General features: G+C 40.8%; 11 protein-coding genes across 18 annotated transcripts; 7 read left to right on the top strand and 4 right to left on the bottom strand.

Moving 5' to 3' along the window:
• Positions 1-2352: 2352 nt before the first annotated feature.
• On the top strand, positions 2353-5813 carry LOC139644611 (interleukin-21 receptor-like). 2 transcript variants are annotated; one of them, XM_071520043.1, is made up of 7 exons: positions 2353-2462; positions 2542-2714; positions 2981-3147; positions 3252-3420; positions 3909-4011; positions 4135-4219; positions 4958-5813. In XM_071520043.1, the coding sequence occupies exons 2-7, from the start codon at positions 2573-2575 to the stop codon at positions 5441-5443; spliced, it is 1152 nt and encodes a 383-aa protein (XP_071376144.1). In that variant the 5' UTR covers positions 2353-2462; positions 2542-2572; the 3' UTR covers positions 5444-5813. The 2 variants fall into 2 exon arrangements, with proteins under 2 accessions (XP_071376144.1, XP_071376145.1); XM_071520044.1 differs by having other exon boundaries at positions 2378-2462; positions 2547-2714.
• A 7036-nt stretch (positions 5814-12849) lies between these two features.
• On the top strand, positions 12850-16070 carry LOC139644610 (uncharacterized). Its single transcript, XM_071520042.1, has 4 exons — positions 12850-13452; positions 14060-14362; positions 14659-14755; positions 15260-16070. Exons 1-4 carry the CDS (start codon positions 13068-13070, stop codon positions 15690-15692), a joined length of 1218 nt encoding a protein of 405 aa, XP_071376143.1. The 5' UTR covers positions 12850-13067; the 3' UTR covers positions 15693-16070.
• A 2773-nt stretch (positions 16071-18843) lies between these two features.
• On the top strand, positions 18844-28204 carry LOC139644596 (protein rapunzel-like). Its single transcript, XM_071520026.1, has 3 exons — positions 18844-18923; positions 21929-22009; positions 24942-28204. The coding sequence occupies exon 3, from the start codon at positions 24998-25000 to the stop codon at positions 25679-25681; it is 684 nt and encodes a 227-aa protein (XP_071376127.1). The 5' UTR covers positions 18844-18923; positions 21929-22009; positions 24942-24997; the 3' UTR covers positions 25682-28204.
• LOC139644613 (protein rapunzel-like) lies at positions 22080-23981 on the top strand. The gene is made up of 2 exons (XM_071520045.1): positions 22080-22804; positions 23047-23981. Exon 2 carries the CDS (start codon positions 23071-23073, stop codon positions 23725-23727), a length of 657 nt encoding a protein of 218 aa, XP_071376146.1. The 5' UTR covers positions 22080-22804; positions 23047-23070; the 3' UTR covers positions 23728-23981.
• A 528-nt stretch (positions 28205-28732) lies between the features above and the next one.
• Positions 28733-31895, top strand: LOC139644608 (protein rapunzel-like). The gene is made up of 2 exons (XM_071520040.1): positions 28733-28752; positions 30515-31895. The coding sequence occupies exon 2, from the start codon at positions 30570-30572 to the stop codon at positions 31242-31244; it is 675 nt and encodes a 224-aa protein (XP_071376141.1). The 5' UTR covers positions 28733-28752; positions 30515-30569; the 3' UTR covers positions 31245-31895.
• Positions 31896-35156: 3261 nt separating this feature from the next.
• LOC139644592 (protein rapunzel-like) lies at positions 35157-36570 on the top strand. The gene is made up of 2 exons (XM_071520016.1): positions 35157-35650; positions 35880-36570. Exons 1-2 carry the CDS (start codon positions 35157-35159, stop codon positions 36568-36570), a joined length of 1185 nt encoding a protein of 394 aa, XP_071376117.1.
• A 14425-nt stretch (positions 36571-50995) lies between these two features.
• On the top strand, positions 50996-60836 carry LOC139644595 (protein rapunzel-like). 7 transcript variants are annotated; one of them, XM_071520025.1, is made up of 3 exons: positions 51046-51114; positions 57702-57766; positions 58055-60836. In XM_071520025.1, the coding sequence occupies exon 3, from the start codon at positions 58105-58107 to the stop codon at positions 59278-59280; it is 1176 nt and encodes a 391-aa protein (XP_071376126.1). In that variant the 5' UTR covers positions 51046-51114; positions 57702-57766; positions 58055-58104; the 3' UTR covers positions 59281-60836. The 7 variants fall into 7 exon arrangements, with proteins under 7 accessions (XP_071376120.1, XP_071376123.1, XP_071376126.1 ...); XM_071520020.1 differs by lacking the exons at positions 57702-57766; positions 58055-60836 and adding exons at positions 51517-51584; positions 52663-54429 and having other exon boundaries at positions 51071-51119; XM_071520024.1 differs by having other exon boundaries at positions 51072-51119.
• Positions 60837-72401: 11565 nt separating this feature from the next.
• Positions 72402-73511, bottom strand: LOC139644617 (uncharacterized). The gene has a single exon (XM_071520050.1). It carries the CDS (start codon positions 73509-73511, stop codon positions 72402-72404), a length of 1110 nt encoding a protein of 369 aa, XP_071376151.1.
• Positions 73512-78355: 4844 nt separating this feature from the next.
• LOC139644616 (protein rapunzel-like) lies at positions 78356-82620 on the bottom strand. Its single transcript, XM_071520049.1, has 3 exons — positions 81950-82620; positions 78675-78869; positions 78356-78383 (listed from the first exon to the last, which is right to left on the bottom strand). Exons 1-3 carry the CDS (start codon positions 82618-82620, stop codon positions 78356-78358), a joined length of 894 nt encoding a protein of 297 aa, XP_071376150.1.
• A 19745-nt stretch (positions 82621-102365) lies between these two features.
• LOC139644615 (uncharacterized) lies at positions 102366-103541 on the bottom strand. Its single transcript, XM_071520048.1, has one exon. It carries the CDS (start codon positions 103539-103541, stop codon positions 102366-102368), a length of 1176 nt encoding a protein of 391 aa, XP_071376149.1.
• A 7127-nt stretch (positions 103542-110668) lies between these two features.
• On the bottom strand, positions 110669-111358 carry LOC139644614 (protein rapunzel-like). Its single transcript, XM_071520046.1, has one exon. It carries the CDS (start codon positions 111356-111358, stop codon positions 110669-110671), a length of 690 nt encoding a protein of 229 aa, XP_071376147.1.
• Between the last annotated feature and the right edge of the window lie 27620 nt (positions 111359-138978).

The raw sequence follows: 138978 nt of genomic DNA, 5'->3' as shown, positions 1-138978 counted from the left end.
GCGTCCCTCTGTCTCGTCTGAGACAGAGGGTTGTTGTTGAGCCTGGAGGGATACAGTAGCTCAGGGCTTGAAGGACCCAGGGGAGGAGGGCGCACCTGTGTTCTCTAAAACGTACCTACCTATGATCAACTCTACTGACTACATCAATATAATGAAAAACAACGTTATTGATTACTCAGAATATAAGAACAATATCAATTGAATGTGTAACAGAATAAAAATAGCAGATTACATTAAAAATGGAACATACAATTAGGAAAGTGTCATTCATTGCGCGCGCGCGCGCGTGTCCTACTTGCTCAAAGTGGGGGCTTTTATCGGAAGTCATACCAAAGCAAGGCTCGCCACATAAAACAATCAAGGGTGATTACATCACGTTAGCCTACTTTAATAAGCTTTTTGTATAGCCTAGTTCAATTTTTTTTTTAAATTTAGTTCAGTAGTTTTACTTAAGTAGCCTATAGGCTACATTTTTACTAAGCAACAGAAACTGGACAATTTGGCGTTACTTTATTTGTGCATTTTATTTTGTAATTTTCCAAATTTTGCATTGAAAATAATCTAGTTTGAACTCTGTCCTCTCGTTCTTTTAGTGTTGCATGGGAAAGATCACAGCTGACGTTCTCTTTTCTAAAAAGTCACTTTTACTCTGAGTAGATTTTAAATGAGCTACTTTTTACTAAAGTAGATTTTTACACCGGCGTTTTTGCTTCTACTTACGGAAAATATAAGCAAATAACAACAATACTTCTACTTGAGTAGCCTATGACATTCTAGTCCTACTCTTCCCACCACTGTAATCATTGATATAACAGTCACTACGGTGGTCATCTTCTACGACATAGGATGAATAGGCAAAAACAGAAATACTGGAAAGCGTAGCACAACAAAACCGTTACCCCGAACACATTTTTAAAACACTACCTGCAAAGCATCACGTTGCCTCGAAAAACAAACAAAAACAATAATGCAGGTATAATCGCCGATGAAAATATCTGAGCGGATCAGAACAGCGCATAGGACAGACGGACTTTTTTCTTTAGACAGAGAGCGTGTGTAGGACATCTGACGTCACACGAGGCTCTGACTTCCTCTGATGTAACCAGTGATAAGTTCGATCTTAGAGTTCCATCTCTGGTTCATTCTCGCTTTGAGACGTCAGCAGCAGCAGGGCAGCCCCTAAGGTAATACAGCGCTTTTCCACTTATCACCTGAACTTTACATTTAACAGGTTTATAGCACTAATTCTCAACTGATTCTGATTTATTTTCTTTGTCTTTTTCTCAAATTACTCTTACCTACATTGGAGTTACAGTTATTTTTATGCCTGTGTAATCAGATTGTCATGTTGCAGAATGATAAATTCCAATTCATAGTATTCCCATTCACATGTACAGTATTTCCTACCAATATGGTGCTTTACAATATACACAGCTCATTAGCTTTGGCTGTCATTTGATTATAATCACCTGTTAATTTATTACAATCACCTGCTATTTACCTACCAAGATGATGTAATAGAATACTCTAAATATAGAGGCTGGCATAGATTCATACAGCACTATCCATTGAACCAGTTTCTTCTGATTATATTGTCTTGTGCCACAGAAGCAGATGATAGGCTGATGCAACTCTCACATTAAAAAAAACACACAAGACAAGGAAACAACAAACAGAATATAGAAGAAGTAATGTCATGTTCATATCCACAGAGATCCATGGAAATATGAAGACTCTGCCGCTTCTGTTTGTGTGCTGGTGCTCCAGCCTCATTGCAGGGGCTAACTGCGCTGAAGGTACCGCTCACTTGAGGCATCCCCAACAGACAAAATGATGTTTAGCAAAATTATGTTTTCTCCTGAGCTATTTGTGCGAAATGTTTTTGTGAGATTATGCTGTCATGACATGTGTCTTGTATTCGTGTGATCAATTTCTTCTCTTCATACATATGATCAATTTCGACAAGATTCCTTCACTTGTGTCCCATACGTGCCTTTCATCAACTGCAGTAGAAATTCAAAGAAGGCTCAAGGCAAATGTTTAAATATAGAAATATCAAGCTGAAGTTATATCCTTTAATTATCATGCTATAATATGATTACCATCTATGATTATTTTGACCATTTGAGTAATATATTGAAATATTCTGCACAGTCTCTACAATGCTGTCCTACATGTGTGTGTATTACTTTTTCAATATGTGTTGTGTCAATATACAGTATATTGTTATTAAGATATGTTATTATGGAAAGTTTTGCCCCAAACTAGACACAGAGATGTGTTGAAAATGACACAACCTTCTCATGAATGTGTATCTTTTCTTCCCGCTTTCCAGCTGTAATTTATCACTATTCCTGCAAGACTGACTATTGGCTTACAATTACTTGTGTTTTGAACATCACTGGAGATCCTGCAGGACATACAAAGACCAATTACTCGCTGCATTTCGAATGTTTTCTTGGGTAATTGCACTTTATCTCATTACATTGATGCAAAATGGCAAATTCCAGTATAGAGAAATTCATGTTCTCTCTTCCACAGAATAGTCAATTTCACCTGTCCACTTGTGAAGATGGATCATAGTTACAGCTGTACAGTTGCTGCAAGCAAGACCTCCTACAGGACCTTCACGGATGTACATAGTTTTATCATACGCCTTTGTTATGAGACTGGCTGCTTCACTGTAACAGATGAGTTTGAGCCAGCAAATAACAGTAAGTATGAATTCATTGTAATTATGTGTGTGTACTGGGATGTGTGTTAATGTTTGCGCATGTGTTGTCTTTGCATGCAAGCATGTGGGTGTGTCTGTGTGTGTGTGCTGTTCAAAAATAATATATTTAATGTAATATTTCACCCACTTTTATAAGATTATTAATAGCACAATATTACAATAAATTATTTTATTTTCTAAAGGGCAGTCTTTAGAAAAGACCTCTGCATATATTGTTTTTTTGTTTGTTTGTTTTTCTATGACTAGTTCAGCTAACACCCCCGCACGATGCTGTGGTCCAATGGACAGCAGAGAAATACATCATTACTTGGAAAAGTGGGTATGAAAACCATCCCTACTTAAATCAACATCCACAAACAAAACAAAGCTACATTGACTACGAACTCTCACTTCAAAATTCTTCCGGCATCGAGGTAAGCTATGCTGTCAAAAACTGACATACTTTGATATCTTGCTTTGCTCTAATAAGATCTAACAATAATCTAAAAATCATCTTTTTTTCCCAACTTTTTCTCAGGTTCACACGCTCAGCTCACTTACCAATTCTACTTCAATTGAAAGATCTCAACTTGAACCACATACTAAATATTGCATCAAAGTGAAATCTCGACCTTCTCTTACTTATTATCAAGCAATTTGGAGTGAATGGAGTGAACCGACATGTTGGACGACTGAACCCGCTAAAGGTAAAAAGCCATTTATTCTTCAGTGTAACAGCTTCATGGCACACTGGCTCAGTACTCCATTTGTCACTCACTACACTTCAATGTACATGCTTGCTACCACACTGTAAAGTATAGCATGCACATAGATGTTGCACGTGAATGTGTAGAGTCTACAGCCTGCTGCATGTCTTGCACTGTGTGTGAGGTCTTGTGGTTCCTGTATTATGTGTTAGTCATGTTATGTGTATGTACTATTAATCTATTTAGGTTGCTGAGTTGTTTCAGCACCAAAGTTACCAAGAATTTTCAAGTACTTAGTGAGTAAAGTGAGTAAAGTGAGTCTGAGTCTGATAGACCAGCAGCTCCCCTCAAACCAAGCATTTCTCTCTTCCAACACCGCCTACATAGAATATTAGAATTAGTTTTCGGACATCACCCACCTAAATGTCTTACTGTCATATCTGTAGTATGCCTCACTAATTCTGTGCTGTTACCTGACCCTGAACAAGAACAAGAACAAGAAACTATACTACTCATCTTGATCAAGTCTGTGGGCCCAGTATGTGTGGTTGTAGCAGTCCTGCTGTTTATATTCTACAACCCTGCCACAAGGTAACTGGTCTGTAGCTCAAAATGTTGGTGATCTAGGAATTTAAGCTTATTCTGCTGTTGTACTCATTGTTCAGCTCTGGATAACTGTGTCAGCTACATGCCTAATCATGATTTGTACTGCAGAATGAAGATAAAAACTCTGTTCCACACACCATCCCCGGCCCCTTTCTTCCAACCTCTATTTCAAGAACACAAAGGCAATCTCCAGGTGAGCTGTTAAGCCAACTCCACTTTTCTACGGTCTCCATTAACAACAGAATGTAACTTAGCAGTCACCTTTACAGGAAGATTGTACTATATTAAAGCTACAATACCCCACAGGGTGTTCTTATTATAGGTAAGACAGTGATGCAGTCATCAGCAGTAATCACAGTTTAGCTTTCAATTCAATTCAATTCAATTCAATTCAGTTCAGTTCAGTTCAGTTCAGTTCAATTTAACTTTATCATACCAGAGTGGAAGTTCTCCTTTCTGCCAAAGGCCTAATTATCATAAAACCAATAAAGATAAGTGCATACAACAAAGCACAAGGGACATAAGTTATGAAAGTCATCTATCCATAGAACAGCATTTGTAGCTTTCATACATCAGTTATCAACACTGGCTGAAAAGTTTTATTCAATTAAGTATACATGTATAAGGAGAAAACAAGGAAGATTGCCAACTAGCATCCTGGTTACCAAACGAGTTGGCATAGCAGCCAGTATGGGAATTTTTAATATTTATAGTGGTGAATCATGTATTTAGTTTTCACTTATAGTTTACGTGTATGTTGTATAATATCAGTAAGTTCTTCCTGCCACCCAGCCAAAGACCCAATGGAAATAAGTCATATGACTTTAACGCCCTGTGGTTATAGTCCTGTATTCTTGTTGATGAATTCTAGAGTATCACATAAAGTAAATCAATCAATCAACAACATGTCTCAATGCTATTGCATTTACAGGAATGGCTTTCACCTCGAGGCAATGTTATATTACAATACAAGACAGAAGAAATCGTGACAACCGATACTTTGATTATTGTGCCGAAACCCATCACAAAGGACCAGGAGCTGCAGGACTGCTCAGTAACACAGCTGATGTTCACTCAGTGTCAGACTTCTTATGTCGGCTTACCTGGGATGGATGGGGCCCCCCTTCATTTAACTGGAAACTGTCAAGCGGACACGTCTTACACTCAGCTCCCCTGCTCCGCCCTGAAGTTCAGTTTCGGAGAGCCGGCTGTTGTCACCTGTTCGCCTGAAGACTTCCTGGACACCAGCCGGACTGACTCGGGCTGCGGGAGCGAGGATCTGACCCAAAGCCCAGAGTGCAGTTTGCCGAGCAGTCCTGTCCCTACTAGCCTACCGCAATGCCTCTGTGATGATTACTGCATTCTTAACAAAACAGCAGCAGGCCTCATTCCCGTTTTACTAAGGGAAGTAGCCTAGATGTTCCACCCGCCTCCCTGCAGAAGGATGGGAGCTAAGAATCAGAAATGATCCTGTCAGCTGGTTTGTGGAAAGAGAGCTGACTTAGACTCGTAACCCTGATGAGAACAGGCAAGGTATTCTCGCTGTATATTACACCAAGGAAAGGCTCACAATCAAGCACACCCTTACTAATGTACGCACACAAGTACAGACACACACACACACACTCACTTTGTTATTGTGGATGTGTTCCAGTTGGTGCTTTTCTTATAGCTAGAAATAAGCCGAGGCAGCAGGCAGGTTATTTGTTGTCCTTTCGCCTTGAATTTCCTCCAAGCCCAATCAATATATTCCACTGTCCCTCTTTTTGTGGTGTAAACATGGCATGACATGGATGACATACTGTATATGGTAGGCTATTGCTTTAGCTAAGCTCCACTTGTGTTAGTACCATACTGACTGCAGGAGGCTACGTCATGGCGATGTAGCTGACGTTCACTTCAACTTTCTATGAAATGTATTTTTGTGTAGCCAGACTTTTCTCTTTACTTTGTTTTCACGCCATGTTTTTAATACCTGCACATTTCAATAAAGATTCATTAGTCATCTCTAAATGCCAGTGGGAGGGGAGTTTTTGTTCCAAAATAGAGTTTGGGTCGGAAAGTGAGTTTTGAAAGACAAAAATCTGAACATCACTGATGTTCACTGTAATCACTGATTCCCACTGAACAATCTTACGTTGATTAGACGTTTAAAACACGTCTAAATGGCCCATAGCCGTCTAGGCGACGTTGAAATCATGTCTTTTGCTCAGTGGGTTCAGTTGGTATTGATCAACAACCCTATCGACCACACACAGATACAGGCTACAGTGTAATAGTCATTTTATGCCATGGGGCAGTAAAAATCTGATTTATTGCACCTTTAATTTATAATTGTTCACAAACAGTGTGTGTTGGATGAGGCTGTAAAAGCATCACAAAATCATTACTGGCCTTGACACAATGTAAAATAAAAAGAATAAACTTTTTTTTTTGAGCCACATGCAGTTTGTGAAGGCAACTCGAACCGGTATTTAGAATAATTCAGCTAACATCCTGCATTTGGCGGTAGTGCGCATTTTAGCTTGCCAATCGCAATAATGCACAAAAGAGGAAGAGGGACAAGACGGAGCAGAAGCATAGGCTATCCACTGACTTGAATTTGTTTTCTTTCCTCATGGGTATTTTATTTTCTTTGAGCAAAGTGTCAGAGAGCGTTTTAGGAATTTTAAGCCATTGGCACCAGATTATCACTGTGGATGTTTTCTGCCTTTGTCGTTGGTCGGTCGTTTGCAGCCAAGTGAGCAAAACAGAGAGAAATATTGTCATCTTACAGTGTTGAGTGGCTAATAACGATGAATCACAACCTGACTGTCCGTGGAATGCACTCACAGCAGCTGTGAACACTGTAGGCCTACTGAACCTGATGTGCGGTGCCAGCAGCTGCAGAGTGTCTGAAGATCAGAGGATGGTGGCAGACGGGGATAAAGAGATCAGGAGACTCGAGTGCAATTTAGAGAAAAGAGAAAGCGAATTGAAAATATTACGTCTGCACAGAGAAAATAGACTTTGTCGCGGTCTCGCCGGCGCGTCTATATCGCCAGGTTCAAGGGAAGGGAAATAAACTTAGGTGAAGCTGTCAACCGCGGATATGAAACAAGAGAACCCACGTGTGAAGTGAAGCTCTCGTGTAAGTATTAAAACTTAAATTAATTGGTATTAAGTGTGTCAGTGAGCACAGATAGACGAAGAATAATAAGTGCCACCACAGCTTCACCTCCCTACCCACACATACACACACGCACACGCACGCACGCACGCACAGGTGGTTGGAGGGACCCGCCCACTGACTTTCCTCAGTTTATCTCTTCATCAGGTGTTGGTGGAAGAAGAACTCCTCCACAAATTTCCTCCAAGTGCCTCAACACATCATCCCCGGCCTGTCCCAGCCAGCACGCCTCTGCCTGTCTCTCATCTGAGGCTGCAGCAGCTTCAGAGGGAACTGATGTTAGAGGAGCCTTCTGATAGATAGGCTATTGAGACAGTCACGAAATGGGAAGTATAGGCTATGTGAGGGAAGTTTACTGGATCACAGTGAGGGTCGGTGGCGTGCAGAGTGTCAGCACAGAGAATAAACGGCAAGAAAAACTAAAGCAGGGTTTCTACACAAGGCTGGGGAAAAATAAAGGGCTTGAAAAGTTTCAGGTGTCGTAACGCACCCCCTGGCGGCCATATGGAGGCATGGTCCTCAACTCTTTGGCAACATCAAAGCAGCTGATTGTGTTTTGAAGTCAGGGTCGGGGCCATTCTGAACTGAATTGAGAATGCATGGTAAATTACAATTCAGTCGCTGAAGTTGGAATCGGAATGTCACCCAGCTCTAAGGAAACAGAATTGAATTCCATTAAATTCCATTAAATTCCACTTCTAAGAGAGTTTGTCTTGACCCGCTAAACATTATGAATCAAACATTATGAATCAAATAAAAAACAGCTAAATCAAATACATTCAATCATAATGTAATGTAATGATTACGTTATGTATCAAATATCAGCTAAAAGGAACCATTAACATTTTATGATATTCAGTATTGATATGTGTAATCTCAGGTATGTGCTAAGAAAAAACAAATAAACATGGCATTTCACAGAATTTCATTGAATTAAATTCAACTTCCTGAAATTCCAATTCAATTCCAATTCTGTAGGGGTTTTATTCAGATTCCAATTTCAATTCCACATTTGAATTGGAATTCATGAGTTCATTCATGAATAGGCCCTTTCCACATCGTTGTGATAATAGCTTCCGCATTGAGAAACCGGTGCATTACAACTTCCTGTTGCCAGCTATCACTAAATCACTCCACAACCTGCCTGAAATGATCAGATCAAGTACAAAGACTTGCTGACCTGTTTTCAGTGACTCCTGGATCTAAACTAGAGAACGGCTACAAGTTCCCTCTTTGATTATGAAGGTGAGTTTTAGCCTCAGTTTCTCCTTATCTTCTGTCATCTCTTGGCAGTCATCACCTCATTTGCATAACATTATTACATTATGTCTCTAGGGCTAGTAACCATTACCATTTTGTTGTTGTTTGTTGTCACACAGGAAGTTGTGACACACCGGTTTCTTAATATGGAAGCTATTACCATGACAATGTGAAAGGGGCCTCAACCCTGTTTCATAATTTATGATTATTTTGCACAACAACAAATATCACAATACATAAAATACCAGTGGAAGTATTGTATTTTGAAAAGGTAGCATGTGTAAGAACCATACTATTGATCTTTGTTTTTTAATGAATCAATCCAATATGTGTTGAAATAATACAGTAGGTAATACAGTGTGTTTGACACTGAGTCAAAGATGTGTTCCTATAACATGGTAGCGTGGTGTCCAGCCCCCATGAATCGCAGTTCTCGGCACTCTTCGAATTTGCATAGTGATTCATAATGAATCGCCTTATGACTCTGAATATGAAACCTTATGAATCGCCATGCAAATTTGAGTGCTGAAAACTGCAATTCATTGGGGCTGGACAATAACATGGTGTGTCATTTTTCAACACATTTATATTCAATTCACATTCAATTAAATTACATCAATTCACATTACATCCAATTCACTTTTTAAATTATTGTGCTGTTTTTGTGATTGTGGAATCGAGTATTGTAGACCAGTGGTTCTCAACGTGGGGTCTAGGGACCACCAGGGGTCCTTGAAGACGTTCCAGAGGGTCCCCAGCAAACCGGTGAATTGTTAAACTGTAGAAGAATGACTATTTTGGTCATAGTTTCACTGTTATCTCTCTAATGCAGTCATTCTGGAAAAATCATATCTAACAATAAAAAATATTCTCAGATTTGGCTCCAAAATGGATCAAATGGGGGTCAGTGGCCCTAATGTGTAGGAAATTAGGGGCCCTTGATATGAAGAAGGTTGAATCTCTGTTGTAGACTGTTTTACAATTTTCATAGGAGGGTCTAAAAGTGCAGAGGCCCAGAGATCCAGGCGGTATAGAGAGAGAATCTGTGCGGATCCTGAAATTCTGCGTGTCCACAGGGAGAAAGATCGCCTCATGTTCGCTCCAGTTTGACCTTTAACTCTCAGAAACTTGTCCACTGTCATCGCAGTAATTAGGATTTTGGATTATTGCATTTAATTTGCTCTAAAAAAAAAAAAAAGGGGTTGACTTTGTGGTACAGTGTGCTGATATAATACCTATAATACTACAATACATAGTGAGGGTGAATGCAGCAAACATTCCTTTCACCCTGTTTACTGTATAGTAGGAGCAAAAGTGCCCCCCAAAATTTAAGTAAGGTGTTAAAGAGGATAGTATGAACGCCTACTGCATAAAAGTACTCCAAAAAGTAAAAAAAACCCCAAATGAGCCAACTAACACTAATGACCTCCATACTCTGTGGTATCTGTTCGCTTTTGTCTTCTGACATTCAGGAATTTGCAGATGAGGATCTGTATATCTGACTTGCCAAAGGAGACCAAGAGACTGAGGAGAGAGGCGTGGAGAGCAGGAAAGAGGCGGTGCCGAGCCCGAAAAAAAGGCCCTCACCCAGCGTGAGAGAACCGACGCCACCCTGCCATCCAATCCTAGAATAAAGACAGTCATGAAGTTAGTCAAATCACCGGAGAGGACGGACACACCGGCACAGCGGGGGTGGAGGACGGCTGCATGGCTGATGGCTTGACTGTCGGAGTGCAATTTACTGGACTTTGGAAGAGTTGGGAGTTGAAAGTTTGCACAATGTCACCTCAGCGATAAACATTCTGCTTTTGTTGTATTTGTGTTTCATGCAGTGGCATTCAGACCAAATTTACAATCACAGAGTTATTGATCAGGCTTATGTGATACTGTGTTTTGTAAGCTTTGATCATTTATTATTCTTAATGGACTCCTGTCTTATAGGGCAGCGGTGGCCTTGAGTTTAGAGAAGTGAGTTTGCAATTGGAGGATCAGCGGTTGGATTACCTGAGGATACAAACTGGCAAGATCCAGGAAAGGCTCTGAACTTACAGCTGGACGATCACCTGTGTCCTTTAAAGGTGCAATAAGTGAGATTTTTACTATCAAGTGTCACAAAATGAACACAATATATCTGTGAGAGTTGATAGGGTTGTTGATTTGGAACAAAAACTCCCCGCCATTGGTATTTCAAGACTTTCCCGACAGTTTTTCATTGTATGAAGCCTCTTCACTAGACATTTCTGTTGGATCTCTGACTTTATTTATGTCAATTACAGTTGCAGTTCCTTTGTCGCCAATAGAAGTCAATAAAAGTCAGAGATTACTTGATGCCCCTTGTGAATTCCATCAAAATTTACTTAATGTTTTAGCAAAAGTAGACAGTTTTTTCCTCTTTATTTGGGTTCTAGGTTAATGAAAGAAGATTACCTATAAAAAAAAAAATCACATGCTTATTATCAAATGCTTAATATATTTGTGGGAACATGACCATATTTAAAATTTTCTTTCCACTATAAAGGTAATGCCAAACTGATGATGGCCTACTGCGTTTTCCTTGATCTTCAGAGCTCATATCTCAACACACTTATACACAGAAAAAATATTAATAAATTATGGAAATGCCCACTTCTGCAAGCTAAACATCTGTTTTATTGTGATCTGTTTAAAAGAAAAGTTAATTCAGATGGTATATCATAAAATAGTTGCTGTTCAGCAAGCTTTTTGGAAAAGGGACAGCCAGTAATGTAGCCTACTTAGCCTATCCAAATCGGCACATTTTGTACATATCTCTGTCTGCAAAGTGAATATATTTGATACAGAGACAGTGAGAGCTGCTATTTTTTTAAAGACACACTCATCTACACCATGAAACTTTCTGTACACATGTATGCAGTGGTGTAGTGGTGCCTGGAGAAGTGGGTATACTCTTAATTTATGCCCCATTTTTTTTTTTTTTAAAGCAGCCCGTCCAGCCAAGGATAAACGCCCTGCAAAGGATAAACGACCTGTGTACAGGGCGTTTATCCTTTGCGGCCGTCCAGCAAAGGATAAACGCCCTGTGTTATAAACAGTGACATGTAAGACTACTCTTGCATATTTAGTTCACCCAGAAATGGGCCAGTAGCCTAGTATTTGCACATTGTCACTTAACTTCTGCTGCTTGACTTCAGGGAGTAAGGATCATTATGAAATTAACATTAGCCACAGAAGAGGTGCAGATTTTGCAATCAATACTGGCACACAGACTATAGGGTGAGACAACTACATAATTATGCATTTTGAGTGAACTATCCCTTATTCCTTAGTCCAGTCACACATGAAAATTGGACTATTCTCTCACCTTGCAAGTAGTCTATGGGCCAGTAGTTTCTTTTGTAAACTGTCTCTCGGGACAGCTGATTTGCAACAGATAGTGTAGGCCAGAGTGTGCCACCATTATAAATTTAACATTATTTGTCAAGGGGCAGTTTGCAAATGTTAATTTCGTTGACGAATAATGTTCGTCATAGTTTTCGTCAACGACATTTTTTCATTGACGAAAACGAGATAATAACTACATAAAAAATAATTTATGATGACAAAAACTATCACAAAATGTATTGACAATTTCGTCAACGAATAAAAACGAGACGAAAATGTTAGGGAGAGACGAGTTGGGAAGAGATCCACACAGAAGTAGTCTCTTTGTGCGGTCTCTCTCTCTCTCTCTCTCTCTCTCTCTCTCTCTGTCGCGCTCTCCCTCGCTCTCTCTCTCTCTCTCTCTCTCGCGCGCGCGCTCTTTGCAGCACATTACTGAATGATGCGCATCAGAGGGGATTTAGAAGTGGGTATACGCCGTATACCTGCGTATACCCTGCACTACACCACTGCATATATGGCCTTCTGTTGACTTGTTAATGTGAATATGATACGCTTTTGCCCATCATATTGCTTTAAATCTTAAAGCAATCTTGTTCCTTCTGTTTTCCATATAGGCTTAGGCTACTACTCTTTTCTATTATCTCTAACAATAGCCTACATTTCATAATGTTTCCACTATTTCATACTATATACATGTTTTCATATTTAAGTAGGCTTAGCAATCGAATCTGTAACACCTCAGTAACATCTTTAAGTAAATCCATGTTCTTTCCCATACATGTTTGTATTCCAGTTATATTGATTTTATTGCTCAATTTATACTCTATATTTGTGCTTATAATCTATTTCTCTTTTTCCCCAGCAGTATCCTATTTTGCTGTTACAACGACCCAGTTTCCCCACGGGGACCAATTAAAGCTTAATTGTAGTTGAGCTGCCAATGTAACCACCAGGTGGCGCTGTGGCCTCCGGTCCACCTGAAGGGGTACAATACCAGAGAAGAAGACGACACAGGAAGCAAGCAGCATCCCTGGGCTCGCTGTGTTGATGTTTTCGTGTTTTACATTGTAGAAAAGCCTCAGATTCCTGTATTGTTTCTAAGGCGAACTACTTTGCATGTTTTTTTTAAATTTACGAGTGTGTGCATTTGGATAACGTCGACTCAGTGTGGCGCAGCGTCTGCAGCGACGTATCCTCACATCCTTGTAGGCTGCCCGTTTAGCTTGCTAACGTCAAACAGCTGATTTTAAAGATGAATTTAGTTCAGAACCGAACTATGCATCCACACCTGCGCGATGAGGAAGCTCTCGTGGTCGAAAACGCGATCAGACTAGCGATAGATTCAATCATAAACGTGCTGTACAGTGTCAACAGTGCCAGGACGCACGAATACCAAAGGATGGTGGCCGACAGGGACAAAGAGATCCAACGGCTGGAGTGCAGAGCGAAGGAGATTGAACGTGAGCTGCAGGTTCTGCGGCGACAGGGACGCACATGTGGACTGTTTGGAAATGAACTCAGCCTCGACAGCTCACACACCTCTAATGAGCCTCAGCAGGGGGAGCAGAGCAGTTTTGAGCCCAGCTGCATTGACAGTGAGATGACAGCAGAGCAAGAGTGTGAAATGAGCATCTCATGTGAGTAAGCTTTAATAACAACTAGGGATGGGACGATATGCTAGAATGTAACCAGCATTGTAAAAATGTTGTTACAAGGTGCACATGCTATAATTTCGATGGAGAGCTTGTGAAATTGTGATGGGCAAGCCACCTCATTTGTGATTACTAGAATAAAATGGAGCTAATATCGATTCATTTTTCTGGTGCACGATACATATTGTCACTTTTTTGCATTGCGATGTATTGAATTTTGATATATCGCCCCATCCCTAATAATAACTTTCTTTATAGAGCACTTTTCAAAAAAGGCAACCAAAGATACAATATATACAGCTAAGAAAAAAAAACATCTTTAACACAACAGCAATCTACTTAATCTACTTATGACAGCAGTCATAAGATGATTAAAAACAATCAAATTAATTCAAAGCAACCCTGAAAAAGTGGGTTTTTAAGAGTGATTTAAAGAAGACAGTACTGGCAAACCTGCTACTTTAATCCAGGATGAGAGTATGTTGAGGATGAGTGCAAGATATTCACTGATTAAAAAGTGTCTGTTTCAGAAACTTGGCTGATGCAGTTTAATTGTGTTTTTCTGTTTTGTGTTTGTCGTGTCACTCCACAGTAGGCCTTTTCGCAAGACCTCCTTCACACTTCTCTTCCCAAAGCCACGAGTCGGCTCCCCCGTCACCTCCCAGCAGGACGGGCCTGGACCGGACCTGCACCTCGCACTCCTCGGAGGTGTCGGGCGTGTCAGAGGGGACAAGAAATCTGCCCGCATCACCCGGCAACCTGATCGTAAAAGAGGAGCCTTGTGATATCGATACAGTCTTAATCAAGTGGGAAATGAGTGAGCAGAGGTTCGAGGACTGTCAGGAGAGCGCAGGCGCTCCGTGTCAGGACGAATCCCCGAGTCCCAGCGTGAAAAGTAAAATACTCTTAAGTTATTTCCAGTCATTTCTGCTATTTGTTAACATTCTAAGGACTTGAGAATATATATTTTTTTACATCTGTTGTCTGGGTGATGTGCCTTTGACGCTTGCACACCCTATTGAGTGCTTGTAATGTCACTAATCTAGGTTTAAACTTACTCTACTGTTGCATTTAATGCATGTAACTCAAGAGAAGAGCATCAGCCAACTGCCATTAATGTAAAAAGCTGTTCACATGGTGATACTGCTGTTGCATGATTGTGAAGGTGTTCATCCCTTTTGACTCCTTTAGGAAGACTTGAAAACAGAGAGAGAATAAAGAAGTTCCGGGAGAAACTTTATGCAGATCCAGACAGACACCATGCAATCAAGGAGGGAGAACGCCTGAGGTGGGTTACACTGCAGATACAGACCAGCCAACAGGATACTTATGGGCTGGGCTGTTGTGGGCTTATTATAGAATAAGGTTCTAACTTAATATGATTAAATACAACCGGCAAACACCCCCCCAACCCCCATCCCCACCCCACCCCACCCCACCTGCTCTATAAATAGTGCATGATAAGAAGAGGATGTAGTGAAACACAAGGACCTCAAAGGAAGTGTAATTTTCAAATTGTGCATGTCCATTCTTTAAAGATAAGTTTATTTGTTCAAGGTGGAGTGTATTGGTCAATTCACTGAGCCCTAATTTGACAGTAGACATTTATTTCTTCTTCCAAAACATCAAAAGAAGTTTTTTTAGCTGTAATTAAACCATAGGAAAGAAATCGTTGCTGTGTTCTCTTTAATATGGATGTGTGTACTGGCACTCCCAGTACAATTAGGATAGGATCTGGTTCAATATGGACAAGTAGTTCTGCGAATACATTCTCACTCCTTGACCTCCTCAGGAATGGCAAGAGGAGCGTGCCGATGTCGGAGCTGCCGGAGGAGGCCCAGAGGCAGAAGAGGGCAGCGTGGAGAGCGGCGTCTAGGCGGTATTACGCCCGAAAAGTGGCCCGCCAGCAGGCAGGCCCCGCACACCACGGCCCCTTCCCCCACGCCACAGACTCTCCGTGTCTGCTGCCGCCAGTCTCTTTTGTGGATAAGAGGAAGAGGACACTGATATCTGAATTGCCTGAAGCGACCCAGACCGTGCAGAGGGAGGCGTGGAGGGTGGCGTCCAGGAGGTACTACGCCCGGAAAACGTCTCGCCTCCAGGCCGACCCCGCGCAACTCACCCACCTGCTCCAGAACGCGAAGCCGCCCGGGGAAACCGCGGGGCCGAGCGGAGGCGGATCACATGCTAACAGTGGGGGACTTGGAGGAATAATGTGTAGTTGATAGACAGTAATGCAGTTTGAGGTTGAGTTCATGCTGGGTTTTCTATTTTGCATAAGCAGAGTGTGTCAAACGATGTAGGATAATGAACGGACCATGGGTTTGTATTTTGTAATATTTTCTGTTGAGATGTACTGACGGTGATATGAGATTTGTCTCAGATCTTCCGGTCTGGTGAGAATGCTGTGAAATTGGTCATTTGAAATGGAAAGCTTGCATTGGTGTTTTTTCATGGTTTAATTATTATTTAATTATTAATCTATGAGTCACTGAGGACACACATCCAGTGTTCACATTATTCACATTACAAAACCATGTTGTTACTAACTTTTCAGTGTTAGTTTTATTCTTTTTTTTTCATTTGGGCTTTATTTTGTATATCACACTGCATGCCTGTACAAAATGCTTGTTACAAATAAAGCTTGATTGAATGAATAAATTTAATCTGAGCCAATGTGAAGTCATTGTACACACCGTCACTCATGTCAGAACAGCCCTATCAATTTGGCGCCCCCTGGAGTCCAATTTACAGTCATTTCATTAAAATCACACAGCACCAGTCATGATATATGAGCTTGAACCAACATCTTGGAACATCTCTTCATGATGCTATCAATTGGTGATCAATTACCAATTAATTAAATTAAAATTTTACTGACAAAAATCCAAACACTTCTTTAAAGTTAATAGTATTTTTTGTGAATCAGCAAGTAGATATAATTACCAGTGAATGAAAACTAGGCTACTTTCCCCCTAACATTTAGGATAATTACAGTTCAACCAAACAAGTATCTTTCAAAGGGAAATGCCAAGAAAATAAAATACCACACTGGTCAAAGCTGCACAAATTCCTGTAGGAATCAAACAATCTTGTCATTAAATTCAAACATTTCGTCTGTGATTCTACTAACATTCATTTTATCAGGCGGTATCAGCCAAGTATTTGAGTCCCTGCAGTTAAACCTGAAGCAATATGACCTTATGGACTCTGAGTTGTTTTATGGAACTCATGCACAAATTATGAAAAACATAAAACGTTCTTTTTTTAAATACAATTTTATTTAAACATTTACAATTCACATATCAAATACTGTGAACTCGTGGATTCACATGCTCATTGTATTTATCAATGTATTTATGTAGTGTACTGTTGCTGCGTCACGTGACATGCACTCAGGTGATGTAATCGGGGTAGTAGGGTTTCTCCAAATAAACACTGACGGAAGAAGAGACATAATTAACCACGAATAAAACGTTTTCTAGATCCTTTACTGCAGTGCATCTTATTTGACTAGATATTATAATGAGGTAGCCTGTCTCTCCTGGAGATTTTTTTTTAGCTCCATGCCTCCTGCCTTCTGTATTCTGTCCTAACGTCGTTGTTGTGGGTTGTCACAGCCTCAAACTGTCAACAAACCCCTCCTGCCCCCAAGGGCGTCTCCAACAAAGGTTGTGTGTTCACCCAGCCTCAATATTGCGCATTTTGACCGCCGGGCGCACAGCTGATCTTACACAAGGCAAGGCTAACGGTGTGGTTATTACAGTATCATCGCTGACTAGTGTGCTGTGACTATTTCCCTCGTTGTGAATTCAGTCTGAAATGTGATCTGCCTGACAGCTGCTGCGGCAAACGCGCAGTAGAGACAGGCGCGCGTCAGGCTGCAGCTCCGGCTGTGCATTGGTAGCCTAGATTGTGGCACTTACTGCTGTAGGCTCCACATATTCCTGTGTATTTTACAAGCAGTACGGTTTGCGTCGCTGTGGGCAGCCGTTGCTGAGCAGGTATGGGAAGGATTTTGTCGTTTTCAGCGGATACTCGCGTTTTATTCCAATGTTTTTCTCCACTTTCCACTAAAACACGCAAGGTGGACTGGGTTTCTGTATTGCTGTTGCCTGAGGCTTTAGCGTTACAGAATGGGGATGTGGGGTCTTCCCTCCTGGAGGCTCAGGTCTGGACACGCAGCAAAGCAAACGTCTATTCTGTTTTTTTTTTCATTTGCTGTTGAACTAGACCTATACATCACCTCAGGCTTTTCACATAGGATTGTCCTTCAACGCCATGCGGGCAGCTGCCAAGAGAATTTGCACAGGGGTTTATTTTGGGGTAAATAACGTCAAGCACGCGCGCTCTTGTTTCCCCAGTTGTGAATCTAAAGGATTACATTTTCCTGAATGTTTTTTGCATTTTATTTTTTCTGCAGGACTAAATTCATAATGATGTAGCCTATAAAGAAATACAGGCGCGTTTCAGGACTAGTTTGGCGCACTGCTGTAGCTTACTGGACGGATGCAGCTGCAGTTGTTGCTTGATGTTGTTGGATATATGATCTGTAGTTTTGTGTGTAAGCTGTGCCAGAGTTCTGTCAACATTATCACATCTATATTAAAATAAATAATATATTTAAATCAGTGATATGAATAACTTTACCCTGTGCACTGCACTTTGTGCCATTTGGTGTACTTTCCTTGCTGCACTTTGCTTACATGGGGACCCACAATTTGAAATTCCCTTTGTGCAACTCTTAAATTGAGCATGTAGTTGGCAAATTTTAAAATAATTATTATCATAATTACCTTTTTAAACTGAGGAAACTTCTCCTTTTGCTCCCTGAGCTTTTGGAGAGCTCTCTGTCCCCTTGGATACACCTGTGCACTTTTGGAGAGGTCCATTTGGAAACATAGATCTCCTTTTGCCTGCTTGGATTCTACTCACATGAAAACATTTTCTTTCCGGTTTCTTTGGTCCAGTCCACAATAAAAGGGTCTCTTTGAGTCACAAATACCCTCCAATGGGTTATTTGTGGCCACTCAAAGATGCTCCAGGGCTTGGCAGATGCACAATATGCAGTGAAAAGCCTCAGAAAGCTCAGCTGCGCACTGACTGACAATTGCTCCTCAGTATCAACTGTATGACTACTGGATGGACCAAAATAAGTTGAAACCCTAGGGGGAGGGCACAGTGTATTTGAGGAGGGGGTTTTACTGTGTAAAGCCATTGACATGCCATTTGAAAAGGGCAAGTTGGAGCTTGTGTGTATATGGGTCTATTATGGCCCTTTCTGGGTGTCAGGGGCTCTCTGGGCTCTTTAGAAATGGTTTAGTCCAATTTGAGCACCCCTACATAATCAACTTACATGGAAGTGTCCTTTTTTGCAGGGATTGCTGGGAAGAAGAAGGAGGCTATCGAGATTGGGACTTTGGAGAGGGAGGTATAGGGAGAGGCACTCTCACAAGGTAAGAAATCCTGTGTTCTACTGTGGCCAAAGGTGCCCAAAGTTGGATAGAAGAGAGATGGAGACTGTATTCTCCAAATTTAGCCAGAAAAAGGGAGGTTTTCAGGTGTAGTTTGGTGTCTGTACAGTGTGATAGAGCAGGGAGGGACAGGGCATTATGGTGTGCACTAACAAGGAAATATGGAGGAACGGCTAGGGGGAGCCATAGCTGGGGAGGAAGGCAGCCTGCTGGCTCTGGGCTGCTGGGAGAGGGGATGTTAGCTTGATTTAGTACTCACAAACACAGTAGACCTCCGGAAGAGACAGCATTGTTGTATTTTAGTCTTGATTGGTTAGCTATTGTTTGAACTTTATTAGCCTCAGGGTTGTGCTTCATGGGAAATGTGTCCCAACTGCCAAACAGGCTCTGTTCTGTAAAGAAAAAGAGGAAACTGTCATGGTGCAAGAACAGGTGGCAGAAAACCATTTAAATAAGTCATGAACATGTAAATCATGTACTTCAGAAAATATTTTAATGTAATACAACGTGTGGAATTTGATTAGCTTAGCATTGCTATGAACATAGAGAGAAAACATTCAAGATGGCTGCTCCACTGCTGGGAAACTGGTGACAGCAACCACTCACTTCCTGATTAGACAACCGGAGCTGCTTTGTTTACAATCCTTACCTAGTCAAATATGTTTTCACAAATTTAACTAGAGTTTTAGCTTGGCTTAAAGCTAATTTGCATAGACATACATACTAATAGTAGCATAAGCTGAGTCAGGATTTAGGCCTGGGCTTACTGACTCAGATGTGGAAGTGCTGTCGTCTGTTTTCTTTAAAGGCCATGCTGTCAAACGGCAGTGATTGGTTGACACAAGAAGAAGGCTTCAGCACAGGAGGCACAGTAGGCCTCATCTGTTCACACTCGACACTGAGCATTTTCAGTTATATAAAACACATGCAAGTATACCTCATTCATTATTTCTGCGCAAAACACTTAAAATGTGTCAAAAAGGATGGAGCACACTAGTTAAGAAATGTTCTTGCAGGTGAAGACTCAGTTTAAGAATAATTTCATCTGCACAAAGGGTTAATTTTCAGTTGCAACTTACAGTACTGCTCTCGAAGGCTGCTGAATTGAGCAAAAATATCTAATTTATGATAAATTTAGCACAGATTATTCCTAGGTACTTACATTTTGTTTGATTTTGTAATGCTATTGTTTAAGACAGGTACTTTTTATCTAAAAGAGTGATTAACCCTTTCATTACCTGCATCTCATCAGACAGACTGCCGTATTGTGTTGAGACATGGGGTATTTTGTCTTGTAGAACTTCATCTGTGAAAATAGGAACACAAAGAATAGAAATATATATCATATAGCCTTACATTATTGGTAATTTAGTAGTTACTAATTGGCAAGTATAAAACAAACAAGTCATTTTATAGGCTGTCACAATAAAAAAATAAATCAGAAGATGGGGGCATTTTGGGGCAGAGAGGGTTTCAGGACATAGTGTGATTTAAAAATGACAAAATCTCCTCAACATTTTCCAAAATGTCCTTCAAGAAACAACTCATGGGTACTTCCTCTGCTCTTGCACAATGTTGCAAGTGCATCTTTTTTTTTTTTCAACTAGTTGGAGAAGTTAAAGATTTGCTCATATTCCTGTTGATTACGTGCATTTAAACCCACCGGCTAATGGTAACCTGAAGCTAAAGGGTTAAATCCTGGTCCTGAGTCACTGCTCCTCAGTCCATAACAGTGGTGCTGAAATCACATGGGGGAGGGTGGGGGGTGTCCTTAGGTTATAGGTAATTACTGCCCCCTCTGGTGGACACAAGTATTAAAACAATATTGGTCCACACACACACACACACACACACACACACACACACACACACACACACACACACACACACACACACACACACACACACACACACACACACACAGACCACTCTGTTCATTATAGCGTGTCACAGTGTTGTGCTTCCACACTTGGGAGGCCTTGTTACAACTTGCACAGCCTTGTGGGTCATCATGGGCTGTCTGAGCCCCCGGTGTCGGCCCACGTGTGTTTAACCATGTTGTAATCTCTGACTGGTATGTGTTTGTAGCGCATGCTGATCCATAACTGACAGTCAGTGAGGTGTGGGAGACGAGGGGATAATGAACACACTCTTTCTTCCTTCTGCGTTGCCAGTGCTTTTAGTCTGTCAGCCAAATTTAGCTCTGTGGCTGATACCACTGTCATACATTAAGCTTCTGCTGTTGAGGAAAAACATCTCAACATTATCAGCTGTTTTAACAAACATGAGTGTTACGAGCAAACAGAGCTTTGACTGGTTACTGTTACAGCCCCAGCAGACGGTCAGCTCATACAGTTTTAAACTTAGCATTTAAATCCTTCCTCTTGACTAGCTTGAAACCACTTCACTTCCTGGATAGTAGTTTCTGTTATTTAGTAAACAACGTTCCAGCCCAGATAGCCGTGACATCCATGTTTCTTTCCCCACTGAGCTGCGGTGAAAAGAGTCTGCTGCTGTCTTTGCTTCTCTGTGTCCCGCCCAGTTTGCTGCTGCTAGCGTCTCCCATGCACTTAACTGCTGCCTCAACATGCCTTTCACATTTAGCCCGCTAGTGCTACCGTCACTGCTGCTCAGGAGCTATCAGTTCCCTTCATAGAAACACATAGGAAGCAGCCTGGTGCTGAAAGGCTCAAGTGCTGAATGGAAGTCGGTCGTGCTGAAGGAGAGATAGCTGTTAACTCCTTCATTGCTGAAAACTGCAACCAGCCAGTCAAAAAAATGTAATTTCCTGGTTGAGAGAGGCATACTGATCCACATTCAACATTGTACGTTTTCTCAGCATGTACTTTGAAGTCTTTGCTGCATTTGGTGTCAGTGAGGCAAATAAAATACGTTTCTGGCTTAATGTGAAATTTGAATTCATTCAACTACAGTGAGTACATTTGGATGGCTTCCTGACATCTAATCCCCATCTCTTTTTGTTTCAGTAATCATCTTGATCAGGACCAACTTCACTTTGAAAACACAGGACGAGGTTCCTGTGTGTGCTTGAAGAGAAGACATTTAACGTAAGATGCTACAACTCTCCCTCATCATTTACCAGCAATGTTGCTACAGACTGCCATCATAATCATTGGTTTATCATGTTGGCTTATTCCCTGAAACGGACGTAAAATGCTTATCATTTACTCTATGAAACTGCCATAAAATGCTTTTCATGTTAGATTATTCCTTGAAAGTGCTATAAAATGCTGATTTTCTGTGGTTATCAAAACACCAACAAAACTATTCCCGCCATAAAGAACTGAAATAATCAATTGGTGATGTCGGGCCATTGTAGAGCTATTGTGTGAACTCATTGTAAGTTGCTCCGCAGAAGAGTGTCAGCTAAATGCTAGCAAAATGTAAATGTTTTCATAGGGTTGGTTTTGCTTTTAGTCTTTATTATGGCTTATAGAACAGCTGAGGAGTGGTGTCAGCTGCATGACAACTATGAAACAAGTTATTCAAGCCTGGCCATTAAACCATAACAATGGACATTTGTTCAGTATTAGTTCCTTTGAAATCACTCTGGTGCCTTCTGAGGAAACCCACTCGGAGTATGCTATTATCAGTCCAATGATTATTTGAGTCTGCGTAAATCTTACAAGTACACGTTTACAAGTACTTGTAAGATTTGCACTCAGTGCACGGATAAGAGAATCACACTCTTCGGCGACCCAATAAAAGAATTGTTCATATTTTTGAGTCACTCCCACGTCCTGCCATTATAAGAGCCGGGGTTTGCCATGGTACAAAGCAGGGTGAAGTCTGCTGGCTGAGACCACAAGGAAATACACGGTCCACTGACTACTTTATACAAGGTAAGACAATTAATTCTACACAATGTAGTTTGATTGAACAGAAAATAGTTTTCAATATCTTGCTTTTACAGTACAATAGTGTAACTGTTGTTAGAGCTAGAGCTAAGTTTCTGAATAATAGCCATCCTCAATCTTTTGCAGTCTAGTGCCTGTTTGTACATGATGCTTATAAAGCCTTGATAACTGTATAATGAAAAAAGTAAGGCTGAAGTACATTTCTCTTTCTTTTTTATGTACCACAGTGAGATTGACTTGCAACATCAACTATGGCTGACAAGGTGCAGCTCAAAAATGCAGCAGTCAGCCTCCTTACGGGAATGGAGAAAGTTTCCTCTTTTGCTGCCACCATCAATCCATTCATCAGCATCATCACTTCTATGGTGAGGTTGGCAAAGAAGGGGCTAAAGGACGACCTGGCAACCGCAGAAAAACAAAAGGTTGACGAAGACTTCAGTGCCATTCGTACCAAACTGGACACCATCTCTCAGACCAACCAGAAGATACTGAGCCAGATGCTGCTGAATGAAGTGAACGAGACCTACGGAAAGTACGAAGAAAACATCAAACATCAGTACTCTGCTCTCACTGAAATGATGGAGCAGATCAAGAAGAACCCCGACAACTCCCAACAGCACATGGAGGAGTTCAAGAAAACCTTTAATGAGGATAAGGTGAACGATAGTTTAAAGATCTTTGACAGGGGCATAACCAATAAGAAGCTTTTCGGAAGACCGTTGCTTGAGGTGTACTTCAAGCACTGCGACGGAAACAGAACCATCATGGAAGCCAGATGCTCCCATCTCATTCATCTCTTCCACATGGGTCTCATGGCACTGATCACATACACGGCTGTCACAGAGGGTAATGAAGATGAAGTCAAGAATGATTGGGAGGAAAAGTTGAAAGAGTTGGAGATAAGATGACGAATGTGTGGGAAAGTGTATCCAAAACTGAATCTGAAGTTCAGTTTTCTAAATACTGGGCAAACTATAGAGGGTGTAACTTCCTTAGTTAAGATTGTGTAAATAGGATGGTGAAGGGTGGTTTTGAAGATAAACTTACCATAGTTCAGGGTCCAAGGAATCATGGATATCTAGAAATATGTTTTTATTAAGTGATAGACATTACGATGGATTTAGTGGTGTATCATTTATATGTTTTATGGGCAAACAGGGTCTATATTAGAAGTGTAACACTTCATTTAGAAACTAGTATTTTTGATGTATTTTGCAATGTCAAAAACCTTTTTTAACATTGAATAAATGTTGAATAAATTGTTTTTAAACTTGGTCAAGTCATTTTTTCTACTGACAAGTATGTACACTAACGTTACCTCAGAAACCTCCTTTTTTATAAGGACAGCCCCCCCCCCCAAAAAAAAAAGAGGGTTATATTTAAACTAACAGGACAAAACATCCTCATAACAAATCACAAAGAATTGAAAATCCGGTTGTTGAGGGGGGGTAGGTGTCCTAGTGGCTCAGTGGTCTAAGGTACATACCATATAACTGCGATGTTCTGGGTTTGAATCCGGCCCAGAAGCTTTGTTGCATGTCATCCCCTTCTCTCTCCCAATATTTCCTGTCTATCTCCACTGTGAACTCTCCAATAAAGGCTTAACCCCCCCCCCCCCCCCACAAAAAAAGAAAATCTTTTTGCTGAAGGTTTCTCCTTTATTCATCCAGTCATATTACTCATATACTATGTTAAACTCAGACAATACATTTCCAGAAGTGTACAGAATGCCTGCAAACCATTAGTGTCTTTTTTCCTGGTTTCTTGAACTCAAAATTCCTCCACTATGGATGTCGTGCAGAAGATCTGTAGAAACTGGGTTTTGGGCAAAAAAAAAATAATGTGCACAAATTTATTAAAACCGATTGCAAACTTTTTTTGGGGTTCATACTGATGTAGTAGCTACTAGAGACTAGAGTCCTTACTCCACCCAATTCATACCTTTTTATGCTACTTTTGAAATGGAATAATGCGTCAGTAATACTGTGTCCTACAAAAAAAACTGTTGTCAAAATGCTCTCATTTTGACATGAATATCATCAGCTGTTAAATAAAATGTGATTACCATCAACTAATGAGTTTGTATACATCTGCCTCTCTTTCTCTCCCCCCTCTCTCACAGACGTCCATATTGAGATCTTCACACAGTGAACTCAACATCTTCACCCTCTGAAAGCCATGATGTCAGAGGAGATCATTGAGGACAGGGCCAAGCTGAAGCAGGGCCTGGTAAAGGTACTCGAGTGTGTGGCCACAATCTCCTCAGCAGCAGCTGTGGTCAACCCCATTTTTGGCGTGGCCGGTTCCCTGATCCGGGTGGTGCTGCACCATGTGGATGATGAGGACATCCGCACTCTGAAGCGCGAGTTCGGCTCAGTCAACAAGTCCCTGGATGAGATTTCCCATCAGAATCGCAGCGCTCTGCTACAGATCAAGAAAGAAACGATAGACGGCCAGTACTGCCGCGTGGAGGAGAACCTGCGTAACCAGTTCCGAAAGTTCATGGAGATGGTGGAGACACGGCCTGAGCACCGCGAGCGCAAGAAGGACGACTTTGAGGAGAGCTACGCCAACGACCTGGGCGACCAGAACCTGCACACGCTTTATGATGGTGTGGTGGGCAAACCGAAGCTCTTCAGCAAGCCTATCCTGGAAGTCTATCTGAAGCATTCCCAAGGCGACCGCCGCACCATGGAGCGACTCTGCACACGCCTCACCTACCTGTTCTGCATCGGGCTCATCGCCCTCATGGGCTACGCCGCCATCATCGGGGACGACGAGGAGGGTCTGAGCGAGGAGTGGGCAGAGAAGATGGAGCAAGTGCAGGAGAAGATGCAGGAGGCTCTTCGGAGGTGCAAGTGAAGGAAAAGGAAGAGTATTCACGTCTGCTGCTTTTCCTTCATATTCAGGACTCTGTCCACTTTCGTTAGACAGATTCCTTCCTCATTATCTTGTATTTTTTCTCCCTATGAGCACTGTGTATGCATACTCACTCACTGTCTGCTTGACCCATTAACAGAAAAACCCATCTGTCAGTGAGGAAGATGCCACATAATACTCAACAGTAGACCAATATTTTGTGATAGAGCTGCATACACAGTGGTCTGTAAAATCAGAGGGGCGTATATTCAGGCCAGGCTGAGATATCAAGACACCAAAATCATTGGTCAATATTTGCCTAAGATTTTGTACTGGCTTTACATCACCATTGGCTCAGATCCACAGATATTGCAAATGCTTGTAGATATATGATAAATCCACGATAAAAGTATTGTGGTTTGAATTGAGATAGATCGATGGAAAGAACTTCTCTGTCCATTTAGAAAGTGATCAGCCATTCGATCATTACAGTTCATCACACATTTTCTCTGAAAGCTAAATTTGAGCAATGTGAGGAAATCGCATCACAAAAAATAGATCAGTTCTATCAATATCTGTTCTGGATCCAAAAATCTTGTATCAGTCAGGCCCTAAAGTTGCCATTTAAATCCCTGACCATTATGCACTTTTTGCCAATTTGCCATTTATCAAGGTTTTAGGAAAATACATTCATTACAATGAAATCAAGATGTGGGAATTGACAACTAGCCTGTGGAGTTAAACCTGAACACTAGAGGCATAACTTCATGTAATTAAAGGGGAATAGAAAACAAGCTTAGCTTATTCAAACTCTGTCATTTGAATGTAAGACCACTACAGGGCATCATGTCAATTCTTACAAATTAGATAGGTCTATACCTTTTCAATTGTGTTGTAGTATGGCATGCTATTGATGTAGTAACTGCTACTACATATGGCAAATCTTTGTTTTGCTCGCCAAACAGTGGGAATTAAGTTGCCATTACATAGTTGATAACATTAATCAAAAAAAAAAACAGAAAACAATGTGACCAAAGCAGGAACAAGGAACAACCATCCCGAAGTTTCCAGAAGTATGAATGTAACTACAGTGATATTATCATAACTACAGTGATATTATCATAGCTACTGCTGTGTGCAAATCAACATGTACCTGTGTGCTCCTTATACACTGCATGTATGTTCATGAGCTCATGATGTGTCTATGTAACCGTTGTTGTTGAACACTAAATTTAATCTCATTTTACACTAATATTTCAGACAACTGCTATACTGATTCCTGTTTGATTTTGTTTGCTTTGTAGTGAACAATTTCGTTGGACATTTAGATGACAACACTAATCGTTCATATAAAGTCTGAATTGATGCAACACTACATCTGGCACAGTTAACACTTTACCACGCTACAGGAAGTATACACACAGCAGGATAGCTATTCACTGAACATCATTTTCCATCCATGAGGTCAAAGTAAACGGTGGCTTTATATGTGCTTCCATTCTCATCACCAATAACTGTTTCAGATATTTATTCAACACTAGGCCTAATTTGTTGTGAGGAAACTGGCATTTCTTTTTATAGGAAGTTATACTGTCACTGGAGAAATCTTGCCACTCTTAATTTGTGCAATTCTGTCACTCACTATGTATTTTATGTTCTATTCAATGTATACTATAGCCTAATAACAATGCAAGAGGTGCACCTAGTATTCTACTAATATACATAAAATATACCAATGGGTTTGTCTGGTAGGCTATATTGTAATTTGTGAAGTTTTGGAATTTGGTAAAATGTTAACATTTACTATAACATAGTTTGGTTTTCCCATTCACTTCCTCATTTGACCAACAGTGCCTAAACATGTGCTGTGAGTTTTGTTTTAATTTTCTCAAAGGGGTTTTGTCTTGATCATCTAACTATAAGATATCAGGCATTGTCTTTTGTTAAGGTCTATACTTTTTCTGTTCAGATTCAGACTTAAAATAGTGTTTGCAATTACGTCACATGTTTTGTGTTAATGTGCTTGGAGTACCAGATGGGTTGGGATCGCTCCATCAGGACAATTCAGATGGTCGTGTGAATGAAATAATGAAAGTAGACTAAGTTGACTTTCAAATGTTTTCCTGTGATTGTCTAAACTTTATGGTGTGCCTTGTATTTTCCTTTGTAGCTACCCAACCCATTTGCTACTCCAAGCAGGTTAAAATAAATACATTTTTTTGCAAATAATATTTGACCCACGTGCTACTTACAGATCCATTACTGCTCTCATGCTTTCAATACATAACTATACTATAATGGTTTTCGGTTCTGTGGCGTTGCTCCCTATCTCTAATATTGTTACAATGGAGACGTATACTATACATGGATTATAGTCATAATGCTGTTGATGGAAGAAAATTATATGAACCTGTTAAGGCTTTTTGAAATGTTATATTTGTGAATACATTGCCTTTTTTGTTATGAATCTTTGATGCCTGGTTGTATGCTATGCAGCACTATAAATAAACACTTGAGTGAATTATACTAATTTGTAGTCAATCATTTTAAATGAATAATACAGGTCTACTATTCTGCAGTATGGAAATCAGAGTAATCAAGTCAGAGAAGACACTGAACATATAACATGGTCAATTTGAAAAGCGTTTTACTGTTTTCAGTTTACTGTTGAGCCTCCTACAGGAGTCCTGAACTAAATTAAATTAAATTCCAACCCCATGTTAACGGTGACAGGGGCCACGTTGCCGTTGTTGGAGTGTAGCACAGGAAGAGAGAAACCTAGCCTTTTAGGCATTAGCTGCAGGTGAGCTGCAACTGAGGTTGAGCTATTGGGTTCATGAATGAGTCAAATATGTACACGTATATGAGAGTTTCTCAGAATTAATGTTGAAGTGCACGCCTTGCTCAAGCAGAAGTGTTAACAGAAGAGAAAAGGTGATGGTGAGGTAATTTTCCCACCAACACACAGAGAACAGGCATGGTTTGTGGTCAGGTAGGCGTTGTGGTGTTAAGGTATAAAAACCCTGAAACTTTTAGATTTCAGATCAATTGCTGGCAGACGCTCTACCACTCAGGTTAGCCATTCTCTTTCTCATTCTCTTCACTATGATCTTTGATTCTATCTTCTCATTCTATAACCTTCTTAAATATTCAATATTGCTTGTTAGAATCTGATACATTTAAATTAATAGTTTGCATGATTTTTCATATCTTTTCATTATTGATTCAAGATTATTGATGACCTTTGATTGATGACTTTTCACAATTCTCAATTCTAGATTTAGTGACATTTTCTATTCTTTTTTTTGATATAAGACAGAGTTAATTCATCATGAATTGAGTATTTTCTTGTTTTATTATCTTTTTTAACACCATTGTTTATTCTACTTTGATGAACATTTAATTTCATATTTCATATTTTCCATACTTGGTTGTGTGATGTATTGATTATGTGCGTAGGCACGCTTTGGCCAACACGGCATGTGGCAAGACAGTTTTTCCATTATGCCACCCAAAAATATATATAGTAGTAATAATATATATATAGAAAGCACGAGGGACAGAGGGCACATGTCCCCTGCAATATGAAAACAAGTTTAAAATGTATTCTTCAAAAAATAAAATGTGAGATTGTGAATTATTTTGCCTCCATGACCAGTATTCACTTTTTCCAAATTTGCCAATTAGACTAAATTTACTTTCAAATGTTTTCCTGTGATTGTCTCAACTTTATGGTGCACCTTGTATTTGCTGTACTCCAAGCAGGTTCAAATAAATTCATTTTTTTGCAAATGATATTTGACTCAGGTCTGGTACTTACAGATCCATTACTGCTCTCATGCTTCCAATACATAACTCTATACTATGGTTTTAGGTTCTGTGGTGTTGCTCCCTATCTCTAATATTGTTACAATGGAGACATATAATATAGCCTACATAGATTATAGTCATATTGCTGTTGATGGAAGAATATTATATGAACCTGTTAATAATTTTAAATGAATAATACAGGTCTACTGTTCTGCAGTATGCAAATCAGTGTTAACTCAGAGAAGACACTGAACATATAGCATGGTCAATTTGAAAAGCGTTTTGCTGTGTTCAATTTACTGTTGAGCCTCCTACAGGAGTCCTGAACTAAATTCAGTGAAATTCACACACACACACACACACACACACACACACAAAGTTAATAGTCAGTAAAAGTGTGATTGTGTCTATAAGCAGGATGAGGAATCAACAACAGTAAATCAAAGGTTTAAACCTAAACCTATGACATTAAATGTGAATAGCTCTATGTGTTGTCTTAACCAGGCTAGAAGAGGTCCAAGTGGCTAAGAAGTGAGGGTGCGATTCACTAATACGTCCGCAAGGGGGAGTGATTAGCCAGGTTTTCCATTATGCCACCCTATAACAATTTTCTGAGTTTATTATCAGAATTCTGACTTTGATCTCAGAATGCTGACTTTAATCTCAGAACTTGAACATATTTTTCACGTAGCTCTAATCCTCTTCCGTACACTTCCGTAGTACAGTGCCTGCGGGTTCAGCTCTAACAGTTTGTTGTCTTCAGAATGGCGGGACTGCATTAGTTTCAAGCATAAAATTGTTATATTTCTGAATTCTGACTTTATCGTCAGAATTCTGACTTGATTCTCAGAATTGGATACTGAGTCAGTAACAGGCTAAAAATAAGTTGTTGTCAAAATGCTCTCATTTTGATTCATGTGACTACAGTATCATGAATATCATCAGCTGTTCAGTAAAATGTGATTACCATCAAATAATGAGTTTGTATACATCTGCCTCTCTTTCTCTCACCCCGCTCTCTCACAGACGTCCATAGCCTATTGAGATCTTCACACAGTGAACTCAACATCTGAAAGACATTATGTCAGAGAAGGAGGACAAGGACAAGCTGAAGCAGGGCCTGGTAAATGTACTACAGTGTGTGGCCACAATCTCCTCAGCAGCAGCCGTGATCAACCCCATTTTTGGCTTGGCCGGTTCCCTGATCCGGCTGGTGTTGATCCATCAGGATGACGAGGACATCCGCACACTGAAGCGCGAGTTCGGCATGATCAACAAGTCCCTGGACGAGATTTCCCAGCAGAATCGCAGCGCTCTTCAACAGATCAAGAAAGAAACGCTAGACAACCAGTATCGCGGCGTGGAGGAGAACCTGCGTAGCCAGTTCCGAAAGTTCATGGAGATGGTGGAGGCACGGCCTGAGCAGCGTGAACGCAAGAAGGACGACTTTGTGGAGATCTATGGCAACGACCTGGGCGACCAGAACCTGCACACGCTTTATGATGGTGTGGTGGGCAAACCGAAGCTCTTCAGCAGGCCTATCCTGGAAGTCTATCTGAAGCATTCCCAAGGCGACCGCCGCACCATGGAGCGACTCTGCACACGCCTCACCTACCTGTTCTGCATCGGGCTCATCGCCCTCATGGGCTACGCCGCCATCATCGGGGACGACGAGGAGGGTCTGAGCGAGGAGTGGGCGGAGAAGATGCAGCAAGTGCAAGAGACGATGCAGGAGGCTCTTCGGAGGTGCAAGTGAAGGAAACGTCTGCTGACTTTCTTTCATCTTCAGGACTCTGGCCACATTCCCTCTGTTAGTCAGATTCCTTCCTCATTCTCTCATATTTTTCTCCTTATGAGTACTAGCCTATAGGTAGGCTGTTATGTCTTGCTAAAATTTGCTATTGTATCTTGTGCTTTGTTTTGATTCCTTGTGTTTGTCTTACATCATTCTGTTCTAGGATTGACTGTTATCTCCTGGACCTAGTTAGGCTCATTCTCTGTAAAGTCCTTTGACACATGATAAAAGGCTATAGAAATAAATCAACTTGAACTTGAATTAATATAGCTGGAAAGAACTTTTCTGTCCAATTAAAAAGTGATCAGCCATTGGATCATTACAATTCATCACAGATTTTCTCTGACAGCTAAATTTGAGTGAGTAATGTGAAGAAATAGTATGCCATCACAAAAAATATATTAGTTATATCAATATCTGTTCTGGATCCAAAAATCTTGTATCAGTCAGGCCCTAATATGAATGTACCTTTCTCTCCAAGAGTATGAGATTGCAATTTATAGCCCTGACCATTATGCACGTTTTCAAATTTGCCAATTTGCAATTTTATAGACTAAATTGACTTTCAAATGTTTTCCTGTGATTGTCTAAATTTGATGGTGCACCTTGTATTTTCCTACTCCAAGCAGATTCAAATAAATTCATTTTTTTTGCAAAATATATTTGACTCAGGTCTGCTACTTACAGATGCATTACTGCTCTCATGCTTTCAACACTCTATACTATAATGGTTTTAGTTTCTGTGGTATTGCTCCCTATCTCTAATATTGTTACAACTATCTATAAGCTTGTTGTTGTTGTTGATACCTCACTATAAGCAGTGAGGTATCAACAACACTCACAGGTTTAAACCTAAACCTATGACATTAAATGTGAATAACTATATATGTGGAAAAATCTCTTAACCAGGCTAGAAGAGGTCCAATTGTGGCTAAGAAGTGAGTGTGCGATTCACTAATACGTCCGCAAGGGGGAGTGATTACTTCACTTGTTTCAACATCACATCTCATTTCTTTGAACTCCCTAAAGCCCACAACACACAAGCATCACCTCTGCTTTTCCAAACTGAGTGGCCAAAGCTTAATTCTAGCTTTATGGCGCCGGGTTTGCAGCATGGAAATCAAGAGTATGACTTGCAACAGCACAGTCCCGATGAATCATTGAAAAAAATAAAATAAAAAAATAATGAATTACCAGGTGAGGTGAAATGGAGACAAAGAGCAGCACAGGCTAAGTTAAGCGCCTTTGGCATGCCCCTCATGCATCATTATCCAGTAAAACAGGTTTTGACTTAGCCTACCGTCCTGAGTTGGTGGACCAACACTGGAATCTGTGCACTGTTGGCTTTTGAAATGCAGATTACTGAGACACGAGGTTTGAAGTGCCTTACCTGCCCTGCGGATTGATGAGTGATGATCATCCACCGACGCACGTAGCCCGTCATGTGATGGAGCTCATTTTTCTGCCTGCGATGAGCTCATTTTCTAGAGTCGACCCAATTATTTTCACCTGAAGAAAATGGGATTGTTTCAGAAAGCCAAATTCAAACAAAAGTCTTAAGTCTTAGACACAGAATAGAAAGTATTTTAAATGACGAGACGTCCTTCATAGCTTACGGCAATGATTTGTGTAATGATTTTTTGGTGAGGGAGGTGATCAGCTTGCGCGCTCACAGGGCGCGTCGTGTGCGCACAGAGGAGGGGGTTGTGGGGTTTAAATTGATCTTCGTGAGGTCCTCTGACTAAAAAAAAAAACCCAGACTTTGGTTTTTATTTACATGTTTTTGAATGGATGGTTCAGCCCAACTTTAATTTGTCACATATGATTGCAAAGCATAGGAATGCGTGCTCTTTAAATACGCACTGTTTGGCAGACAAATCTGCTACCCAAAACAATTTGCTTTAATGTAGCAATGTAAATCTTAATCTAAAGCTAAACGTTAATGCCAGTATATTTCATACATGCGTACAGGCTATATAGCACATCCTTCTTCTCACAAATTCTGTTTTGAGATACGGTTGAGGTATGACGATATCTAGCCATTATGTCAGGTTGTCATATTTCAGTACTGAAAAGACAAAACACAACCACAGTTTTCCAGTAGTCTTACCTTAAATTTGAATCCTTTAACAGTCAGAAACGTTCAAGTTCCACATGAGAGGGCATGTTGATCACATATTTGCGCCAAGTGCGCAAAAGGCCGCTGTCAAAATATTATAGGCTAATGAAGAAAAATGTAAAAGGATGTTTTATAGCGAGAAAAATAATTCCGGTCCGTTTCATTAAAGAGACTGAATCACCCTTTTATGCATGGTGACACGAAGACAGGGAGAGGAACATGGAACCGACGAGATATTTCATCGCTTACAGTGCGCTCTCTCTCTCTCTCTCTCTCTCTCTCTCTCTCTCTCTCCCTCTCTCTCTCTCTCTCTCTCTTTCTCTCTCTCTCTTTTGCACATACTCAGGCTCATTGCAGATATTGAGTGCGCATCTCTTCTTCCTCTGTGGATCTTGTTTTTGGACCCCTCCTCAGCTCCACAGCGGATGAGAGAACCGTGGGAATTTTCTCAAACTTGGAGGAAGGAAAAAAAAAAAAAACTTGTTTGCAGCTGTTGGAGCTCATCAGGCGTGAAGGACAAGCCATTTCGTTCAGGTACAGAAAAAACGCTGTTATTACAGGAATGTGAAGAATGGGCTTCTCATCCATCAACAGGGGTAAATATACTGTAAGGTGTGTCCGATGCTCTCAGGGGACTTGTGCGTAAAATAGCCTACCACTGCGGATTTCTCTTGGGTGCGCATGACAGTTAAACATGGTGCATTTTAGACACATAACAATGTTTGTTTCATTAGTTTATACCTAGGATGTTTTTTGCGCATACACTGGTGCAACATTTGAATTATCAGGTTATTAAATTTGCCTGTTTGGTCATCTTAATTTTAATTACAGAAAATGGCAACAAATTGATGTCGATGTTCTGTGCATTTTATTGAATTTGTTGACAAGTTGAATGACGCAGCATCTGGGGTCTATGTAGACAAACGTCTGAACAGAGAGGACACGGTAATTTATGTCAGGTTGCAAGCAAGGATGAAAGGGGATTTTTAAACATTGTTTGGCCTTGGTCTGATCTGCTCTGAAATGAGTCATAAACAGACCCAAGGGCATGTGTGTCATTTTCTCATTCACGAATCCCAGGCCTCCACATTATTATATGACATCATTACCTGCTTCCATTTTGGGCAGATCCCCATTAGTTACTACCAAGGTAACAGCTATTTTCCATGCATCTACTCACAAACTAAAAATAAAGATTAAGACTTGAACATAGGACATTAAAATTGGGCTTATGTCACACAAAGTTCTATAGTTTCTTAATTATGCATGAACGTCTGACACCACATTTGATTTTGATCTCTTACAATCATAGAAACAAAAAGAAAATACTTTAACATTATTACATAGAACCAATTTAAACCCAGTATGTACCATATTCTTCAAAACACTGTGCAAATGATCTACATGGTAGGCTATTTTTATAATAGGAGACTGGAAAGCTTTCTGATGTTAAACATAGTAGGGTTTCGTGCTCAATGGAAAAAAAGGGTCTCCTATAGTCATGAGGAAAAAAAGATCCAAGGTACTCCAAAAGATAGTGATTATGAAAAGTTGAAGAACAGTACCTGCATTTTGGCCCTCTGGCCTTCATCAGGGAAAGGAAGCATTACATTTTCTGGGAGGTGAAGACTAGTGCTTCCTTACCCTGATGAAGGCCATGGGGCTGAAATCTGTTGGGTTCTTCAACTTTTCATAATGAATAACCAAATAGAATAAAGACTTTTAACCTATTTGCTTTCACTGTCTCTCAGAACATGACCAGTCCACTGGAGAGGGTTGTGGCCCAGAAAAAGGAAGCCATTGAGGCAGTGATGGACATGTTTGAGAGGGGGGCTGAGGTGTTGGCCAGTGCTGTCGGGGAGCTCTTCCCCCTCTGCGAGGTGGCTGCCCCTGTTCTTCGATTGGCCTTAGACAATGTTCAGAGCAAAGAAGTCTTCTACGTCAAGGAGCAGTTCCTGACTGTGAGGAACAAGCTTGATGTGCTCTCTACCCAACTGGAGGACATTGACTGTGAGATCAAGAAGGGGAGATTGGATTCCCAGTACTTTTCCGTGGAGGAGAACATAAGGAACCAGTTTCGGAAGTACATGGACATCCTGGAAACAAAACAGCAGTTCCGAGAGGTGAAGACCAGGCTTTTTCTAGAGCACTTTGCCAAAACTGGAGGAGAGAAGAACCTGTATGTGCTGTATGATGCTCTGATGGGGACCAGCAGCTTTGGGGAGTCTGTTTTAGAGTTGGTGGAAAGGTAAAGGGTTGTTACACAATTTATATTTATGTATTTATTGTAGTTCTCCTCATCCACACCAACTGGATGGGTGGTCTTGGTGATGTCACTTTGACACTGCTGTAATGTAGGCAATCTAGGAATTTGAGTTTATTCTACTATTGTACTTATTGAACACTGCTCTAGATAGCTTCACCAGCTAAATGCCTTAAATGTAAATGTGGTGTAAAATGGTTCCTCCATTTTGCAGGTATGTGGCAAGGGATCGGCGCCTTCTGGAAGACTTCTGTGTTCGGATGAAGGAACTCTTCTGCCTGGGCCTGATTGCTCTGCTGGGCCACTGTGCCCTAACCCAGGGCCCAGACGAAGAACAGGACAAAATCCGAGACTGGAGCAGCAAAATTGAAGAAGTAGAATCCAAGATGAAGACAACCATCGAGTCCTGTGTAGCAGCCTTCCCGGAGCAAGCAAAACTAGATGCCCAACGCCTCCTCCAAGAGAAGGAAGACCAGAATCTTCAAGATACCACCCAGGAACTTCGAGAATGCCTGACAAAGAAGTATGATTGGGTCAGCTGGTCGGTGCGACTGATTAACCATTCAGGAAGCACCTACCGCAACTGGCGAGCTGGGGAACACTTCCATCATGTGGCGGGACGGAACTGGTTTGAGGTGCTCCAGGTCAACAACATCAACCTGGTGGTGTCGTACAGCACCAGACCCCAGCCGGTGCCCCGCGACTGCATTCAGCAGGTGATGGAGAGCCAGGGGAAGAAGGGAAATGCCCAGGCAGTGGTGGAGGTCTTGGAGAAGCAGCTCTGTGGGTTTGTTGTCCATGCCGTTAGTCGCCACAAGGAGAGCGCAGCTGCATGGAGCTTTCCAGAAGATTGCCACTACTGGGAGAGGCACAAGAACGTGGTGGTGTGCGTGCACTCAGAGTAAAGCTGACAAATGTATATAATAATATAGGATTATCTGAGAACAAGTAATACTGTAGGGTGTTATATTCAAAACAACATAGATTTGTGTTGAATTCTCTATCTGTGGGACTGAGCAGAGGATATCAATATACAAGTTTATCATAAAAAGCAAAGATATTGAATCTTAGACACAATTTATTTAAGGTCTGTTTTTTTGTCCAAGCCATTTGTTAATACCTAATGCACTTTTATTAGCTTTCAAGATTTTGTCAACCCTTTATAGACATTTAAATTATAGACATTTGAATATAGTGTAAATTTTAGTTTATATTATGTGGTAGCTGTTGAAATATTTAAATGCTTGCACATTATGAACTGCATAAATATGTATCCATTTGTAATTTATGAGAGTGATGAATCACCTTATGTATAATTATACTTTAACAAATTTCACTGTATAATCTATATAATAATAGTCAGAGTAAATGTTTTGTACTTCAGCTGCATACAGTAATAATCCAAGCTCTCATGAGAAATGGCTACTGTACCCACAGCTCCAAAGAGATGGTTTTGCTGAGGCTGCATCTGCTGAGCTGTGTGCTCCCATTTTGACTCGGCAAGGCAGGCTGGCCTACATAACACTGACAGGGAGCATGGAGGTTACTTTTTCAGCCGTGAAAACAAGAGGCGAGGACTTGGCACCAGGAATGGTACAATGTGCCTTGTGTTCTAAACACACTGAAATCCCTCACTGTTGAACCAAAACCAAGAATGCTGCAACAACCGAACCCCCACACTAACGCTGTGCCTACAATTATGTAAATGTCTGTGTCAGGTGTTCCAGCATTGACATGAAGTGATTTAAAGTGGTGATCCGCAAGATTCTTGTTTTTGTTTTTTTTTGGCAACATCTTTGGTGACAAGTGGTCATTACTGTGGTGGTTTTTGCACTGCTCTTCCTACAGCTCACTTGTCAAACAGTGTGTCCACTACTGTGATGTCTTTTTCCTTGGATTTTCTGTTAATGAAGTTTGAGTTGCATAGGTGGCGCTCTTTTCCTTGTCTGATCAGCTTTGGTTGTTATCACTGTTCATGCTAACTACCTGAAAATGTCATGGATTACTACTTTAACCGCATCAGCTTCTGATCCCTACCAAATCAGTCTTAAAATCAATGCATGGTGAATGTTCAGCATGATTTTTTATACTTTATGACAATTAATGACCACACACGAGAGTTATTAGATGTGTAAACAAGTGTAATCTAATATCTGCCTCTATTTTCTTGTATAAATATGATTTATGAAGCACTGTTGGTATCAATACCCATTAAAATAAGTCAGAGCACCCTCAGCAACAGGGGCCCCAACTAATTTAATTGATATTTGCACATAAGTCAGCATTTCCTGACCGCGGATTCAGTTTGATAGTCTATGAATAACCTTTGGCTGAGCTAATATCCTGCAGACGAGCAGTAAAGTGCTTGGCTCAGCGGGATGGAATCAGTCATTATGCCTGGTGTAGGTGCAGTGCGGGTGGAGACGGCCATCATTTCATAGCTCTATGGATCTGCAGGGTCTTTAGCTGCTGGGCTTCTCTATCGTAAATCAAGCCTGTCAGAATCCATCAAGCACTATCTCTAATACACAGTGCAGGAGGAAATGGACTTTGTTGAATCATCCTGAGACTTCTCTATGTGCAGTGGAAAAAACTACTGTACGTGTGGGACATGTTGGGAGGATGAGGTTGTTATGCAGTTTCAGATTGTTGGGACTGAAATTCAGTAGCCTTGCTTTTAAAAGGGTCTCACAGATACATTTTGTGCTTATGACCAATTTCAAGCCAAAATTTTAATTCGATTTTTGATTGATCTTGATGTGAAGCTCAGTGGGTTCCACTGATTTTGTCCAGTTTTCTGTGACATAAAAGCTAAACCTAATTTCTAAAATAATCCAAATTATTAATAGATATTATTTTTATTTGTTTTTGTAGTGTTCTTTGCAATTATCAGGACTCTAAGAGGTGATTGCATCCCATAGCAGGTGATTATAGCAGATGATTGTAGTAATAAAACTTACATTAGGTAATATAACACACAGCATTGCACCTGCTACGCAGGCATAATGCCTTTTTATAATTAGAAATCCCAGACAGGTGACTAACACGCTTTACCACCTTTGATATCTCAGTACTCTAATCCTACGTTGAAAACACACAAAATGTAGGCAGACAGAAAGATGGGTGTGCCAGACAATAGCTAAGAATGAAACCCCAGTCTTCAAACACACCACAGAACCAGTCCCACAGAACAGACCACTGAGATGTCGCAACACAACAAACAACAAGCTTAAACCTTTCTCTGGTGTGACAGGACTCTGGCACCCGCTGGTAGCCAGCACTTCTTTTATTCATCCTCTATGCTTCTTTCATATTTGAGGTAATCTTTAATCAAATTCTGTCACACTTAAACACACATAGTCTTTATCACTGTAAATTTATTTTTTTAATGCAATATGGTGGATTTATTTGAATGTTAATTTTTTATGTTATTACCGGAGTGTTAAATATTTTTGTAGGTTTATCTTTTGTGTAGATATGGATAGCAGTGGCAGCCTGTAATGTAAGCCAGTGGATTCATTAGTGGTTGTGTGGGCTTTGCCTAGGTAACAACTATTGATCCAAGAGCCTCTTCCCCTGCATAAAAGGCTTTGGCTGTGGTAGTACGTCAATCCTAACTGTCATTATGGGAAGACTAAAGCATCTGTTTACTGACAAGATCAATTGCATCTATCTCATGGTGTAGGAGCCAGAGTTACCTTGCTTTGCGGTTAAGCAAAGGTTAAGATAAGGTTTTCACCATACAAGATTGAAATCTGATGGGGAAATGGTACCAGAGCTGCTTTGCAGACAGAGGGCGCTATCAACATACAGATCAACAGACAAGCATGTTGTTTTCACAAAACCAACACCAGAATTTCAGTAGTTTACTACTGTCAGTATGCCACTATGGGCTTTCTTATATTCTCATATTCATAGGGGCAGATTTTGGAGCACATCTTCATATATTACAATAAAACAATGTTTCACCATTGCTCAGTTACATGTTTTGTAAGACAAGAGCTTTTTAAAGATGAGAAATTTTCAAATGGAGCAGGAAGCACTGATTTCCAACTGATTCCTTTTTTGCTAAATAATTTAGGGTTAACAGAGTCATACTCACTATAGGGAGCATCCATATGCAGCTGAAGTGCAAGTGATGGTAGTTGTGAATTTCACAAGAGAGTATTAATCACCCCGGTCCTGATCTTTAGCATTATCCCAAGATACAAGCATGAAAAACAGGGTATAGCTGTTTTCGTTTTTCAGCTGGATTCATAGGACTTGGCTCAATACAACCGGTTTCAAATGAGGAAAAACATAAAGAACTCCTATATTGCATCAAGAACAAAAGATTTGTCCTGTCTTATGATGGTTACTCCAGTAACGATAAACTGATTATCTTTACCCAAAACAAACCCTGCAGTACACAAAACACAAAAAGCCTTTTCTAGCATCCCCAACCATTCTCCTCTCCATCAAGCTGAATTTCCTGATCTCCACGAGGAGATAGCAGCCAATATCAATATTTCATAAACAAAATGAAAGACTGGATGGAGGCTAGCATCAGAGTGGCCCTGGAGGGGAGAGTCGATCAATGGTAGGATAGCTATGTCCGCTGGTGTCTGCCAATCCCAGCCCTGGATAATGCTATTACCCATCAGTCCGAGTGGACCATCGACCAGCCTGCTGCTCTTTAAGTGGACTAATTCAATAAAAAGCATTAAAACATTTGTTCTGTGACACACTGGCTGCAGGTCCAGACCCAGATCTCAGGACAGACTTTTTCAAGATCCATCCAAGTTGCCGATTCTACCTGTAAAAGTTTTAGTTCTGTAGGCCATCAGTGCACCTTTGTAGGACTTAAGTATTTCTATCTATAGATGCAGTTGCATCACAAATCTACTAGTGACAGTGTCTGACACCATTATGGAGGTCCAGTGGAGAATTGGCTGTGTGCAAACAGTGTCTAAATATAGAAGAAAGAAAAAGAGAAATACCTAAAAAATATTGACTTGGTGTTTGCAAGTGCAATATGAGTTGTAGCTTGAGAAGTGTCAGCTCAGTCAACCTGTTTTTGTTTTTGGCATTGTTTGTGAGCTAACTAGCCAGCAGGCTAATTTAGCAAAACAACTGATGTTAATATTAACATTATGTAATTACTAGCCACTACTAATGCTAGCTTTCTACAAGATACATTAGTGTGTATTTCAGATGCGTCAGTTCAGCTGAGATGGCGAAGTTGTACGTGTAGACATGCAACTAGTAGTTCACAGCCATTGTTGGCAGGTGTGTCATGTCACCTGAAAGCCCTCTAAATGTAACATCACTGTTGTCACGTGAAAACCTTGCATCTCCAATATGTCAACTTTTCAAGAACTAAGAAAAGCAGCCTTGTTTTTAGCTTGACAACCTTGCATTTTTCTGTTTAGCCAACAAGTTTTGAAAGGTTTTCATATACCCCGGGATCATAACATTTTCTCAACCCATAGAGGACCATGTAATCCTTCAATTTAAGTTAAAACATGAAAATCAACTATATTGGAGTTACACAGTTTTTACCTGGAAATGACAATATGCCATTTGGTAGACACTTTTATCCAAAGCACCTTGCACTACCATGAGTTACAGATACAGTTTTAGCATGGGTGGCCTCAGTGGAAATCAAACCCCTAATTCTGACAGTGTTAGTGGCATGCTTTACCCATAAAGCTGTAGAGGATCACTGTGTATATGTGCCTGGATGTGCCTGGAATGTCTGGAGAATCCATCTGCGTAGCAAAGTTTCAAAGTGAAATTCCACCGGGTGGTGAACACGCGTCTGGGCCATCTGCAGTGCCTCAAAATTTCCCTCATGTTTTCCAACGCTTCCTTTCTCGTCTGATGCCTACGCTGTCTGCCTTCCCCCTTCAAGGCCCCATTTAGTGTGTGTCATGCTGCTCCACTTACCCCCCCCCACCCCCACCCCCATGCTGTTTTAGCCCAAAGTTCCCCTAGTTAGATTCCTCACCCCCGATATGCAGCAGGTCATACGCTCTGTCGACACTGAAACACCTCAGCATATTTGTCTGTGTCATTGCTCTCTCTGACCTTTACTTACTTCCCTCTCTCTGACTCTCCAGCTAACCCATCTGTCTTTCCTCATACACAATCTTCTGTACCTGTCTATCTGTCTTCTCCCATTCTGTTATTCTTTGTTTGTGTTATGGGATAAAAGCCAGAAGCCCTCTATGCTCCTAAAAAAAAACGAATACCACCCGCTGTTCACATATTGTGGCAATTTGTGACCATGTCATGCTAGTAACTGATTACAAATAATGATCCCAGAAAACTGGGAACTGTGATGTGTTATGTTCACCTTAAAAAACATATCACATTGAAAATTCTTGTTGCATCAGTCAAAGATATATTTGAAGGAAAAATGCCACTGAGTGTGTGAGATTACAACTCATAAAGTCATTTTTGTCATCTTAAATAATTGTTGATACTATTTGTAGATTATGATAATAACATAACATATAATACAAGTCAGTAATCAGTAATGTCTGATGAATTACATTTTGAAAGTAATCTTCCCAATCCTGTCTATAGCTCATCATTTTCTGAGGTGAATATAGTTGTTTGGAAAATCAATGGCCTCATCAACAACAGCCACTAGAGTTGGGTGAGAAACACTAAGGGGGAGGGGTCTGGGATAATGTCCCCATGGGAGACTGTGGGAGTAGGGTGAGTAAAAGCGTGAGAAAGAGGAAGTGAAAGAGAGGAAAACCAGGAAACACCCCATCATAGCACCATTGCCTTCAGCAGACACAGGGTAATCCTTTGCAATCTACACCAAATCATCATGAGAATGTCAACAAACACAGAGGATCAGATGCAGGGGTGGACTTAGTGATTTGGGGGCAATAAGGCAAAGGTATAGGGGCATGGGGCCCCCTGAATACCAACCCTCACCCTTTTCAATCCAACATTCAAAAAAACACATTCCTTCCAGTTGAGACCAAGCAAAGTATGCATGCAAGGGCTGCTGTTCCATAGCAAGAGTAATGTGTTGACAAAAACACTGGAGCTGGGTGGTATTCCAGAAAGCGGGTTTAGTGAAAACTCTGAGTTTGTTAACCCTGAGATGAAGGAAACTCCGGGTTTTCAGTTCCAGAAAGAGAGGTAACTTAAACTCTGGGTCAGTTACCATGGTAACTGTGGGAGTAGGGTGGTAACTGACTCTGCGAACCTAACCTGCTCGCTGGCAGGTTTTCTTCAACAAACCCTGAGTTTCTCTCTGTCTCCTCCCTCTTACAGAGCCAGACACGGTGTTTCATTTCCTCATTCATTCAATCCGTATCAAAGCGTATTAATTAGCGGAGGTTTACTGTTTACTGTATGTCAGAATCAAAATCCTGGTTGGATATTAGTTTGTTACTCAAGGACTATCTAAAGTTACCGCTTTTATGCGCATCAGCCATTTCTTTGAATAGCGGTTTTTGCCTTCACATTCAAATATTAGCCTACACAGTGTGAATTCACCCTCAGCTCAGAATAAAACCTCTGCATGTCCGTTTTGCGAGTGGAAGTTCTTTTTTTTTTATAACACTGTGACTCTGTGCACACAAGACAGCTGTCAGTTTGTTAGAGCAGTTCCTACACTGAAATGTTTATTGCACATAATGTGTAATCTCAGTTTAAATTTACAAAATCGGTATGAAGCTTTAGACACGTAGGATCAATGAATAATTATCTCTATCACTCATGATGTGATTGGTCGCACTGATGGAACATCATTCCTATAATATTGGTGATTATATGTTAATATTTCTGAGGGAGCAAGATCGTGGTGCAGCTGCAGAATGTAGTTTGAAAGTGAGTTTTTTTTTAAATATGGTGCATAGTCTTAACGTGTTTTAACAGCATTTCAGTGACAGTGTTTAAATTTACTACATTTGTTGAAGTAGCTGAAATAAAGTCACTGAATGCTGTTGAGCCAAGATACAAATAGATATCTAAAAATTTAAAATCTACTGTATTTTAACCTCGATGCCTTTTCAAGTGCAAATCACCAAACACACTATTACTGGATCAGATTGTGAGCTTACAATCATGTTTCTATGTCTTTGATCTATATATTTTTTTTTAAATATTTAACTATGTTTTTCATCTTCAGTTGCTGACCCCTGTGTTTTGTCCCCATCAGATTAAAGCTGAACTAATATATTTAGAATGTAATGTAGGCTATAGCCTAATACACAGTCAGATTCCACCACTGTTAAGGAAATGTAAGTCTGGTAAAAAATGAATTAATGGACAACACTGAATAAAACTTTATTGTGTTAACTTATTGACACTTTTCCCCACTCTGACTCAGGCTCTTTTTTTTTTTTAAAGATAATTGTGCACCGTCTGCATACACACGCATTAATTTCTCTATGTCCACTGGATTAAAATGGAGGCTCTTTTATTTACCTGTTGCCATGGTGAATCGTAGTGTCGGAGCTCCATTTATGATGGCTTTTTATTGCCGTCACGCACGCGCTTAACTCAGGGTGAACATACTCAGAGTTGATTGAACTAACTCAGATCAGCTGTTCTGGAACTGAAAACTCAGAGAGTTTCCTATCTCGGGGTTAATCAACTCAGAGTTCAGGGTTAGACCCAGAGTTTGTTGAACCTGCTTTCTGGAATGGACCCCAGATGACTGGGATAAAAATGATACACACATGGTGTCACTCAACATGTTTTGATACTGGTCGGCATCATCCTCACTTTCATCATTACCGATATTTTTAATATGATTTGCCCTTGGCTCTCAGCATCAGTTGGCACAGAGATTATGTTTACTTAGTAGAGCTTGTTGAATAGTGGTGATATAGCAGCAGTTGATTCTTCGATGAAAAAAGTTCTATTTTTCTCTCTCTTTTTTGTTTTTCTCCACCATCTCCACCACCACCATATTTTGGGTAGCTTTACAACTGGTGCAGTGGAAAGGAAAATTAACATAAAGTCAAGTGCAATAGCTAAGGGGGGGGGGCATGACTCAACATCGAAATAGTGTAAATTAACAAAAAATTAAAAAAAACAGGTGTTTTTCCAAAGGTGAATTTCTTTTAAATGGCTGAAAAATAAGCATATACTAGTTATATTATTGTATTTCTGTCCTGGCTGCTGAGGCCTAAGGAAGTCGTCTATCTTTGCCTAAAGGTAAGACCGCCCCTGACTGGATGTATCTAACCCTTATTTAGGGTCAGCACTGATGCAGAAACCTGGGTTGGATGTTGGAGGAAAGGTAGCTGAGTGAGATCAGGTATGTAATATTGAGAGGGCAACTCACATTACAGATGTTTTAGTTGGATTAGGCCCAATGAGTTCAGTCTGTAACTAACACAGTGTGGTTTTCAAAAGAGATGGTATAATTTTAGGAGAGGGATGATGATGTTGAACCTCATGTTGAATCTCAGGGAGGTTCTGAGAGTTTCCCCCCCAGCAAGACTATAAATAGTCCCCGAGGCTTTTTTGTCTGTCCACAAAACCATTAGCGAATTAAAGTTGTAATCGCTATATTGATCTGCTCTCTAAAACATCTCAACGCTCTCTCTCTCTTGCATCAGTCCTTCTCTCTCCCATAGTTCTAGTGGCCCCTACATGCAAAGATACATGCAAACCATTTTTTTTCATAAATGCAGCAGTTACACTTAGGCAAAACACATTGATCACAATACATTTTCACATTCTACTTACCCTGTCTGTTGGTAAAACTCAAATCCAAAGTAAAGCAATCCTTTTCGCTGCAATTGAAAGTAAAAAATGTGTCCAAACAGTATGACTGCTTATTGCTGCATGCTATTTCTGAAATTCACACTCTGATATGCCTTCTCTCTATGAATGGCTGTAGTTGTTTGGCTGGCATAGCGTGGGGTTCTTATGATTGGGGCCCAAAATGGGGGACCAGTCAGATAACCAATGGGACAGTAAGGCACATAGAGAAATCATGTAATTCTCAGTTTGGACATTTACCACGACAAATATAGATAAGTACAAAGTGTAAACCAAGCTACTGTATTGTATTGTGGCAATAAAGAAAAAATATCAGAAAAGAGTAGCAAAAATGAAGTATATTAATAAAATTAGAGAATAAATTCACACAACTAGTGTATTGTCTGTGCCGTCTGACATGAAGTTAGAACGTACAGGCCATTTTTGGAGGCTTTCCGTAAGCGGCAGTAAATCAGGCGTAAAACAATATGATTAAACAAAATGCCTGCCAGCAAGAGTAATTGGATTTCCAATTTACATGGAGCTTGAAGGTGGTTTGACTCGGTTTTGTAAGGGCAAAGATGGACTCGGGGGTGAATTTGCCTGCAATCAATAAGCTGCCCTCTTCCAGCCTCTGAACATTTATCTGTTTCCTCAGATCGAGCCCGGGTTTGTATTGATCTGTACGAGTGACAGATGGGCTTGTATCTGCCTCTGTGGTTGCAGAGGCAGACTGACGTCCCTCACTGCCGGAGTCACTGTTGTGCATACAGATCAGTGGTACATGACTCAGACAGGTCAAAGTTCAGTTGTGTTATGGATCATGAACCAACTGTACACAGCAACACAATAAAAATAGGGATAGTCCAGGACACTGTAAATTTAACACTGATAACCTTCAAATGGGTAATTAGTGATACTCAATGAATTATTGCTAGCACAAAATTAAAACAAATTACAGTACTTTTAAAAGGATAGTAGGTATCTTAAGATTGACAAAACGATACAGACTGGATTGTCCATATTTTAGAAATAATGAATGATTCGGGTAATGAGTTTTAGTTTCCAAATGCAGTTTTAGTGCAAATGCAGCATTTTGGAATATAACTTCATGTCGTCTTCAGTTCTATTTAATGATTAGCTAATAGAAGTGCCTTATTAATTATACTCATGTCCGCCCGGTCACACTAAAAACCTTTCAGGCTCTCTTCTTTGCAATTTCTCTCACACCATTGAAATATACAGTATTTCAAAGTTGGACTTCACACCCAATGCTCAAGCTCCAGCTCAATGAATGGCAGTGAATGAACAACAGAAAGGAGTAGATAGTACATTGGTCCCTTTTATTTTCCATGGTTACTGCCCTTTCATTCAACTAAGGAAGTACTTTCCCTCTGTTCCTTCCCCCCTTGACTTCTTCAGACCAAGTGATGCCCAATCTGTCGCCACACGCCCTGTTGTCAGTGACCTGGAAACATCTGGAGAGGGGAGGGGGAAGGCCAGCGTTCCAGACGAGTTATTCAGAATGAAAACACCACCTGAAACCAAAACCAAAGAGACATTCCTATCAAAATATATGCTTACCTGTCATATGGGTTGAGTTATTTCATCACAAAAATTTCCTCAAAGCCAAATTCAGGCACAAAGGATTAATTACGTCGCTTGTATTGCAGTCTCCCCTTGTAGAATAAAACTGTGTGTATACGTGTGTGTGTGCATGTACTTTCTCCATCTCTGTGTGTTTGTATATGTGTTTATATGTGTGTGTGTGCTTTACTCTAACACAGTCAGTTCTTCATGAGATGTTGCATTGAATTATTTTGAATCGTATTGATGCTGTGCCGATATCCATGTAAGCATTTTACATGGCTGTGATGTTCACCTTCTTGGAAAAGAAACATTGTGCTCCAGCAGCAGGAGCAGAAATGCAATCATAAAATATTTAGAAGCACAAAAGCTGAAAGAGGCCACAATCTCTCTGTCCATTAAAAACACTTTTGTAACCAAACAGTACTTTTCATAAAGTGTGTGGATATCCATTTAAGAGGGATATTTAGCTCGCCAGCCAATTGAATATGATATTATGAAAAAGGATACTCACACACTGCACTGATGTAGTCTTAGTAGTTTACTGAGCAGTGTTTACACCTCAGGGTATTTGTTTTCTATTTCATCGTCTCACCTTTTGTATCAAGCACTTCTGAATACTGTCCTTCTTGCAGTTTAAAACAATGCAGAATTGATGGAAATGAGAATAGGTGATAATCTGGATATAGCCCAACTTTCTCCCTGGTGTTTGGGCCTCTGGCAATATCCCACAATTAAGCATTCATTACACCAAGAATAGACTTTAATTTTGGTAGCTGAACCGTATTCCAAGGACTTGTCAGTCTGGCCCACATTTATTTTCCCATGGGAGTTGCCCAAATCCAGGATGACGGTTGCTAAATCCTGTCTTTCCCACTAACAATTTTCTAATCCTTCACTACACTCAGTTAATGCTACAGTATGGACATGTAGAACAAGAAAGCCAAGTTGTGTGTAAACACACAGTTATTGCTTACCATTTAACTTTTCCTTTTTATGTGACTGACCACAGCATCTATTTTAAATTACTGACTGCATAGTAGTCTGCATAATACTGTGCTTACCACCTAACAGAATGTTTTGCAAATGTGTTTGGTGAAATTTACTTGTAAGGCTATACAATTTGCACAAAGTATTACAAGACATTATTTAACTTTGCTGGTCTAACCTGGCATCAACATTTTTCTCAGGAATTATTTCTCTCCTCTCCTCTTTCATGGCTCTGCTAACTGCCAAAATTAAGTCTTGTATTTCACTCTCAGCATGTATATCCTGTTATGTATAGTTCTATTTCTTTTTTTATCATGTGTCTAGTATCTCTTTGCCCTATGTATAGTAATCTCTCTTCCTCTTACTATTTCTTCTTAAGTATATTGCTTACTATCTCCTCTTATGTATTAAAGCTGTCTCTTCATCTCATGGATAGTGCTATTGACATTATAGCATAACAGCCCTTCCAGAAAATAATGTGTATATTCTGCCATGGGATGAGCCACTGGGGGCTTTTCCTGTGAACTGAAGAGACATCTTGTGGTGAGGAGGAAACACTAACCATGGGCAAGGTCAAAAAGATAAAATGTAGTCAATAGCTTGACCGGACAAGGAAGTCATTTATCATTTCAGCATCCAGACACAAACAACAAAGACAGGACAACCTCTGTGATTGAATTTTATTATTTGATTTATTTTCATGAGATAAAACAGTTATGCACTATGGTTCAAACATGCAAGAGAAAATAATTAAATAGCCTCTATTCATCGTGTATAATGGCCTTTAACCTGTGAATATAGACACGTGATGCAACTGTGCCTCACAATCAATAACTTGATTAACCCGATGAACCTGATCATTCACCATTTACCCAATTAAGGTCACCCAAATAACAATCAACCGTAGTGCAGTAAATTAAAGTTACATTTATCATTTGGTGGACGCTTTTATCCACAGCATCGCAGTTTTTGTGCAATTAGTATGGTGGCCCCAGAAGAAATCAAACCCCTGATACTGGCAGTGTTATTGCCTTGCTGCCCACTGATTTACTGGGACCACAAACTAGTGCATCAAAAAATGTATCTATAACTTCAGGCAACCCCTTGTTACACAAAATCATGAGAGGAATCCCTTTATTTCAGCTTTTCAGATCTTTTTTCAGATTTTTATTTTTATTCAACCATTATTAAACCAGGAAAGCCTCATTGAGATACAAGATCTCTTTTACAAGAGGGACCTGGCTAAGAAAAGCAGCATCAATGACAGACATAAGGGTTACCAACACACAACATAAAACAATACAAAGCATAAAAACATCAAATAAAAATAACACCAATTTAGGACATTAGCTTATAACAAAAGAGATCAGTCGATCAAATATAAGTCGATCAGATCTCATAATTTCAAATCAAAATGCAAAGAGTTCCAGGTAGTTTTGCAGGCATCTAACATGCTGAATGCAGGATTGTTTACCTGATGCATCTGCAAGCTGAGTAAAGCCAGGCAAAACAACAGCTAGATGTACACAGACCTCTCTGCCCCACCTTCCTCAGCTGGTTGTCATTATCTGGAATATTTTACCACTGTTCCACCTGGTGTGCTTGAAGCCACAGACAACAAAGGCAAAGCTTTTCTACAGAACCAACACTTTCCATTGATGCTGCAGCGGGGACCTCTTTAAAAGGCCATGCTCTTTGTTCAGCTCCAAGCTTCAGAAGTTGAGTCACTGTGTGCGTGTTGTGGATCATTTTCAAACTTTGTCAAAGTAACATAACTTCAATTGCTTGGAAAGATAGGGCAGGAAAATAAGCACACACAACACCCATAGAAAGGAAGTGAGGCTTTCCAGCGGACTGACATCACGCTCAGGCCTCTACAGTGCGTGTTTACCAGCTCCAGTCTTGTACCGCCCATCACGCCACATACCGTTGAGTCCCTGCGAAGCCTATTCTCCCCTTTCTGATGGCAACAAGCTAGCAAAGTGTGAGATCTGACAGTGGGACGACACAGGGAGACCCAAGGAAACAGGGAGGTACCAGGCGTTCTCGCCAAGCCCTCCTCTGCCCTGACCAGCATCAATTTGCTACAGACGTCCCCTCCTCCTCTTCCTCTCTCCGCCTCCTTATGTTCCATTAAACAGCAGAGCTGATAGTGATATCAGGCTGTATGTGTCACTGTCTGGTTTATAAAGCACAAAGGCCATGAGTGAGCACTGACTGTCATGGTGTGTACTCAGAAACACAGAGGTCCTTTCACTGGTCGGCACTGTGACGGACTGATTCTTAAAGTGCTGCCGCCGCAGGGAGAATTTCATCCCTCCTTACAATGCTTGAATCCAGTGACCAATAACTTTCCTTCACTAATGATGTGATTCTCGGATTGAAGTAGTTCAACATTTACCACATCATCTCAAAAGTGTTATTCTCATTTTGCTCAAATAGCATTTTCAGATGATCCACAGAAACTAGACTTTGGCTGTGTGACTGTGTAACGTCATTATTTATGTTACTAACCTACTGCGAATACCAAATAATCAGCAAACTGGGGAGCTGAGTTAAGCTTCTGAGCATGCACAATCTCAAAGAAGTTAGAGGAACGGGTGCAGTGGCCATGGCAACCTCGGTGGAACCACAACAAGAAGGGTTTTGTGCTGATGGCAAAGGGCTGCTTAGCTGCCCTACTGTGACTGGTCTCCTTTTCATACTCTCTCTCTCACTCTTTATACTCACTCTGTCTGTATGCGTGTGCGTCTCTTTCTCCCTGTCTCTCTGTCGCTCTCTTGCTCTTTCTCACACATATACACACACACATGCGCACACACATACAGAAACCAGTCTATTTTCTCAGTTTTCCCAGGGTGCATGGTGTCCCTGCATGGGGAGTGTTTACAGGATGTTATCTGTCTCAGTGCCGGCCCCTCATCCCTCTGAGTGGGTTTCCGTGGAATGCTGGAAGGGGATGGAGGAGTTCCAAAGGGGGAGTGACAAGAGAGAGACAGAGAGAGAGAGAGAGAGAGAGAGAGAGAGAGAGAGAGAGAGAGAGAGAGAGACAGAGAGAGAGAGAGTCTATATATACATCCCAAGGAGGCTGGTGCGCAAAGGCACAGCTGGACTATTGGATAACTGGACCCCACTGGATACTTTAGTTTGTAAGGTGAGTTTATATTCTGTTCTAATTTGTCTTTTTCCTGAAAGTTTTATAAAATATATATATATATGTATATTATTATTATTATTATTATTATTATTATGCTCAGTTTTTCTCATCATTATGGCAAGCTGACCTTGATTAGGAGCTGTGAGAACTTCTCTGTCTCTTTTTGACTTGGTTGCACAGTAAATGTGTTTTGTATAGAAAAAATTCAAGTGCATATCAGGGGTGGAGATGGTATAGTTGAGATATATGGTTCACGGATGTGGGTTTCATAAGAGACCACATCCGTGAACCATATATCTCAGCCATCTCGAAAGCAAATTACATTGAACAGGACACTAGTGTCTCATTGGGCTCAAGCACGGTGTGGGACTCGCCTTTTTTTTCTCTCATAAAGTAATTCTACCTCTGGTGTGCCTTTAAAGAAGACAAACTTTTCCAAGCACAAACCAAGATAATTATTCAGTAAGTATTTTCTTTCACTGTTATTTTCCTTTTGTACAATTGAAAATGAGTCACAATTGAATTCCACCATGTAATTCTAAATTTGAATTTACAGTTGCACCCTTTTTGTCATTTTCATCAGCTGGTTCATGAAGGAATGTGAAAAATTGTTTAAGCTCTGATGGTATCTGACTGAACAAAGCAAATCTAATTAGTGCAGTGATAGTCCTTAGAAAAGCCTGTAAAATGACACCATTGATCTCATCACTGCAGCAATTACTGGTAAGCCCAGGTTCTGTGGATGTAGATATAAACCTGTATTTTGCTGTTATTTCACACCGGATCATTATAAAATGTAGCATTTTATGTATTTTGGTGATTGGGGTTTCAATCATATTCAAGGCTGTTATGAGGAGGGAAGTGTGGTTGTCATTTTAGAACAAGTGCAGTGGTGGGGATTTTCTTCTCTCAGACCTGGGTGTGCCTTTTTCTGAACGGATATGGGCTCCAGGGAATGAGATATGTGTTAGGTCATCTCTCTTGTGTATTTTACATAGAAAACCATAATATAGTTACCAAAGTAAATCCCCTATTTTTCCCATGTTGTGAACATCTGTGTTTGCTTTAGGTCTTGGCTATTGTTAGCACAGTAAATTACATCCCAAAGGGCCAGTACTGCAATGTTGCGCAATGCTCCACGTCATAATTCATGAGCACACAAACCATGTTTGATGTTTGTTCTAAATTGTCATAAATGTTGACTGTGTGCCTCGTTTGTGTACTTTCATGCACTTTTTGATATGTGTCAATGCCACCAAGGCTCTAATCAAGCCCCTGTCATTAAATGAGACTCCAAGGGTGCGGCATGAAACTGGATACCTACAAGTGCTGACATGACCTGCCGTTTGCTTTATTGTAGGGTTTTGTTTGTCAGGAAACTGTCCTGTGAAAAAATGACTAAATGTCCATTGGTGTCTCTTGATAGTGGGTTTACCCAATGTAAAAAGAAAAATAACAGGAAAGACACATTTTCACTGAAATGTTGTAAAATCAGATTACAATGAACCTTACAAGGGTTTCGTGTTTCTTCTTCTTTCAGGCACCAGCATAGTCTCTGGCTGTGGAAATTCCAAGTTTGGATCAGTTAGTATACAACAGATAATCTAAAGATGACCAATGTGGCAGATTGGCTCCTACAGAACAGGGGCAAGATCGAGAAAGGTGTGGAGATCATGGGGCAAGCCTCTGAGGTGCTTGCAGCCACTGTAGGCCAGCTTCACCCTGTCTTGGAGGCTGTGTTTGTGGCTTCTGCCGAAATACTCAGCAACCCAGAAGGGAAAGAGGCTCGTTACCTGACAGAGCAATTTGACTTGGTCAACCAGAAACTTGAGGGAATCCAAGATGAGATTGATAAAATTGGCCTGGAGCTACAGAGGACAACGATGAACAAGCAGAACTTTGATCGAGAGGCCCAGATGCTCAGCCAGTATGAAAAGTTCCAGGACTTTGTCAATGCCAAGCCTAAATTCAAAGAGAAGAAGATGGAGAAGTTCCTCAGCCATTACGAGAACACAGATGGTGACTTAAACTTGGACAGCCTCTACAATGCTGTCACTGGGGAGAACACCTCAGGAGATCCCATGCTGGAAACAGTAGTCGCCATAGAGCAGAGAAGCAGAAGGGCAGTTGAGGATTTCTGTGCCCGACTGAAGAAGCTTTTTGTGGTGGGCATCATTGCAGTGATGGGCCATGCCGCTCTCAAGAAAGGGGCAGTGGGGGAGGAGATGGTGAAGAAGTGGCAAGAACGAATGGAGGATGTGGAGAAACGAATGAAAGCTGCTGTGGACGACTGTATGGAGAACTTTGCTGATCAAGCCAAGCTGGACATGGAACACCAACTTCAGGAGAAACCTGGCAGTGTTGACCTTGACTTCACCAAATCCCTTTTGGATTCACTTGTGAAGAAATATGATTGGGTGAATTGGTCCATCAGGGTCTTCAATGACAAGGAGCGCATTTTCTTTTTCAACTGGTTGGCAGGGAAGAAGTACCACGGACGTGGAGGAGGAGCTAACTACTTTGACGTTTTGACCAAGAACAACATCAAAGTGATGGTCTCTTTCTGTGTTGACCCAAAGTCTTTTAACAAGAGTCAGATCCAAGAGGAGATTGAGAAGCAGAAGCTGAAGGGAAATATGATAGATGTGGCCCAGTCTTTGAGCAAGAGCTTCCCCAGCTGCCTGGTTCATGCTGTCAGCCATTATAAGGAGGTGGTGCAGACCAACAACTTCCCTGAGGATTGTTACTACTATGGAAAACACAAAAGAGCCTACCTATGTATTCACCCTGAGTAGCTTTAAACAACATAGAGCAATGCAAAGTAAAGCTGCATATGAGGAGAAACAAGCTCCAAATACAATTCATGAATGTTTTTACCTGAGTTCTAGAGATGTCTTCATTGAAATACAGTGATTATTCATAAATGCTATCTATGCTCGTAATCTGCTCTGTCTGGGGTCTGGAATGTGAATCATTTTTATCCTACTATAAATGTATTCCTTTCTGTGTTGATAAGATACAGTATTTACCTAGATAACTTAGAGATTTCACCTACATGGTATTCCAGCATTTAAGAGCCATACATATCCATGCCAGCTTCAACTTAATGTTTAGTGTTACAGAAAAAGATATAGTGATTCTTTCCCCATTGGGTATTACAGTATAAAAATGATTGATTCAAAACATGTTTACTGCTTCTGGTACAACAGAGTACTGCGGGTCAAACTTCTAATACCTTTAGTTCACAAATTTATTTTTTATGTAGCTTATAGTTTGCTTTCATTTGTAATAAATCAAATATGAATTATTTTGTCATCATTGGTCATCATTACTCCGTTATTTTTTTTTAATGTTATTAGCTGAATTGCAACTGTCAAAATAGTTGGCAAAGTTTCTGCTAATTGCATTTCTCCTTAAAACAAATTCAAAGTTTCTTCAACGGTTGTTATGCTTTAATAACATGTGCTTATTTATCAAAGGGGTGGAGGTTTCTCTTTAATAATATGGCCACAGCAACAACCTATTATGTTCAACAACTTTTCCACCACCCAAGTTTTTCTGTCTGTCTGACTGGGTGTGCCTCTTCTCTGTAACATGAGAACCACATGACCAATAGGAAGACAAACAGTCTGGAAGTTAGTATATCTTCCGCAAACTTTATAAGGTGAGTCAATTTCTCTTCAAAATTATTAACAGTAGCCAAGTACCTTTAACTGGGTCTGTAATAATTGGCTCCTACTTGACACTTTAAAAGAAAATGATCGATTTTATCTCACGCCAGTCGCTCGTTACATAATCGAGCAGTTTGTACTTTTTCACTTGGGCCTGGTCGTAATTCCGTTTAAATGCCATAAACGCCTCCATATTCTGTGTGTCCAGCTTCGTTAATGAAGTTATTGCTATGCATGGAGTGCTTAGATGAAGTTGCAAAATTTTACGCAGACAAAACAACCATTTCTTTTCTAATGGGCGTTGGTTGCCAACTTTACCGCTGCTTCATTTTTTTTTTCCAGGAAGTGTTTTTTAAATGCGTAATAGACCCGTGCTGCATGTGGCAATGTTGTAACATAACCCAATCGGTCGTGTTAACCTGCGATGTTTGTTTGGCTCACTGTCCTTAGACGGTAAAATGATACAATTAGAGCCCTTGTACACGAAGTGATCAATACATTTTCCATTAAGAGGGCGCATTAACAGACCGTTTAGTTTTCACGTCAGCTGCAGGGTTTTCTCAGTGGTCAGGCTGGATGGTCAGCTGTCAGAGGGGTTATTTGGCCGTTTTATGGTTCAGGGAAAGCATTGGCAAATGATCTAAATGAAACATGCACTTTTCACCCTCCAAAAGAGCCATATCCTACTGTTGTGTTTACTGGTAAATGTGTGTTCAAAGTAGATGGCAGCATAGCTATAAAGCCATCGTTATGTGTTTATAATTTGTGTATTTAAATATATATATTTTTTTTATCATAATCTAAATTAAATGCTCTTGATAGTATCAGAGAGGAACATATGTCTGTTGTGTAAATTGAATGCAATCAATACTGTGTGCAAACAATACATTCATAAAACTATATATTACTGATTACAATTGAAAAATCTGTGTGGTTATGGTTCTTGTCTGTAGCCTAACATTCATATTTCTGTTACACGAGCTGTAAATGCCCCTCCAGGTTTTTGTGTCTGAAAATGTGATTTCTTCAAGCACTTCCTAGTTATACTTGTAATGTCTATGTGGAGGTGCTTGATGTGCACTCAGACTACAGTTAAACAACCCCAGGGACCCTGAGAGAGGAGAGAGGACTTCAGTGGAAAACAGGAATCACATGTTTTGAGCATGGCCAAATCAAATGAGATACAGCAGTTGTAAATGCTCTTACATTCTAATGGCATTTCTTGTATTTTGTTGTTTTGAATCATAAAAACCAATTATGCAAGTAGCCTAATAGTTATTTTTTCTGTATCACTGTCATAGCAGTTTCAGCTGTGTCGTTAACATTCATAGGATGCTCATTAATTTAAGTTGGAAACATCAGAGGGATGGCCTTGTTGCAGTTTAGGCACCAGTCCAGAGATTCTTGTTGTCTGTGTATGCTTCAACACCCAGAGCTGCCTCAGATAGCTGCAGAAGTGTGTGATGTATCAAGCTGAGAAATGGGTGCTATCTCACTGCAATCTTCTGCAGTGTAAAGAAACCCCCTTGGGACAGACCTCTGCAGAGAGACGAACGAGCTGACAGAATATTTTCCATTGTCTGCATGGTTGCCTTGGTTACTTGCTGAGTTGCGATGGAAAACGCACCCTTGCCCAGCAAGTTTAACCTCTTTCAGTTAATCACTTCCCACGCCTGCTGCTCCAATATTGACTGGGCTAGCTGAGCGAGAGACAGAACTGCTGTTTAAAGGGAAACGCCACCCAATGTAAGAATTGAATGTGAACAACTCAAAGCCAGGAAACAGAAAACCTAGACTGAAACTTGTGATGTCAGGTCAGATGTCAGTGTCTAGAAATGCTCCATTGACAATGAATGAGAGACTGAATTTGTGCAGTCACAGAATGATTATTTGAGGGTTATTTAAACCCTAAATTAGTTTTCCTCTGGTAACCCTATACCCTAATTATCTTTCCCTAGTGTTGCGCCAGGAAATGTACACTTATTCCCCAAAATCGACCTGGGGTGCTCTCACCCAAGTTTCAGTTTCTGGCTTTGGGAGGAGTTATTTGTTTTCACAAATATTGATTTGATTGTTCTAGACCATAGGAATAACAATTAAGTTAGTTGAAGTATAAATCTTAAATTGGGTGGAGTTCTCATTTAAAGGGCTCTAGACGGGAAATTATTTTCCTCCATATCAATAATCTACTTATGTCAAAAAATACATTAATTTTAATTTAACCTTTACATAACTACATTAGTACCAGTGAGATCAAGGATTTCTTTTCCAAGTGAAACAGCAGCAGGAGGTTTATTTACAGACAGAACAACAAAACATTTCCATCCTATGTAACAGAAAAGTAAAAGATAATAGAAGATAGACAGGAAGGAAAGAGAAACTGTGGCACTTGCATTTCATGATTTATTGCTTATTTAATGTGTACTATAATTATCATTTATTGTATTATAAATTTAGCAGTTTGTGGATTACATAGTCGCATAGAAAGAAAAAAAAAAAGTTGCCTTGGTTTGGCTTGGCATGATGAAGCCAAACTGTGCCGCTCCATGTTGCCTTGACATTCCAACAAGAGATACAAGATACACTGAAGTGGTACATGGGTCGTTTATGCAGTATAGCATCCACTCCCCTTTTGTCGTTCTCACTATGCTCAAGATAAGAAACTTAACAAATGAATTGGCCTTTTCACTTAATTGTTGATATACCAACAGTAAACACCTCTGTACCTTTTCCAAATACAAATTTCACAACTCCTGATGCAGTTCTACCCCTACCGGTCTTCCCTCACTGCTGAATTCCCTTTGCATTGTTGACTCATTGCTCACTGGGTGTGTCCAGATATAATCCCAGCAGGCTTTGCGTTTTCTGCACTGAAACTCACTTTGCTGTGTCTGTCTTTCCTTATCAGTTGCTAACCGTGTGGTGAGAAGAGCAAGAGAGCAGGCCACAGTCCAACAATTCCAGAATAGAACTGTAAGTAAAACAAGAAAACACAGTATTTGTTAAGAAAGAATTGGGATCGTATCAGTTTGTCATATTTTTGTCGTTATATTATTGTAAGTCGCTGTGCATCTGCTAAATCACATAATGTAATGCAATGTAATGTGTCAGTAAATTTGGTTGGTATTGTTTCCCTTACATTTTTGTTTGCTTTTTACCTCAACCACTATTGTTCTTTGTTAAAACATGATTTGGTATTTGAAATTCACAAAAAGACTTTGACATTTTCTTAACCATGCCAATATTTCTTTTTCTTGTTAGACTTTCCTGAAATCATTTTTCATCACTTAATCTGAGCTACATCAGCAAAGATGGCAGACCAGCTACAGAAGCTTGTAGCTGAGAAGAAGAACGTGGTGGAGACTGTGATGGATGTTTTTGAACAGGGAGCGGAAGTAGTGGCCAGTATCGCTGGTGACCTCTTCCCCGTTTTCTCCATTGCTGCTCCGATTGTGAGGTTGGCTCTGGACAATGTGGAAAGCAAAGAGGCCGCATACATGAAGGAGCAGTTCCAGAAGGTCCGTGACCGCCTGGAGGTGGTCTCAGAGGAGATTCAGCGGATCACTGATGAGATCAAGAAAAGTGGAGTGGATGCTGCGTATTTCTCAGTGGAGGAGAATATCACTAACCAGTTCAGGAAGTACATGGACATCCTCAATGCCAAAACCAAGTTCCGTGAGGTCAAGAAGAAGCTTTTCCTGGAGCATTTTGTCAAGACTGGTGGTGACAAAAACCTTCACACCCTCTACAATGCTGTGACAGGAGATAACTTCGGTGGGGAATCCGTGCTTGAGATCACTCTCAACTATGAGGAGAAAAGTCGGCGAGCAATGGAGGACTTCTGTGCCAGGCTGAAGAAGCTCTTCTGCATTGGTCTCATTGCCCTGATGGGCTACACTGCGCTAAAGGGATGTGATGATGAGGAAGAACTTCTTAAAGACTGGGGTGAGAAGATGAAGGCTGTGCAGGATAAAATGAATGTTGTCATTGAAGATTGCATTGTCAGCTTCCCAAAGCAGGCTGAGCTGGATTCTCGTCGACTGGTGAGAGACCAGTCAGACTTAACCAACCAGCAGCTAGCTGATGCCATCATACAGAAGCTAAAGAAGAAGTATGACTGGGTGTGCTGGTCTGTGCGTATATTCAGGTCCCCTTCAGGCCTGTTTGCCAACAAGAAGGACTTCCATTGCTCAACGGGGAAGAGTCGCTTCCAGGTCCCTTCATCGGATGAGAAGCTTATTGTCATGGTGTCCTACAGTGACTCGCCTGAGCCTGTGGACAAGACCCGTATCCAGCAGCTGATCCAGAGTCAGAAGAAACCCTCGGTGGTGGGTGTAGCAGAGCTCCTGTTTGAGGAGTTGCCGGGTGCCTGTGTGGTCCACACGATCAAAACCTGCAAAGACCTGGCCTACTGCTGGAGCTTCACTGATGAGCTTCACTACTGGGAGGAGCACAAGAACTTCTACGTCTGCGCTCACTCTGCTTGATGTTTTAAATGTCTCAAGAAAGAACAAGCCATAGATCCAATGTTTATAGTCGACTACATATTTGCACAGATACTGACTTTGCCAAAGATTCTGTCACTGCCTATCTACTCAGCCTTAGCAAAAAAGTACACAAAATTTGCCTTAAAGTTGCACTTCTCTGATTGTCTTTCATAATTAAATATTTCTCCTTTCCAAAGAATCTTAAGTTTTAGTTTGTTGTAGACATATGGGTCATTTAAAAGAAACCAATGTAAGTTAGCCTCTTTAGGTAGCAATAATTATGAGTGATCATAGTCATCCCATACTACAGTTCTTTCCTCATGGCAGCCATCTTCCAGGACAATGACCATTAGTTTGTACACAATGCTTGTGGTGCCTACAATATTCCAGGGTTTTATCAATCTAGTAATTTGTGAAATTTAGTAATCTCCAAGTTGATCATTTATGATATTATGCCAGAATTTGTGTAATATCTAAGACTGCATTTTCTACCACCATTATAAATTTGAAGGGGCCAGATGATTGTTTTGTTTATAGTGAAAAGTGTTAACATCTGTTACAGCTACATACTGGAATATTTGTTCATTTGAGGGATGGGACTCAGCTGTCATAGAGACATTGTGTTAATAGTGATAAGCAGTGACCTCGCCCACTTGAAGATACAGAGCAAAACCATGCCAGAAAAGAACTCTAGACCTCTAGATGAGAGCTAGAGTGAGGGAAGTCTTGATCCTATTGTCTTCTTTATTTTTACCTCACTTATATTCAACTGACAAAACTAGTGTGCCTTGTTATTGGGGGCTACACAGTATGAATAGTTTCACTTCAGCACAGGTGTAAGCTTCAATACAGATTGTATGGCATGTGTTCACATTCAACAGCAGAAAGCACACGTGACAACAACCTCAACCCAATCAACATTTGTTGCCTGTCCTCCTGTTTTCTATCCCTTCGCTGCACTGAACTGGTGTCCATTTCCTGAAATTCTATCCACCCTCTCTAGGGGCCAAGGCTTATTGATGGTGTGAAGATGGCAAGAGTGTGATTACCTACAAATGTCTAGCATAAGTGTTCTTGTGTCAAATCTTTACCTGTGGTGTTGTGCAACAGAAACTGGAATCTTGTGTCTGCTCAAAACCTGCAGTCCAGTCTTTTGTGTTGACTTTGTTCTCGATATTTTGTGTAATATTTTAAACCACTGTAAATGTGTGCTTCCACAAGACAACACATTTTTTTTCCTCTTCTTATGTATAGTGTTTATATACTATTTTACATGTTTTAAGTAAGAATGAAAAATCGTTGAACATTTGATTAGTTGAACAAACCATGTCACATATTTACTCACATAAATTATTGATAGAGAATTTGTATCTGGATTTCTATTTTATATTATTCCCCTTTTCAAATATTGAGAGATATTGTGAGATACAAATCTTCAAGATTGAAGAGTTTTGTTTTTTATGGTTTGTCGGTGTCTCAGTTGAAATCCCTTTATCATACAGTACATCAAAACAATGAATGTAATAAATCTTACAAATAAACCCTGTTTTACACCATTCCATTGAGTGTGTGTTTTGTGAATGATTTTCACTTAATGTGGTACTTATCATCATTGTGATGAGATTGCACCAACTGGTTGTTGCAAGGGCCAAACCTCTGACTCTAGTTACAGGACTGTCTCTCCAAGAACGAGACCAATTTGGCCTTTTGTTTTTCTAAAATCATGGTTTTGCAATGGGTTTTTATGTTTATATCTATGTTTAGAATAATCATGAACCATACCAGTACTGAATAGCTGAATAGGCTGCTATATATACTGTTAATCTGTTGAAAGCAACAACTAACTGAAAAATGTAATATTAAAAAGGGATAATGTTGATTGAACAGTTTTATGAATGGGTATTTAAGAACACCGCTTAATTGCATCAGGTTTTTTCATGATCCTGCAGTTCAAAACCAGGTGAGATAATGTAAGTGTGACTGCTATTATTTTTTGTGACTTTTTCCAAAAAAAACTTTAGCCAGGGAATGTGTACTGTGCATGCATGTTCTTCTCAGCAATGCCCCACTTCACACTGTTTTTGTTGTTGTTTTAATTTTGAGATACTTGGATCTATGGGTCAGGGTCAGCAACAGAACAGCAACAATGGAGCTTGCAGGGATTCAGTGTCTTGCTCAAGGACACTTCAGCAGGACGGGTGCTTGCTGTCATCAGGGCTCGAATCTGGGCCTTCTGGTTGTAGGATGGTCTCCATACAAGGACACGGCGTGCCAGAGCTTCCTTTATTCCTGTTGTCATTGACAGGCTTAATTTGTTAGCCTAACTTTTTACTTTTTTTTACTTTTAACTTTAGACTTGCACACCCTTATATTATTTCATATTATTTATTATATTTTACTTATTGCCACTGCACAGCACTTTACTCGATTTGATTTTGTACTTTATTTTGCACTTTTTGCACTTCATTTGCAGTGCATAATATTGGATCTGGTATTGTTTCCCATTTTTGGTTTTTCAGTTTCTGGTTCAGTGTGGTAGGAGTGTCTTCGTTTTTTTTACTTGAGCTGTTGGTTTATTCCGGGAATTTCTGTGTTCTGTATTTCTGATGTTTGTTGTTGTCGATGTTTTTTTTTTTTTATGTAACCTGATGTGTTTCGATGCCCGCTGCAGACCAAATTTCCTTCGAGATAATAACAAAGTTGAAGTTGAAGTTGACGTTGACGTTTCCACACCTTGGTTCCCAGTTATACACACACACTCATACCTGGGAGCAGCCTAGTAAAGCCAGTCTTTTACCATTTGACTGCTTCCTGGTAAGGAACATGTTGGGAAAATCTGAGAGGGGAAAGGGAAGTGACGCTCTCCACTCCATCTGCAGCTACCACTGAGGCACCATAGAGCAAGGCATTTAACCCCCGATTGTGCTGGTGCAAAAAAAAAAGCTCACCTAAAAGAGAAAAAGAATGTTATGGTTTGCTAGTTTGGAAACACCCATGTTGCTCTGTAATTATGTGGTTGTGGCTTTTCTATCTTTGGTATCTAAAGTCTCATGTCCCTACTAGGCGGGTCAAGTGCCCCACACGGAAATGAACAAGAGCACAGAAAAACAGCTGTGTCAAACCTTTTTTTCCAAATGCATTTTTCCTGAGATAATTTAGTCTCTTAGCTGACATGAGCAGAAGGGCAATTATATTGATTAGGTAAAGGGAAATCATTAACACCTCTCATTATCATTAACACCAACGTGGATGACATTATGTCCCTTTCAGTGCCAGTGAATATATAATACTACATTCAAGATTATCAAGACTACAAGATTATCGTATTGTGGCATTTTGAGCAGAGGAGACATACTGCCCCTCATAAACTCCTCCTGTCTGTATGGTGATTTGATTAATCAACCTTGTTTGGATATGGATTTGGTATGCCAATTGATCAAGACTGAGACAGACATAAACTTGTCGCTTTGCTTCTTAAAGGATCACACCAATCTAGAGATTTTCAATATTTACAATGGCTACAGTTACATCTATGCCACTTATGTTCCATAAATTGCTTCATCGGAAACTTTGTAAAGAACAAGCTTGAAACAAATCAGCTTTTTCCATATATACAGTGACACTAACAATGCTATACCAGAGACAGTATTATAGTATTATTAGTAGTATAGACAGTGCACTCTCAGTTTTGAACGGGAAAATCCGTAACGCTAAAGATGGCGGCTCCAATAACATAAGACGTGTTGTCAGCGAAAGTGGCCAATCGACACACCTTAGTGTGTGTATCATAAAAAAACCCCCGCCAATCACACTTTCAGGTTTACGCAACGGCAGAACTGTTATGACAACTAACGTTAAGTAGCTTCCAATATCAACCGTCCCTACCAGCAACCGTTTTATTAAAACATTTGAAATAATCTAATAACATGATATTCTCAGATATATCTCCCTACTGTGGACTACATGCATGACATGACTGCTGACAGGTGATACAATGACAAATATGTGTATGGGAGCCGTAAACCAGATTTTTCTTGAATGTTGTAATCTCACTGTTTCGTGAAGCAATGGAGGGCGCATGCATACAAGCATCAGTAAGTCTGTGACAACAGTATCCTTTGAAACAAATTTTAACACTCCATGTTGTTAACAAGTCATCAGTGTTTCTAAATATGTAATGCAAATGATTGTCAGAACTTCAGATATAAACGACTCCCCATTCAAAGTGATAGGAGTATTGTCTTGTTAGTCACAAACTTACTGCCTGGGGGGCTTTACCAAGATGTCACCCCAGAGAAATGACCTTCCTGAAAGGGACTTTGACTATACCACACTGACAAAGTATTTGCAATGATGGAATTCTGAAGACTCTTTTAGATGGAAGATATTTTAGATGTAACTGGATTAGAGTCAATGGGATCCATGAGATGAGCACAACCAATACCAAGACACTTACTTGTGCATAGTTTGAAATGGCGAACAACATAAGTTAATGTAGAGACAGACACACTGAGATTAGGAAAATGCTCAATAATGTCAGTGTAACCCTTTAAATGCAAAAGCCAATGAGGAACTTTATAAATGCCCTATATTCATCTAAATCCATGCAATACATAATTGTGAAATTATATAAGATAATATGCACTCACCGAGCACTTTATTAGGAACACCTGTACACCTGCTTATTCATGCAATTATCCATTCAGTCAATCATGTGGCAGCAGTGCAATGAATAAGATCATGCAGATACAGGTCAGCAGCTTCATTTAATGTTCACATCAAACATCAGAATGGAGAAAAAATGTGATCTCAGTGACTTTGACCGTGGCATGGTTGTTGGTGCCAGACAGGCTGGTTTGAGTATTTCTGAAACTGCTGATCTCCTGGGATTTTCACACACAACAGTCTCTAGAGTTTACACAGAATGATGCGAAAATAAAAAAAACATCCAGTGAGCGGAAGTTCTGCGGACGGAAACGCCTTGTTGAGAATGGCCAGACTGGTTGGAGCTGACAGAAAGGCTTCAGTAACTCAGATAACCTCTTTACAACTGTGGTGAGCAGAAAAGCATCTCAGAATGCAACACATCGAACCTGGAGGCGGATGGCACTTTGGTAGCCGGTTGACATTGAGCTGAAAGCTTATACCTACCCAGTAGTAGTAAGGTGTTCCTAATAAAGTGCTCGGTGAGTGTATATCTCGGTTGTTATGAAGTTACACTTCTCAGTAGATGGAATAGAGTTCATCCAATAGAACCAATAAAATTATATAGGCTATGCTGACATACAGGCAGCAGCTTTTTTGTCTGATACTTCAACTCTGTCCTCCATCTGCATGGAATGGCTCTACAGGCTAGTTTCTGTCCACGCCCAGGTGGGTTAAAGTAGCTGCTCACACACAACTGGTGAATAGGCAAAGAGATGCTTTTAATCAGACCAGAATTACTCTTCCATGAATATGATTTGGCCACACAGCCCTGCATTGAGCGTGGCCCATCAGGTGACCTCAGGAACGCAGAAAAACATCACGAGGCAACGAAAAGATTCGTCCGCCATGCAGGAATACATTGTACTGCCACCCGTCACCTCAACGTAACCCTCAATTTTGACTTAATTCGGTCTCAATGGAAATAGCATTCATTTTTTCCCCATAAAAGTGCTTACAATTTTTTTTCAGATGGTGGGTTCCACCAATTTGCTGGCTGCATTACAAGGCCTTAATGCTCACTGCTGGGAGTGGTTGGGTTGTCTTGGTTTGCTGAGATGCATCATGTGCTCAGAGCTCTGAATGCAGCACAGTTTAAGACCTGGAATCAAATATATTGGGTTTCTACCATGAGGAACCTGACAGAGTTCACTGATGCTTGAGAAAATCGAGGGAGCAAATCACTGGAGAGACTTCAAAGAAAACCCAATGAAGTTAGTATGTTACCAAGCTCCTGATTAGGGTAATGATTAAGTTCTCTTGCTGAGCAAAAGGTAACTACACTGTAAAAATGACCCTTTTTGAGTCATTTTTTTAGCTGAGCTGTCAGTCAAATGTCTTGTTTGACGACAGGTATTCTACAACTGAATGACTCACAGACATGTGACCAATGTTAAGATACCTACCGTACCGTCAAATGTGAGAACCAAGACATAGTGTTTCTGTTTTTTTAAATAGAACCTCCAACGTAATTGACCAAGAAATACTGTATGTATGGATGATGGTTATTTTGTAATCTCAAAGAATATTCAGTTGAAAATAACCCAGCTGCCCACTTGACAGAGAATTCCTCTTACCGTAAAGAAAATCCAAAGGGTATTATGGCAATTAAACAATGGTTACCAATGCATGTGTGTTGTCTCTAAGTTAGTATACATATATACTCTGGGAATAAAAAGAGACGACAGACAGAAAGACTATTGATTTGCTCCCTTGTTACCATGAGAGTTGTCATAGCAACCAATTAAGCACAGCTAGCTTAGTTTGTGTGAGTTATCAGCACGGTTGGAGCGTTGTATAAGTCATCTTGCCTAGATACTTACCATGCTTCTCATTAGCTGATGTTCTACCAGGGCTGCGTGACAGTTGTAAAAGAGAGAGAAAACACAACCATGTCACCTTTTATGCTTTAATAGATGCTTTTTTCTTCAAATAGTCTAAAATGTCATTACCATAACTTGATATTCCATATGGGCCCGTATCTTGCATGAAATTGGATTTGGATGTCTTCAGGGAAATACATTCAAAAAGTTGACCCAAAGCAAACAGCTTAAAGTAAGACCTTGTTACGCTTTCCATGGGTCACATGGTGCAAATCATTTGTTCCTTTTCCATACATGTTTGAAAATTACTACCACTTAAGAAAACTCTTGACTGGTGTAAACCCTCAGATAATGAAAATGTTATGACTTAGGCTTCTGCCTCTCTGACTAAATAGAGAGCCATGACGGGAGGTGGAATTTGTGAAAAGACCTTCTAAAACGGTGAACTCCTTGACTCTGTCCTCAAATACCATGTTTTCACTCTGCCCCTCTTAGTCCCCTTATTCACGCATGTTACTGCTGTCCTCTGTTACTCCTCCTTGCATACCAATTTCTGTGCAAGACCCAACAAGCTTATCTGGCACTGCCATCTGACTGTGTGTGAAAGAAATTCTCTACTGTGGAACTTTATAGATGGTATCACAGTGAAGTCTGTTGCCTGCAAAATGTAACCTGAGGCTTCTGTCAGAGCCTTTCATTCCCTTTGCCTTTAAAATACTGCACAAACAATGTGTTCACTGTCTCTTTTGCAACCTGATTACAAACAATGATACCAGCACAAAGTAAAGTTTTTTTTAAGTCACCATCTCCATCCATTCAACACTTACAAATAACTGCTGATGGGTTTCTCTCCCAAGGGAACAATTGTCTAAACTATGGTGAACACCCTGAACACGCTCTCTGACAAAGTACAGCCTGTGAACAACTAAACATAGAGCCAGAGATTGATAGCAGCGACCCAAAGGTCAGCAAAATGGACTTGTGACTTGAAGGTGGTGGGTCCAGATCTTTGAAGCAGCTGGGAAAAGCTGTGCGGGAAAAGTAATTGTTGTAATGTGATGTTATGTGAATGTATTTTCAGTTAGGCAGTCAGAGAACCACCGTGGGGGGGGGGGGGGGGGGGGGGGGGGGGGGGGCTACGTTGGGGGTCCTTGAGTTAGCTTGGAGAGTTGCATTAGTTAGCACAGCGAGCTGAGTTAAGCCGAGTGAGCAGTGTTTGTACTGGGAGTTGTGTGTTACAATAAACGACCTGTTGAATGGAGATCCTGGATTGAGTCATTGGGGAATCCTTGACATTATTACAGTAATGGAGTAATGTTTTCCTCTCCCTCAACTGCTGTCGATGTGCCCTTGAGCAAGGCTCTTAGCCCCAGCTATTCTGAAGCAGCACATCTGCAGTGAACAGCGGAAGACTGTGGTTCTACTGGGCAACTCCCAGTAAATAAAGGTTAAAAAGTCCTATGTCTCACCTTTCAGGATTGATAGTACATGAGAAACGCAGACATACCTGTGGCTCTACCTTAAGCTGCTCTCACTGTCTTTGTTATTGTATTGTGCAACAGGAATTCAGCATGTATCAACAAGTCCAATTCAGGCACCTGCTACCATGTATAGAATATTTTTAGATTGCACAATATATGACAGGTGCCTCTATCATATTGTAGAGTTTAGTATTCTTATTTTTCTTCTGAAAAAAAAGTCCCAAATTCTGCATATCTAGGTGTGTTCTTACACTGTCACTTATTTGGCAGTGTGCTGGTAAGTGTCTTATAATAGCATACCAACATTGGCAGCTAGCCATATCTGTGAGTTAGTTACAAAATATTACCAAACAAGAAGCTTGCCTGACAGATAAACCAAAAACAAACTCAAATATGATCATTTTTTAAATGTAGTTTGAATGTGTTAATTGGAACAATTAACCCAAAAAACGCGCTCAACCCTCAGTTGGATTTTTCAGTTATTTATGTGGGTGCTCAATCCTCAAAAAATGTGTAACGAAATACTCCAGGACAGCACTCCAATTAATTTATATTTATTACCGCACAGACGTTTCGGCCAAGACGCCCTTCTTCAGTGCGCTTTTTAGGCAAACAAACTGAATCAGTCACTTGCAGGTGACTCTTATTGGTAATCAGGCTGACGCAGCAGCTTCCAAAGAAATCAAAGAAACAAATTAGTTATATCATTTTTTAGCTGTACTAACAACAACACTGAGAGAACATAAGGCCTAATCGTAACGTAATGTGTTAATTGGTCAAATTATTATTTTTAGGGTAGTTAAAATGTAATTTAAATTCTTTGACAGCGAAGTAGTTGGTAATTTGGTAAATTACAGTTTCAATTTAGTTTCATTAGTTAGTTGCATAAAGATAGACTGAGACTTGGACTTAAATCTAGTTAATTAATATTAACATTAGTAATATTGTTAATTCAGTGATATTAATTAATCAAGCATTTTGAGTTCAGAACAAGTTTCTATAGTAGTAATAGGAAGCAGTTGAACAATACTAATAATACAAGTCAATCTTAATCACCAGACCATGAGTCAGTCTGGTCCACCACATCTACGAGACAGACTCAACTAATCCTGCTCTCAATCAAAACAAATGAAAACTACTAGAACTCTTTGATAATAATGGTTTGTTTACATTGAAACAAACATTGACTGTTGAAAAACATGAAACATTTTTTTCTTTTGTAAGGGTTAATATGTTAACAAGCAAGGATTTATTTGCACTAATGTATGATCCAGTATCCTTTACAAGCTTCCCACACATTTTCAATTGCTGAGTATCCTATAACAATATTTACGTTTAATAACATTTCTTTCATATTTGAGATGATTGTGTATGTATTTCAAAAAAATTAATGTGCTTTTGCAATGTCCTTCTTTTCATCACATCGCCACCAACATTTCTCTCCTAAAACTTGAAACAATATCAGAAAAAAATATCTGATTGTTTGTTCATATTTAGCTGTCATAAATATTTGACATTCCATAACCGATTATTGTACCAGTTTCACAGATTTAAACTACATATTGCCAATTGGATCCCCCCCCATTATCTATCAGTTATGCAGTCCTGCTGAGAATGAAAACAGTCTGAATAATGGTTAAAAGAGAACAAAAAGAGGAAAACAGAAAAATCAACAGAAGAAACATTTTAAATACATTACTTTCTACTACTGGTAACTGTCAAAAGTTAAATTGGATGTCATACTATCCTCTGATAGCTATTAAAAGTCAATTTATCTTTGAAGATGCTTCTTCTTGGTTTGTATTTACCAAAAATATTGAACTCAGTGGGTATTTTTTGTATAAAACAAAGCATGGAGATACTAATGGGTATGTATATGTATGTTCAAAATACATAGTAATAACTGTTGCCTACTTTAAATATCTCAACAGTGCAAATGGTAAAATTAGGTAAAGCACACTGTTCAGCAAATATAAAGTTGGTATTGTGTGTACTTAAGGTAATGACTGCCACCTGGTGGCAATGTTTAGAAAGCATAATTTTTACTACAATTATAGTATCACAGGCTGAATGTATGTGAGTAAAATCACAAGTTACTTTAAATTTTAAACAAAACAACATACTTTTATTTAAGAAAGGAAAAAAAGAAAGGCACACACATTGCCTCAGTCCCCACACATCCTCCACAACCATTATACCCTCCTGCCATTTAGGATAAGATAACAGTGTATGGCCTTTAAAAAAAAAAAAAAAAGCTCCTTGTGCAGCTTTGTGCCTGCCTCCATCTGCTTTCTGAACATCTAACCCCTCCATCCTCAGACTCAGAGACACTTTTAACTTATTTATGCAATGCGCTGAGAGTAGAGAGAGCTTATGTATAGGGAGAGGCACTCTCTCTCTCTGTTCCACTGTGGTCAAAGGTGTCCAAGGCTGGATAGGAGAGAGATGGAGAATGTATTCTCCACATTAAGCCAGGGAGGTTTTCAGGTGTATAGTTTGGTGTTTGTACAGTGTGATAGAGCAGAGAGGGACAGGGCATTATGGTGTGCAAGGAAATATGGCGGGACAGCTAGGAGGAGCCATAGCAGTAGATTTGTGTCCTGCCCGGTAGTTGCTGCTAGCACCTCTCATGCATTTAACTACTCTACTGTCTCAACATGCCTTTCACATTTAGCCCATTACTATTGCTGGTGCTCAGGAGCTATCAGTTCCCTCCTCAGAAACACATAGAAAGTGCTGAAAGGCTCAAGTGCTGAACTGAAGTCTGTCATGCTAAACGAGAGTAGCTCTTAACTCTTAACTAACATTGCTGAAACTGCAACCAGTCAAGGACAAAAAACTGTTCATTTTCTGGTTTAGAGAGACACACTGATCCACATATGCTGTACTTTTTCTCAGCTTTTCTCAGACTTCGAAGTGATTGGAGAATTTGGTGTCAGCATAAGATTAAAATTACTTGCTTAATGTGAAATTATACTGCATTCAACTGCACTGAATATATTTGGATGGCCTCCTGTATCTGTTCCCCATCTCTTTTGTTTTAGTAATCATCTTGATCAGGACCAGCTTCCCTTGCTTTGACAACATAGGATGAGGCTCCTGTGTGAGCTTGAAAAGAAGAAAGGACAATGTTTTTCTAAAGATATTTTTTTTATGATTTCTGTTTTCTCTGCTTTGCAGTATAGAGAGACAGGAAAGATGGGAGAAGTGCTCACATGTGACAAGGTCCTGGATCGGATTTGCACTGTAGGATATAATGTGGGGTGCACTACTGAGCCACCGGGATGCCTTAAGAGAAGAAATGGAACCCAAGATGCTACAGCTTTCCTCCATTCCCTACCAGCAGTATTGCTATAGACAGCTTTCAAAATCATTGGTTTATCATGTTGGCTTATTCCCTGAAACTGCTATAAAACGCCCTGAAACTGCCATAAAACACTTATGTTAGCCGATTCCATGAAACTACCATAAAATGTGAATCATGTTAGATTATTCTCTCTTCTTATACACTTTATTATCTCTTTTTATTTGTTTGTTTTATTCATTCTTCTTATCCTTCTTATCTAATGTCTTATTTTCCTTGTGTAAAGCACTTTGAATTGCCTTTGTGTACGAAATGTGCTAAGTAAACTTGCCTTGCCTTGAAACTGCCATAAAACACTATGTTAGCCGATTCCTACCATAAAATGCTAATCACATTAGATTATTCCTTGAAGCTGCTATAAAATGCTAAATGCTTACAGAGCGGATTTTAAGTCCACCCCCTGCCAAAAGTTCAAAGAAGATAGCAGGCAATATATTATTATTATATGTTATTGTCTTCAATTTATCAAGTTTATGTTCAAGTTCAAGTTTATTTATATAGCACTTTAAAAAACAAAACAAGTTTGTACCAAAGTGCTTTACAGAGATTGGTTCTAAAAAAAAAAACAAGAATAAAAATGCAAGGAATAAAACAAGACAAGAATAAAAATGCAAGAAGAATAAAAACATATACAAGCAGAAGAATAAAATAAATACAGCCATGAGTATACATACATCCACAGACACCTTGAATCGCGACCTGCCCACTCTTCAGATTTGGTTGAGCAATTCAGAGAGTCTGATGTTGCTCTATTCAACGGCGATTTCTCGATCAGAAAAACATTCGGGCCACTCAGTGCCTTTGTGGATGGGACTAAAGTTTGAACCGTTTGTGCCATGGTTTTTAATTGCAGTTTCGGCAGTGTAATATTTGTTGAAATCACCCCTTAACCAATATATTTTTATATTATCATATATATATTATGTATTTTTTGTCAAAAACAACTGACATTCTTGGTAAAGTTAGTAAATACACCCAGCATCAGTGATAGGTTCCCCCCCGCACAGAAAATGGCTAACATGGAGGCAATGTCAGACTGAATAATGGAGTGGGAATGAAATTGCCATTCAGCCTCTCAGGCCCTCTCACCAGATTTCTTTAGTCAAGACCGTGGAATGGCTAGCAGACCTTTGCCAACGGACCTAAGGGGCCTAACAGTAGTGTGGGGGGTCAGGAGTTCAGAAATCGTTGTGAAAATCACTATTGTATTCCACAATGACTCTGTTGAACCATCCAACCTACAGCAGCAAGAAGCCCGAAGCCCGAAGCCCGAAGCCCGAAGCCCAAAGACTAGTGTAAACAAGGAAGTGGAGGAAATTCACGACTGCGCACGCACAACCTTATTACAAATGATAAGAGAATATATCTAAAACAAAAAATAATCAGAAGATTATGGACTAAACATATTAGAAATCTGCCCTGGGGCATCCTGTTGCACTAAAAGCATTGTGTGGAATGTAACTTTTTATACTGTGATGCTCACTGGGAAAAGAATTACTATATGTTTTCTATAACACTAAAAATAAAGTTGATGCTGGCATGGATATGTATGACTCTGAAATGCTGGTGAAATCTCTATGACACATGATCTTATCAACAGAAAAAATTAATACATTTATTTAAGGATTGAAAGAAATTCAAGTAAGACAATGAGTCACATTCCAGACCCCAGACAGAGCTGAACATGATATCTCTAAGACTTGGGTAAAAACATTGATGAATAGTATTTGCAACTTGTTTCTTCCCATTCTATGCTGTATGAGGCATCACAGGGTGAATACAAAGGTAGATTCCATTGTGTTTTTCATAGTAGTAACAATCTTCAGGGAAGTTGTTGGTCTCCACCACCTCCTTACGGCTGACAGCATGAACCAGGCAGCTGGGGAAGCTCCTCCTCAAAGATTGGGCCACATGCTTCATATCTCCCTTCAGCTTCTGCTTCTCAATCTCCTCTTGGATCTGACTCTTGTTAAAAGGCTTTGGGTCAACACAGAAAGAGAACACCACTTTGATGTTGCTGTTGGTCAAAACATCAAAGCAGTTAGCTCCTCCTGCACAACCATGGTAGGTCTTCTCTGCAAACAAGTTGACAAAGAAAGTGCGCTCCCTGTCATTGAAGACCCTGATGGACCAATTCACCCAATCATATTTCTTCACAAGAAAATCCAAGAGGGATTTGGTGAAGTCAAGGTCAACACTGCCAGGTTTCTTCTGAAGCTCGCGCTCCATGTCCCGCTCGGCATGAACAGCAAACTTCTCCGTACATTCGCCCACAGCAGCTTTCACATGTTTCTTCACATCCTCCATTCGTTCCTGCCACTTTTTCCACACGTTGTCCCCCTTTTCTCTGTCCTTCTGGATGGCATAACACACGACAACAATAATGCCCTTCACAAAAATCTCCATCACCTTGCCACAGAAATACTCAACTGCCCTTCTGTTTCCCTGCACTATGATAGCTCTTTTCTCAAGCATAGGGCCTTCTGAGTTTGTCTTCCCAGTGATATCATTGTAGTAGCACTCCAAGTGGAAGTCTTGTTGTTTTTTCTCATAATAGCTGAGAAACTTCTCCCTCTTCTCTTTGTTGTGAGGGTCATTGGCAAAGTCCTGGAACCTTTCATACTGGTTGAGGATCTGGAACTCGTGATCAGAGTTCTGTATGTTCATCAACGATATCTGCAGCTCCAGGCCCATTGTATCAAGCTCATCCTGGATTCCCTCAAGTTTCTGGTTGACCAAGTTAAATTGCTCTGTCAGGTTCTCGTCTGGGTTTTTGACTATCTCGGCAATCGTCTCAATCGCAGCCTCCAAGACAGGATGAAGCTGGCCTACAGTGGCTGCAAGCACCTCAAAGGCCATGATCTCCATACTTTTTAAATTGTACAGCCAGAGACTATGCTGGTGCCTGGAAAAAAAAATAAAGATGAAACCCTTGTAAAGTTCATTTTAATGTGATTTTAGAACATTTTAGAGAAAATTTGGCTCCCCTGTTTTTTGGGGGGTTTTTTTTGCATTACTTTGTGTAAACCCATTATCAAGAGACATTTATGTAGATTAAGTCATTTTTTCATGGAACTGTTTCCTGACAAATAACTTTAACTAACTACAATAAAGCAAATGGCAGGTCATGTCAGGACTTGAAAGTATCCAGTTTCATGTTTCAGTTTCACCCTTGGAGTCTTATTTAATGACAGGGACTCGATTATAGCCTTGGTATTGGCACTTAAAAAGTGTGTGAACTACACAAACAAGGCACACAGAACATTTATGGCAATTTATGGCAATTCAGAATTATGACCCCTTGGGATGTAATGTGCTGCCCTAACAATAGGCAAGACCTAAGCACATGTTTGGATCTTCCTAATGTTAGTGCCAGACCCAAACATGTGTTCCCATGTTCACAACATGGGGAAAAAGGGATTTACTTTGGTAACTACATAATGGTTTTCTATGTAAAATATGCGAGAGATAACCTAACTCATTCCCTGGAGCCCATATCCAGTTAAAAAAAAGGCACACCCAGGTCTGAGAGAAGAAAATCCCCACCACTGCATTGTTCTATAATGACAACCACACTTCCCTCCTCACAACAGCCTCTAATATGATTGAAACCCCAATCACCAAATACATACAAAATACTATGTTTTAGAATGATCTGCAATTAAATAACAAATACAGGTTTATATCTCCATCCACAGAACCTGTGTGTACCAGTAATTGGTCAGTGATGAGATCACTGACAGCTTTCCTATCACTGCACTAATTAGATTTGCCTGTTCAGTCAGATCAGAGCTTAAACAGTTTTCCACTTTCCTGCATGAACCAGCTGATGAAACAGACAAAAAGGCTGCAACTATAAATTGAAATTTGGAATTACATGGTGCAATTCAATTTGGGACTTTTTTTTTTCTTTGGGGGGGGGGGGACCATTTGAGTAAAAGACATTCTAATCTAAAGAAAAAACATAACAGTGACAGGAATTAGCTTTGTGCTTGGAAATATTATTTTTCACGTAATTTAACAGAAATGCTGCTTATAACATGTTTGCCATCCAGCATTTTCCATTCCCCAAGGGACAAAACCAACCCACAGAGCTATTATAGAGACCACACTAAGACAACAATACCACATCTGTGAACCATACCAGCTCCTCCTAAGACATGAAGTTAATCTGTTTTTCAGTACAAAACGCATTTTATGGTGTAGCCATGTCGAAAGGAGATAAAGGGCTCTTTTAAAACCAGTTCCTCAAAGGTCTCAAAGTTCCCACAGCTCCTAATCAAAGTCTGCTTGCCATAATGGTGAAAAAATCTGAGCAAACAAATGTTCATATTGTTTACTTTTTTTATTTCATTGTCAGGAAAAAATAAAATACTAATTGGAGCAGAATAAAAACTCACCTTACAAGCTACAGTAGTGGGGTCCAGTCCAGTTGTACAACAGTCCAGCTGCCTTTGAGCACCAGCCCCCTTAATTAATATATATATATGTGTGTATATCTTGTCACTCCCCCTTTGGAACTCCATCCCCCTCAAGTATTCCTTGGAAACCCACTCAGAGGGACGTAGGGCAGGCACAGAGACAGATAACATCCTGTAAACACTCCCCATCCAGAGACACCCTGAACCCTGAACCCTGAACCCTGGCAAATTTGAGAAATGTGGAAACATTGCTCAGTAAATTACTGACACAACATCACTGCACTGTGTTGTTTGGTTAGGGTTAATCAAATTATATTTTTCAAAATATAATTTGACTGGCTGGCAAGCTACATATCCCTCCTAAATGGATGTGCCCTTTAACAAAAAATACTGTTTGGTTACAGTATTGTTGTTAATGTAGAGAAGGAGTGTGGCCTCCATCTGCTTTTGTACTTTAGAATAGTTATAGAATCGTTTATTGTCATGTTTCTGCTCCTGCTGCTGCAGCACAGTATTTCTTTTCCATCTTCCGTCTAAAGGATCAATATGATTCAAAATAGTTCAATGCAAAACAAAACATAGAATGGACTGTTAAGATTAAAGCACACACACACAAATGGCAAAGTACGTGCACACACACATATACACAGTTTAATCATTTTTTATTTTGACTGTAATACTGTAATATTAATGGAATTGTCCTTGAGGGAATTTTGTGAACTAACACAGCACAGGTAATCAAATATTTGATTTTATTTATTTATTATTATGATTTCTTTTTTATTTTAAGAATTTCTGTTTTGTTTTCAGGTGGTGTTTCATTTTCAGCAGCTCATCTGGAATGCTGGCCTTTCCCCGTCCTCTCTCCAGATGTTTCCAGGTCACTGACAACAGGGCGTGTGGTGACAGATTGAGCATCACTTGGTTTGAAGAAGTCAAGGGGGGAAGGACCAGAGTGAAAGTACTTCCTTAGTTAGATTAAAGGACGGTTCCACAGAAAATAAAAAGGAACAAAGTGCTATCTACTCCTTTTTGTTGTTTATTCACTGCCAATCTTGAGTTACAACTTGAGTAATGGGTGTGAAGTCCAACTTTGAAATAGGCCAACTGTATATTTCAATGGTGTGAGAGAAAGAGAGAGAGAGAGAAGAGCTCATGCCAGATTTTTAGTGTGAACGGACATGAATATGAATATGAAAATGATTAATAAGGCATTTCTATTAGGTAATTCCTAAAGAGAAATGAAGACTAGGCCGTTTGATGTTATATTAAAACAAGACTATAATAATAATAATAATAATTGATTACATTTATATAGCGCTTTTCTAGGTACTCAAAGCGCTTCACATATCGGGGGGGGGGGGGGACTCAACTCATCCACCACCGATGTGTAGCACCCACCTGGGTGATGCACGGCAGCCAGTTTGCGCCAGAACGCTCACCACACATCAGCTATCTCAGTGGAGAGTAGAGGACTGAAAGAGCCAATTAGGTAACAAGGGATGATTAGGTGGCCATGATGGAAGGGAGGCCTGTTTGGGAATTTTGCCAGGGCACCGGGGTTACACCCCTACTCTTGCGATGAGTGCCGATGGGATCTTTATTGACCAGAGAGTCAGGACCTCGGTTTAACGTCTCATCCGAAGGACGGTGCTCACTCACAGGACAGAGTCCCTGTCTCTGCCCTGGGGCATTGGGGATATTACTCATGAGACCAGAGGGAAGAGCACCTCCTACTGGTCCTCCAACACCACTTCCAGCACCAGGTGGTCTCCTATCCAAGGACTAACCACAGCCAAACCTGCTTAGCTTCCCAGGTAAGCTAGCAATGTGATGCAGGAGCTATGGTGCTAGGTCAAAACCTAGTATATTGCTGGACCGTGTATGAGTGTGCCACGTGCCACGGCCGACCAATGGTGTAACTAACTCCGCTGTAGACTGCTAATACAGAATAATAGTCCACACATCCATACTGATCGTTCCAGCGCGTCCCGTCTCTCTCTCCACCGCTGTCGTCTCCACCGCGCCCACGGCCCGCATCGATCCTGCCGATCCAATCGCCAGGCGCTCTGTTACCCGTCGGTGCCCGAAAACGCTGTTCGCTGGACACCGGGGAACATCGTCGTCGGGACCCCGGCCGAAATCTGGGCCGGATCATCGGGAACAAATCGGCGGCCAGCTAGTGGCACTGGCTGGAACCGTGGCCCCGGGAAACTTCGGGAAGGTCGGCAATAAGCCCTCGGCGTGATGAAACCTCCATGCTTGTTTGTGTCTCTCTCAGAACAGAGGGGCTTCAGGTGGACTGAGCTCGCGCATATGCATCGACATAAACGGTGATATGATATAATTGTATAGATTCTACTTTAGCTTCAGCTTACATGCATGATATTGGTCAGCCTGCTTACTGTGTGGGAGAAACGGGCTCCTGATCTCAGCGGAGGAACTAGACAGCGGAGAAAACGAAACTGAAATTTCTGGCTCTGTGATCCTATGGTGTGCCACGTGCCACGGCCGACCAATAACTTGATCACTCAGTCACTCAGTCAGTCACTCAGTCAGTCACTCAGTCAGTCACTCAGTCAGTCAGTCAGTCAGTGACAGACATTCGCGTTTGTAGGGCTGGCCCCGCTGTTGCGGTCCAGCCAAAAATGGGAGTGGGGGGCGGGGGGTTTAAAGGTCTTGGAGTCATCCCCCAGAAAAAACTAGGCTATATAAAGCCAGTTTCCTGCATTTTCACAATGGATTTGCATGATTTATCCGTCTGAACAAAATGAAAACAGTAGGGTTTGAGGACTGTTCAAGGAACATACTAAGCATGGCTGTATTTGAAGACACAACTGTATATGAAAGAACATGCGCAGAGGATTTTGTCATGAAGTACTTATAAGTAATTATAATATATAGCTCCAATTGATTGCAATTTATTATTGTCAATTTTTTTTTTTTTTTTTACAATGTGATATGTTAGAACTATGAACTGTGTTGGGTGGGTGGGGTGGGGGTGAGGGACTTGAACGTGTCATTGCTCTCCAATGCCTGGAATATGTCTCCACTGCAGTCAATAATAATAATAATAACAATAATAATAATAATGATAATAATTATAAAGATGATAAAATGTTTTAACAGGCTACACGGTAGCCTACAGTTCCTACATCCTGATCAGTGCCTTGCAGTATCATGTCCAAGTTGATGAGAGTGGGCGTGGCTTATTACATAATAACCAAATCTCCATAGATATTAAAATCAAAACTTTAAATATTCATTAGAAAATCTGCGGAGCTAAGGAGACATCGTCGGGGAACGGGAGCTGGTGTGAGGGTGAGGAACAAGAGGGAGAGGATTAGGAGATTCAAACCTTGCCTTCCATCAGTGGTTACATTCCACCGTCTGCAGTGGCAGTGTGCGCTAGTGATGTCATCCACTCTACTGTCGCAGGATTACAAACACAACACCCCAGTGCTTTGATGACAATCAATGGAGATTTCAACCATGTCCCACTCTCCAAAACCCTGACTAACTTCACACAGTATGTAACATGTAAAACAAAGGAGAACAAGTTCTTGAACCTGTTGTATGTTAATGTTAAGGAGTCATGCACCTCCACTGCCCTGATGAGCTGAGGCTGATGAGGAGCACCTTCAGCCACAGGCTCATCCTCCCACGCTGCAGGTTGGAGTGCCTCAGGTTTTCCTTTGTGCCAGCGGCAATCAGACTGTTCAACACCATCTGCATCTCCTGCACCAGTCTGCTGTAACCACCAGCCCCGCAGCCCAGCAGCCCCAGCCCCCAGCCCCTGCCCCTCACCCATCACCCTAACCTGCACAATAACACTGGACCTAATGCTCAACACCTCAATACCACATTAGCCTAGTTTTATATTGTTTAATTTAATAGTTCTTATAGTGTTATATTTATCTATATTGCCTTTATGTTACCTACACCACTATATCCCTGGACTCAACTCACACAGGAGTGTATATTTATCTATATTGCCTTATATCTTTGCTGCACTACTTTTTATTCTTAATTATCTTATTATTTTTTATTACCTTATTTCTTGTACTTTGTTCTGTCATTGTACTGTACACCGCTGCTGTGACACCTGAATTTCCCCTAGGGGATCAATAAAGTGCAATCTTAATCTTAATCTTAATAGCTGTGTGTAACGATACACTAGCTGCTTTGGCCTGTTAGACGACGTTGCCAATGCATCACTAAGCAGAGAACGAGTCAGATTTTTCTGGCCCATGATGATTTTTGGTGTTTATGTCCCAACCAAGTTGTGAGAATATGCGATCCTCCACGCATGCACCATGAGCCAGGAGCCATATTGACAAACATTATGAGAATACTCTCAGAGAGCTCAAAATTCCTAGCAAGGAGTCCTAGTTTAGGAGTGCTTTAGGAAAGTTCTCAGAGCAACTATGAGCAAGGAATGGACAAGATGTTTTATCTTAGTGAGGACCCTGTTGTTAGGTATGATGCTCTCTTTTAGACGCTGTCATTGGTCCCTCAGGAAAATCTCAGCATGCTTCTTTTAGTCATTCATGCACACAGAAATTTATAATCACACAATTTAATCTATTTTAAAGTGTGGTTTACCTATAATGACAAAAATGAAAATCCCTGTTTAATAAATCGTTGGGGCAGCCTAACGATTTTGACAAAATGTTTGAAAAGACTTGTGCGGTATTCACAGCCTAATAAGTGATGCCTTTATTTGTGTGGACACGGTAATGTTATTATGACTTGTCTATCAAGTTGACCTAAAGATGTTGTGAAAGTGTCTCAGTTAATTAGTACAATTGCTGGCCTTTATATGGAAGCCTATATGAATAGGGTTGTTGAACAAGAGTAGTTCGTCAGTGATGCAGACGTGTGTCCCATCAGTGACCTGAAAACACCGGGAAAACCAATATATCCATAAATGCTTTTTCTTGTGCAAATGTCCTATGTGAATGAAATAAGCTGAATCACAAAATGAGGCTGTGAAAGAGTTGTAATTGTTTGTGTGGTTATTCTGCTGATGGAGGGTTGCATATATTTAAATCATCACTTCTGCACTGTTGCATTTTGGTTGTTGCCAAATATCTTAACATTGTGATCACTTTCATTTCAGCCAATATTATGTTGAGTGGGAGACGTGAGCACATCTCTAATAACATCAGCAACAAACATCATTCTTGCACGATCTAATCTGTAGCATTTCATAAACGCACTGTCATTCAGGGATTGGAGAACACTTCTGCATCTTTCAGCCATTTTCTCCTGTGCTTAAGAAACTCCTAAGCCTAGCTCCTAAAAGTTCTCCTCTTTTAATCTGTTAAATTGAAATTCTTAGAAAACGTCATCATTCTAGAAATTTTCTTAGAATTTCACCGCTTTGTGAATGCGGCCCCAGATATATAAAACTGTGTAGATTCAAGACTAAAAATTGGAAGCAGCAATCTTTTCTTCAGATTTATAAAACCCATCACCCGGACTGAGCCCAAATGCGACTTTATATGACTCATATTCTAAATAGCTGACTATTAAAAGGCGCATTCAGAATTTTAAGAGTCTTATGCTTTTGATCATGAACAAACGCTGTTTATTTATTTAATTTGTTTGTTTGTTTCTCTTGTGTGATGACCTGCAGTATATTTTGTTCATATAAGGATTGAATCTGGAATGGAGAAAAAAACCCAATAAAAAAGCAAATAAAAAAAGAGCTGTTTTTAGTCAGTGAGATAAATATATCACCCCACTTGTTGACTCGTTGTTGTGGCACAGAAACTCAGTGTGCTTCACAATTCTCTTTAATCAATCCTTTTGTTAGAAATTATGTGATGAATTGAAGACAATAGCAAATAATGCTTGCTATCCTGGATTTTGAGGGTGGACTTAAAATCCCCTCAGTAAATATTTATCAGACACTTCCCCCTTTTCCACCATGGTTGTTTTTAGATTTCTGATGTGACTATTTATTTTATTTTACAAGACTTGGTTTTATTTATTTATTTTTTTCTCCAATCAGTAATTCATTTTCTCAACTTTTAAAAATTTTCAAATATTTGAGTAGGACATTGTGTGATGGTTTCACTTTCATCTTTAGCTTGCACTCCAGAACAGTTTTCATTAGAAAGGATCATATACAGTATATGACTAATGTGACTGGATGAATAAAATAAAAATGTATACTAAGTTGCCAAGTAAGATTTCATATTAATTCTCAAGAGAGAAATTTGAAATGCATCTTTTTTATTTGGGCTGTCATTATAAAAAGGCTACTTGGGTGTAAGGCAACTTTTGTGTAGATATTTTGCAATGAGAAATAAATTACTTCACCAAGTTTGAAACAAGATTTATTCAATGCAAGAAAGCCAATACAAATTTAAAGAATAAGTGCTGAAATTGAGAAACTGTTTACCCCATTTAAAGTATAATGATGCTTCACTAAAATAAACAAAATGTCCACCACTTCAAAACATAATGGCTTTCTACAGATCATTGATTATTTATTTTTTAGACCTTGTCCTATGTTAAGTTAATGCTCAAACAGCCTTTTAAATGGTAAATGGACTGCACTTATATAGCGCTTTTACCCAAAGCGCTTTACAATGCCTGCATGCACCCATTCACACACACATTCATACACCGATGGCGGCAAGCTACCACGCAGGGTGCTGGCGCAACCATTGGGAGCAATTTGGGGTTCAGTATCTTGCCCAAGGACACTGCGACATGCAGACTGGAGGAGCCGGGGATCGAACCACCAACCTTCTGATTAGTGGACGACCCGCTCTACCTTACTGTCTCATTCAAACAATAAGGTTACACCCTCTAAAGTTTTCTGAACATTTAGAAGCGCTTCAGATTCAGTTTTGGTCACACTTTTTCAGCAAATCATCTATTTTATCTTGAATTTGTTTCACCCTGCCTCCCCATTTCTTCTTGACTTCATCTTCATCACCCTCTGTGGCAACCGTGTGTGCCATCAGTACCATGAGACCCATTTGGAAGAGATGAATGAGATGGAAGCATCTGGTTTCCATGTTGTTTTTGTCTCCACCACAGGCATCGACATACAGCTCCAGCAGACTTCCGGAAGACAGGTGCCCGCAGATGCCATGGTAAAAGGCATTTAGACTATCTTTCAAGTCATCTCTATTGATGACTTCCTTGAAATCCTCTGTGTGCTTTTGGGAGTCATCTGGGTTCTTCTTGATCTTCTCCACCATTTCAATGAAAGATTTGTGCTGATATTTGATGTAGTCTTCATACTTTCCATAGGTCACCTTCAATTCAATCAGCTTTATCTCCTTTCGTAACTTCTGGGTGGTCATAGAGAACTTGTCCAGTGTGGTGCAGATGTGACTGAAGGCTTCATCAACCTTTTGTTTTTCTGCAATTGCCAGGTCCTGATCTACTTTCTTCTTTGCCATCTTCACCACAAAAGTGACGATGCTGAAGAGTGGATTGATGTTTTCAGCAAAAGATGAAACTTTCAACAGTCCCTCAAGGACAATGCTTCCTGCCCGTTTGGCCTGCTCAGTGTCAACCATGGCTGTTGCAAGTCAATCTCAACTTAAAAATAAAATGGGAAAAGAAAAATAGTCAGCCATTTGTTATCACAGTTACCAAGGCTTTATAACTATCATGTACATACAGGCACTAGATTGCAAAAGATTGTGGATGGTCACTATTATTCAGGAACTTAGCTCTAACAACAATTCAAATATTTTACTGTAAAAGCAAGATATTGAAACTATTTCCTGCTCAGTCAAGTAAGGACCTTGGAGTAAACTACTTTGTGTATAATTAATTGTCTTACCTTGTATAAAGTAATCAGCAGACCGTGTATTTCCTTTTGGTTGCAGCAATCTCAGCCACTTCACCCTGCTTTGTACCACAGCAACCCCCTGGCTCTTGCTTTATAACAGCAGGACGTGGGAGTGACTCAAAAATGATTGGGTTGTGTGGTTCTTTTATCCATGCCTGATTGGCTGAGATAGATCCTTCTGTTGTTAGAACATCAGTACACACAGTTTCTACAAATTCTTATGCATCCTCATACTTACACATATTCAAGGAATCATTAGAATGACAAAAGCGTACTGTTTTGTATTGTGAAGTTTAGCTTTGAGTGTGTTTGATCAGAATCAGAACCCGAGTGGTGTCTGAAGAACTAATTTGACAACCATTAAAAAGTTATACTGAACAAATATCCATTGTTGCAGTCTGAGGAGCAGGCTTGAATAAATTGATTGAAAGCTGTCATGCAGTTGACATCACTACTCAGCTGTTCAGTAAACAGCACAAAGACTAAAAGCAATGATATAGTTTTCATTTTGCTGCCAATCAGCTGATACTCATCTGGAGAGCAACTAACAATGAGTTCATAGCTCGACAGTAGCTATGAATTCATTGTAAGTTGATTATTTCAGCAGTGCCATGGAATAAGCTCAAATGATACGCATTTTAGGTAAGATTCAGCGAATACGTCAACATGATGAGCCAATGATTATGATCGCAGTCTGTAGCAACACTGCTGGTAAGTGAGGGAGGAGAGTTGTTGCATCTTTGGCTAAATTTCTTTTCCTCAGGCTCGCACAGGAGCCTTGTCCTATGTTGTCAAAGTGAGTAAGGGACATTGATCCTGATCGAGATGATTGCTGAAAAAAGATGGGGATCACATACAGGAAGCATCTATGGTTCATCTATGGGAATGGTTTATTATTTCACATTAAGCCAGAAATGCATTTGATTTTGCTTATACTGAACCAATTGCTGCAATAACTTAGTACATTTTGAGAAAATGTACAATATTGAATGTGGAACATTTTTTTGTCCTTGGCTGGTTGCAGTTTTCAGCAATGAAGGAGTTAACAGCTATCTCTCCTTGAGCATGACAAACTTACATTCAGCACACAAGCCTTTCAGCACCAACCTCCTTTCTATGTGTTTCTATGGAGGGAAGTGATAGCTCCCGAGCAGCAGTTATAGTAGCACTCGACTAAGGCGTGTTGACACAATAGAGTAGTTACATGCATGGGAGACGCTAGCAGCAACAACTGAACACAGAAACTCTTCCATGCAGTTCAGTGGGGAAAGAATCATGTGACATGGTTGACTGAGCTGGTGTTTTTCCCATAGGACAGTGGTGTCAGAGTTGAACTGGGCTAATACACTTAAAGCACTGGCAACGCAGAGGGAAGATAGACTGATGGTTATACTTTCGCCCGGGTGCTTTCGCGGATGGTGCGCGCACTTCAACAGAGCATGAAGGCATTTATACTTGCCGCATTTTCCGTTGTAGTATTCTCCACAAAGACAGGGGTCGGTAGAGAGAAAATACCCTGTAAAGCAGGAAGTTTTGGGCCATTTGATGCTCTTTGTAATCTTTCGATGATGGGTTGTACAAATGCTGGTATGAGCTGGTATCAGCTCAGCAAGACTTCCCTCAAATTCATCCATTTTGAACTGAGCGACACTCGCGCGGCTCGCAATAAGTTACAAAATCTGGGAGGTGCGCGACCAAGCGAAGCGACCTTGCGCGGGTCTGACGCCAGGTTCGCGATTGCGTCATTTGTGGCGCACGAACCTTGTGACCTAGCGACTGCGTCAGGTATAAAATAAGCTTGACTGTGCTCATTATCCCCTTGTCTCCCACACCTTGTTTACTGGTGTCAGCTCATGGAATGTTCCAGCCCTCTTACAGCCAGCAGCACCCTTAACGGTCTATTTCTGGCCCGCTGTCACAGAAAAGAGGGACTTCAGGAATAATAATATAATAATAATATAGAACCATTTCAAGGAAGGATCTGACTTTCCACTGAGATGGTGTGCCAATGTCGATGTTCATAAGAGTGTTCTTCTTGAAGCTTGAGATGACTCCCACCTTCTGGTCGACTGAGACACTACCACTGTCCGCATGGCCCAGGAACTTCACAGACTTGCGGAAAAACGAGCAGGCCATCCAGGCAACAAAGGAGGCTGGAAAAGTTCAGGTCACTGAAAATGCTGAACATCATGCGCATGAAGGATGCTGGACTGTTGCACAGGCCTTGGGGGAGCGTGTTGTACTCATACAGGCCTAAGGGTGTTGTGAAGGCTGTGTACCGCCTGTCAGACTCATGGAGGGTGATGTTGTAAAATCCTGATGTTAGATCCATGGTACTAAAGAGGGCATTCCCAAAGCGGCAAGACAGTCGGCTTGATGGGTGAGCATCCTTGGCATTGAGCTAGCGAAAGTCGGTGTAGATCCTCAGGTCACTCAGTTTCTTTCAGAGTATGATCATTGGCAATTGGCATATTCACTGATGGACTTGCTAATGATGCCCTTCATCTCCATGTCAGACAGCACCTCTCACAACTTAAGATAATTGGCAGTAAGACAACCGAAAAGGTTGGTCATCAGAGAGGCGGGTGCGGTGGACAAAATCTTTGGCCTCTCCACAGTCCAGTTTGACTCTGGAGAACACATCTTGATAGGCCAACACAAGCTCAGCCATCCTCTTTTTCCACCTGCCAGACACCTCACAGCCCTCAATATTAATGTCTTGCAATCCACTGTTTCAACTGCTGTACTCCCTGGTGACATGTTAGCTGTGTTCGGCAACTTCCCCCACATCAGATACTCCTGGCAAGGAAGGAGAGTAACAGCCTGCCTCAGTCTCACAGTCCCAATCTTAACGGGCTCCTCAGGGCCTGACCAACGGGAAATGCAGATGAGTAGTTGGGGTCGTTGGTACTGGAAGAGATGAGCTCTGAGTATTTCTCAGTGGACTTTGTTCTCTGTATGATGGGTCTAATCACATTGCTCCTGACAGTAAGCTCATCTCTCTGTACAGGAACAACAAAGGTTGGCATGATGAATCTGAATCCATAGACAAAAATATCCAAGTCATAAACGCACTTAGGCTGCATAACAAAGCCACCACAGCCAACAACTCTTTCAGACACAGGATATTTTTGGATATTCTGTGCCTGAAAGATCTTTGGAGCTGACATCTGTTTATTTTCTGTTCTGTTCTGTTCTGTTAAGTGTTATTTTTATTATTTGTCACTCTGTCTCCTCTCCCATTGGGGAACACAGGAAAAGGGGGTAAAGCTAAGATCACAATGGGCTTGTGGCCTAAACAACAGTATGGTGCCACCCGTATATGCAGCGGTACTGCAAGAATATGACGTAAAACACAGTAAACATACCAGACATGAAATGTAAAAAACAGTTCCTCCAAGTGAATATTTGTCACTCCAGTTCCTACAAAATTAAATTAATTAAGGAAAAAGAGTGCATCCAGACTTTATGACACTAGGGATAACAAAAATATAAAATGATCAGAAACTATAAGATGGGTTATGATATTATGAAAAATGACACCTAGCTTTCCCATAGGGGAACACAGCAAAAGAGAAGAAGAACAGGAAGTTTATGGGGGCTAGGAGGAGGAGGGGTGCAGGAGGTGGGGCTCTTATACACAGCAGCATTGTCAATGGAGGTAGAAGAAAACAGTCAGGTATCTAAACTAAGATGACAGATTTAGTGTAATTATACAAGTAATAACAACTCTGTTACATGAGCCCTTTGGCGGTCGGTAGGTGAGGATTTGTAGGCAGATCAGCATTTGCATTTCTAGGTAAATTAGGCATCCGTGGATGGAGCTTAAAGCAGGCAGTTAAGAATATGTCAGTAGCAGCCATGTGAGCTAGTGAGTGGTTGTGGATGAGGAGGAAGCATGCTATTTGGGGCACAAAGTAGCTTAGGTAGATAGCCTAACTGGGTTAGCCTTGTTTTAACAATAGCTTGGTAGCACGCTTTTACATTAGCGTAGTAAGACTTAGAGCCCGTATAAACAGGCCCATGTGTTTAGAAGCAACACTGAGGTAGCCTTGTGTTAGAATTAGCCTTGTAGCATTCTTGTACATTAGCGTATCTGTCAGAATTTGTTTGCACATATTAGTTTGGGAGTAGCCAAACTAGTGATGGTGGCTGGACAGCTGAGCGGGTCCTGACATCCAGATGAAGCTACTTGGTAAGTCAGCAGGGCCAGACAGACTTAGGTTAGCCTAAGCAGATACAATGTGAATATGCAGACTGAGCTAGCCAGGTATCTGCTCTCTGCTTGGGCCAGTGTAGGGTGCAGATGTAGTGTGTAACTTTGTATATTGTAAACTAGCATTGCTGTGTAACAAAAGGTGCAAGTGACTGTGGCGCAGCGGGCTGCTGAGACTGGGCAAAGAAAGAGGTGTTTCTGGGACACTGGAATACACTGTTGAGCCTTTTTGAGATGCCCTGAGCTTAATTTAAAAAAAAAGAAAAAAAAAAGAGGAAAGGTGCCCAGTTGATAACCCCACTGACTTGCCTACACTGACTCACCCTGAAAGCTAGAGTAGGTGGTGAATGTTGCTGTCTTGGTCCTGTAGATTTATGATGGTATTGCCTGATGTTTGCTATGGTAGTCATTTACATGGTAGTATATGATTCTCTTAAACTCTGAATTGAGCCTCCAAATGAATGCTCACCTTGGATTATGGCACAGGAGATAATAACATCATACCCTGCTGGACTACTACTGAGTAGGCTGCTTTTTCAATACCTGTTGTAAACATGAACAAACTGAAATTCTTGAAACATTAAAGAGTATAATGTTTTCTGATACTTCAACTCTGTCCACCATCTGACTAGGCTAGTTTCTGTCTATGGCCAGGTGGGTTAAAGGGGCTGCCCACACAAAGCTGGTGAGCACAAAGCATCAAAGAGATGCTTTGAATCTGACCAGGATTACTCTTCCATGAATATGATTTAGCCACACAGCCCTGCATTGAGCCTAGCCCATCAGGTGACCTCAAGAACACAGAAAAACATGACATGGAAACAAAAAGATTTGTCAGCCATGCAGGGATACTGTACTGTGACCCGTCACTTCAACATAGCCCTCAATTCTGACTCAATTCACTCTCAATGGAAATACCATTAATTTTGTCCCCCCACAAAATGTCACTTTTATGCTTTATTGGATAATTTTCTTTATGACTAGTCTAAAATGCCATCATCATAACTTGTTATTCCAAATTAAATTGTATTTTTATTTATTTTCTGTGTTGCATGGAATTTAGAAAACCTTGTTTCTGTTCTACATGGTGGTCAAATGGTGCAAATCATTTGCTCCTTCTTCCTCACTGACTAAATAGAGCGCCATGACTGGAAATGGACGGTAAACTGCTTGACTTAACTTCACTAATCTCTGTCCTCAAATACCATGTGTTCACTCTGCACCTTTGTCCCCCTATTTACCCCTGTTACTGCACCCAACAAGCTTATCTGGCACTGACTATGTGCCATAAATGGTATTGTTTAATCCAGGTACTGCTATCCTTTATTACTCCTGTTTGTATGCCAATTTCTGTGCAACAACCAACAAGCTTGTTTGGCACTGACTATGTGCCAAGGAAATTATTTTCTCTGGAACTTCATAAACGGTATCACAGTCAGGTGTGGTGCTTCAAAATGTAACTAGTTTTGAGTCATATTCTCACACCCTCTGCCTTTTAAACACTGTGCAAACAATTCGTGTTAAGGAGGTTTGTGATGTGCAATGAAATTATTCAGTCACAAATATAATGTTACGGTCAAGTTATTGAGCAAGAGCCCAGACAAGTTACAGAGCAAGAGGGGGATGACAACGACCCAAAGGTTAGCAAAGTGGATTGAAATATTAAAGAGTATAATGTTGATTGAAAGATCATTTTTAGGCAAGCCAATATTTATATTGATTATTATTATTATTGACTGCTTGTCAATGGAGAGTGAGTGGATTGTTAAGAGAAAAGAAAACTCTTACCCTCTTATACTTTATTGGATAGTTTCTGACTAAAATGTCATCTTCATAACCTTTGAAATGTTATTTATTTTTTGCATGAAATTTGTCTTGGATGTCTTCAGGGAATTACATTCAAAAAGTTGACCCAAAGCAAACAGCTTAAAGTAAAACCCTGTTCTGTTCTACATGGATCACATGGGGTTAAAAATGTGTTCCTTTTCCATACATGTTTGAAAAAGTCTGCCACTTAAGAAACCTCTTGACTGGTGTAAACATCAGATAATGAAAATGTTATGAGTTAGGCTTCTGCCTCACTGACTAAACAGTGAGCCATGACAGGAAATGGAATTTGTGAAAACACCGTCTGAAATGGTAAAGTCCTTAACCTGTAATCTCTGTCCTCAAATGCTCTGCACCTGTGTCCCCTTATTTACCCATGTTACTGATGTCCTCTGTTGCTCCTGCTTACACGCCAATTTCTATGCAACATCCAACAAGCTTATCTGGCACTGACTATGTGCCAAAGTAATTATCTTCTCTGGAACTTCATCAATGTTATCACAATCAGGTCCTTGGAAAACATAACTAGTTTTTTGTCTTTTTGTCTTGCACAACCTCTGCCTTTCAAACACTGCGCAAACATGTGTTCAATGTCTGTTTTCCAACCTAGTTACAAACAAAAATAATAATATTAATGTTTATTTATATATCAGCTTTAAAAACGTGCTTTTAAAAGTGCTGTACATGGTATAAAAACAAAAACAAAACAATCAACAAAACTGGTGCACAAGAAATTTTTATTACACAATTTCACTCAGGAAGACTACTTCATTCATTTATGCTTTCTCTTTACCCAATCAGAGTTGGTAAACACTTTCCCTGTGTTTCCAGAGAACCAATCAGAGTTAGCCGTCACTTCCCTCTCTTTTTCAAAGAGCCAATCGTCTAAGTGACGGGAGTATACACGTCAATTACTTGACATTCATATTCCAACTGGAAGACTCTTCCAAAGTTTAGAGGCTCTGACTGCAAATGCGTACACCTTTTCACTTGAGTCGAGAGTGGGGACAGTCAGAAAAGCTTTGTTTGTAAATCTAAGGTTAAGCTTTTGTTCACAGGGAGAGAGGCTCTGCAACATCAGCCAATGCAGGTTTGTTAAAATGGGGGTTATATGACCTTTCTTTTCAATTGTAGTCAAACACCTGGCTGCTGCATTCTGAACTAGCTGCAGACAGTAGAGAGTCTTTTGATTGAGACCAGAATACAGAGACTTAGAATAGTCAGTGTGAGATGAAATATAAGCTTGAATAACTCTCTCTGAAAATAGAAAAGACATACTTATGGAGATGTTTATTAATTGATAAAAACAACACTGATCAACCCTTTGTTTTCGCAATACAACCCAGAGTCAGGTTGCTATGTAGGAAGAAAAATGATGCTTTTAAATGTGGTGACAAGGAGCAATATAAACTACTGAAATATGAATTTCAGCGGGCTGTGATAAAAGCAAAGGCTTCCTACAAAGCAAAGCTTGAGAATAAGTTACAGGTACATGATATCAAGGGTGTGTGGCAAGGCCTGCAAGCAATCACTGAGTATGGAACCAAGCACCATGTTCTGGTCAGTGACCCCTCCCTTCCTGAGAGGCTAAATTAATTTTATTGTAGATTTGATTCCAATGAAATCCACCAGTGCCCCTCTTTTTCCTAGTGAGCAGGGCAATCCACCCCCTACCATTTCAGAACATGAGGTCAGAACCCTGTTCTGCCGACAAAACATCAGGAAGGCGGCAGGGCCTGACGGCGTAGCGCCAGCTACACTGAAATACTGTGCTGACCAACTTACCCCAGTCCTCACTTCCATCTTTAATTTGTCACTTCTACTCTCAATTGTGCCTGCTTGTTTTAAGTCAGCTGTGATTATTCCAGCGCCCAAGAAAAATAACATCACCTGTCTTAATGACTATAGGCCCGTCGCCTTAACCTCAGTCATTATGAAAGTCCTTGAGCGACTGGTTTGTAAACATCTGTCCAGTATCACACTCGACCCCCATCAATTTGCCTATAGAGCAAATAGAGGTGTAGATGATGCAGTGTGCCTATGTATACATTCTATTCTTCAGCACCTGGAATCTAAGTCCACATATGCCCGCGTTCTCTTTATTGATTTTAGTTCTGCATTTAACACCATTGTTCCTGTTAGGTTGTTTGACTCTCTACAGGCACTGGGTGTTAACGCGTTATTATGTCACTGGATCTTGAACTTTTTATGTAACAGGAAACAAGTAGTGAATATGGGTAATCATGTCTCGCTGCCTAGGCTTCTGAACACTGGCGCCCCCCAGGGTTGTGTCTTATCTCCTCTACTGTACTCTTTACACACAAACAACTGTAAATCACACTCTGAGTCAGTTTTGTTGTATAAGTTTGCTGATGACACCTCTGTGGTGGGTCTAATCACCAACAATGATGAATCAGCCTACCGCAGGGAAGTAGTAGAGCTGGTGAGGTGGTGTGAGGCTAACAACCTGATATTTAATATCTCAAAAACTAAAGAGCTGGTTGTTGATTTTAGGAAGAAAGTAGGCCACATCTTCCTCTCTCCATCAATGGTGAAGTTGTAGAGAGGGTCTCCTCCTTCCGGTTCCTTGGGACCACTATCCACGAATCCCTATCATGGAATCTTAACACCAGTCTCATAGTCAGTAAAGCCCACCAGCGACTCTACTTCCTGCGGCAGCTGAAGAAGTTCGGGGTCAGTCAGAAAGCCGTGACTCACTTCTATAGATCTGTAATTGAGAGTGTGCTCACTTTTTCCATTCTTGTCTGGTATGGCCACACAACCACTCAGGACAAGACGAAGCTTGAAAAAGTGATAGGCAGAGCATCTAAAATCATTGGTTGTAGTCTTTCCTCGCTTGCATCACTTTATTCCACCAGAATAATCAGGAAGGCTAAAAATATCACCACAGATCCCTCTCATCCGGCATATTACCTCTTTAATCTCCTCCCATCAGGTAGAAGATACAGGAGCATTAAGTGTAGAACATCTCGCTTCAGGGATAGCACCTACCTCAAAGTCATCAGGCATCTGAACTTGCACTGATTATCTCTAATGCACTTAACCTAGCACTTTAACACGGTATGCACTTTACTGCGTGCTGGATAACGTGCTGTTTTCTGGGTATTGTGCCGTAAATGTAAATTCTGTGTGTTGTATATTACTGTTTACTGTTTTACTGTGTGTATATTGTGTGCTGCTATTGCATTGTTGTTGTAGGAGAATGAACCAAGACAAATTCCTATCAACTATGTTGACATGGCAATAAAATTATTGAATCTTGAAAATTATTGAAATTATTGAATCAAAAATGGCAGCTGATTTGATATTAGTTTGATTGCCGAGATTGTCATGGATAAGGGAAAATGCATTTGGTGGGCCAAATATAACAGCATCTGAACTGCCCAAGGTTTCTTCCATTGTTTTTTTTTTCTATTAAGGTTTTTTCTTGGAATTTTTTCCTCATATGTATGAGGTTCTAAGGTGGGTAGTGCCGGTCCTCTTTAAGAAAAAGAAGGGATTTATACTGCATTACATTTATCTGTAAAGCGCTACTTTCAAAACATGACTTTGAAGTGATTGGAGAATTTGGTGTCCGTATAAGCTTAAAATAGATGCTTAATGTGAAATTATAATGCATTCAACTGCACTGAATACATTTGGATGGCTTCCTGTATCTGTTCCCCTTCTCTTTTGTGCTCCTGTGTGAGCTTGAAGAGAATAAAGAACAATGTTTTTCTAAAGATTAAAATGTTTCTAAAGATGGGAGAAGTGCTCACATATGACAAGGTCCTGGGTCGGATTCGCACCTAGGATGTTGTGTGGTGTGCACTACTGAGCCACCAGGATGCCTTAAGAGAAGAAATGGAACCCAAGATGCTACAGCTTTCCTCAGTTCCCTACCAGCAGTATTGCTATAGACAGCTTTCTATGTTCTGCTGACTTCCCAGTCCTCTCCTACGCACATGTCTCTCGGTATAGGTGTGCGAAGAACCACAGTTTCCTCAAAAATCATTGGTTTATCATGTTGGCTTATTCCTTGAAACTGCCATAAAATGCTTATCATGTTAGCTGATTCCACGAAACTACTATAAAATGCTAATCATGTTAGATTAGTCCTTGAAGCTGCCATAAAATGCTAAATACTTACTGAGCAGATTTTAAGTCCACCCCCTGCCAAAAGTTCAAAGCCCAGGATAGGAGGCAATATATGTTATTGTCTTCAATTTATCAAGTTCAAGTTCAAGTTCAAGTTTATTTATACAGTGCTTTAAAAAACAAAACAAGTTTGTACCAAAGTGCTTTACAGAGATTGGTTATAAAAAAAAAAAAAAAGAATACAAATGCAAGGAATAAAACAAGACAAGAATAAAAATGCAAGAAGCATAAAAACATATAAGAGCAGAAAAATAAAATAAGTAGACATATACACAGCCTCACACTAGCAAGTAAAAGTGGGTTTTAAGACGATTCTTAAATGTGCCAACCGAATCAGCAGATCTACTTTTTTTTCGGGAGACTATTCCTCAGTTTAAGACCTGCTATAGAAAAGGCCCTGTCGCCAGATTTCTTTAGTCAAGATCATGGAATAGCTAGCAGACCTTTGTCAGTGGGCCTAAGGGGCCTAACAGTGGTGTGGGGGGTCAGGAGGAGTTCAGAAATATAGCCAGGGGCGAGACCATGCAGCACTTTAAAAATAAACAGGAGGATTTTGAATTTAATCCTGAAATGGACAGGGAGCCAGTGTAGTGAAGCCAGGATTGGTGTGATGTGGTCTCTTTTACCCACTGCGCAGCCGAGGGCATCACATGGTCACTTCAGGTCATGCATTCAGTCAGTCAGTCAACTGTCAGCCAGTCAGTCAGTCAGGTACCGCTTAGTGAGATGTCGCTTCGTGAGATGGCCTCTAGAGGATGTCTCTGACTAAGAGATGGCCTCTTGCCTATGGGCTAAACGCCACATTCAGTGTCACACATTGATAATGTCATATTGGATCTCACTAGCCCAAGTCTCTTGACAGAGGAATCAAATCTAGGCTATATCCAGGGGGTCACTGGGCCGGAACGCACTGGTACACTGTTCCGGGAGTGAATTTGACAACTACTTTTTCTAGGTCTGAGAAGGACAGAAAAGGCCTGAATTTGGAAATAACCCTAAGTTGGAAGAAGCTAGATTTCACAACTGAGCTGATATCGAAGGCTGCACTGAGATCTAAGAGGATCAGGATAGAGCAATCACCTGCATCAGCTGTAGGGAGGTCATTTGTTACCTTCAACAGGGCTGATTCTGTACTATGTTGTGCACGAAAACCAGATTGAAATTTTTCAAATATGCCAAAAGATCAACGCTCAATGATAGGAGGCAATTTATTATTGTAGTCAATTTATCACGTAATTTTTAACCATGACATAGATACGTTAAGATACATTTAGCAGTGAGAAGCACACTGAGGGTACCGATTATGAGGCAAGTCACCATATTTTACCACGTGTTTCTGTACCACAACAAAGAGTCAACAAGTGGTGAAATACAATTATCTCACTGACCAAAAATGTTTCTTTTTTATTCTTCTTTTTTTTTTTTTTTTTTTTTACATATGTTTGCTTTTTATTCATTTTCACAACACAAAATACATCTCTTCTCTGCATTTCATTTCAGAAGAGAAGAGATACGAGATGGAACATTGAGGGAAGGAGCTCAGCTGTTAGAGTTTTTATGATTCATAGTGATAAGCAGTCCTCACCCTCTTTAAGACACATAGACCAAAACCATGCTAGAAAAGCACTCCAGACCACAAGAGAGACAGTGAGGGAAGTCTTCATCTTTTGTGTCTTCCTTATTTTGACCTCACTTCTAATATTCAGTTGGCAGTTGTTATAGGTGCTATACATTATGAATAGTTTCATTTGAACATAGGTTCAGGCTTCAATACAGCTTGCATGGCAGTGTATTCCCATTCAACAGCAGAAAGCGAAAGCACACAAGACAGCACTTCAATCAACATTTGTGGCCATCCCTCTTTCTGCTTTTTTGTGACTTTGCTGCTGAACTGGTACCCATTCCATGAAATGTTACCCACCCACCGGAGAGGCATGACAAGAAATACAGATGGTGTGAAGATAGCAAGAGTGCCTTTAGTACTATTAGACAACTGCAGCTCATCCAGAATGCTGCTGCCAGGGTTCTAACCAGGTCTAAGAAAATGGACCACATCACTCCAGTGATGAGATCACTGCACTGGCTTCCTGTGTGCCAAAGAATTGCGTTTAAAATTCTGTTGCATGTTTATAAAGCACTTAATGGTTTAGGACCAAAATACATTTCTGATCTCCTTCAGTGTTATGAACCCGCCAGACCCCTCAGGTCTTCAGGTGCTGGTCTGCTTATTGCTCCCAGGATCAGAACAAAGCATGGAGAAGCAAGCAGCTTTTAGTTTGTATGCTCCTCATGCCTGGAACAAACTTCCAGAACATCTGAGGTCTGCCTTCACTTTAGAATCTTTTAAATCAGGGCTTAAAACGTTTCTGTTCGCCAGGGCTTTTTAAGAAATCTAGGGCAACACTCATCTGCACTGTTTATTTATTTATTTATATCTTTTTTTATTTTTCTTTTAAATGTGATTTTAATGCACTTTTCACTTTTCTAATCCTCTTGCACTGTCTTTTCTTTTATCTTTCGATTTCACTTGATTTGAACTGCACTGGTTTACTTTTTAAGTCTTTTATCTTGTGGATCTCTTTTGCATTTTTTAATTGTACATTTTTTACCTTTACTGTATTTTTTATTACTCTGTAAAGCACTTTGAATTGCCTCAGTGTATGAAATGTGCTATACAAATAAAGCTGCCTTGCCTTGCCTACAAATGCCTATAGCACATATTCTTGTTAAATATTAAGCTGTGGTGTTGTGCAACAGAAACTGGAATCTTGTGTCTCAAAACACTTGAGTCCAGTCTTTTTACTTTTATAGAGTATTTATAGGATGATTGTTTCCTTCATGTTTCCTTCATGTTTTATGTTTTTTTTGGTAACACATTCAAGTCCAATGTTGATACTCAACTATCAGGTGACAAGAAGTAGATGCTAAACAAAGTGTCACTTGCCTTTTGGTGCATGTCCACAGACTATATAACCCTAACCCTGACCTAGCCTGACCTTAACCCTAACCCTGACCCTAATTCTAACATTAATCCCAACCCTAGTCCAGACATAAAATTATCTATAGCCTTGACTTGAAACTTGTAGACTTTCTAGTGACACATTATAGTCACTTAATAGTAAGTTGAGTACATCAGCATTGGACTATCCAAATAAAGTGTGACCATACATTTTAAATTTTGTTTTGGACATTTGTTTTTCAAAAGATTTAGATTTTCATTAGCATAACATGACCTGTCTGTATAGGTAGCACCAGTGGGCAAAATACCCTCAGGGAGACAAGGCAGCCTAAATAAATAAAAACTCGCTTGGGTACTTTATTTTAAGTAGAAAATGAAAGAATGAAGAAGTCAGGGCTTGACCAGGGCTGGCAGTGTGAGAAGGAAGAGAGAGGGAGCCAGGTCGGGGAAGTGGAGCCTGGAGGAGGGAGAGATGGACTGTAGCCTAATTACATCCGTGTTAACAAAGCACCCCACTACCATCTAGTGTTTCGATGGTCTACGTGCACAATCGCTGAAGCAGAACCATAAGCTCGCACCGCCGTAGGCTCCTACACCGTTGCTACGGCGGCAGTTCGAAGCAGAAGTAGATAATTTTCCCTTTAGTCTTCGTCGAGGTGATGGCAGGGCTGCGTCTTCCTCTCGTGAGGCGGGCGCTGGCCGTGGTGCCGAATGTTTTGTAGGCATGCACACACAGTTTTAAACAGCATATTTCTATTAATGCTGTAAGGTAGAAGAAGAGACTGTGTCGGTCCCGAGCTAGACGGTGCTATGGGGCTGGTTCTATGTGAGTGAAAAGAAATAGGTTTTGCGTTTGGATTTGAAGGTTTCCATAGCTTCCACAATTGCAAGTTGAAGAAGTTGGTTCCAAAGATGCGGAGCTATAGGAAAACTCTGCTGCCCGCCGATTTTTTTTCTTTCTTCTAGGGATAGTAAGGTAGGCCTAAGCAGTGTCCTACGATCGGTGCTGTAAAATACCGAGGTCAAGACTCTTCAACCGGTGTATGATCCTGTTTAGTTTTTTTTTTTCCTTTTGGTAATTTCATTATGTGTCTTCTTGCATTTTGAGGTGCAAATGCTGAACATATTTGGACTGGGCTCAGATTTGAGCAAACAAAATATAATTCACTCCCATCCTAAATAAATTTCAAGAGACTTTAATCAGTGAAGAATGAAATCCATCAAGTATTGTTGCTGAACTTGGCCGTGTGGGCAGCTCTTATCATGTAGGCTACTGCAACTGCTGTAAAATAAGAAACGTAGGCTGTATGTAAAAAAAAATAAATACAAATTTGATATTATTATTAGATGTAGGCTAATATTATTATAATTTAACTAAAAAAAAGATTTTGAGTGCTGCAATACTGTGATCTGCCCTTTTTACTAATATCAACTCTATGTTTCAACTGTTTGTGTATTTCAAAAACAATATAGCCATTTTACATGTTTGGTCACAAAGTCCAACAATAATTATAGGCTCCTACTAAAGAGGACAAATCCGACAAAATGCACCATAGTGGGTGTGTTCAGAGTAGGCATTACTTGGAAGGGGAAATACTTAGCCTAAATATATCACATATTTGCAAAACTTCTAAGCACAGGTGTAGGTGTACAGCACGTAAATCGCGTTGCAGAGTTCGTACTCATTTCACGACTTTTTAAGAGATCATGTTGCAGGTGGTTGGTCTGAGCTGGGCTTCCTCATCAGCGGGGACAGGATGCAGCTCTGGCGGCTCCGTGGCAGCAGGCAGGCGGGGCAGTGCTGCCTGTCTCTGTCCGTGGTGCTGAGACTGCGCTAACCGTCTGCTGCCACTAGGGGGCGGAGCGGAGATAGAGGGCTAGAGGCTGCGCCGTTTTTCCACTCGTACTCCACGGTCACTTGTGTAATAAAAGAGATATCCACTAGATGGCGGATAGAATCCACAATTAAATCTGTGCCTTTCTTCTGCTTTCCTGAAGCTCAGTGCTGCAGTAGTGTCTGTACTGGTGGACTGGGGGAGACCGAGCCAAGGTGTGTATCATGGCTTTCCCAATGCAAATGTAACCTCTCTATTTCGGCTTGACCACAGCAGACTGAAGAGACCACGCTACAACTTCTCTCAGGTTCATGTTGTTTATTTCTGTCAGATAACACAGAAATCAATGTGGTTGAGTGGTGGTTGAGACACATTCAGCTCCTGCCCCAGTCTGGAATCGTCAGCAGGCAAAAGGGCTTTACAGTCTTTACACGATGTGATCGTATAGTTTTGTTACATAAAAAATAATACTAATTAAAAAAAAAAACACTCCTGCTACACACGAAAGCCTATTCATAAATGTACACTGTACATTGTACACTATGTAACATCTGAGTTTACTACATAAACAACCATGGACCTATTTTTATATATTCATATAGCAAATAACTTTCTATGCAAAGGTTTACACAGTGCTTATAAAAAATAATGAGCAGAAACACATGCCTCATATAAGTTATAAACATACACGTCAGATAACACAGAAATCAGTGTGGTTGAGTGGTGGTTGAGACACATTCAGCTCCTGCCCCTACACATTAGAATCAGAATAAAATCAGCACACCAAAGCAATCGCCATTTTATATAATTTAATATATAGAAACACTGCGGAGCTGTTTTCACTACATACCAGTCTGGAATCGTCAGCAGGCAAAAGGGGCGAGCTGAGCGATTCCGGTTAACCGAGCCTTGCATAAAATAATACAGGATATGAAAACACATCCCCAAAGAAATAAAAATAGCAAAAATAAATTAATAAATACTAGAATGAATTTTGACGAACTTCAGCAATTCTTAACAATCCTGTTACACAAACATAGGGGAAGTCATAGAGATTAATTAAGAAAAACAAAACACAAAAATGGCAACACAAATGGGATTTACAAGTGAAATTTGAGAATGGTCTGACTCAGTGGCCTAAGGAGCAGGCCACATGAGTGCAAACTCATGGGTTCAAGTCCAGCTCATGACTTCTGCTGCATGCCATCCCTGTTTCACTTCGGTGAATGCTGCCCAATAAAGCAAAAATGTCTGAAACGTAAAACGTAAAAATTGATCAGGTTCAATTGAACAGGTTATAGGCTATACCCCGACTTTTGCTCCGTGGGGTAACCAGATAGTGTATATAGGCCTACTTTAAAAAAAAAGTCATGAATTCTTTAAAGATTGTTTATTATTATTACTTTTTATTAACAAACATTAACCCATTTGTACAGTCTGTTTTATATTTAGGACAATTTATCACATTAATCCTATGAAAAGGCGTTTTTTTTTTTAACTGGATACAAAATCAAAACACAGTTTTGAACACTTTCCCTTTAAATAGTGTGTACAGAAATCCTGTCTTATGTTATATTCTTTATGGCCACGGGACATGACAAGCGTCCATGAGGTTCATCTTTGTACAGCAAGCCCGCAGTAAACACACTCATGCCATGTGTCTTTGTGTGCAAATGACTCCTGGCGGCTAAAATATGATACTACAACAAGGGGCAGTGCCGCAAGAGAGGCAGGATTGTACACTGGGGGGACATTCATGCGAAACACCGTTACAATGAGTTTTATTTTATGTGTTTTGCATAATGGTAGCCTATCATGGAAGATATAGGTCATAACCATTTAGCCAGTGTTTACCATGCTCACCAGTTGGCCTAGAGAGGCTACAAGTTGCCTTGATAGTAGGTTGATCCCCATAGAGACAGAAGAGTGGTAGTATGTCTCCTCTGGTCAAAATGTCAAAATATGATAATCCAGTATTATATATTCACTGGCACTGAAAGGGACACAAACTGTGTCATCCACATTTTACAAGACATTTGTTTAATGATTTCTGATTGATATGATTTCCCTTCTGCTCAGGTCCAGCTAAGAGATTAAATAAATTCAAGAAAAAATGCATTTGGAAAAGAAACTGATATAGATGTTTTTCTGTGCATGTCATTCCTGTGTGAGGTGCTTGACCTGCCTGTGTCAAGTACTGTATGAACATGAGACATTATATAATAAAGATGGAGAAGCCACAGCCACTTCATTACAGAGCACTATGGGTGTTTCCAAACTAGCAAACCATAACATTCTTGTTTCTCTTTTAGGTAAGCTGTAAGAGTTTTTTTCCATCTGTGCAATCAGGGTTTAAATGCCTTGATCAATGGCTCAGTGGTAGCTGCAGATGGAGCGGAGAGTGTCACTCATTCCCTTTTGCCTCAGTATGGTTCCTTACCAGCAACAGTCACAAAGACTGTTTCTCTAATCTTTAGATAGAGGCTACCAAAGGATTTGCTAAATTGCTATGAGAATAAAGAAAAAAATAAATACAAAAATAAAAATCTTACTTTTATTTATATATGTAAAACCAAGACATTTAATCTCCATCTGGTCTAGTGGAGCTGCACAATAGCCAGTAGTAGAGAACAGTGACCATATTAGAAGACTGGTTTTACTGGGCAGAAGACCCATTTCAAGCCCCTTGTGACAGCAAGTATCCGCCCTGCTGGAGTGTCTTTGAGCAAGAAACTGAATCCCTGCCAGCTCCATTGGTGCTGTTCTGTTGCTGACCTCTGACCTGGATTTTCATTTGGACGATCAATAGAGTTTAAAAAAAAAAAAAAATTCTGCGAGTGTGAGTCAGGGCATTGCTGAAAAGTACATGCATGCCCAGCACATATTCCCATGGCTAAATCCAGAGCATTTTTAAAGGTAAAAAAATAAAGAATTCAATAAAATCCTATTCGTACCTACCTTAACCTGCCTTGTTTTGAACTCCAATCCTACTATAAAATGAGGAAAACTCTGTCCTTCTGTCTGTCTGTCTGCGTCCATTTTGGTCCTCAATGGGTTGGCCAATCAATCTGAAACTGCACATGGGCATTGAGCATTGGCATAGGCAGGGACTGACGAAGCTGATTTTTCCATTTTCCCAAATTTACACTGTTTATGTGCATTTTTGGCAAGTCTGCACGTAGTTGTGGCGCGCGCATCCCCGGGTATGGACTAGTGGTAATGGAATTTCAAAAATTCACTGATATTCAAAGCAGTTTTTTGGAATCTCCGTTCAAAAAATTGTCATTAAATCAACATTGTACTCTTTAATATTTCAAGTGTTTCAGTTAGTTGTTGCTTACAGCAGGTATTGGTTTAACAGCCTACTCAGTAGTAGTCCAGTTCATGTTTTTTCTGAAAATGGATATAGATATAAAACCCATTGCCTGACCAGTGATTTAGAAAAACAAGGCCAAGTTGCCCTCATTCTTAGAGAGACAGTCCTGTAACTAGAGAGTCAGAGGTTTGGCCCTTGCAACAAGCAGTCTGTACAATCTCAGCACAATAAGGCAAGTATCTCATCAACTGAAAATCATTCACAAAACACACACTCAATGAAATGGTGTAAAACAGGGTTTATTTGTAAGGTTTATTACATGCTTTGCTTTGGTGTACTTTATGATAAAGGAATTTTGACTGTGAGACACAGACAAACCATCAAACAAAACTCCTCAACCCTGAATATTACTGTAGTATCTCATTTTTGAAAAAGACACATAAACAAAATAGAAATACATAAGAAGATACCTCACACACCCAGTCAGACGGTTGGTAGAAAATAACGTTGTTGAACACAATAGGTCGGTGCTGTGGCCATATTGTTAAAGATAAACCTCCACCCCTTTGATAAATAATCATGTTATTAAAGCATAATTACTTTTATAGAAAATGTGAATTTGTTCTATGGAGAAATGCAAAGAGAACAGACATTTCTTACCACAAGCATAATTATTTTCAATAATTGTGATATTTACAATTCAGCAAAATGTCATTTAGTAATGGAGAAATGATGACCAATGTTTACAAAATCATTCATATTTTGGTTTATTACAAAAGATTGTGGATTAAAGTTATTAGAAATTTGCCCTGCAGCCCTCTGTTGCACCAAAATCATTGTGTGGAATGTAACTTTTTATACTGTGATACACACTGGGGAAATAATTACTATATGTTTTCCATAACACTAAACATAAAGTTGAAGCATGGATACGTATGGCTCTGAAATACTGGAATGCCAAATAGGCAAGTAAGTAAGAGAATAATTCACAATCTAGACCCCAGACAGAGCAGATTACAAGCATAGAAAATATTTATGAATAATTACTATATTAGAATGAAGATACCTCTAAGATTTAGAAACATTGATTGTATTTGGAGCTTGTTTCTTCCCATAGGCAGCCATCATTTGCGTCATCATTCTATCTTGTATGAGGCTACAGAGGGTGAATACATAGGTAGGCTCCATTGTGTTTTCCATAGTAGTAACAATCTTCAGGGAAGTTGTTGGTCTCCACCACCTCCTTATAATGGCTGACAGCATGAACCAGGCAGTTGGGGAAGCTGCTCCTGAAAGACTGGGCCACATGCTTCATATTTCCCTTCAGCTTCTGCTTCTCAATCTCCTCTTGTATCTGACTCTTGTTAAAAGGCTTTGGCTTAATACAGAAAGAGAACACCACTTTGATGTTGTTGTTGGTCAAAACATCAAAGCAGTTAGTTCCTCCTGCACAGCCATGGTAGGTTTCCCTGACCAACCAGTTGAAAAAGAAAGTGCGCTCCCTGTCATTGAAGACCCTGATGGACCAATTCACCCAATCATATTTCTTCACAAGTGAATCCAAGAGTGATTTGGTGAAGTCAAGGTCAACACTTCCAGGTTTCTTCTGAAGCTCACATTCCATCTCCAGCTCGGCTTGAACAGCAAACTTCTCCGTACATTCGACGACAGCGGCTGTCACACGGTTCTTCACATCCTCCATTCGTTCCTGCCACTTTTTCAACTCTTTCTCCCCCTCTTCTCTGTCCTTCTGGATGGCATAGTACACGACAACAACAATGCCCTTCACAAAAAGCTTCATCAGCCAGACACAAAACTTCACAACTGCCATTCTGTTTCTCTGCTCTGTGATTACTACTGTTTCCAGAATGGGGACTTCTGAGTTCTTCCCAGTGACAGCATTGTAGAGACTGTCCAAGTGGACGTTGCGTTTGTTGTCCTCATAATAGCTGAAGAACTCCTCCATCTTCTTCTTTTTGTCCTGAGGGTTAGTGGCAGTGACAAAGTCCTGGAAACTGTCATACTGGTGGAGGATCTCATGTTGGTAATCAAAGTTCTGCATGTTCATCAATGACCTCTGTCGCTCCAGGCCAATTTTAGCATGCTGATCTTGGATTTCATTGAGCTTCTGCTTGACCAAGTCCAATTGATCTGTCAGGTGGCCAGCCTCTTTCCCTTCTGGGTTTTTGAGTATCTTGGCAAAGGTGTTAAACACAGCCTCCAAGAGAGGGTGAAGCTGGCCTACAGTGGCTGCAAGCACCTCAGAGGCTTGCCCCATCATCTCCATACCTTTCTCGATCTTGTCCTTGTTCTGTAGGAACAAATTGGTCATCTTTAGATTATCTGTTGTAGACTAGTTGATCCAAACTTGGAATTTCCACAGCCAGAGACTATGCTGGTGCCTGAAAGAAGAAGAAACACAAAACCCTTGTAAAGTTCATTTTGATGTGATCTTAGAACATTTTTTTATTACTTTGGGTAAACCCACTATCAAGAGACACCAATGTACATTAAGTATTTTTTTCATGGAACACTTTCCTGACAAATAACTGTACAATAAAGCAAATGGCAGGTCATGTCAGCACTTGAAAGCATCCAGTTTCATGTTTCAGTTTCACCCTTGGAGTCTTATTTAATGACAGGGACTCTATTAGAGCCTTGGTGGCATTGGTACAATAGTCATGACCGAACACATATCTCATTCCCTGGAGCCCATATCCAGTTCAGAAAAAGGCACAACCAGGTCTGAGAGAAGAAAATCCCCACCTCTGCACTATAATGACAACCACACCTCCCTCCACAGATTGAAACCCCAATCACCAAATACATATAAAATACTGTTTTATAATGATCTGCTATGAAACAACAAATACAGGTTTATATCTACATCCACAGAACCTGGGTTTACCAGTAATTGCCACAGTGATTAAATCAATGATGTAATTTTACAGGCTTTCCTAAGGAAAAACAATTGTTCACATTCCTTCGTGAACCAGCTGATGAAAATGACAAAAAGGGTGCAACTGTAAATTGGAATTTGGAATTACATGTTGGAATTCAATTGGGACTTATTTTAATTTTGAGCAAAACATTCTAATCTAAAGAAAAATAACAGTGAAAGGAAATGCTCAGTAATTATCTTTGTGCTTGGAAATATTATTTTTCAAGTAATTTAACAGAAATGCTGCTTATAACATGTTTGCCATCCAGTATTTTCCTTTCACCAGGGGACAAAACCAACCTACAGAGCTGTTTTAGAGACCACAACCTTAAGTCCTAAGACATCAACAAGACCACAACAGTGAACCATACCATCTCCACCTCTGACATGCCACTTGAATGTCAGCTGTTTCAGCAGTACAAAATACATTTTATGGTGTAGCCAAGTCGAAAGGAGATCGAGCACTCTTTTAAAACCAGTTCCTCAAAGGTCTCCAAGTTCCCACAGCTCCTATTCAAAGTCTGCTTGCCGTAATGGTGAGACAATCTGAGCAAACAAAACTTAATATTGTTTATTTTTAATTTCATTGTCAGGAAAAAATACAAATTAGAGCAGAATAAAAAATCACCTTACAAGCTACTAGTATCCAGTGCGGTCCAGACCAGTTGTCCAATAGTCCAGCTGCCTTTAAGTGCCAGGCTCCTTGGAATGGATATATATATATGTTTGTCTATATATATGTATATCTCGTCACTCCCTCTTTGGAACGCCTCCACCCTCCTCAAGTATTCCATGGAAACCCAGTCAGAGGGATGAGGGGCTGGCACTGAGTGATAACATCCTGTAAACACTCCCCATCCAGGGACACCATACACCCTGACAAATTAGAGAAATGCGGCAACATTGCTCAGTAAACTTCTAAGACAACATTTCTGCTCCTGGTGCTGCAGCACAATATTTCTTTTCCATTTTCCATATAAAGCATCAATATGATTCAAAATAATTCAATGCAACACCACATGTAGAATGGACTGTTAGAGTAAAGCACACACACAAATGGCAAAATACATACACACACATACACAGGTGTATCCTTTTTTATGTAGACTGTAATATAAATGAAATTAGCCTTGAAATTAGCCTTTCAACATGCCTCCTACTGTTTCTTTTTTGTTATCTTTTTTTTTTTTTTTTTCATATTTGACATATTGTATGTCAAATATGTATGTATTTTCTTGCAATGTTGAAAAACGTATACGCAGGCCTATTTAACATTATTCATCTTTTTATTTTTTTTATTTTAACTTAATAATGCTGTTTAGACAAAAGCGCAAACAAAGAGTAAATTACAAATTGATTAATTGAGGGGCGATATCAACGTCTGACGTCGTCAAGGCAACACGTGATACCACAAAGTGCTGTCCCATTCCTCCTGTACCATTTTGAGCCCTCATGACATGAAAATACATACACACACACATACACACGTTTATCCTTTTTTATGTAGACTGTAATATAAATGAAATTAGCCTTGAGGGAATTTTGTGATGAAATAACTCAACCCATATAACAGGTAAGCATATACTGTATTTTGATATGAATGTCTCTTTAGTTTTGGTTTCAGGTGGAGTTATCATTCTAACTAACTCATCTGGAACGCTGACCTTCCCCCTCCCTTCTCCAGATGTTTCCAGGTCACTGACAACAGGGCGTGTGGCGACAGATTGGGCATCACTTGGTTTGAAGAAGTCAAGGGGGGAAGGAACAGAGGGAAAGTACTTCCTTAGTTGGATTAAAGGGCGGTTCCACAAAAAAAGGGACCAACAATGCAGACAAATTTTTTGTTTGAGTGAATAGGTGCGTTTTGAGGAGTATCACTGGATTTTCCTGCCAGTGTGCAGACATGGACACTGGTTCCTTGTTGCTGCAAATGTGGAATCGTGACAGGTCTACATCATGGACTCCTAGAGGTATATTTACTCCTATTGATAGTGTAAAATCAGTAAAGCCAATGACATGTTTCACTTATGTTAGTCTTTTTAATTATGAATTAGAAAGTTCACGAAGGAGCGAGACGCCTCAACAGGGTAGTGTCTGGATGGATGGACCTTACAGAAAGTCCCAGTTGCTGAACAGCAGGATGGCTCAAGCTGCGGCCTTCTGTGCTTGTTTATAAAAGCACAGATTTTAAAATTGCCTTGTTATTAAGAGATCTGTTTGTTTGTTTGTGAGTTAAAGCCACACAACGGTGGAGCAGGAAAAATTTAAAATGCATTATATATATTATATAGATGCTATAAGTGGCATGGTTTGTGAGCCACTGGATGTTTTCAAATTGTATCTTTCAGAATGCTGAAGCCCTGCTTAAAGATGTCGATCCTGCCATGGTCCAGCAGGAGCACATGGAGAGCCTCAGGGGGTACATCCTAAATCAGCTGATTGGGGCACAATTACAGAACTGATTTGTTAGTCTGTCTGTCTGTCTGTCTGTCTGTGAAATGTTAGTTCACTTTAGTTATCTTGCTGTTTTAACACCGTAATTTTGCTTATTTTTTGAACAAAATATTTGGTGGGTCCACCACGAAAAATACCTCCACAGGTGGGTCTCGGTGAACCTGCATTAGACACACCTAACCTGTGAACCTATTAAATCCACTCCAGCCTTTCTTTGAACTGTCCCTTGTGATATAATTTTGTAAATAAACAAACTAAACTTTACTTCCGTATCTCGTCTTCTACCTTTTTTCAGACTGTTGTGGCAGATGTATGCTTTCTTCTGTACGAACAGAATTTACATATATATTATCAAAGTTTCAAAGGTGAATTTTATGACCTGAACTTGACTTTATACATTGGTTCTTGTGACATACATGATGTTTTGAAGTATGACTTGTAGAGTATAAATTGTCCCAGATGCTGACTGGCAAGAACACGATGAGACAGTGTCCACTACGACGGGTAGTTTAATGAACCTATGCAAAGTTACAGTCCTCTTCTCTTTCCATTACAAGTGTTAGTTATGTGTGGTTTCTACAAAAACGAGAAATAAAATACAAGATTTCAATTGGTGTCCTATACAGAATGCAAATGATTTATCAAGGCGTAGCAACATGAATTAACTGTTACAGCCAGTACAGAGATGCTTGCAATTCATATGACTTCATATAACTATCTCCAATTAACTCAAAGTCAAGATAAAACTGTAATATGGATAACCTAATCATCACAATAGCTAACAAACACTTAGCTACCACTATGGTAATAATTGAGTCAGCTTAGCAAGGGTTAGCTTGTGAATGTCAAAGTCATGCTATGCTAGAGATAGAGCTAATAGCAACATAACAACTCAGTGTAATAGAATACACTAAAAGACTCATACAAATACTCATAAACAACAAATGAATAAGTGACTTACACTTAGCTGCACGCACAGACAACACTCTGAAAAGTAGAGGTGATGAAGCAAGGAATAACAACTTGAACATGCAGGAACACCGCAGTACACCCACCACATCATGAAAGGCCCAACTGAAAGGGGGGTCCTAATCTTGATGACCATAAGTCTGCCTAACTGCAAATGTCCACTAGGGGGCCTTTACTACAGCCTGAACATAATTACAGTCTGACCATGGCAATTAGCTGGCCTTTTTAACACATGATTAAGTAATAATTCCAAGGCTCAGCAAGATATGCATGTTTTGTGCTACCAGCCCAAGGCCAAAGTGTGAATATAGTGCTCTTTTGCCATGTTCATGCAAAAAATGACTCACAATAGGTATAACTAATACTAGGTATTCTGGGTGTTTTTTGTTTTAGTGACATGCATATACAGAGGCTGTAGTAATAAACCTGAAACTTATAGATGAATGAAGTCATTACCTCACCAAATCAAAGTGTGTTTACCATACTAGTCAAAGTAAATGTAAATGGCTGCAAATAGGATTGGGATGTGATCATGAAACATCATAAAATAGTATACACCCAGGTGTAAATAGCATGGTTGGCTATGGACACACGGGTACAAATTGTCTCTGCCATTACCCGGGTGTAAATAGCCACATTGGCTATCCACCCCGGGTGCAGTAGCCAACAATAGCATTGTTGGCTACTGACACCTGGGTGCTAATAGCATCTGCCAAAGAAAAAAGCCCATGCTATAGCCTTTTATCGTTCACCTTTGCCCCCCCAAGATGAAAGTTAAAAAACGCCTATGCATTTACTCGCGCTAGAATAAAAATCCTGGAGAAAAAAATGATTGGAGAAAAAAGGATTAGGATGAAGATGAACTTCTTAGAAGATTCGCCGCACTGAGGAATAGGAGCGTGAAGTTGTTCTAGACAGGACATCAGATTAGTAAAATGGTCTTTGAACATATTTTCTATCAGACATAATCACATTTTGTATTTATGTACTGTTTTAAAGGTTTCCTGGGATGAAATAGTTAAAACAATGGAATCAATGGGAGACAACTGTCAATACAGCTAGATAATTTGATCCTTAGAAATCCCTCTAACTTTATCTAGTGAAAGAAATATATATCTTTTCAGAATAGATAGACGATGTACAAAGATAAATCACAACAATGTGGCTCAAACCAAAAATGCCTTAAACTGAGAAAGGAGTCAAACAGTATATGAGATGAAATTCATGTATAAAATTAGAAAAAATGAGAATGATATCTATATGTTTAATATACAAGGTAACTGTGTTGATAGTATAAAACTACTGTAAATACTGTATGTATCGCTAGGGAATATGCAATAGGCTACTATGACCTTTACCATAAAAGTTCTGTGTTTTAGTTTTAATTTGATGGTGGGTTTCTGAGGGAGAGAGGATGGGAGATTGGGGAGCGAGTGATCCGAGGGCACTGTTTACTAATCCGTGGCAGGGCCGGCCCCAGGGTTTTGGTGGCCCTAAACAAGAAATTTGTGGCCCTATAACACTAAACATTACACATGCACAGCTGATAAACAAATTTCCTTGCTTACAGCAGTCATCACATATGGGATGAAACTGTACAGCCCGTATCATATCAAAGCAATGAGCTGGGTAAAAGGTAAAACTGGTGGTGTGAAAGGGTCTAACCAGGTGATCTCAGTAATGCAACCCAGGAATAGACTTTTTATTAGGCATTCAAAAAGTTGTTGTTGTTGTCTGAAAAATATTCCAAGCATACTCAGAGGGATACAATTGTTGACAACTGTCTAGTGCAGTACAGTGTAATCTAGCAAGAGAAAAAGAAATCATCATGCAAGGTTAGCTAGTTAATTGTAAGCCTGTGTACTCGGATATGTGTGTATAGAGCTCAAACCTGGGTAACCTAAATGTAATTCAGTTTCATAAGTATCATTCAGCAACAATATTATAGCCTACTTTCTTAGCCTGTTCATTATTACATTCCCTATTGAATTCATTGATAACTGGAGAACTTGCTTTCCTGTATGATTTCACTGCAACAGTAGATCTATACACTCAGAGGATTCAAATCCTTGAATTACGAGGCCCCATGATGGACCACAGATGTGTGTGACCCTAAAGAAGCCCATAAACTGTTTATGCCTGGGGCCGGCTCTGATCCGTGGATAGGGTTTTCCACGTAATTTGTTTTTTTCCAAGTGACCCCAGGGGGGCTCCGTATTTTTCTCTTGTGTGAGGGTGTGCAATATATTTTGTTAATAAAGATAATAATATATATTGCTTGCTATCCTGGATTTTGAATTTCTGGCAGAGGACGGACTTAAAATCCTCTCTAATATTTATCAGGCACTCACAATGGTTGTTTTCAGATTTTTTTATGTGACTGTGGGGATAACTGGCATCAGTGATTTTTTTTTATTTTATAACATTTGGTTTTATTTCTTGTTTTTCTGTAATCAGTAATTCATTTTCTCAGCTTTTGGAAATGTCCAAATATTTGAGGAGGACATTATCTGATGGTTTCACTTTCATTTGTAGCTTGCACTACAGAACAACTTTCATTAGAAAGGATGATCTGACAGTATATGACTAATGTGACTGGAGGAATAGAGGAGAAAATTATAGCAAGTGTAAGCTGCCAAGTAAGATTTCAGATTAATTTAAATTTCTTAAGAGAATGTTTTGTTCCCTCATTTGAAATGCATGTTTTTTATTTGGGCTGTCATTATAAAAGGGCTATTTGGGTGTAAGGCAACTTTTGTGTGGATATTTTGTGTTAGAGAAATAAATGACTTCACCAAGTCTGAAACAAGATTTATTCAATGAAAGAAAGGCATTGTTTTGGCAACAAACATCACAAATACACATTTAAAGAATAAGTGCTGCAATTCTGAATGAGACACTGTTTACCCCATTAAAAGTATAACGATGCTTCACTAAAACTAACATAATGTCCACCACTTGATGGCTTTCTAAAGATAATTGGTTGTTTTTTAGACCTTGTGCTATGTTAGGTTAATGCTCAAACAGCCTTTTACTGTCTCATTCAAACAATAAGCAAATTATACCCTTGCACAACATTTGGAAACGCTTCAGATTCAGTTTGGTCTATTGCACTTTTCCAGCCAAACCATCATCTCATCTTTCATTTCTTTCACCATTCTTCCCCATTTCTTCTCGACTTCATTTTTGTCACCCCCCTTGATAGCCGTGCGTGCCATCAGTGCCATGAGACCCATGTTGAAGAGATTAATGATATGGGAGCATCTGGTTTCCATGATGGTTTTGTTTCCATCGCAGTGCTCAAAGTACACATCCAACAACGGTCTTCCGAAACCTGGCTCCTCACATATGCCCCTGTAAAAGACTTTTAGACCTTTTTCCAATTCATATTTATCCATGACTTTGAACTCCTCCATGTACTTTTGGGAGTCATCAGGGTTCTTCTTGATCTTCTCCACCATTTCAATGAAAGCAGTGTACTGCAGTTTGATGTAGTTTTCATGCTTTCCGTAGGTCACCTTCACTTCATCCAGCTTTATCTCTGTCAGTAACTTCTGGTTGGTCTGAGAGATGGTGTCCAGTTTGGTATGGATGGCACTGAAGTCTTCGTCAACCTTTTTATATTCTGCGATTGCCAGGTCATCCTTTAGTCCTTCCTTTAACACCTTCATGAAGACAGTGATGATGGTGCAGAGTGGACTGATGGTTTCAGCAAAAGAGGAAACTTTCTCCATTCCTGTAAGGAAGAAGACCACTGCCTTTTTGACCTGTTCTGTGTCAACCATGACTGATGTTGCAAGTCAATCTCACTGTAGAACTTAAAAAAAAAGCAAAAAAAAATAAGCCATATTTTGTTATCACAATTACCAAGGCTGTATCTATTTAACTATCATGTACATACAGGCACTAGATTACAAAAGATTGAGGATGGTCACTATTATTCAGGAACTTAGCTCTAACATCAATTCAAATATTATACTGTAAAAGCAAGATATTGAAAACTATTTCCTGCTCAGTCAAGTTAAGGACCTTGGAGTAAACTACTTTGTGTATAATTAATTGTCTTACCTTGTATAAAGTAGTCAGCAGACCGTGTATTTCCTTTTGGTTGCAGCAATCTCAGCCACTTCACCCCACTTTGTACCACAACAACCCCCTGGCTCTTGCTTTATAACAGCAGGACGTGGGAGTGACTCAAAAATATTAATGAATCTGATTGGTTGCGTGTGGTTCTTTTATCCATGCCTGATTGGCTGAGATACATCCTTCTGTTGTTAGAGCAAATCAGTACACACAGTTTCTACAAATTCTTATGCATACTCATACTTACACATATTCAAGGAATCATTAGAATGACAAAAGCGTACTGTTTTGTATTGTGAAGTTTAGGTCTGAGTGTCTTTGATCAGAATCAGAACCCGAGTGGTGTCTGAAGAACTAATTGGACAACCATAAAAAAAACCATACTGAACAAATATCCATTGTTGCAGTCTGAGGAGCAGGCTTGAATAAATTGATTGACAGCTGTCATGCAGCTGACATTACTACTCAGCTGTTCAATAAACAGCACAAAGACTAAAAGCAAAATCAACCCAATGATATAGATTATATAGATTTCATTTTGCTGCCAATCAGCTGATACTCTTCTGCAGAGCAACTAACAATGAGTTCATAGCTCAACAGTAGCTATGAATTCATTGTAAGTTGATTATTTCAGTTCTTTATGGTGAGAATAGTTGTTTTGATAACCACAGAGAATCAGTATTTTATGGCAGTTTCAGAGAATAATCTAACATGATAAACATTTTATGGCAGTGCCATGGAACAAATGATAAGCATTTAGGTAAGATTCAGGGAATAAGTCAACATAATAAAGTAACACTTTATTTATATAGCACTTTTCAAAACAAGAGTTACAAAGTGCTTAACAACAGGAAATAAAACAAGAGGCAGGTTAAAAAACAACCAAACAAACAAACAAATAAATAAAACGAGGCAAGAGACAACCAAACAAACAGAATTAAAACAGATAGGCTAAATGAAAAAAGGGCAACAACAAAAAAAAAAATGCACAGACAAGTGCAGTGTAACAGTAGTAGTGTAGTGTAACAGTCTATAGTAACATGAAAATAAAATGATAAAACCCAGTAAAATTAACATTAATAAAATGCCTGTTTAAATAAATGGGTTTTAAGAAGTGATTTAAAAAGAGAAACTGAATCTGCCAGTCTGTGTTAGACTGGCAGAGACCCCTCTATGGTTAGACCCCTCTATGTGTTATAGAGGGAGGCGATTCCATAGCGTTGGAGCTAGAACTGAAAAGGCACGGTCACCTCTTGTTTTCAGTTTGGATCGCTGGACAAGTAAGAGCCCTTGGTCTGAGGACCTGAGTGGCCTTGCTGTGGTGTGTGGCTTCAACAATTCTGAAATATAGGTAGGAGCCAGGCCTCGCAAAGCTTTAAATGTGATCAGAAGTACTTTAAAATGAATCCTCTGTCGCACTGTCAGCCAGTGTAAGGAGGCCAGTATGGGGGTGATATGAGACCTGCGACTGGTCCTGGTCAGGAGCCTTGCGGCTGCATTTTGAACAAGCTGCAGCCTGGACACAGCAGATTCACTGAGGCACGTAAAGAGGGAGTTGCAGTAATCTAAACGTGAGGAAATAAGAGCATGTATAAGTGTTTCCATATCCTTAGCTGAGAGGACTGATTTAATTTTTATGTTACGGAGTTGGAGAAAGCAGGATTGAACCAGTTTTTTTGCATGTAAGTTAAAATTCAGGTATGGGTAAAAAAAACACCTAGATTTCTAGATGAGGGTTTTATGTTATTCGCAAGAGAACCTATACACTGAATAATATCTGTAGCAAAGTGATCGGGAGCAATAACCAGAATCTCTGTTTTCTCTGAGTTTAGTTGGAGGAAATTGAGAGACATCCAATCCTTAATGGCAGCCAAACAATCATGCAGAATGTTCAAATTGCTAAAATCATTTGGCTTAACAAAACAAGTACAACTGCGTATCATGTCATGGTTCGGCCATGACCTGCCTGTGTGTTTCCTTCTGTGTTCCCTGCCTCCCTTGTGTCTCCGCCTCCTGGTTTGTCTGTCAGTGTGTAGCGTGGGTGTGGCTCCCTCTCTCCCCCAGCTCCTGCTCCCACACACCTGTACCTCATTTGTAATCACCCCATGTGTATATTAGTCTTGTTTCCCCAGTCAGTCTTTGTCGGTTCATTGTTCTGTATTGTGTTATGTTTGTGTCAGTTTGTGTAGAGCTCGTGTTTTTGGATTTCCTGTGTCACCTGCTATCTGTTCAATTAAACACCCAGTCCTGGGGTTTGATCACAACCTGCCTCGCTGTCCTGCGTTTGGGTCCTCACCACACCTCCCCGTGACATATCATCTGCATAGCAATGGTAGGACATGTTCCTTAAGTTATTTGTTATGTGTCCAAGGGGAAGCATGTAAAATGAAAATAAAATGGGATCCCTGAGGAACCCCGCAAGACAGAGGAGCAGATGATGAGACACGGTCACCAATGGACACAGAGAAAAACCCGTTTGAGAGGTAGAAGGAGAACCATTGCAGAGCGGTTCCAGAGATACCAACCCATTGTTTTAGGCTCTCCAACAAGATGGAATGATCAATGGTATCGAACGCTGCACTCAAATCAAGCTGCACTAAGATAGTATGTATGTAAACCAATGATTATGATCGCAGTCTGTAGCAACACTGCTGGTAAGTGATAGAGGAGAGTTGTAGTATCTTTGGCTAAATTTTTTTTTTTCTTCAGGCTCACACAGGAGCCTTGTCCTATGTTGTCAAAGTGAGTAACGGACATTGATAGAGATGATTGCTGAAACAAAAGAGATGTGGTTCACGTACAGGAAGCCATCTATGTATTTTGTGCTGGTGAATGGTTTATCATTTCACATAAAATGCATTTGATTTTGCTTATACTGGCACCAATTGCTGCAATAACTTATAGATTTTGAGGAAAATGTGAAATGAAAATTGAATGTGGATCAGTGTGTCTGAACCAGGAAATTATTTTTTTTTGTCCTTGGCTGGTTGCAGTTTTCAACAATGAAGGAGTTAACAGCTATCTCTCCTTGAGCATGACAAACTTACATTCAGCACTTGAGCCTTTCAGCACCAACCTCCTTTCTATGTGTTTCTATGGAGGGAAGTGATAGCTCCCGAGCAGCAGCGATAGTAGCACTCGACTAAGGCGTGTTGACACAATAGAGTAGTTAAATGAATGGGAGACGCTAGCAGCAACAACTGGGCAGGACACAGAAACTCTTCACTGTAGTTCAGTGGACAAAAAATCATGGGTGACATGGTTGACTGAGCTGGTGTTTTTCCCATAGGACAATGGTGTCAGAGTTAAATTGGGCTGATAGACTTAAAGCACTGGCAACGCAGAGGGAAGATAGACTGTGAGTGTGCTCATTATCCCCTTGTCTCCCACACCTTGCTTACTGTCAGTTATGGATTGGCATGCCTGCACTACAAACACATATCACTCAGAGATTAAAAGACAGACACCTGTCTTTTACCTGGCAGTGGACAAGGGTTCTGCCCCAGCTGCCAAATTCCCATTTTATGCTTCATCATGTTTGTCTTTGTCTTATTTGTTCTGTTGTCTCATCATAATTGTCCACGTGTGAAAAGGTTTCTCCCCAACCTTTTCACCTGACCGTATTTTCCCCAAATTACTACATTCGTTATATAAACTTACCCATGCAGTGTCTTACCTGTTCATTGGGATGGCTAGAGCAAAAGGGAGAGTGCGTGGCTGTATCTCTTGCTTGCTTGTAGGGCCTGTCTCTATCCCAAGCACGGACTTGGGATAAGACTGTGTCCAGACCATCAAGGAAAGCACTGGTGGAAAGGATGAAAGGCCTGTCAAAGTCTGGGTGGCCCAGCAGCACTGTTGAGGAGAGCACTCTTCAGATCCTCAAATTGTTAATTACAGGCAGGATTCCAGTCCAGTGGTGTCCGCTCATGGAATGTTCCAGCCCTCTTACAGCCACCAGCACCCTTAACGGTCTATTTCCGGCCCGCTGTCACGGAAAAGAGGGACTTCAGGAATAATAATATGATAATAAAGAACCATTTCAAGGACGGATCTGACTTTCCGCTGAGATGGAGTGCAACTGTTGGCGTTCATAAGAGTCTCCTTCTTGAAGCTTGAGACTCACCTTCTCCTGGTTGACTGAGACACTACTACTGTCCAGTACATGACCCAGGAACTTCACAGACTTGCGGAAAAACGAGCAGGCCATCCAGGCAACAAAGGAGGCTGGAAAAGTGCTGAACATCATGCGCATGAAGGATGCTGAACTGTTGCACAGGCTTTGGGGGAGCGTGTTGTACTCATACAGGCCTAAGGGTGTTGTGAAGGCTGTGTACTGCCTGTCAGACTCATGGATGGGGATGTTGTAAAACCCTGATGTAGAGGTCTTCACAGGTCTACACGGACCCTAGGATCCGAAACCCGACCCGGGACCCGTACGGGTTCGGGTCCACGATTTATTATGGTCAATCGGGTCCGGGTCGGGTCCCATTCTATTACCGCAGGTCCCGGGTCGGTTTATCATTATGTGTAATACCCGCGTGGATCCGAGAAGACCCGTGATCAGCGCCAGCGAGTTGGAGTGGAGGAAAGGCGCAAGATGGATACCTTCTTCACTGAGGTGAAAAATAAGCTATAAACTATTGTTTTAATCATCCATTTAACATGCAATTTAATTTCCTTGTCACTTAGCCTATATAGCCAAGTAGCTGCTAGATTCCATTATGGAGTCTCACTGTCATCTACTGGACAAACTGTAGAACGGCACAACTTGGCAAGTCGGAAACTTGGCTGTTATTTTGATCTCCTTTTATTAGGCATATGTTGTATCCAACATGATAAACGTTTTTAGCAGTAGAACGGCATTTAGCAATTTTAATTACCGGGTTTGTCGGGTCCATAAAACGGATGGGTCTCGGGTCTCTCTCCTCTCGGACATGCGGTCGGGTCTGTAATATCTCGGGCAAAAACAGGTCGGTATATATATATTTTTAAAAATGATCGGGTCCAATCGGATCTCAGAACGAATTTCCCGGGTCCATTAGGGTTCGGGTCCATCATTTTGGACCTGTGAAGACCTCTACCCTGATGTCAGAGGGCAGGGCATTCCCATCTAAAGCGGCAAGACAGTCGGCTTGATGGGTCAGCGGGGGAGCATCCTTGATGGTCTTGGCATTGAGCTAGCAAAAGGCGGTGCAGATCCTCAGGGCCCAGTATTTCAAAACTTGTAATCTGGATCAGAATAATCCGGATAATGAAATCCTCCTTTTCTCAGTCATGATCCTGCTGACTTTATCTGAGTATTTCAAAACACAGGCAGGGTGGATCACTGTGATCCCTACCTGGCCGGATACGGATTTCCCAATCTCAAGTCTCCGCCTCCGGGATCTGAAACATGGCGGACTACTTCATGAAAGGAGTAGCACAGAGCCGACTTTCACGTCAAAAGTGTAAGTTAACCGTCGTCTATTGTGTAGCGGTTTTAATACCATACGAACGGCAACCAACACATCATGCAAGCCAACTATTTGAATTGTCACCTTATTAAAAGCAGGCCGTGGCGATCTCTAATTGAGACGCGGCCGTGCTAACGGGAGCTAACGCGGCTCCATTGACTTGTGTTAAGCAGCTAGCGGGCTATCATTAAACCTTGGTTTTAGCTTTGCAAGTGACCAATAAACTTATCTATCTACCACATCAGGCACGGGGGCCAGAGCCAGAGCCAGAGCCAGCGCCAGAGCGACGGCGACGGAAGAGGCATGCCGGTGATGAGGAAGCCTATGAGAGGCTCCTCAAAATGGAGACAGAAAGGGCAATCAAACAGACTGAACTGGCCAAAGAGCAAATTAAGCTGACGCTGCTTCAGCAAAAAGAGACAGAATTGAAAATCAAGCTGTTAGAGAAACAGCTTGACATTTGAAATAGCATGGTCCTGTTTTAGTTAGTGGTCACATTATTTGACATGTCTTTGTTGGAATAAAACTTTGTTTGGACCCTGCATCCCTTTGTCTTTCTCTGTTTTGGTACATGCAAGTTACAATGTTTGGTGAACTAGAATTTGAGAAATAATTGTAATTTTATTTACAGCAGTTTTACAGTGTGGTCAAAATTTTTACTATGCTTTAAATTTTTTGATATTACTTAAATTACTTGTTAGAAGTACAACACTAACACTTAAGTGTAACGAACATCTTGAGTAACAATATCTAGGAGAAGTATGAGCTGAGAGTTTGTCAGTCCAAGTCAAATCCACCTCTGAGGTGGGATTCAAATGATCCTGAAATTTTGGTATCAAGTTGATCCAGATATCTGACTTAACTTTTGAAATACCCAAATCAGCCTTTTATCTGGATTCAAGGGAGGATTGGATTACCAGAGCTGAAACCCTGATCTTCAGGATCAGGATTCTCCTGATCTGTGTTGAAATACCCAGTTTTCAGATCAGATCTAGATTTAATCCAATCCGACCAGGATAATCCTGTCAGATCACGTTTGAAATACTGGGCCCAGGTCACCCAATTTCTTTCAGACCATGATCAGTGGTGGGGCATATTCACTGATAGACTTGCTTCATCTCCATCTCAGACAGCACCTCTCACAACATGAGATAATCGTCAGTAAGGCAACCGAAAAGGTTGGTCATCAGAGAGGCAGATGCGGTTGACAAAATCTTTGGCCTTTCCACAGTCCAGCTTGACTCTGGAGAACACATCTTGATGGCAACCACCTTTCCCATAGGGGAACACAGCAAAAGGGAAGAGGAACAGGAAGTTGATGGGGACTAGGAGGAGGAGGGGTGCAGGAGGTGGGGCTCTTATACACAGCAGCATTGTGAATGGAGGTAGAAGAAAACAGTCAGTTATCTAAACTAAAATGACAGATTAAGTGTAATTATACAAGTAATAACAACTCTGTTACATGAGCCCTTTGGAGGTTGGTAGGGGAGGATTTGTAGGCAGATCAGTGTAGTAACTGCACCCACACCGTCATTGTCATCACACATCTGGAAGGGCCTTGCATCCTGTGTGTGAGCCTCTTCCCTGATAACGGATCAGGAAAGTGGTTGGAAAGTGGTTGGATCGTAAAGGAGGCCACTGACCTCTTGGTAAATCACTCCATTTTCACTCTTCAGAGCTGGTATCAAGGAACAGACCTGGTAAATAACCATAAAACTCCAACACTCAGCCCTGTCTTTGGTAATCCCCAAAGAGACAGAGAGTCTGAGATGAGACACATTGGAATGTGTCCAAAATCAGAAGAAATCTTTGATACAGACTCATGAAACCTTGGGTATCACATTGTGGTGGACTCTAAGTCTAATTTTATGTGTAACTGTGATGTTTTATATAATAGTTATTTGCATTATTCAATTTCTTTATCTTTACATGGGGCTTAGATAGCCATGTTTGATATTAAAGTGTTCAGGAATTTGTGCTGAGTTTAATAATGTTAATGTTACGACGGTCAATTATATTGGATAGATCTGGGAACCAAAATTAGGGTTTCATGCATATGTAATGAGCCGTAACACTAGACATGCCAGCCCACGCACACACTCCTCAACTGATCACAACAAAACCAAACACACACATTTCCAATGCGGATTTCATGCACTTTACGTGGTCGCGACACGTCTGCTAACGAAGTCTGACAAGACTCCAAAGACAGACTCAACTGCATCATCATCACAAGCCAAGTAGAAAGCCTGTTTCATCCGAAACAGTGAAGAGAGCCTTGCTGCCTGCCTATCTGCCTGACAAATACACACACACACTAGCACGTGTGTCTGTGTGTCCTGCCTGCTACAACCTTGCTATCAGCTATCCTTCTGAGTTTAACTCTGAAGAATCATCGGAACCTCCAGAGTGGGTCGGCGTTAGCCTTGAGAGACCCACAGCCCTGTCCAGCAGCCTGCGTGCTCCAGCCTGCGTGCTTCACTCTGTTGCGGCCTGCTAAGATCAACTGAACAGACGTTGTACCTTCATCCTCCAGCACCTCGTCGAGCCGAGACTCCTCACAGCCTCCCGGCCTCAGAGCACTTCATCTCCCTCCGGACCTCCGCTGGTGTCATATGTACTGATCATGGTCCACTGGGCATCATATCATACATCACACAGCTATTCCATTACATTCACACATATCACACACTTTATTATGGCTCCCTATAGCCTAGTTATAGTAACCATTCAGTTATTCAAGGATTCATTTAAGTCAGTTTTCCAGTTATACTGTCGCCCCTTACTATCCTTGCATGATTGTGTCTGCTGAAATGTTGGTTTAATTATCAGTATTGCATATTCACATGATCATCTATTCCTATTGCCATGATTCATCACAATTCATAGGTATACCTCTTGTATATACTGTACTATATTCACTTGTATTTACCTGATTATTGAGTGTGCTTTAGTTTAGTAATAAATATATTATTTGGAATAAAGTCACCTCCTGTGCTCATTGTGCGGGTTTAAATTCAAACATGCCGAGAATTCACTCCTTCAGATGAGACCTGTTGATGCTGTCTGTTATATGGTGCCCCGTTCTTAATTCTCATTGAAGCTAACTCTAAATTATGTTGATATCAGACACCATTAATACCTACCACCACTACAACTTTTTCAGATTTTCAGTTTCAGATTTGTGAAACCTTTATTGTATTTGTGAAAACTGAAAAAGGGGTGATTTCACTGCTTTTTTCCCATCCAGATCACATTAGACCAGGTCCAGAGAAATATCAGTAAAATTTCCCTTTTTTGCATTTTCACAAATAGAATAAAGGTTTCACTAATCTGAAACTGTGTTTTAATGAGTCTCTGGAGTCTCCTTGGTAATCTAGTCCAGATTTGACAGGTCTAAATATAGTGTTTTTTAATCTGGACCTGGTCTAATGTGATCTGGATGGAGAAATATCAGTGAAATCTCCCTTTTTTGCATTTTCACACATAGAATAAAGGTTTCACAAATCTGAAACTGTGTTTTAATGAGTCTCTGGAGTCTGCTTGGTAATCTAGTCCAGATTTGACAGGTCTAAGTATAGTGGTTTCTGATCTGGACCTGGTCCAATGTGGTCTAGATGTGAAAAAAGCAGTGAAATCTCCTTTTTTTGCATTTTCACAAATAGAATAAAGGTTTCAAGGTCAATAAGGAAATAATGCTAAAGTAAAAATGAATAAAACTCAGGATTACGATACCCTGTGATGTCCCCTGCCATATTGGAGTATTGGTTTCTTGAGACTTTTTTAATACTGAGCAGGTAGGACCCCAGCAAAAGAAATAGCAATAAGACTGAAAATCTGTTTACCATGAGTAAGGCCAATAAGAAAAAAATGCTACAGTTAAAAAGATTGTAAATCAATTAAAGACCATTTTCTTTTGCTGGTGCTATGGGGTTGCTCGACTTTTCAGCGAGGGTGCTCTGAAATTTAGTGTTTCCCATTAATGTGCCGGTCGCCACAGTGGAATTTCTACTCTAACACCCCCGACACACGTACACACGCGCGCGCGCACACGCACAGTGTGCACATACGCAGTGTGCACATACGCAGTACCCGCTCCGCGACAGTTACAATGTCATTCTATGTTAAATGCAAGGCGAGATATTCAGCTCATGGGATATAGATGTAAATGCTTCATTTGCACATACATATAGATGTATGTGCAAGTGAAGCATTCAAGCATTTAAGCATACAAGTGAAGCATTCAATTTTGGCCTAGGCGGCTTCTCATACACACACACACACACACACACACACACACACACACACACACACACACACACAAAAGTCAATCTCTTACCAACAACATTCCCTTGCTATTGGCAGTTAAGTTATACTCTGAATAAAAAAAGTCCTTTTAAAATGAACAGGCAGCACAAAATAATTTACCATTTCGACTGGTTTCAACAGAAGGTTTAACTGCTTTTTCACAGGCCAAAAAATGTTCTGTAGCAAATGTTTATCCACACCTCAGGACAATACACAAAAAAGAATCATATACAGACTGCACCTAACTTTTTAATGGACAATTTATTAGCAAACAATAATGAAACACGGGTTTTGTCTTAAACTGTTCATCATGGCCATAATGCACGAGGGGCAGTGAAATGTGATAGAGACAGGGATTAAGACTGGCCCTATTGTTAGTGCCATGGATTCAATATGTTGGAGTCTCTCTGACCTTCAGGAGCTGCTGATTCAGACAGAACTCAAGTGAGGAATGCAAAGGATTCATTTTCTGCATGTGGAGAAACTGAGCCCAGAAACTGAGCCTATGTGTTTATACTTGAAAATAGTTCAGATATCACAATAATTCAGAAATACAGGTCCAATCTCCTGCATTATTTAATAAAAATATATATAAGTAATATATAAGTATGCAGCCCCTGTACTCCACAGTAGCTACAATACTGTCTGCCACTGTGAGACCTCAGTGAATTAATTTGAAATGAGTGGTATCAGAGGTTTCACTCTACATTACTGGGTCCTTAAGGAATAAAATATCACAGGGCCTTCATATCTTATGGCGAGTTCTGGACTGAAACCTCAGTATCAGGGTTTTTCCCTTCCATTGAATAGTCAGGGTGGGCTGCCTCGCCAACTTCTAAAAGAATGTCATGAGAATTGGTTTCAATGGAGATTTTTGTGCCACATGAATGAATGACTGCTGATTCAGAACCGTAAAGATGAATACATGAGGGAAACACTGTTCAGCGCTGTAACTATAATTAACACACACTGAGGAAAAGAGGTAATAATCTGAGGATAAGACAGATGTAATGTGATGTCTTAACTTATAATCAACAAGAATCAACTAGTTTATTCTCCTCATCGAAATATGGAGCAATCCAATATTAAGAATAATTGTTGAATGATGGGTAACATGTAAGACATTATAAGGAACTGAATAGACAATGACAAAGCACAAGGGAAAAGAAAAAGTAGGAAGCTGTGTGTCTGAAATGCTTTGGCAGAATTTGACAATCCATTCATACTATATCTCTGACTTCTATTGCAGAACACCCATATGATCCACTTAGTGTCTGACTAACTGCTGTAGCATGACAGTATTTCTGCGGGGCATTCATTCAGTAAAACACCCCGAGTCACTGTTGTGAAACATATCTGAAATTTGAAATTCTATGCTATTCTGTTCTTTTTCTGTTTTATTCCATTCCATTAAAATATCTTAGGTTGTGATTGTCTTTTATATTGTGTTCTGTGTGCACACACACACACACACACACACACACACACACACACACACACACACACACACACACACACACACACACACACACACACACACAGGAGCTCTATGTCATAATCCTGTTGTAAGGAGCCTTGGCTGTGTGACAGAGAGGTGGCCAATAATTGTCTGTAAATTGAGTGCAAATTAGTCTGCTGTCTCAAGAGTGTGTGTGTGTGTGTGTGTGTGTATGCATGATGTCCAGACATGGTCATGAATGTTGCCTGCTGCTTGGGGGATACAGACAGATTTTTTTTTATTATTAAACCTTTATTTAGACAGGTAGTCTCACCTGGTCGGGCAACAGCAGCAGTACAACACAAAGTTACAGACAGACAGGACATTCAATACAGAGACAAGATAGAACACAATCATAAAAGTGATAAGTGCAAAAGTGCCAAAGTGGTAGCCAGATTTTAGGCACTACGTACAAGAGCAAACCCCCACAGATGATCTCTCCATATTTCTTAGAAGTAGTTTAAAATCCCCTAGGGGAATCAAGCTGGACAGCTTCAGTTCCTGCTGTAGCGTGTTCCAGGCTGAAGGGGCAGAGTAGGAGAAGGCCTTTTTACCAAGTTCTGTACGGACTGAGGGGATGGAGAGAGTGATGAAGCCCTGGGAGCGTAGGCTATAGCAGCACTGTTTACGTGACATATAAGTGGATAAATAAATGGTCGGCAGTCCAAGAATGGATTTATAAATGAAGTTATACCAATGCAAAGCTCTGCACAGGGATAATGAAGAGTAGACTAAAGAATACAGAGTACAATGGTGGGTGGGGGGCTTACAATTGGTTATGAATCTGAGAGCTCCGTGATAGACAGCGTCGATGAAGAGAGTGAGCTGAGGCATTCATATACAAAACATCCCCATAGTCCAGGAGAGGCAAGGAAGTAGCAGCAACAAGCCGTTTCCGAGCATTAAAGGAGAAACAGGATTTGTTGCTAAAATAGAAGCCCAATCTTAATTTCACTTTCCTTAAAAGATGATCAATATGTGATTTAAAAGAAAGGCTTTCATCAATTGTGATGCCTAAATATTTGCAGGGGGTCACAGTCTCAATAGGGGCACCTTGTACAGACATGATACAGGGAAGAACAGCTGGCACCAGTTGGAGGGAAAACACTTGTAACCTCTCAGGTGCAAACTGCAGCAAAGAAGTAATCCAGGAGGCAGTCAATACAATTTCACCTGGAACTGGATCAAATTTCTCCATTAGAACAAGAACATACAACCATATCTGAATCCACTTCCAGAGAAAAGTTTCAATTTAAATGTAACGCACACTCTGTTTGTCAGAGCAGACGCACACAATATTTTTTTATGGAATGAATACAGAGTATGCATTCTGCATCAGGACAAAAAAAATGAAAGGTCATACAGAATCAATTGAAGGCAACAGACGTCATACTTATATTATATCTACTGCAGCAATTGCCTTTTTCTCCCAAATGTAATAAAGAAGAAGTGAATAGGCAAATTGGAACTCAAAACCTGATTGGTTGCCATTCTCTGCACCTTCTGAGATCTAAACATAATACAAATTTTGGATTTACCAAACAATTGCTTGGTAGTTGAGCAGCAGTTCACTGTTCATTTAGTGAATGCACAAAAAATGGAACTTCTACAATATAGGTGGACAGCTAAGCAGATTTTTTTTCCTTTTTTTTTTTTAGGCATTTTATGCTTTATTGATAGATTGACAGTGTGAGAGAGAGACAGGAAGGTATGGGAGAGACAGAGGGGAGGACAGGCAGCAAATGGCCGTGCCTTATGGTACGCGCTCTACTCGGTGAGCCACCGGGGCACCCCCAGCTAAGCAGATTTTTCTGACAGCTAAGCAAGTGCTTACATTTTACAGCAACCAAGCTTGTCTTGTCTAAATATAGCTTGAAATGTTTAAAAAAGACAGAGACAGGTAGAGTAAGTGCAAGAGTAAGATAGACAAAGGCAAATAGACAGAGATAGAAACCTGAAATACTAGTCTGAGAGAGAAACACAAGACAAAAGGAGGCAAAAAAGAAACTGACTCTTGTTCCTATTAAGTGTAGAGATGTTGTGTGGGCTACTGCAGCCACTCTGCAGCTCCGGTTCCGGCTTGTTCAGTCCTGCTCCTGCCTTCTTAGCTGCTCCATGGGTAAGGGCGTGTGTCCATATAGCGTTTTTCTCTGGCGGAAAAGCGCTGGCAGGGCGCTGAGGAGCGCTTCATCCCAGCGCCTCATCAAAAAAGCATTCCCAGCGCTTTTTTGATGAGGCGCTGCGCATGGGTTTTGTTACTATGACAACAATATCTTGACAACATATCACCACTCTAACCGCCGTTGTATGATAGAATGATAGTATGATAGTAACTTAACGCTACGTTAACAGAGGGTTGACTACACAGCTAGCAACAAGCGTACGGTGATAAAAGCACAACACTCACCAGCAACATTCAGTGTCCGGCCGATCTGCTGCCACAAATGGGCTTTTCTGTCTCTGTTGTGATAGTTTCTGTGACACATATCATACAGCTCGGGATACACAGACACGGCCAGAACAAGCTTATCCTCCATTTTCTTGGTTACCAGGGTGACGAGTCCCGCCCCATCTAATATATGATTGGTTGCCTGAAAAGGAGTGCTGGTGACGACACCAGCACCTTTCTGAAAAGTTCAGAGATTTTCAACTGGAAGCGCTCGGAGCGGCCACTCAAATAAATTGGAGCGCTCTGAAAAAAGATGCTGGGTGCAGCGCTTTTTCTCTAGGCGGCCGCATGCGGCTGCATACGTTCTCTCCTCATTGGGAACAACTGAAAAAAGACGCTGGTGCTCAGAAAAAAACACTATATGGACACTCAGCCTAACAGTGCAAGCTGAGTGAGCCGTAAGACCTCTAAAGCCATAACCTATTCTCTTATTCCCGCTCTTTCCCATTGTGAACTCTCTCACACCCTTAGTTTTACCCCTCTCTGTCTGCTGCCACTTATTTCTGCCTCTCTTTTTCTGTCTCCATGTGACTCCTCTACCTAGCCTCTCTCTAACCATCTGTCTCTCTCTCTCTTTCTCTTTATCTCTCACTCTCTTTCTCTCCCACACTTATGCCACTCAGCAGCACCAGATATTGTATTAGATGGTGTCACGTCTAATTTCACTGAAGTTAAGAAAGGCGTCCCACAAGGGTCTATCTTTGGTCCCCTTTTGTTTACTTCATATATATAAATAATTTAGACTCTACCATTCAAAGTTATAAAGTCCATTTCTATTCTGATGACACTATGGTCTATGCCTCTGGTTGTGACAACCCAGTCGCCAGAATAAAATGTTGGCATTTTATGTTTCTGCAAACCACGGATACGTAGAATCTCAACGTTTCTGAACCAAAAATACATTTCATATCAACATTTCTAGATACGTGTATATCAACGTTATAGTGTTTTAACCGCTGGTGGTGCTTTTGGCGTTTTGAGGGAATAGAATGAGTAGGCTATAATAACCATTTTCTGGTTATGAAATTACATAAATTGTATATTTTATTACACACCACATATTTCGAGCATGTGGAACAATAAGATACGTTTTTGTTCGGAATCCCCAGCCCCCCAGTTCTCATATTGTTTATGGCGTATGGCCATAATTTAATTTTCTGTGACATGCACACATATTTCCTTTAGTAAATATGAACACAATATTCTTAACAACCCCCGAAATGATTGGTTCTTGGTTCCTGTGATAGGAACGGGACGCTGTGATGAGGTAAATTAATGTTTAGAATGTTGCACATTCTCTGCATAATGTTGCACAGTTTGCTTGTTCACGAGTTTATGAGTTTATGTAAAGTGTCATTTAGCCTACACAAACCCTGATGAAGATTCGTCACCTTAATAGTGCACTTCAGTAATTCACTAGGCTAATTTAAAGATAAATGATTTTAGCCGGCTTTCTCTCCAAAGCCCAGCGTACTCGAGCCGCACCATGCTTGATACAAATCGCCACTAAAGTTGTAGTTCTTCCGGTTTCCAAAGTAAGTTTGCAAAACAATATATCTACTGAATATATCAAATATCCAGTACAGCCGAACTAGTAATTACACTGCATCTAGATGATCTATGTTAAGAAAAAGTAAAGATGTTGGTTTATTTTAGATAATTTAGCCAAAACAGGAGTCGAACGCCCAAATCCACCCACAACAGTCGTTCCGTGAGCCACGTCAGCCAAAGGTCTGTGTGTGTGTGTGTATTCGACTCCTGCAGTGTAAAGGGTCGAGAACCATTCGGTAGCAGGGGGTAAAGAGCATACATGCATTAAGGGGAAAATTAGGCTTTCCCAGTCCCTTCTCCCTAAGGCCATCCCAGGCAGCATATAATGTGTTCCCAGGTAACAAATTGCAGTATGAGGAAACCCAGGCCTCATGGTAATGGATCCAATGCAAGTATCAGTTTACCAAAAACTTAAAACTTGTGAAACAATCCGGTCATAGATGTCGTCTCTCAACTCCAACTCCATTCTCGCTTGTCTCAAGTTGCTAATCGGACTGTAAACAATGACCGGCGCACGGAAGAGGAATCGTGGCCCAGCTGTCCGCTGGCGACACCGGAAACCCTGAAATATTGGCCGTCGCCCCCAGAGTTTTTCTGTTTACTGTGATTAGATCTAACAAAACTGCCCCTTACAATGCCTTCTGTCATGTAGCGCTCTCTATCATATGTCCAGTTGTAGTATTCTACACCTCAACATTGGATAAGTGGGACATTACAGCCACACTGTTTAACTGCTAACAAGAAACATCCCTGACACACACATACACACATATGCACACACACACACACACACACACACACACATTCCCTTTTGATGCTTATATTTGATCACACCACACAGTCTCACTTCCTTGGCTCATCAGAGGGAATACAGGTAAAAATAGTCCACTGGTGCTGATTGATGAAAGATGGTATGAGGCTGCCTGGTGAGACCATCTTATAATGATGTTTCAGATGGATCCACTGAGCAATTTTACGTTGATTAGATGTTTAAAACACGTCTAAATGGCCATAGCTGTCTAGGCTAAATTAAGTTTAAATGGGGTTGAAAAGTGAAAGTTTATTAGATGTCTATACATAGACAAAATTATCCTGGACTATATGAGAGCTACGGATAGACGCAATGTTGAAATTACTTCTTGTGCTCAGATAATTATCTTGTAGGCTAGTCTACAGGACTTCTCTGGTGCATATTTTTGGTATTTACAGATGTTTATTCATTGTAATAATGTATTTACTACTTGGTCTAAAATAGGTCTATACATAGCCGTAATGATCCTGGGCTATATGAGAGCTAAAGCATAGACGCAACGTTGAAATCACGTCTTTTGCTCAGTGGGGAGAGTTTTTGAGAGCCAAGCAAAGATAAAACACTTCTTAGCTTCTGATAAAAGTGCCTACCCAGGCTTCTCTGGCACATCACCAAGGTGAAGAGTGTGTGTGAAGTCGTGAAGCTTGTTAAAACAGTGTGTGCAAAATAAAAACCTGCAATGATTCCTTCCCCAAGAACTTACTAGCTGACATCGTTGCTTAGCATATTTGGTGCTGTCAAGTTTATGGTTGTCATATCATATGTCATATCCTCACTCACAAGATGCTCTCACCGTAAATTATTCAAATATTTACCCCATTGAGAAAAATACGGGGAAATTCACCTTTCCTAGTGTGTGAGTGTTGGTGTCTGCGTGGTTTACTAGGCATTGAAGGAAACCCCTTGTCCTGCATCTATCCAGTGCTACAGGATTTTCAAAATAATTTATCTTTCTAAGTGGAGCAATAGTGTAGCGTCACTGCAGTAAGCAAGTAAAAAAGTAGGGTAGGATTTCCACAATCGCAACATATTTAAAGCTGTGCTCGGCAACTTTGCATGTTGGTGGCCCAAAATGGCAGTGAGAGGTCACTTTTAATTTTGAAGACTCAATACCCAGAAATAATGTAATGTGGCATCAGGAAACTGCACACTCCTTGACCTTGGACCTACATTTCTTCCTCATAGTGGCTGGTGGGGGTGGAGGTGGTGAAAATCTTTTCGCAGCAGGTTCAGCCATTGTTGGGGAATCCAGCTTTCTCTGGATGGGACACTCACTTGCTGCTGCTCAGGTCCAAGTTTTGTATTTTACTCTTAAGTTTTGATTCAGCGCTTCTTGTGCACAGAGAAGATTTCCTGCCAGTGGCCATACCTGCTACCAGGAATTAATTTGGGCAAATAGGGCGAATCTACAGCGTCTAAAATAGAGGGGAGTGGATGCTCTTCTCTTTTGCAGCCCCACTTTGTGATTTAGGCTGATAAGACAGATATATTTTTACATACAATTCTTACCTGGTGCAGCTTTAACAACCATGCTGTTCTCTTGCATCAACAAGATTGACTCTAAATGACTAGAATGACTAGAATGACAGTTATGGGGCCATTGATCTTTCTGCTGGTTGGTCCATTAACCAAGGTCAAACCAGGAAGTGGCAGGGTTGTAAAATCACAAACAAGAGGTGAGATCAGAGAGTAAATGTAGTGTGAAGCCTAAAGAGAAATCCATTCAAACTGAAGACAAAGCTGAGCACCGGTGCTGAGAGACAGACAGAATCTCCTTGACAACCCTGTCAAAGCCCTAATCCTTAATCTCTGTGTAAACAAAAAGGTCTAGATTCACTGCAGAAAGACAGAACGAATTGGAGTTTTCAAAATAACTGACAGTGATCTTGTTAAACTGACAACCAGCAGATTTGTATGTCAGCTGTTTTAAGTATACTTTGAAACTGTACAAGGACCAATTATGTTTACAATAACATACTATTGTTTCTAATAAAACTACAGATGAGAATTTGAATTAGGATGAAGCATTTATGAGATTCATTCAAGAAAGTGCACTACAATATTCAGAAATCATTAGTGACACACAAAAACCTTGTTAAAAGTCAAATGAAGTCAACTGATTGGTTTTCCCATTCACGCTCATGCATTTTGGACACAATGCTTTTTCATTTGTTTGGTTTGGTCCCACTGTCATGAAACATTTCTACACATGGGTGACAATGCCAGATACAATATTTCAGCAGGACTCTGATATGCTAAAACGAATTAGGGCTTTGGAAATCAGGTACTGAATCACAGAGTCCTTAGTGGATATTCTCGCTGTTAGGTACATTAACTGGTGGTAATCGCGACACAAGAGAGTTGCACAACCTGTGTGTGTGTGTGTGTGTGTTTCAGCATCAATTGAGGTTTATTCACCAGATTTCACTAATGATAGAAGCTGTGTAGCGAACCGTGCTTGATCACTCTGTATCCCCTGATTATCAAGCTTTCGGTGCAGCACAGGTGTATTCAAACACACACACACACACACACACACACACACACACATACACACACAAATCAGTCACACTTCTGCAAAAGCTTAGCACTTACTCCGAGCTGCACTAATACAACCCAACCTCATCCTCACACCACTTCCACACACACACACACACACATTTTCACAGAATGAGCATTAGTGCAGATTGAGTGATTTCTGCTTTGATAAACAGAAAGTGTTTATTTCCATTTATGCCCACAATGTATAACTCTAGATTTGAAGACTTAAATTTAAAGCCAAACAACTCAGACAACAACTCAGCGGCTCCACTGTTACTGTCTACAGCCGGGATCAGCTGATGGTGCTCCGACCGGCCGGCATGGCTGGCATAACTCACCAAATCCCCGAGGAGTTTAGGAGAAAGTTTCGAGGACGACGGGGTAAAGGAAGGAGGTCAAGACAGCGGAAGGCAAAGGCACGGAGGGAGAGAAGGAGATACAAGCCGCATCTCTCCTCTCTCATCATGGGTAACGTAAGATCACTGGCGAATAAGATGGATGAACTAACAGCGTTAGCCAGGAGTCAGAGGGAGTTCCGGGAGTGTAGTATTATGTGCTTCACTGAAACATGGCTGCACCAGGATATCCCCGACCACAACATTTCCATCAACGGCTTTCAGACTGTTCGGGCCGACAGGGATTGCACCGAGGGCGGTAAGCGTAAAGGCGGGGGGCTTGCTGTTCTAGTTAACAACAGATGGTGCAATCCTGGTCACATTACGATCAAGGAACGTATTTGTTGCTCGGACATTGAACTGTTAGCCGTGGGACTCCGGCCATATTATTTGCCCAGGGAAATGTCACATGTCATTGTGGTGGCTGTTTACATCCCCCCCTCTGCCAACCTGACGTCGGCGTGTAACGTCATTCACACCGCCATAGCTCGACTCCAGACTCAACACCCGAGTGCCCTCATAGCAATCTCGGGTGACTTCAACCATGTCACCATGGCAACAACCCTGCCCAACTTCACCCAGTATGTGAGCTGTCTAACCAGAGAGGAGAGGACGCTGGACTTGTTGTATGCTAACGTGAAGGATGCATACAGCTCTTCTCCCCTCCCCCCCCTGGGTAGGTCAGACCACAACCTTGTGCACCTCAACCCCTGCTATGTGCCTCTGGTGAAAAGACAGCCTGCGACCACAAGGACAGTGAGGAGATGGTCGGAGGAGGCCTATGAGACACTTCAGGGCTGTTTTGAGGTGACAGACTGGCAGGCACTCTGTGAGACGCATGGAGAGGACATTGATGGGCTCACAGAGTGCATCACAGACTACATTAACTTCTGTGTGGATTGCACTGTCCCAGCAAAGACTGTCCATTGTTATTCAAATAACAAGCCATGGGTAACAAAGGAAATTAAAGCCATCCTCAATACAAAGAAGAGGGCTTTTAGAGCTGGCAATAGGGAGGAGGTGAGAACAATCCAAGGGGACCTGAAAGTGAAGATCCGGGAGGCTAAAGAGAAGTACAGGAGGAAGCTGGAGCGGAAACTCCAGCAGAACAACATGAGAGAGGTCTGGAGTGGCATGAAGACCATCACTGGTTTCAGGCCGACTGGCAGCAGAGGTGCTGAGGGCAGCTTGGACAGAGCCAACAAACTTAATCTGTTCTTCAATAGATTTGACACGGTGACCCCTGCCCAGCCCCCCCTTGACTCATCTGTTGTCTGCCTCCAACCACCATCTACTCCACCGTCCCCCCCTCCCCCTTCCTACAGCCCCCCATCCTCCAGTGAGGGTCCTACTCCCCCCCCCCCCTCTGGCTCCCAGACTGACTGCCCTCTCCAACCTGACGACTCCACCCCTCCCCCTCCCCTACCTGTAACCTCTACAGTGTGCTTCACAGCTGACCATGTAAGAAGACAGCTGATGAGACTCCACTCAAGCAAGGCTGCAGGCCCTGATGGTGTCAGCCCCAGGGTGCTCAAAGCTTGTGCCCCCCAGCTATGTGGAGTGCTTCACCATGTCTTCAACATAAGCCTGAGTCTTCAAAGGGTCCCCGTGCTGTGGAAGACATCCTGCCTCGTTCCTGTGCCAAAGACGCCGCGTCCCGCTGGCTCCAAGGACTACAGACCGGTGGCATTGACCTCCCACATCATGAAGACCCTGGAGAGACTTGTCCTGGAGCAGCTCCGACCCATGGTCATGCCACTCTTGGACCCCCTCCAGTTCGCCTACCAGCCCCGACTTGGAGTTGAGGACGCCATCATTTACCTGCTACACCGCGTCTACGCCCACCTGGACAAACCGGCGAGCACTGTGAGGGTCATGTTTTTTGACTTCTCCAGTGCTTTCAACACCATCCGGCCGGCTCTACTGGGTGAGAAGCTGACAGCGATGCAGGTGGATGCCCCCCTCGTGTCCTGGATTGTCAACTACCTGACTGGCAGACCACAGTATGTGCGCTTGCAACACTGTGTGTCAGACAGGGTGGTCAGCAACACTGGGGCCCTGCAGGGGACAGTCCTGTCTCCATTCCTCTTCACCCTCTACACCACAGACTTCAACTACCACACAGAGTCCTGCCATCTTCAGAAGTTCTCTGATGACTCTGCTATAGTTGGATGTATCAGCAAGGGTGAGGAGGCTGAGTATAGGGCTGTGGTGGGAAACTTTGTCGCATGGTGTGAGCAGAACCATCTGCAGCTCAACGTGGCAAAGACAAAGGAGCTGGTTGTGGATCTGAGGAGGGCCAAGGCACCGGTGACCCCTGTTTCCATCGAGGGGGTCAGTGTGGACATTGTGGAGGACTACAAGTACCTGGGAGTGTACATTGATAATAAACTGAACTGGGCTAAGAACACTGAAGCCCTCTACAAGAAGGGCCAGAGCCGTCTCTACTTTCTGAGGAGGCTGAGGTCCTTCAACATCTACCGGACAATGCTGAGGATGTTTTATGAGTCTGTGGTGGCCAGTGCTCTCCTGTTTGCTGTTGTGTGCTGGGGCAGCAGGTTGAGGGCAGCAGACGCAAACAGACTCAACAAACTGATCCGCAAGGCCAGTGACGTTGTGGGGGTGGAGCTGGACTCTCTGGTGGCAGTGTCACAGAGGAGGATGCTGTCCAAGTTACATGGCATCTTGGACAATGTCTCCCACCCGCTCCATGACATGCTGGTCAAGCACAGGAGCACATTCAGTGCAAGACTCATTCCACCGAGATGCACCACAGAGCGTCACAGGAACTCATTCCTGCCTGTGGCCATCAAACTTTTCAACTCCTCCCTCAGAGTGTCAGACACTCTGAGTCAATAGACTGGCTCTTGGACTTATTTCATTTCACCCCTGTCAGCAGTTTATAACCTCATAATTTATAATTTATAACTTATATTGAAACTGTGCAATACAGATTTCAACTGTGCAATTTATTTAATTATTGAATTATTTACACTGGTGTATATATTGCGTATGATGCACATATTGTACATAATTCTTATTTCTCTTATTTCTATATTATTATTATATTGTAGTATAATGCAGATATTTTACATATTTCTTACTTTCTTATTTCTATTTTTCTTATAATTTCTTATAATTTCTTTATGCTTATATATATTCTCTTCTACAATGTGAGCAACTGCAATGTAACCCAATTTGCCCTCGGGGATCAATAAAGTATTTCTGATTCTGATTCTGATTCTGAAAAAAAAGACGAGAAAGCGCTGAGAAACTTTCATTTTCTCAGCCACCTTTCTTTAATACACATACGTTTTAAAAGTAAGATTTTGAGACAAATTGAAGTGAAACAAAAGTATGTGCTAAAAGAATAAGGCTTCATGTATTTAAACTGTGCGACTGACTTGAACCGACACGTCAAGAGCCTCTGAAGGATCACAAACAGTGGGGGTTTTGTCCAAATCTAACATGGTGGATGGGAGTCACCTGCTCTAAAATATATAACATACACTATATCCTATCTTCCCTAAAAACCTATGCATTGTACCTTACTCTAAACCTGTGTATATGGTTCATATTTACTTGTGTCTATGTATGAATTGAACTGAGTATCAGATTTACTGCAAATATGGGAGATGACATCCCTATATCCCTTCTTAAATCTCCCCCAGATCCCCCCAAGAATTCAAATAAATGTAGGCTATACCAAGTACTGTGCGAGTTGAGGAATGACCCAGCAGAACAGAGAAGAAGAGAAATGGGCGTTCTGGCCAAGGGGGAAGTAGTATGACTGTGATTAATAACTCTGACATTATCCTCAGCCTTATGTATGTGTATGTAAACCTTTACTTATACAGGGAGGGCCATTGAGAGCAACCTCTCTTTTTCAAGGACGCCCTGATTACAGCACAAGATAAAAAACACATTACAAACATTGCAGTACAAAAACAAAAAATACAAAAAAACAAAAAAACATATAAAACAATATAAAATCACATGAAATTCCCAGGTTCAAATAACAACAAGACCATGAGAAGCACGTGCAATCCCCACATAATGCATCTTCTAAAAGCGCCCTGAAATTTTCCATAGAAACAAATCGGTCCAGTTTAAGAGAGTCCTGCAGCATATTCCATCTATCAGGAGCGTAAAAACTGAAAGCGGTCTTTCCTGCCTCACTGGTGTGTCTAATCTAATGTGTGTCTGTGAGCGAGTATGATACCCTGTAGCACTGAAACTCAAGAGCGAGGACAAATACAGTGGAAGCTTGCCAGACAAAGCTTTGTAAACAAACAAAAGACAATGTTGCTCTCTTCGAATGGTAAGGGAGGGCCAAACCAACTTTGAAAGGTCGATGAAAAGTGCGACACAGTGCTGGCGGTTATCAAGACAGTTAACAATATTATTTACTACGAGTGTTGCTGCTGTAACCGTAATAAAGATTTTATAACCACAGCTAGAGCACAAGGGCCCGTGTACAAACACCGATACACACACACACGCACACAGTGGCATACACACAAACACACTTTGAACACTTCAGTCACCAATGATGAAGACTAGAAAAAAAGATTAGTCATTAGCTTTTTAAGATAGGAAAACTTTCTGCCCCTCTTTCCCTGTGTTTGCAGCACTCCTTACTGTACTGCTTTAACACATATTCATATCCTTAACCTATGTCATTAGCTAGCATGTGAGGATGACACGTCTAAATGTGTAGGTTCATGTGTGTGTGTGTGACTTGTCTGTGTCTTCCTAGTGCTGAAGAGGAGGAGGGGAGATGTAAGCGAAGCATCTGGTGTGAGAAAGCGAGCGCTCCTTGCTGAAGATCGCCTCACTGCTGCTCTCTAAAGAGCTGAATAGCGGGGGATCTGTTTATTGTGGCAGTGTGGTACTTTGCAGAAATCCGTGCAGTTAAAAAGCGACATCACTGCACTGCATGATATCATTACCGATGTCCGAGTCTGTGAATCATTTTGGATTACAGCCACAGTGCAACTTACAGGTTTAAGTGTAAGTGACTCAAATGGTTTAGTGCAGTAAAGCACACAAAACAGCAGTAACTCACTATTGCAATAAAAAGCATAAGAAGAAGAGAAGAAGCAAATTTTCACCAAACCTTTTAGTATTAAACAATAAAAATTATAATTCTGACTTGTGTCATTTTTCCACCAAGCAATATAGTTCTTGAACAGCAGTTAAACAAAGTGGTTGCTATGTGACACATAAGTAGTGGCATGAGTGGTGATTTTTGGTTGGTGACATTAATATTTAAACTGTTATGAGGTCACAGGTGTGTATTTAGCAGGTATTTTACAGCATGATGGTTCGTTTTTAAATTATAGTTACAATGACTAGGATACATGCAGAGCACTCTTTATATTCTGAAGGGGAAAAATGCAGAATTTCAATGAACTCTAGGCTATACTCTAGGCTATGCGAGAGTGGTTCCTGTGCATGCTAGCTAAAATGTCAGTAACCCCACTCTATGGGGAGTCAAAGCCCCCTTGTCCCAGTTCTGTCAGCAGTATAGTGGAGCTCAATGGTGCTGAAGCCAGTAAATCTTACACATGCTGATTTGCATTCATTATATAATTGTTAATAAATGCCATTTACCTAACAGAATCTCAGCAAATAGCATCAAATCATGGGTTGTAAAAGAAAGCTTTATCCTCTTGAGAGCGTAACCACTTAAGATTAACATACCAGTAGACAATCAATCTGTGGCCTCGCTAAGCTTCAAAATTCAACATTGTATACTATTGTTACAGCGCAGGCCTACGAGGAATCAAAAGCATGTGAGGAACGAGAGGGGTGGACAGGGTCTGCTGTGTGACTCTGTGCAGGTATGTGGAGGAAAAGTGATAAGACCATCAGACGAGCCTGATGGGAAAAGGAACGCAAAGAGGATGATTTGTTCAAATGTAATGAGAGGAAACAATTGCAGGGAAATTGTCAACTGCACTGAAATATATAAGTAACACGGGGAAGAAGTGAATAATTTGTGCTAACTTCAAGTATGCTACCCAGACTTGGGTGGCATGAAATATACTAAACATAAGGAAAATATAGGGAGAAATTGAAACATGATATGATATGTCCACTTTGCTTCTGACCAAATTAAGGGACTAAAGGAACGCTTACACTGTTATATATCATCAATCTATGATGTTCAATGCTTTCCATTTTATGATGAAGTGTTGTAATTAACGGGGGGAAACTTGTTGCATTCAGCTCTGGGTTATAAATGTAGGTGGAACGAGAGATAGCGATAGCATAGTAAGTAGTACTAAAATAGTACTACTTACTATATAGTACTAAATAGTTTTTCGCTGAGTCAGCCTTTTGCTCCTTTTGCACCTGCAAAGAGCAAAGATAGGCCTCCTTTTTTACACAGTGGAGACACTGAGACAAGGTGAGAATAATCCAGTCTCATCATACCTATTTGAGGTGGATGAGTTTTACTGCGGAAGGTCCTGTAACTGTAATTATTAATATCTGTGACTTTAATCCAGTACAACTCTGCCATGTCCTGCCATGTTTACATACTTACTTACAAAAGAATCTAGAGCAAATTACGGACTATTTTTCAGCAAACACAGAGGTCATCTGATAATAGCAATCCAGTGTGAATAGATATCTCTGTAACGTAATAATGTGTTCCGCTTTTGGCAGCCGGTAGATAGCCGGAGGGGAAGCCGGTGACGTCTTACATCTGGACTTAAAAGCAGTAATTGAAGGAAATCACAGAGGTTTTTGATCTCATATAAATGCTCCTCTCAAATTACACACAGAGCGCATTAAATTTACATTATAGGACCTCCCCTAGTACAACTGAGCCAATTCAAACAGTGTTTTTGCTGTATTCATTCAGAGAGCCCAAGTCCTCAGGGGGGTCCATGGAGGGCAGAAGCAAAGACATTAAACCCACCATCTGTCATGGTTCTGCCATGGCCTGCCCTTGTGTTTGTGTATTTTCCTTGTTTCTGTGTTTCCTGTCTGCCCTTGTGTCTCCACCTCCTGGTCTCTCTCCCTTCACTCCCCAGTCCTGCCATCCTCCTGCCAACCTCCAGATGTCCTCGGACTTCCCCTCTTCACCTGTTCCCCCCTCCTGCTCCCACACACCTGTATTCCGTCACCCATTAGCCCTGCTGCCTTGTTCCCGCTTCTCCTGCCTCCTGCTCACCCCAGCCAATCACCTCCCGGACTCTCCCCCTGCCAGCCAGCTGTCCCTCATGTGTAATCAGTCTGTGTGTATATCTTGTCTTTGTTCCTTGTGCTCCTTGCCAGTTCGTTGTTTTCTGTTATGTGTTCTGTTCTGTCGCCTGTTACCTGCCTCGTTCCCTGTGTTTCTGCCTTGCTGCATCACCATCCAGGTTTGGTTCTTTTTAGCCTTTTGTTCTGCCAGCCTGGCTGTGGTTGTTTTTGGTTAGCCTTTGGTTCAGTTTTGCCTTTTGCCTTTTGTCCTTGGATTTCGCCTTAGTTTTGTATGTTGCCTAGTTTTATCATTAAAGCCTTTTTCGTTACCCCTATTCTGAGCCGGTCTTGCGTTTGGGTCCAGCCCCCCTCCTCACACGTAACAGTATGAACTGGCCAAGATGGACCCAGCAGACAGGTCCCCTCCCCCCGCAACTGGGTTAGAGACTATGACCCTTTTTGCATATTTTGCCCGTCAAGCGGCCTTGTCAGCTAACTCCCAGCCTGCTTTCCAGTTTGGTTTTGGGCCAGCTAGCCACCAGCCCAAGCCTAGGCCGCAGCAGCAGCCTAGCTACCAACCCAAGCTCCAGCAGCAGCCGAGCTACCAGCCCAAGTCCCAGTCTGCTAGCTTTGGGCCTGCTAGCCACCAGCCTGTCTCCCGGTTTGCTAGCCTCCAGCCTGCTAGCCACCAGCCTGCACTCCAGTCGGTTAGGCTCAGGTTTTTGAGCCTAAAACCTGCCTGTCACCTGCCTGACCCGGCATTCCCGGAACCCCTGGTTTCTACCTCGGATCATCTGGGGAGCTGCCCTGACGCCCAGCTGTCACCCTTTGAGGGGACTCGCCTTGCCTTTTTCACGGGGAACCGTGGAGGCACCAAGAGGTGGCGAGGTCCCCGTGGCTCCCGACGCCACTGGCTCTCTCAGCAGTCCAGTGTCAGAGTCTCCGCTGCCCAGCGCCACTACTGAGGTCCAGTCAGTTCCTGTTCCCGAGCCACGGCGGTTTCCTGTTTCTGCGCCGCAAAAGCTCCCTGTTTCCCTGCCTTCACCAGCTTGCCTGCCAGGCTCCCAGTTGACACAGCCTGCTCTGCAGCCAGATCCCCAGTCGTCGGCCGCATCTGCC

This window comes from Centroberyx affinis, unplaced genomic scaffold (assembly GCF_046629955.1).
Source record: "Centroberyx affinis isolate AG114_WGS23_722 - 3 ecotype Tasmania unplaced genomic scaffold, CSIRO-AGI_Caff_v1 ptg000759l_1, whole genome shotgun sequence".
NCBI lineage: Eukaryota > Metazoa > Chordata > Actinopteri > Beryciformes > Berycidae > Centroberyx > Centroberyx affinis.
This window is presented reverse-complemented; position numbering and strand designations above follow the sequence as displayed.

Bases quoted from the DNA above. Each gene is read 5' to 3' on its own strand.
- LOC139644615 (XM_071520048.1), bottom strand. From the start codon at position 103,541: ATGACCAATTTGTTCCTACAGAACAAGGACAAGATCGAGAAAGGTATG.
- LOC139644613 (XM_071520045.1), top strand. From the start codon at position 23,071: ATGGCTGACAAGGTGCAGCTCAAAAATGCAGCAGTCAGCCTCCTTACG.
- LOC139644595 (XM_071520019.1), top strand. From the start codon at position 52,733: ATGACCAATGTGGCAGATTGGCTCCTACAGAACAGGGGCAAGATCGAG.
- LOC139644617 (XM_071520050.1), bottom strand. From the start codon at position 73,511: ATGGCCTTTGAGGTGCTTGCAGCCACTGTAGGCCAGCTTCATCCTGTC.
- LOC139644596 (XM_071520026.1), top strand. From the start codon at position 24,998: ATGATGTCAGAGGAGATCATTGAGGACAGGGCCAAGCTGAAGCAGGGC.
- LOC139644611 (XM_071520043.1), top strand. From the start codon at position 2,573: ATGGATCATAGTTACAGCTGTACAGTTGCTGCAAGCAAGACCTCCTAC. The intron at 3,148-3,251 runs GTAAGCTATGCT...ACTTTTTCTCAG, and splicing joins AAAATTCTTCCGGCATCGAG to GTTCACACGCTCAGCTCACT. The intron at 4,012-4,134 runs GTAACTGGTCTG...TTTGTACTGCAG, and splicing joins TTCTACAACCCTGCCACAAG to AATGAAGATAAAAACTCTGT.
- LOC139644592 (XM_071520016.1), top strand. From the start codon at position 35,157: ATGACCAGTCCACTGGAGAGGGTTGTGGCCCAGAAAAAGGAAGCCATT. The intron at 35,651-35,879 runs GTAAAGGGTTGT...TCCATTTTGCAG, and splicing joins GTTTTAGAGTTGGTGGAAAG to GTATGTGGCAAGGGATCGGC.
- LOC139644614 (XM_071520046.1), bottom strand. From the start codon at position 111,358: ATGGTTGACACAGAACAGGTCAAAAAGGCAGTGGTCTTCTTCCTTACA.
- LOC139644608 (XM_071520040.1), top strand. From the start codon at position 30,570: ATGTCAGAGAAGGAGGACAAGGACAAGCTGAAGCAGGGCCTGGTAAAT.
- LOC139644610 (XM_071520042.1), top strand. From the start codon at position 13,068: ATGAATTTAGTTCAGAACCGAACTATGCATCCACACCTGCGCGATGAG. The intron at 13,453-14,059 runs GTGAGTAAGCTT...GTCACTCCACAG, and splicing joins GTGTGAAATGAGCATCTCAT to TAGGCCTTTTCGCAAGACCT. The intron at 14,363-14,658 runs GTAAAATACTCT...TGACTCCTTTAG, and splicing joins CCCGAGTCCCAGCGTGAAAA to GAAGACTTGAAAACAGAGAG.
- LOC139644616 (XM_071520049.1), bottom strand. From the start codon at position 82,620: ATGGTTGACACTGAGCAGGCCAAACGGGCAGGAAGCATTGTCCTTGAG. The intron at 78,870-81,949 runs GTGTGACCAAAA...GGTGAGGGGCAG, and splicing joins ATAGATGATTTGCTGAAAAA to GGGCTGGGGGCTGGGGCTGC. The intron at 78,384-78,674 runs GTGCATGACTCC...CCCTCACACCAG, and splicing joins AGCTCATCAGGGCAGTGGAG to CTCCCGTTCCCCGACGATGT.